General features: G+C 39.5%; 1 protein-coding gene and 1 long non-coding RNA gene across 12 annotated transcripts; one reads left to right on the top strand and one right to left on the bottom strand.

Moving 5' to 3' along the window:
• Positions 1–4,780: 4,780 nt before the first annotated feature.
• On the bottom strand, positions 4,781–107,051 carry Ccdc150 (coiled-coil domain containing 150). Of its 11 annotated transcripts, XR_013109535.1 has the most exons (33): positions 106,830–107,051; positions 95,890–96,013; positions 93,969–94,132; positions 90,327–90,547; positions 90,040–90,218; positions 87,994–88,062; positions 84,606–84,722; positions 83,548–83,677; positions 82,082–82,125; positions 78,435–78,527; positions 73,200–73,307; positions 71,344–71,468; positions 70,806–70,983; positions 70,199–70,267; positions 65,842–65,955; positions 59,874–59,957; positions 57,291–57,398; positions 56,805–56,867; positions 32,241–32,369; positions 30,345–30,514; positions 29,329–29,422; positions 28,245–28,414; positions 24,111–24,237; positions 20,772–20,966; positions 20,351–20,419; positions 20,104–20,265; positions 18,256–18,342; positions 16,815–16,934; positions 16,366–16,567; positions 14,869–15,050; positions 8,721–9,022; positions 8,467–8,572; positions 4,781–5,785 (listed from the first exon to the last, which is right to left on the bottom strand). XR_013109535.1 is itself a non-coding variant. In XM_076931908.1 (29 exons), the coding sequence occupies exons 3-29, from the start codon at positions 94,124–94,126 to the stop codon at positions 16,448–16,450; spliced, it is 3,303 nt and encodes a 1,100-aa protein (XP_076788023.1). In that variant the 5' UTR covers positions 94,127–94,132; positions 95,890–96,013; positions 106,830–107,051; the 3' UTR covers positions 15,473–16,447. The 11 variants fall into 11 exon arrangements, 2 of the variants coding, with proteins under 2 accessions (XP_076788023.1, XP_076788024.1); XR_013109536.1 differs by having other exon boundaries at positions 4,781–8,572; positions 14,869–14,986; XR_013109534.1 differs by having other exon boundaries at positions 4,781–8,572.
• Positions 107,006–113,062, top strand: LOC143441829 (uncharacterized). Its single transcript, XR_013109543.1, has 3 exons — positions 107,006–107,414; positions 108,435–108,633; positions 109,340–113,062. It is a non-coding gene; the product is annotated as an uncharacterized LOC143441829 (long non-coding RNA).
• The last annotated feature ends 8,672 nt before the right edge of the window (positions 113,063–121,734 follow it).

Genomic DNA, 121,734 nt, shown 5'->3' on the forward strand with positions numbered 1-121,734 from the left:
CTGAGATAATAAGATTTCTCTACTTATCCCTTGCTCTTGACCTACAATTTAAGATCAAATGCCTCAATTTATTTATTAACTTCCTGTCCTTTCCTATGTGTTCAGCTTCAATTAAATTCCCTTCTACTTATACATAAGCCTATTTCCAGGCTCTAAATTTTCAAACCAGGCTAAGAAACCCCATATAGACCACATTAAAAGATCCCTAGTGCTGCCCTGCCACAGACCTTTTCAAATTTCTTCTGATGCACTTTTCTCATTCATTCTATTCTATTGAGATTAGTTTCTCTCTCTCTCTCTCTCTCCTCTCTCTCTCTCTCTCTCTCTCTCTCTCTCTCCCCTCTCTGTCTCTCTGTATATATGCATATATATGTATATATACATATACACACATATATATAGTTTAATTATATATATATATATAATTAACATCCTTTCCTATGTGTTTAACTTTAATTAACTTCCCTTCTAATACTTAACAACACTTAAACAATTACCATTATACCTCCACCTGTCCTTAAAAACAATTAAATTACATTTTATTCATCCTTATACTTTGATTACCTGCTTGTTCAAGGAGAGCAGTCTCAATTGTTTGCCTCTGTTTTCCTTCTGAGCAGCCTGTCCATTGGCACAGCAGGGGCTCCCAGCTCCTTTGAGTTCATGCTCTCTGAGTCAGCCAGAGGCATTTGTTAAGGGTGGGCAGGTGCTGTGTGCCTTTGTTTCAAGGCTTGTGCAGTTTGGGGAAGAACCATGTGATTCAGCTGAGAAACTAATTCTCCCCACTTCCTAATCTCACATCACATGGCGATTGTTTTCCATTCAGTATCTCCAATTAATTTATAGAAATTTTTTGCCCCAGGTTGGTATGCCATCTTGTATTTTCTTATGTGTATCAAATGACAGTACATTTCGATCTGTTTAGAGTTAAACTTAACAATTTCATTGTTTGTATACATTTATACATCAATTTTTAATATTATATATATTACATGCATGCCAGAAGTGCTGGGTAACACCAAAGAAACATCAGGACTGATAATATGAATTCACAGTGACTGGTAGCAAGCACAAGACTTATGTTAAAAAACAGACAAAAATCACAGTACTGAGAAGAGGAAGTGGATATAAAGTCCCACCTCTAACTGAGACACTATCTGCAATTAATACCTGCTAGGAAAGGGAAAGTCAGTTTTTCCAATGGGGTGTTATTGGGAATATTAACCATATTTTAGGGCAGACCCTATGCCCAGAAATAATTGGGCAACACAAAATGGACCCCATTTTTCTTATTTTGTGTATATTCTTTGTTTTAGTATATTTAAGAAATTAAAATTTTGGGCTGGAAAGATGGCTCAGCGGTTAAGAGCACTGGCTGCTCTTCCTGAGGTCCTGAGTTCAATTCCCAGCAACTACATGGTGGCTCACAACCATTTGTAATGGGATCTGATGCCCTCTTCTGGTGTGTCTTAAGACAGCTATGGTGCACTCATATAAATAAATAAATAATAAATAAAAATTAGAATTTTTGTTTTTATTTCGTTTTGCTTTTGTTTTTAGAGCAAGAAAGGAAAAGATCGTTAAGTTGGGTGGACAGGGAGATGGGGAAGATCTGGGAGGAGTTGGAGGAGGAGAAGAATGATAAAAAATATATTGTGTGAAAAATTTGTTAAAAAACTTTAAAAAATTATGTATGGCTACACATACATGTGTATGTAGTGTGTATAATTTCAGGTAAAAATAATATGATCCCTGAGGCAAAATCAAAAACCTTGGCGTTCCTTGCTCCTTACCCTCTTCCTTCCTTCTTTGCAGTGGGAGCCCCTCCCTGCTATTCTACCATATCTTCATTATCATACATTTTGGACACAGGACTCATGAGCTGGATCTGACCTGAAGGGTGTTGGCTGTTCATTTCACTCAGGCCACTCCCTTTGTAAATTGTGTATACTTTGTAAACCCAGAAGGCAAGAAGGTGGCCACCTCCCCTCCCCTGAGAAGCTCTAGCAGCCAGGCCCTTCCTCAAGACCTTCCTAACTGTCATAATGGCACTTCCAACCCCTCTAACGGTCACAAAGGTCATCTCCAGCCCCTTAATAGGACACCCCACCCCCATTATGATAATTTTAGGTGAAAAGTCTGGACAGGAAAATTCACCAATCCCTGAGCTCTGCTAAGCTCAGGGCTTGAAATCCCACAAATCCTCACTCTGGACATCTCTGCCCTAGAAAGTCTTGCCCACTAAGAAACCTTATGTGGAGCTGCCACACCTCTGCTAGGAGGCATCCTCAGAGCTGTGCTTCTTGGGCTCCCGTTTCTCAGGATGCCTTTCCATTGGGATACATCCTCCCCTCAGAGGTGCATGGTTCCTGGGCTTCCAAGCCCCAGGACACCTTCACAACCAAGCAGGAAGGCCAACGAAAAGCTCTTTCCTGCAGCCTAACTTCCATGATTTCAGAAAATACTCTGCAGGCTGCCAAGAGAGAGAAGCAATTAAACATCCTACCCAGCTGAAAGACCTATGAGCCATGAAATGACCAGTAAGGCAAGATACGCACAAAGGAGCAATAAATGGCTTCATATTGCAGTTGGATTTAAGGCCCACTTAACAGGAGGGAAATCATGCCTGGTATTGGAAACCTAACCAGCTTCCCAGGGATAGTGAGGTAATGGGCCTTAGAAAAGAATCTACTACTGCCCCTTTGCCAGATTAGCATAATTCTTTACTATATTCATCTCATACTCATGGATAAGTGTAGCTACCATCCCTCATCAACGGAGCTTCTATGAACAGCAAATGGAGACCATTCTAGAAAACAAAGCTGAACATGTTGCAGAGAGCAGTGGATTGTGGGAAGCCTACTCACAGTAGATGAATCTACATCATAGCTCCTGTAACTATGACTCAGGGAACATAACAGAAGAAAGGGGGCAGAAAGGTTGCAAGAGCCAGAGGACCATGAAGTTTGCTGGGAAGAAGTCTCTCCTAGAAATGGTTGCACAAACAAGACTGGAACAATGGCAATATCAATAGACATGCTAACTCAGAAGAGGATTGTGTAGCATCCCACTTCTGGGAAAGAAATACAGGCAATTAATGAGTGCTGGGAGGAGGAGAAGGAGCCCTCCAAGGGATGAGACCCCTATTGGTTGTCCAATGCAGAGTAGTCAGCCTCGAAACCATATACACACACCAACATAATGGACCCAGCAGGTTGTATTTACATGTATTTGTGTGCATACACAAATACACACATGCATACACACATGCACAACTATGTAACAATGTAAAGGCTATCAATTTGAGAGTGAAAAGGACATGTGAGGGGCTCAGGGGAGGGTAGCTTGGAGGACCTAAAGGGAGACATGGTGTGGAGAAAGTAGTGTGTGCAGTCTTAATTTAAGACTTGGTGGCAAGAAAGGTGACTTGATGGTTAAGAGCACGATCTGCTTTTTCAGAGGACCTGGATTTGATTACTAGAACCCATATTGGCTCACAACCATCTAATCCCCAGTTTCAGTAGATATGATACCCTCTTCTGGCTTTTTGCAGGCACTGCATATACGTGCTGCAGATACACATGCAGGCAAAACACATAAAAAGAAACCTAAAAAACACTTAAAATATTTATTTAGAAAGAGAGGAGTCTGAGTGGAGCAAATTAAGCATACTTTCTAATGACGTACTTTCCCAGCCTAGTTTTGTATTATTTACACAGAAATACTGGGTATTAGGAATTTTCTCCATTTCAAGTGTAGGGTTTACTGATCAACAACAAAAAAGAGACAAGGGAAGTAATTGGCCACTAGGGGGAACATGGGCTCCATAGAACTTTCCAAGTGCTTTGGGACACTTCCTGTCTGGTATAGGGGTGGGACAGCATTATTTTTTTCCATTTATTTCTTTTATTTTTCAGACTATAATATAATTAATTATATTACATCATTTATATCCTTCTCTTTCTTCCCTCAAAACTGTCCCATATACTCCTCCTTGCTCTCTCAAATTCATGGCCTCTTCAGTACTTTTTACATACATACATACATACATACATACATACATACATACATACATTACATAATACATACATACATACATACATACATACGTGTGTATCATATATATTACTGCCATCCCAACCAAGAAAGATGACATCATCATCAGTGTTCCTGTAGGTTGCAGATGCTCACTTATGTAGTCTGAACTGCGACAGTCTGATTAAGCTGCAACTGTGTCTCAGAGTCTATCTCCCTGTACTTTTCATACTAGAAATGACCCGGGAGCCTGTGTGACATGTGGAGGGGAGATGTGAGGGAGTAGCCATTTCTATGTGATGTAATAATGCTGATTTTTACTCAGGTGCCCAAAAGTAGACCAAACTCAAACTGGCTACCACACAAAGCAGCTTTCCATAGAATTTTACTTGCTGCCTTTGTATAGCTTAAAATTTTATTAAAGGCCTTTTCAGAAATCTCTAGAGATCATATAAATGTCATTTTGTTTTGTGGTGCTGAAGATCAAACCCGAGTCATCATTCCTGGTAAACAAGCTACATTGTTTATTATTTTAGTGGTTTTGCATCATGACTATAATTGACTTGTTGTCTTTTTGTACATTAATTCCCACTTATTCCTTAGGAGTATGTTCCAAGAAGCATAGTATAGCGGACTTCTGATATGGAGACTCTATCCTACTCTATATAGCATTGGAAAGTAAGTAGCTAGTAATCAATGTAACTTATGGCCAATGTGTAAGAAAAGAACCAGACAATATTTATTTTTTTTTTATTGGATATTTTATTTACATTTCAGATGTCATCTCCTTTCCCCATTTCTTCTCCCTAAAAAACCCGTATCCCATGTCCCCTTCTCCTTTTTGTTTTTATACAACTTTTTAAATGTTAATCAAAGGCTTTATAAGTTTGGTAATGCTCAATATCAAGATGTCCATACAATCAGAAGTGTAACCCAATACCCAATCTAGATATATCAACTATCTTTGACTGGCAGAGACTTGCAAACATCTGCCTCCATATACACTGCTCCCCCATCTCTCCTCTTTCTCTTCCTCCTCCTTTCCTTACTCCTCTTCCTCTCCATACTCCTCCCACCTTAGTTCCTCCTACATATCACCCTTCCTGTTACAATAAAACTTTTCTTTCAAAATACAATTAGAGCATAACTAGAACAATTTGTGTCAGTAAGGTACAAGATAGACCTAATACCTAGTCCATCATTTTGTTGACTAAGCAGAACCTCTGTCATCCCTCCTAACTAAAAGACATAGTTCTGTACCTGGGCTTTTTTTCTTGGCTTTAGAATGAATGTCAGCTAAAAACCATCCTCTCAGATCTTTTCTCTCAAAGATTGGCTATGAGACTATAAGTTTTCAACCCCATCAGAAATCCAGAATGACTGAGTTAACTGAAATTATGGGAAGCACAAAGCACAACTTCTAAAACTTAACCAATTTATAGAGACCACAGAACACCTTGACAGTCCCTATACTACAAAACATTGGAGCATCCAATCTTCAGTCTTCTGGCCCAGGATCATCTGACAGACCTAGTGATGCAGAATTATTAAGGGCTAATTACTCTGTCTTGGCAGATATAATTAGTCGACTATTCCACATGTGTGTCCTTTTCAGGACAGTAATTTGTCTGTAGATGACAAGAGGACATTCCTGCCTAGCGGCTGTCTCACCACAATTGGAGTTAACTCCAAGGATGCTCAATTTCTTCTTAGAAGTCAAGACAGGAAGCTGTCAGGAGCAGACAGGTCTCTAATCAAAATGAACATCAATACAGAAATGTTTGTAACATCAATTCTGTGGACTTCTGACATTTTGAAAACCAACTATCCATGTAAGATAATCTGGACTGTTGTCTGTTAACTCCTCTCAGCTATTTCTAAATATATATAAACATATAGAAAATACCCTAACAATAAACTCAGAGCCATGAATTTGCTATAGACCCTTAACTCACAGGCTAAACCATCTCAAATCAGAAAACTTAAAGAAGGACTGGGTCTAAACCTTGTATTCCTAAATGTGTTATATAGGCACAATGCCTATGAGAGTATCAATATTCATCTCCCTTTTATATTAATAAGAAACTTGTACCAATGAAAACCTTAAATTTGAAATCAAAGTAAATTTTGTACCATCTAAGAAATTACAACCTCATCTTAATAACAATTATACATATTTCTACCAATAGATTATGGCTATGCAATAAGTCCTAGCTAATCCTCCCTGTTCCAACAAAACCACTATTTTCACTAGAAAGACAGCCCAATATTAACCACCTCAGTCCCCAAGCCCAGGAAATAGGGGCGCCAACTTTTCATTAACTTCTTCAAGCTGATTACAAGCATTGTGATATTAGAAGAGGGGCAGAGGAAAGAGTAAACTGATAAGTCTCTGACGCTGTGTCTTCACTGCATCCAGCTGGAATTCCAGGGCATCAGAGGTTCGAGTAGGTCTTCTCAACTTGCTTGATGAGTAGATATACCAAGGCTGTGTATTTTGCAATATACAATTCTCAAAACAAAATTTAGTATCAAGATAATTTTTTGTTTGAATTCTGGAATCTAGTCTTCTGGTGACCTGCGTCTGTCATGTCTAATCCATATAATTTTGGGAGTTTCTATGAGGGTGTGCTCCCACTATCCTCCCATTTCTGCCTCCCTGCTCTCAAATTCCCCAACACTAGGGAATCCAAACTTTCAGGCACCAAGGCCTTCTACTTCCAATGATGCCTGGCAAGGCCACCCTCAACTACCTATACAGGTGGAGCCATGAGTCCCGCCACTTTGTGTTCTCGGGCTGGAGATTTTATAATGGCTACTCCAGCTTGTTTCTTAGGACCATTTGCTTGAAAAATTGTTTTCCAGCCTTTTACTCTAAGGTAAAGTCTGTCTTTGTCACTGAGGTGGGTTTCCTGTATGCAGCAAAATGCTGGGTCCTATTTATGTATCCAGTCAATTAGCTTGTCTTTTAATTGGGGAATTGAGTCCACTGATGTTAAGAGTTATTAAGAAACAGTGATTGTTGCTTCCTGTTATTTTTGTTATTAGAGGTGGAATTATCTCTGTGTGGCTATCTTCTTTTGGATTTGTTGGAAGAGGATTACTTTCTTGCTCTTTCTAGGGTATAATTTCCCTCCTTGTATTGGAGCTTTCCTGCTATTATCCTTTGTAATGCTAGGTTTGTGGAAAGATATTCTGTAAATTTAATTTTGTCGTGGAATATCTTGGTTTCTCCATCTATGGTAATTGAGAGTTTTGCTGGGTATAGTAGCCTGGGCTGGCATTTGTGTTCTCTTAGGGTCTGTATGACATCTGTCCAGCATCTTCTAGCTTTTATAATATCTGGTGAGAAGTCTGGTTTAATTCTGATAGGTCTGCCTTTATATGTTACTTGGCCTTTTTCCCTTATTGCATTTAATATTCTAAGTTTGGTGCACTTGGTGTTTTCATTATTATGTGACAGGAAGTATTTCTTTTCTAGTCTAGTCTATTTGGTGTTCTATAGTCTTCTTGTATGTTTATGGGCATCTTGTTCTTTAGATTAGGGAAGTTTTCTTCTATAATTTTGTTGAAGATATTTATTGTCCCTTTAAGTTGGGAATCTTCACTCTCATCCATACCTATTATTCTTAGGTTTGGTCTTCTCATTGTGTCCTGGATTTCCTGGATGTTTTGTTAAGAACTTTTTACATTTTGCATTTTCTTTGACAGTTGAGTCAATATTTTCAATGGTATCTTCTGCACCTGAGATTCTCGCTTCTGTCTCTTGTATTCTGTTGGTGATGCTTGCATCTATGACTCCTGATTTCTTTCCTAGGTTTTCTATCTCCAGGGTAGTCTCCCTTTGTGATTTCTTGATTGTTTCTACTTCCATTTTTATGTCCTGGATGGTTTTGTTCAATTCCTTCACCTGTTTGGTTGTGTTCTCTTGTAATTCTTTAAGAGATTTTGTGTTTCCTCTTTAAGGGCTTCTACCTGTTTGCCTGTGTTCTCTTCAAATTCTTTGAGAGTGTTATTTATGTCCTTCTTAAAGTCCTCTAACATCCTCATTAGAAGTGATTTTAAATCTGAATCTTGCTTTCCTAGTGATATGGGGAATTCAGGACTTTCTAGTGTGGGAAAACTAGGTTCTAATGATGCCAAGTACCCTGGGTTGCTGATGCTTATGTTCTTGTGCTTGCCTTTTACCATCTGTATCTCCTTAGTGCTACCTGCCCTGTCTCTGACTGGAGCCTGTCTTTCCTATTATCTTGGTCGTATCAGAACTGTGTGGGGTGGGTGTTACTACTGGGGTTAGAGCTGGGGTCCAAGATCTACTCAGTGCTCAGGTGCAGACAGGAAGGAACCAGTGCTCCGGACCAGGAGTGACTTTCTGGGTCCTAGTGGGTCTCAGTTACTCTCTGTTTGGGGTGGGTGTTGCTGTCTGCTTACCTAAGATACTGTGGGGTTAGAGCTCCTGAGAGGCCCACTTCCTCTGGGTTCTGTGAGTTTGGGGGCAGAGCTGCCACCTGGGATCTGCTCAGTGCTCGGGCCCAGACTGGAAGGCGACAATATTTTTTTTATTATTTTATTTATTTACATCCCATGTTGCCCCCCTCCCCAAGTTCTTCACCCATCCTCTTCCCCTTTACCTCTGAGGTATTCCCCTCTTGGGTATCCCCCCACTTTGGGGCATTAGGTCTCACCAGATTAGGTGCATCCTCTTCCACTGAGGCCTCTGCTACATATTTGCTGGGGACCTTGGACCACCCTGTGTAACATGCTCTTTGGTTGGTGGCTCAGTCTCTGGGAACCCCTAGGGGTCCAGGTTAGTTGACATTGTTGGTCTTCCTATGGGGTTGCCATCCACTTCAGCTCCTTCAGTCCTCCTCCTAACTCTCCCATAATGGTCTCCAACATCAGTCCAATGGTTGGCTGTAAGTATCTGCATTTGTCTCAGTCAGCTGCTGGTAGAGCCTCTCAGAGTCCAGCCATACCAGGCTCCTGTCTGCAAGCACAACATAGCATTAGTAATGGTGTCAGGGATTGGTACTCCCTACCCCCCATGAGATGGATCCCAAGGTGGGCCAGTCACTGGTCAGCTATTCCTTCAGTCTCTGCTCTATTTTTGTCCCTCCATTTCTTTTAGACAGGAGAAATTTTGGGTAGAAAATTTTGTAGGTGGGTTGGTGTTCCCATCCCTCCATTGGGGGTGCTGTCTGATTATTGGAGGTGGACGCTTCAGGTTCCATATCCTGTTGGGCATCTTAGCTAAGGTCACCCACATTGAGTCCTGGGAGCCTCCCCCATCTCAGATCTCTGTGACTTTCTAGAAGTTCCTCCCATCTCACCACCCCTGGCATCTGTATTTTACTATTCATTCTCCTGGCCCTTTGGGCCACCTCTCCTGTTTCCCCCATTCCTTATCCTGTACCCTCCTTTCTCCTGCCCCTCTCCCTCTTACCATGTCCCTCCCTCCCTCTGCTCCCCATGATTATTTTGTAAGCATACTTGGGTCTTCATTCTTGTTTAACTTAGGGTTTGTAGGGTGTATCATGGGTGTCTTGTGCTTTCTGGCTAATATATCCACTTATCAGTGAGTACACACATGCACATCCTTTTGGGTTTGGATTATTTCACTCAGGATGCAACACTCCACCACTGTACAGCCACTCTGGAAATCAATCTGCTGGTTCCTCAGAAAATTGGAAATAGTTTTACATGAAGACGACTCTTGGGCATATACTCAAAAGATGCCCCACCATATCACAAGGACATGTTGCTCTACTATGTTCATAGAAGTCTTATTCATAATAGCAGAAACTGGAAGCAATCCAGATGTCACTCAACTGAAGAATGAATACAGAAAATGTAGTTCATTTACACAGTGAAATAGGGCACAGTTCACAGCTGCTGGATGTGTCTCAGGGGAACCCAGCATGCAGGGGTCTCACCAGACCTTTCTGGCTTTTAGAGTCTATGTTGAAAAGTCAGGTTTAATTCTGATAGGTCTGCCTCTATATGTTACTTGGCCTTTTTCCCTTGCAACTTTTAATATTCTTTCTTTGTCCTGTACATTTAGGGTTTTGGTTATGATGTAGAAAGAGCTATTAAAAGCAAGGATGTTAGGAATTTTGCAAGTAAATGGCTGGAATGAGAAAATATAATCTTGAGCATGTTTATTCATATTAGTGTTACCCACATTTAATTCTACCCCATGTGGAATAGAAGTCCCTGAAGAACAACAGTTTAGAGCTGTCTAAAAAACAAAAACTTACTTTTAGTGAGATAAAATTTTGTCTTAAAATACAAATGGCTATTTATAGAATATTATTAAGAAATTAATCTCAGGGCTGCACAGGCACCAGAAACACACCCAGGTAAGACCCCTGCCTGCTGGGTTCCCCTGGGACACACCCAGCAGCTGTGAACTGTGCACTATCTTCAGAGCTCTTTTGTACTGTCCATGGCTCTGCCTGTATTCATACAGGGCTGTGGGCACCAGGGATATCCAACTCCACAGTGCTCTGCCTGCCCAATCCCCCTGGGGCACACAGAGTAGCAGTGAGCTATGCCCTGTCCCCTGAGATCCATTTTCTGACCTACAACTCTACTGGCATTTACAGAGACATACTAGAACCAGGGACAACCAGATGGCTAAAGGCCAGCAAAAGAATACTATCAACAAGAGCCAGGGCAACGTGACACCACTAGAGCTCAGCTACCCTACTACAGCAAGCCCTGGATATTTTAGCATAGATGAAGCACAAGAAAATGACTTTAAATCCCATCTTATAAAGATGATAAATGCCTTTAAAGAGGAAATGAATAAATCCCTTAAAGAAATCCAGGAAAATACAATCAAACAGATGAAAGAAATGAATAAAACTACTTAAGACCTAAAAATGGAAATAGATGGAATAAAGAAAACACAAACTGAGGCAACCCTGGAGATAACCTAGGGAGGAGAACAGGAACTACAGATGCAAGCATCACCAACAGAATACAAGAGATGGAAGAGAGAATCTCAGGTGTAGAAGACATAGAAAAAACTCAATGCATCTATCAAAGAAGTGTTAAATCTAAAAAGTTCCTGACACAAAACATCCAGGAAACTTGGGACCAAACCATGAAAAGACCAAACTTAAAGAGTAATAAGAATGGAAGAAGGAGAAGATTCCTAGCTCCAAGGCCTTGATAATATTTTCAACAAAATCATAGAAAAAAATTTCCCTAACCTAAAGAAAGACATGCTTATAAAAGTACAAGATGCTTTACAGAACACCAGATTGGATCAGAAAAATCCTCTCTACATAATAACCAAAACAGTAAATGTACAGAACAAAGAGAGAATTTAAAAGTTGCAGGGGAAAAAGGTCAAGTAACACATAGAGACAGACCTATCAGAATTAAACATGACTTTTCAACACAGACTCTAAAAGCCAAAAAGGTCTAGGAAGATGTCTTGCAGACCCTAAGAGACCACAGATGCCAATCAAGATTACTATACCCAGCAAAACTTTTAATCACCATAGATGGATCTATTAAGACTAAACAATTACACAGGCATATTAAATCTGGGAGCAAAGTTTATATAGAGTTCATATAGATTCTTCTTAAGATTTTTCAAATATGAAAAGGTTAGGCTATGCTCTAAGAGTGTCAACAATATAGACAGTGTAGAAGAACCACGGCCTATCCCTGAATCCAATAAATTAGGCGTCATCCCCTTGCTTCAGAATAATTAGTATTCTCAAATATAAATCAATGTTCATAGTCTGAACAGTCTTGTCTGAACTACTCCCAGCCTTGAGGATCGGCTCCATCACATATCCTGTGTGCTGGTAGACTGTAATCAGAATGCCTGGACCTAGCCTATTGCACCACATTCAATTATTAGGTCTATTTTGGGTCTCAGAGCCATGTTCTGGTCTAGTCTGGTAAATTCCCTAAACTTGCCTGCCTGCATCCTCCCAAAACCTAGTCACACATCCTATGAGCTGGCCCGGTCTCAAAAGAGAATACTTTAAAATCCATTAAGTTACACAATCTAAAAAAGTCAGGAATATTAGTGTTTACTTTTGGCCCTAGTACTCAAGTGGCAAAGGGAGGAAGACCTCTGCGAGTCTGAGGGGATTCTGGTCTATACAGTTATAGGTCATCCAGGGATGCATAGTGAGACCTTTTCTCAAACAAAATAAAATCTCCCTAAACAAAACAAGAATATATAAAAGAAATGGATGGATTTCTCAATTCAACCAAACCACCAAGTTAAACTATAAAGAGATCAACAAACCAAACACTAAAACAAGGAAATCCTAATAATATAAAAAGATTTCTGACCACCCCCACTCCGCAGTACAAACCCAGGTTTTAGATGTACTTACAGCAGAATTCAACCAAATTTCCAAAGATTTACAGCTAATACTTTCTAATTATCCAAAAGAAAGAAAGAAAGAAAGAAAGAAAGAAAGAAAGAAAGAAAGAAAGAAAGAAGGAAGGGAGGAAGGAAGGGAAGAGGGAGGGAGGGAGAGAGGGAACACTCATTCTATAAAGCCAGTGTTACCTTAATACCAAAACTAGGTAAAGACTCATGGAAAGAAAACTATGGGCCAATGTCCCTGACAGGAAAGCACCTCTCTCTTTAAAAAAAAAAAAAAAAAAAAAAAAACAACAACAACAACAAAAACTGGGGATTATATTTAATTCCAACAAGTATTCCTTAAAACTCAGCATCAAAGTGAACCAGTGTGACACCTTGACAGCACTCGGATACTGACACTACTGTCAGACACATAGGGCCCACATTTCTGCTGAAATGATTTAGAATAGTTACCAACAGCCACTCTAATTATCCCAATTAATTGTGTAAGAATCCTTTAATAATGGCCAAAACGAGAGTAGGCTAATACCTCCCAAATGTCTCTAGGTGCTGAAGTTCAGGGTGCGGTGTTTTTAAAGACGAGCTTCGATCAGTGTTGAGGTGGGTTGAAGATAGTCTTATAAAATTTGTCTGTTTTGCAGAGCTTAGCAGTATTTTCCATATATCACATGACATGTATTTTTGATTTATACTATACTTCCAGTTATTTTAGTTTTATGTTTTAACTTGCAGAAACATTTATTATGGTTGATAGGTCTGGACCATGGTCAGAGTCACAAACGCTCTCAAAATATTACCAAGGCAGATGTTGCTTGCTATTGAGGGTGGGATGGGGTAGAGTCTGAGGAGTATCTAGGCTGCCATGAAATAGAGTCAGGACAAGATGGCTCCACCCTAGTCACTTCACTGTGCTACAAGAGACATTCTAAACACTTTAGTACTGTAGAGACACTCAAGCAAATCAGCACATGAAACTGGGTCTTCTAGAAAAAGCCCTTATACAAAGATACTATATACACACGCACACACACATGTACACACAAACAAATAGAAAATTCATGGAAAAGTTCAAGAAGTTGGTTTTAAATTCATGTAACATTTTCATCAAATTCAAGAAGTTCCAGGAAGATAGTGAGGAGAATTTCTATTAAAATTACACTCAGCAGCAATAGCTAAAACAGCAAAACTACTTCTAAACCCCCTTTAAAATAATCTAATAGTGTAGGGAAATGTGCCACATAAGAAAAATACTGAGAACAGCAGAGAGGTGGCTTGTTAATATACCCTGGAAAAACTGTAAAATATGAATTAGAAGTAAATTGCTATGTATTAATAATAGGATTGTTTTTCTGCATGGATGGAGCCTTCTGTAGAAGCCACACACTTGAAAATGGCTACAAAAGTTATTAGCTTTTGTTTGTACTACAAAGACATTTCATCTGACAAGCGAGGACACATGAAGGTAGCAGCATTACTCATAATTTGAATGTGCAAATAAACCTGTACTGCAAAAAAGTCTTGTACTGTAATTGCTCAGATAATTTTTGAGTTTCTAGAAAACCAGAGAGGCCTTACAGAACTGGATTATAACTACTAGACGCCCAACTTCCTCAGAAAGCTTCCCAGCACAAACGAGCTAACAGAGCTTCGGCACAGGCAGGTGCCTAAGATCATCAGATCAAGATTTTTCTGCACTACTGATTTGCATATTTTTGTTTCATGCCATGCATTCCTTGGGTCATATTCTCTTACCATATTCTTTGGTAGTTTAGGCTTTTACAGTTCTGATTTAGTTGCATATCTCCCTTACTAATAACTATATTCTTACTAGAAATGGTCACCAATCTAACTATAATCGCCTTTCCCAAACTCAAATAGGTAATCTAAATGAATATGTCAATAACAATACTTTTTGATGGTGATACCTAAGTGAAGAAATATGTTCTTGTTCTAGATCAGGAGGACATGAATATTTTGGCATGTAATTGTGACTGTCATAAATAATTATGGCAGCATATGTTTATCCACCAAAGTTGATCATATCCCATGTGTAGTAATTGTGAACTTCTTATATGAATTCAGGTTTTCAGCGTTGACCCAGGACCAAGGTTAATTATCTATAGGACTCCTGGCTGATTCAAGACTATGGAGCCCTAATACTTTCATATATATACATATATATGAAAGTATATATAATTCTAATATATATATATACATTTTTCAAATATATACCACATATATATTTGTCAAATACATACACACACACACACATACTCCTAAGGCACAGATATCTTTCTGAGGAAAGACTTCTATGGATAATAATAGAATCCAATAGCAATAGTGTCCTCAAAGACTCAAAGACACCACCTATGAGTTTAAATTCCTTAACCAAATGTCTCAGTTTGTGTTTGCTTCTTGACACAAAATAACTATGGGTAGGAAGAATATAAAGAGCAGAAATGATTTCTCACAGTTTCTGAAGCCAGGAAGTCCAAGATGGAGTTGCTGACAGGGTTGGTGTGTGATGAAACTCTCCTCCCAACTTCCAGGTAGCATCATATTGCTGGTGTCTTCTAGGGGTGCTAGGTGCTTTGTCATCACATGGTAAGAGGCAAAGGGTCAGAAGAGCTGAAGGCCAGTTGCTGATAGCCCCCTTTAAAGACATGAATCCATTCCTAAAGGCTCTCATGATACCATCTACATCCTCAAAGGCCCCAATCTTTAAACACCACTATAATGGGTATAAATTCAACATAGAATTTTGGAGGAGACACATTTGAAATATAACACAAAAATAGTTATGAGCAATGAAAGTTAATTTCTCCTCCTAAGCTGGAAATATAGTTATTTATTATGTTCTGTTCAATCTTAAATGTGAATATAGTCACTGTTCTAATATGAAACAAAGAATAAAATACCACCCTTCTAAGAATGGATATTCTAAGGCCATGGTAACAAATAGGTCTCAGAAGTCTTCAAGCTTGTCTATTAAACCAACTGCAGCTTCCTTTAGTGTATGTGATTTATTTAAACCCACCAAGCAATGGGAATTACCTACTTCTGAAAGCCAGAAAAGTAACAGTTGATTTGAATGTCAGGCAATAAACAGTCTCACCCATATAATTCTAATACATATATCAACCCACGAAAGTCTCCAAAATCACGTTAGCCTCTAATGCTTGAATTCCCTGTCCCCTCGACCTCAATAAAAGGTCAGCAGTGTGCTCAGGAGTATGCCTGAACCATATGGTTCTTTTTTCAAATATAGCAAATTGAATTTTGCTACTTTACATCAGAAATTGAGCGCTGGACTCTCCAACCCTGGTCTGTTTTATAGCCATTACTCTTTGCATTATCATAATTGTTCACTTACATTAGGGCGTGGTAATACCAACATAAGCAGCAAGATATTCTGCCAGTCTATTACATGTGTTAGGTATAGATTACAAAACCCACCATTTAATATTGAAATAACAAATATAACGCTCAAGTTGCCCCTTACTCGTGTGAAAAGGAGCCATATACCAGTCAGGCTACGGGACTAGTGCAGACTCCTGTATTTAGTGAACAACCTTTTAGTGTCCAATGCGGCTGTAAATATAGTCTTTGACATGTGGTATCTCAGAAGTAAGTGTGTGTGTGTGTGTGTGTGTGTGTGTGTGTGTGTGTGTCTGTGTGTTTAGAAGGTATAGAAGGGTGCTTACTATTTTTACAAATAATTTAATTTCCAGAGAACATTTTACAAAATGCATCTAGAACATCTTATTGTGGCCACTTCACACAACACTAAATTCTTTCTGAAAACAACAAATATCATGTGACAGCATCTACTATCATAAAACAAACTAGTTTAAATTTATTTGGAAGAAAATAGGGAAAGGGACAAAGAGATGAGTTGACTCTGCAGTAATACAAAAGAGTTCATAAAGGATAAAGTTCAAAACCTTCAGCACACATCATGTTCTTACAGTGTAGAGACAGGCCAGCCCCACTTGCTGGCCAGCAGAATCACAGAGGAATAGCTTCTCTGGAGGAGACTCCGTGTCAAGGTCACTTCTTCCGCTCTGTATCAGAATGGTATTTCTTGGGCATAAGCCCAAGGTTCTGTTTAGTTTCCCATCGATGTAGAACAGATTGACTGCTTACAACATTACGTCTCATATCTTGATTCTGTAGAGAAAAATAATACTCAACTCTTGTCTGCTATGAACCCATAGTGTTTCGAGCCTGTTGGGCTCTTTAACACCACATCTACATCCAGACAGGTAGTTTTGATCTAGACAGTTTGGAAAGGTGAAAACCTTAGTCTATTGGTTTCCTAGAAGTTGTTGAGTAAAGACAAACTAGACAGAAGGCTTTTGTAGTTTGAAACAGAGAAAGGGAATCTCAAATTTCTTTATAAGCACATCAGCCTTACCTCTTCCAGCCACCTGTCTTCCCGGGGAAGCCGCTGCAACCGGTTTTTTGTCAGCTCAAGTTGTAATCCATCGAACCTGCATTTAAACCAGCGGTGAGCTTCTTCCAGATTAGCTGTTATCTGAACATAGAAACAGCCACAAGTTCTTTTGTGTTCGGGTCTGAGAGATTTGTACCTAGACTTCAGAAGATTCAAATTCTCACATGGGTTCCCTGCAATATGTTTGAACAGCCATCAGTCTGAGGGAGTACTCTCTGGGTGAAGCTGTAAAGCACGTATGCAGGACTATCCTTGCACCTTGTCAGAACTCACTGTCTATCCAAACCTAGTGAAGCATTGGCAGAGTAGGTCTCAGCAAATGTGTGCCACCAAGGCCAGCATGTAGGCACACTCAGTAAGATAAGAGGATTGGACTTCTTTGACATAATGTAATTTAACTTTTGGGAACTACAAAAACAGTTTCAGGTATGTTGATACAACCTGATAACAACAACCACCTCACTCTCTAAACCCAACCCAACCTAGCCCAACCCAACCTTTCTCCAGGTGCTTTTCTTTTAAAAAACAGAAGTACAGGGAAAGATGCTGAAACGGCTTCATAAATCATACCTCATACTGTATGGCAAATGAGAGGGAACTGGCATTGAAACTTACTAAAAAATTGATTAGAATAAGACAGTACTGGGCATTAACTAATTGACGTAATTTGTAGACAACAGATAGTTCACACTTGTGCACATGTACCCCCCCATACATGAACATACATGCATGTGCATACACACACTCAAAAACAAAAGTATAACTTTACTAAGGGCATACAGAAAGCTTCATAGTTGGCACTCAAACTTGCGATTAAGAGTCCTTTTTTTCTAATAGTTGTCAGGTTATATTATCGTGTAACTTAATCGACATAACAGGAACAAATGACAAATTGACAGTAGTGTTAAGAATCTCCTTTGCATGCCACTATATCATCCATGAACATATGTGTGAGGCTGGTCGTTACTGCAGCTCCTGGGTTCTACATGGGCAAGAGTAGTGGCGTGAATGATACAGTGATAACCAGCCACTTTCTGATTAGACGTGAGGCCTGTTCTCCAGAAGGCAAACTCATGTCTGATACTGTAAATCTAGCCAAGAACTGGGGGCCAGGGAACTCACGGGGCACCAAACAGTATTCATTAGATCCACGCCTTGCTGCTTTCCCCTTCTGTGTAGAAGTGTGAACCTGAACTTCAGAGGTCATTAATCTTCTAGCATTCATTCACTATCATCAGGACATAGAATCCTAACTAAAGTTCTTGATGGTACAGATGAAGCTTAGTAAACTGCTGGCCCTTGCCTGTTGTACTCTGGACAAATATATCAGTGGCAGACTTCACAGCGCTCTATGCTTCAGGGTTGCTGTCTGTATTTCTCTAAGTGCCTAGGCCTGGCTCACCTGTTCTGACTCCACACTGGCTTCTTTTAGTTTATTTTCTGTCGCTTCTTTACATCTCTTCAGGTGTCTGACAGTTTCTTCCAATTCCTGAAAATGTGGTACATTTTTTTTCTTATTTTATTTTATTTACATTTAAGATGCCATCCACTTTCCCCATTTCCCCTCCCTAGAAAACCCCTGTCCCATGCCCCCCTTTCCTTTTTGCTTTTATACAATATTTTAAAAATGTTAATCAAAGGATTTATAAGTTTGGTAATGCTCAATCAGAAGCGTAACCCAATACCCAACCTAGATATAAAAACTATCTTTGACTGGTGGAGACCTGTGAACATTTGCCTCCATGCCCCCTCTCTCTTTCTCTCTCTCATCACCTAGCTTCTCTTCTTCATCTTGTCTCCTTACTCCATCTCTTCCTCTCAATATTCCTTCCCACTTAGCTCCTCCTACATATCACTCTTCCTGTTAAAGTAAAACTTTTCTCTCAAAATACAATTAGAGCATACTTATTCCTAATTGTACCAGTGAGGTACAAGATAGTCCTAATACCCAGTCCATCATTTTGTTGACTAACCAGAACTTCTGTCATCTCTTCTAACTAAAACACTTACTTTTGATCCCGGCCTTTTTTTTTTTTTTTTTTGGCTTTAGAATGAATGTCAGCTGAAAACTATCTACTCAGATTGTTTCTCTCAAAGTAAATAGCCAGGATTGGCTATGAGACTATGGGTCTTCAACCCCATCAGAAATCCAGAATGACTGAGTTAACTGAAGTTATGGGAAGCACTAAACGTAGCTTCTAAAACTTAGCCAATTTATAGAGACCACTGAACACCTGAGAAGCCCCTATACTACCGAACGTTCAAGCATCAAATCTTCAGCCTTCTGGCCCAGAATCCTCTGACAGACCTTAGGTACATTTTTAATAAACTTCCAATATATACCATATAGAACCAAAATGCTTCAAATTTCTAATATGGTGATTAGATCATGAAAAAATAAGATAGGACACCTTTGAACTTCTATTTTGTATTTTCATATATAATGTAATCTATGGTCTATATAAAATGTTTGGTTTTGGTTTATGGATTCTGTTGAGAGAAATTAATTAATCTGTCTGTCTGTCTGTCCTCTCTCTGTCTCTCTCTGTCTCTCTTTCTCTCTTTCTCTCTCTTAAATAAAAGACCCTTTCATGGCTACTAGAAGGTAGGGGGAGCTCAATGATGTCCTGAAGTTTATTTTTGGTTTTACACTTTTTGTTAGTTGGGAAGAGCTAAGATTCCTGCAGTAGCAACAAGTACATTCTTTCTGCAGAGAACAACCAGTAGCTGAAAATGCAGACGACTAAGGAGTCCAGTGCACATGTGAGCTCTAGCCGTTTAGTCAACGCAAACATCATAGCCCAAGCTACCATGATTTCAGTATGAAATGTCCTTCAAAACGTTCAAAATGCTAGGTGCTTAATCTTTAATTGGGAGTTTTATTTTGGAAGGTGACAGAAACTTTAGTAAGTGGGGGCTAGGTGGTTACTGGTGAGTATTTGAAGGACATACCTGGTCCCAGTCCCCTCTTCTGGAACACTCTCTTCCTATACATGTCACTATTCTCATGATGTCCTGCCCCACCTGGGGTCCAGAATCAGCAGAGCCAGGAACTGCTGGCTGAAATCTAGGAACATAAACCCTTCTTTGTGCCAGGCATTTTTGTCGCTATAATGAGGAAAGTAAGTCACATACCACTTATGGATGTATTTTTTTCTATAGAGTCTAGGAAAATATAAGTGCCTTTTCCCTGGATTTAGGCACGTAGACTTGCTAATAACTGTTGAGAGGAATCTTAAACCATCCTTACCTTGCACCGGTTTTCTAACTCTTGCCTCATTTTTCGCTCGGCCACCAGTCTCAGCTCCTGCTGTTTATTTCTCACTGAAGTCTCATACTGGCTTTTAGCCAGCAGCTCCATCTCCTTCTGCAGGGTATTCATTTCAGATACAAATCTCTGGATGCTCAGTGACTAACAGGAAAAGGAGGGGAACATGGTGAACGTAAGTTAGAATTTTACATTAATGGTCATAGACTTTGTGGGAACTGTATGTTACCTGTTCATAGTTCTTTTTCTGATATTGATCCTTAATTAACTCCATTTGCCTCAATTCCATTTCTATTTGCTGAGAGTAAACGCAGAGATAACATAAAGAGATGATCAGTAGATGAATCTGGGCTGATGGGACGTACAGTCTTCAGTTTCTGCTGGATTCTACTTCCTATGTAGCCCACTGACCCTAAAGAGCCAAGGGTAATAGCAGTATCTCCACCAGAGCAGAGACACCACAGAAGTAACCTCCCACTTCCCAGAGAAGACATGCAGCTGCCAGTGCTCTGAACTGAAACAACTCCCAGATATCACACAGCCAGGACCCTCACAGATATCACACAGCCCGGACCCTCCCAGATATCACACAGCCTGGACCCTCCCAGTACGCCAAAAGGGTGAGGAGAGGGCTGGGCTTCTCAAACAACCTTCATCCTCTCCAGATTCTGTGCGTTATTTGCCTTGGCTGACAAGTGCATCCTTATCTGGGCCCTTTGGTTCTTGAGCTTTTCCTTGTTACTGTTCACCACCTTTTCCAGCTCTGTAGCTTTGTGTCGTAGCTCTCGGTTTGTCCGGGACACTTCCACCGACCTGAAGTTGGCTTCGTCAAGAGCTTTCTTCAGCTTAGATGACAAAGGAATAGAAGAGAAGGAACAACTTTCACCTACTATTCAGGAAGAGACATTTAGGTTTGTTCCTATATTGAAAAAGAGGCCTGGGGGGTGGCTCAGCAGTTGAGAGCACCCGTAGCTTAAACACATAAAAAAAAAAAAAAAAAAAAAAAAGAAGAAGAAAATGATACAATGCATGATATCTGAGTATGCAGATTTATAAAACAACATAGTTTTTCATATGTTTTCATAGTTTGTAATATTTGAGAGGAAATAAGACTTTAGATAAAGAATGTGAACTTGTAGTCATGAGCTGCATTTTCTGAGCAAGGCTGTGGAGAGATAGTAACTTCCAGTCTCAGCTTCACCACCTATGTGTAGGTTTATATAATTAACCTCCTCAAGCCTCAGGTTCGTCAATTGAAAATGCACTGCCACTGCTCAGTGGTCACTGCCACGCTGTAACTACTTCCTTGCTGTCACAGCCCATGGCTCAGGAAATGAAAACAAGCTTGGCTACACACACTTGGCCAGTGCTCACTACCACTGCATGCATTTTATGGTATTTCTTCTTGCTGTGAAAGCATTTTAATACCTTTGTCTTATGCAAAAGCACCATCACAATGAGTGGTTTTACACTGTCCTGCCCCCCCCCCCGCCCCAGCATAGTGTTTTCCTTTCTGTATCATTTGCTGCAGAACTCTGAATAGAATTTATTTTTAAGAGTTGAGGCTTAAGGGATTTGCCAAAATTTATGTTTTGAGGTTTCTTGACTATGAAGTGCAATGTACATTTCTGTGGTAATTCCACAGCTTGTTAAAAAGAGGTGGCTGGGGAGGGAGACAAGCAGAGGAAAGGCACATGTAGTACAGGCTTTCTGTCCTGGCTCTCACACAGGAGTCCTTTCTTTAGATCTTAACAGTCCCCACACTCTTTTGCTGCATCACTAAGGGTCATGAGATTCTCCACTGATCCCTCAGTGTAGACCAACACTATTATCTAGGCATGTTTGGCCACATGCTTATTACAATTTAACTCTTTGAACAAACTGAAAGGTAGTTGTGATGACCTTGCTTTTACAACAGAGGAAATGGATCCGGAAGTCAAGTCACTTAGAGACAGTGAATACATGGTTAATACAAGCAGGGCGAGGCTCAGCAGCGCTCAGGCACTCTCTGTTGCCAGGTTTCCTCACACTTTCATCATTATCACAGACACTTCCTTTATGGCTTCAGGCTTTTACATGTAGATTTATTTAGGTGTATGGTTATTTTGTTTGTCTGTATGTATGCACACCATGGGTGTGCCTCATTCCCAGTAAGATCAGAGAGGGCACTAGAGCTCCTGAAACTGGAATTACAGGGAGGCTGTGAGCCATCATATGCAAACCAGGAACCTATTTCTGGTCCTCTGCAAGATCAACAAGTACTCTTAACATCTGTGCCATCTTTCCAGCCCCAGGTTTCAGTTTGCTATGTGTTCTGAGCAATGAGCTCTAACTAAATGATTTATTTTTACATTCAGGACACCTGCTTGCTTTTTATAACCTATTTATACAGTGGCTTTGAGTTCACAAAGCTTTTGTTATTAGTATTAGTTGAAGCTAACTTGCAAAGTTTATCTGTCAATGACAATTACTGCATGTAATAGACTTAGTAAGTCATAATCCATCGCAAGTTTATCTGTCAGTGACAATTCCTGTATGTAATAAGCTAAGTGAGATACAGCCTATCTCAAGCCATATTGTATATTTACTATTTTTAGAATAATTTATATTATTTAAAACAAATGTTTAAATTTAAATATATTTTGATAGTCTTCTCCTCCCTCAAGTTCTTCCCAATCTTCTCTGTTCCCATCCACCCAACTTTAAATTCTCTCTGTAAACAAAAATTCATTACACAACAAAACCCAACATCCTTCAAAACCAAGAAAACAAAATAAAACCATAACCCCCAAAACTGTAACTGAAGAAAAGCACACAAAAAATTAATACCTTCCTCTACAATGTTCATGATATAACAGTTAATATGTTTATTCCTCCTTTAAAAGAGCCTTTTGACTTACTTGTCCCCTTTCAACAACCACTTCACTTGGCCCTGATTTTCAGTAACCATGTTGTGGTGATTGTTATGGTTTCCTTTAACCCTCATCTAGTGTCTCTTTATTCTCCCCTACTTTCTACTGCAATTACAAGTTCTGCATCATCCTCAGTTTAGAACCTAGAGCGCTCAAGCCTTTCCTGAGAGTTCACTTCCAGTGATGTAGAAGGCAAGGCCACGGGATCAGACAGGTCCCTCTGACATAACTTGTCTTTCCCTGACAATCCCATTTTTGTAGCTCAGCTTTGACCAGGCTGCGTAAGAGGACCTGCATCTCTGTGAGACTCAGAGCTATGCTTTCATCGTTTCCTGCCTTCTAGCCCTCAACTAGTCTAAAATAACTTTTTTCTTACTTTGAATTCCTTCAGAGCTGCACACTGCTTCCAGTTATCCAAGAAACCCTCTCTGCTGTCTTGCATTTTTTCCTCATGTCCAGAGTGGCAGTGGCAGCTACACAAGGATTATTTGGCTCATGCCCATGGCAGGAGTCATGTCTTTTACAGCTCTCTTTGCTTTTGTTTTTGTTTGTTTTTTTGTTGTTGTTGTTTAACACAAGGTCTCACAAAGCCTAGGCTGACCTTGACCTCAATATCTAGCTGAAGCTGACCTTGAGCTTCTGACCATAGTGCTTGGATTGTGTGCTGTTAGAGATGAAAGCCATAGCTCTGTGTAGCTGGGCAAGCATTCTACCAGCTAAGCTCCATCCACAACCCTTCTCCTGCTGTTGAGTGTGCCTCTCTGGAGCTGGTGGCTACGCAGAGGATGGGGAGACAGACAGGCTGAGGAGACAGTGACTAGATCTGACAGAAGGCAGGCAAGCATCTCATACCTCTGATGGGAAAGTTCTCCTTAAGGCACCCCTCTGCCTGGCAGGGAACTGTGTGTGTCACAAACTGCTTTCTTGTCAGTGTTGCTGTGCAAGGAGAGGTAGCTGCAGCACATCTGGCTTGCTGAGCAGAGGGACCAGAACAGCTAAGACGAGTGCAGGCCCTCTGCACCTGCTCTGCTGGGGACCCTCTTGGGAGGTGCTCCTCTTTCTCAAATGGCCCCATACCTCAGACACTTCCCTCTGTGACGCTTTCTTCGCAGTCTCTCTCTCGGTTTGAAACTGCTTCCTCAGAGCCTCAATGCGCTCTGCGTGCAGCTCTGCTTCCAGTTTGGATTCCTCAGCAGCCTGCTCTCTGTTGTGAAGGAAACGATAAATTCACTTTAAAAATCATCTTAAGGGTTAAGAAGGGTTTTCAAAACAATGTCTGCCCTCTAAACAACCAGTGACTTACAAATGAGCAGCCATCAGCAGCCTCTCAACCTCAACAATAAAGCTCAAAACCAAGGAAAAAGGGTGGATTACCAGCAAACCCAAACCAACTCTGAATAAAGGGATTCAACTTTAAGTGGAAAAAGCATTCAGAAAAACAGTGGAGTGGACAACACGCCTACGAGATGACTGCTTTGTTCTGTCATGCTTGATATCAGCTACTTACTCTCTAGGCTTAAACTATATCATTTCCTTTTCTTGAAGTGAGAGCCTTTCAACTGATCAGCATTCTTAGTTTGGGTTCTTTGGTCAAGATAAACAATTAGGCTTCTGAAAATGCTGGAATTCCTTGAAATGATAAGCAGAATGTGTGCGGCATTTATAGATTTCTACTCTTTCAAGGACAAACGAAAAGTTGGACACCAATAGATTTAACCCGTGACTCCCTGTGGGTTGATCAGGTGGAGGTGGCTCAGGGAGTGGCTCTGCTGCGTGACCAACAACAGTACATGGCTGCCTTGCCCAAAATCCTTTCTTCTTTCTCTCAGTATCTCTTCTGTGTGTTTGGATGATGTATCCATTTCCTTATGTGCTTCTAGAAAAGTCTCTGCTAATGAATTCTGTTTGTCCACCTGGCTGGCGTGCTAAGGAGAACTGAAGTTGGTAACTGGAACTTCACTCTCATCTCTGGCCCACACAGGAGTCCTAACAGAGAATTTTACATTTATCTCAATAACATGCTGATGTCTTTTCTTTCAAAAATTATATATTTCAAAAATTTATTTTTATATTTGTGTGTGCACATGCATGCACATGCAGTGTTAGAGGACAACCTGCAGGAATTGATTCTCAAGTCATCAGCCTCTATGGCAAACCCTTCTACCTGGTGAGCCATCTCACTGCCCACTGATAATTTCCCAATGACATCACAGAAAGGGATGGGACACTCTGAAGTCACTGGTGAAATAATTATGTTTTGTTATTACATCCATACACACCTTCCACCCCATACTCACCACAAAATATTTTTATATACATATATACACATATGTGGAAGAAAACTATTATTTATATAGTACATATTATATTTTGATTTTCTATTTTGTTTGTTATATGATTGAGATAATCAGTTCCAGTCTTCTGCCGCTGACTGAATCCAAACCTGAGCTCCAGCAACATGATATCTGATCTTGGCTAAGAATGCCATCTTCCTACGTCATTTCCTTATCTACAAATGGGAATGACAACAGTGTCCACCATCATATGATCCTCGTTGGTATTAAGGAAGTGTTTAGTATAATGCCCAGTACAAGGTAAAAACATAATAAATGTTAGCCTCTGTGTCAGCCATTATCATTGTCATCATTTAAGTCTAAAGTTCAAATCCTAACTTTAAATTGATTTTAAATTTAATTTGTGTTTAAGACTAATTTTAAAACAATTTAAAAATTTTAAATCTTTATTTAATAAATAAGTGTATGTTTGCATGTGTGTGCGTGTGATGTGGAGGCCACAGTATAACTTGCAGGATTCCATTCTGTTCTACCATTTGTGTCCCAAGGATTACACTTAGGTTGTCAAGCTTGACAGCAAGAGCCTTTACCCATTGGGCCATCTCACCAGCCCTTAACTTTTAATTTATTCTTCCCTTCAGGCTTCCCTTTCTGCTGCCACTTATATAGATATGAGCTTCAGTTTCCTTTTTATTGTAGAAGGAACACTCAATGTGCCATCTATTCAGAGGTTTGCATGCATAGCATAGTGTTAATTATGGGCCTCCTGGAATAAAAGTCTTTAAAACTTATTTACCCTGCTCTTTTCTCCTGAGGAGACCATCCACTGAGAGTTCCTGACAGTTTTCTGGTTCAGTGAGCTACACTCGCCTAATCTCAAACTCAATGACAACCCTTCTTCTCTTGATTTTCTCCAAGTTGAGTGTGGCCTTTCTCTATGCCCTAAGAGCAGAGTTCAGCTCTCACCACAGACCCAGGAAGGAAAGCAGCAGAAGCACTCCTTTACACAGCCCCAAGCCTTCATCTTCTCACTGCCTGCCTGCCTGCCTTTCATCATCAGCCAAGTTCTACTTCTATACAATCAGGAATCTTCTAGATTTAGACCATTCTTATTCTGTGTAATCTAGAGCCACAGAAATGAACCATCTACAGATGCTCAGAAGATAGCAGCTGCAACGCCAATGGCTCCTTCTCTAGCCTCTCCCTTCTTCTTGACACAGTGCCATGCCCTGACCTCAGTTCTACCTATACTTTTGCATGGAAGACAACACACTTCAGTACATTAGCTCTCATCGTTGTAAAGATGAGTCCAAACTGTGACCTCTTTCCAGAACTAAACCTGTATTTCTGCATCTCATAATTCCTCCTCAAAACCAATGAGTCTAAAATATAATCTCCTATGTTTTATCTTTCTTCCTAAGTGTGTACCCAGATTGGTAGAAATTTGTACAATGTCAAGAGGCTGGCAAGCTTCCAGTGAGGTAGGACTGCTCTTTATGAAAATATGAACTATAAGTAGTAGGTAAAGAAACATTCTGAAGCAAATGAGTCTCACCTTATTCTTTCCTTGTCATCGACCCTTGCAATAATCCTTTTAGCTGTAGTGAGAGGGATTATACTTTATGTTTTTTAAGACTGAAAATACTTTTCATACAATATATTCTGATTATGGTTCCCCTCCCTCAATCCTTCCCATATCAGCCTACTTCACCACCCAACCAAGTCTACATCCTTTCTCGTACTCTCTTGTTAAAAACAAAGTCATTTAAAAAAGAAAAAAATGTAAAAAGATAAAATAAAAACAAACAAACCTGAATAGGGAAAAAACAAACCAATGAATAGAAAACAAAGAGTACCTGCAGAATTTCCAGGGTATTCAGGGTTAAGAACGACTCACTAGGTAAACTCAAACAGTTTATCTGACTTTGATAGGCTTTTAAATGATTATGTCAGCCACTATACAAACACCATATTGTTTTAGCCAATACTGCACAGCCTTGTGGCAGTAGAGTTTGTAAAATGTAAAGTAAAACTTGCACAGACTGCATATATGGAAAGTACCCTCCTCTTTTGCCTTAGCTTCTGCCCTGACCCTGCATTGACATGTACAATTAGTGACAAGAATAAGGTTCCATATGTATTTCCATAAGCATACTAGTGTCTAAATCATATTTACTGCCATACTGTTTGTAACAACACTTTCATGGTTTGATATAACCAAGTTTAGGCAAAAACTAAAAATGATCCCTGGCCTATCATCTGCTTAGATGTAGTTGTTCCACTTCTGGTGAGTTATACCAGAGTTCTGGGATTCCTTGCAGAATATATATATATAATGTATGTGTGCATGTGTGTACATGTGCCACATGCTCATGTCTGGGGACAACTCTTGGGAGTTGGTTCTCTTGCTGCCTTGCAGGATTGGGTATTGAACTCAGGTCACCTGACCCACATATGTGCCTCTGCCCACTGAGCCATCTGTCTCAGCCCTTCCTTTGGTTTTCTTGAGATAGGATCTTACTATGTAACTCACGCTGGCTTCAAGCTCATGATCTTCCATCCTCAGCCTTCTAAATACTGAAACTACCAGTGTGTGCCTCTATACCTGGCTCAAATAATGCTTTAAAAGGATAGCTTAAGCTTGAGAGAAACATGAGTGTTTCTTGAAGTAGTCTTCAAGTTTAGTTTAACTTCACATAAAAAATAAGCTTGATAACGGGCAAAGAACTGAAAAGGAGAGCCACACGGGCATGCTCCAGCCAGCTATTACTGGCTGCTGTTCAGCGATGCCTGGGTGCTGTCGGTGACTGAGCTAGATGCACTAGCTCATGCGAGAGAAAGAGCTTTACTAGCTTCTCCAAACCAGCCCCTCACTCTCTAGAGGCACTCCCCCATCCCAGGAGTCTACTGTCCTTACTTTAAGGCTTCCAGACTCTGCCGCTCACGCTCTTTGCTTTCCAGTTTTTCTTGGAGGTGATCAAGTTTAGACTGCAGATGGCCATTTGTCTGGAGAGCTTGCTCTAGGCTCATGGCTAGTTTCCTGTTATCTTCTCTAGTTATATCTAGAGACTTCTGTAGTGGCTCCATCTGAAAGAGAGAAGAGTGCCCATGAGTCCAGGGCAGTCAGTAGGCCAGTCTTTACCAGTCTTTACTCCTTATACTCTGGCTGTAAGTACCACTGAAATGATCAGTCAGAACCAGAAACAAACACTGTAGGCAAACCATCACACACACACACACACACACACACACACACACACACACACACTCCATTACCAACACCACTCTCAGAAGGCAGTTCCATTGAAGATTAGAGAGCATGAGAAAATAGAGCTAGCTTACATTACCCTGATTTTCAAGTTTCACCAGTTAAATTATTCTCTTACTGATTCTATCTTCTGGTCTCATGCCCTAGGAGTTTAAAAACCGGCAACTATTCCTCATCTACTCTTCCCAAACCAGGCTTCTTTGTGGGCTAACAAGAAGTGTCAGTAGAAGGCACCTGCCACCCAGCCTGCTGCCTCCAGTTCAGTCAGTTGTACCCAGAGGAGAAAATGGCGTCTCATAATTTGCCATATGACCACACACGTGTGCTCCACGCAGAGTACACGAGTACGTTGGCCTCCAAATAAACAAATATTAAAAGGCTTATTCATGCTTTCTATAAATATGTATGTGTGGAAAGATACTTATGGGCACACATGTATGCACATGTCCTCTCACTAACAGGGTTGCCAGCTACCTCTGAGAGTATACATTGTTTTCTAAAACATTTAACTCCTGAAATAACCTGTGCATTAGTAAATGTGAAGAATGTGGATAACAGAAGACAAAAAAATCAGTCAAAATTATGCAATTACCCATTTCTTATTCATAAATCTGTCACTGTCCAGAATTCTTAGTGAAATGGAACCTTCTCTGTTTCATTTCATCTTCCTAAAACCTAAGGTCACAATAGAACTGAACAGATAGGTGTGGCCAGCTCTAACACCTGGCTCTACCTCACTGCTGTGCTGGGCTTCCACAATCAGCATCCTGGCCTGCCACTGGTCCACTTCTGCTTCAAGCTTCTGTACTCTTTGTTGATTTAGAGATCTACAAATAGAAAGCATAAGAGGTGACTGTAAAGGAGGGAACAGGAATGATGGTACCATGTGTAAGGTCCAAGACGCTGTGTTTTGGAAGCTCAGACTGCATTATTAGCAGTCACACATGCTTCATCTTCAGGGCAAGAAACGAAGGCTCCTAGGGAATTAAAACATTGTCTCATGTGTGACTCAACCACACTTACTTATTAGGCTGTGAACCCATGTTTTTGACTGACTTCTGGCATGGTAATTTAGTGTACTGTTTTACCAGCTTGGTAAAGTTTGGCCTATGGTTGAGAATTTTGCTTCTAAATATAACAGCTACTCTGAGATATATTGTGACAAGCAAACATATTTGATATATTATTATCTTGCCTTTTAAAAAGCTAATGTACTAGAGAACACATTTATAATACACAAAAAGATAAGTACAGTGGAGAAAATACAACTCACTTGTTTTCATGACACAGAAGGAATATGAACTGGAATATACATAATTACTCCAGAGACACTATCAACCTCAGACCATTTTTTCTTAACACAAAAGAAATATTAAATGTGACTTTCCTTTATTTTTTAATTGTTCATCATTTTATATAATTTTGAAATATTCAATAAAGTCCAGTAATTAAACCCAGCTAAAATTAATCCTCATCTTAGGCTGATTGACCTAAGATAATTACTCATCTCTCAATTCAGCTTGAATGGTGCAGAAAGGAGCCGTGGTTCAAAGCCCACAAACTTCAAGGACACGTTTACTCTGTACCACTCTAGCAGGGCCAACTCGGACTGTTTGAAAAGCTTCCCAACTGCAGGCTTAGCACCTAACCTGCCAGTTCTTCAAACACCATTTTAATAGTTTCTCAAAGTAAATGATACTCAAGAGACGTCATGTTCTTCCTCAACATGGCTGAAAACAAATGCAGTACCTTTCCTTCTTGAGGCCTGCGATCTCTGAGTCCCTCCGCCCGAGCTCTATCTGGACTTTCTCCAGGGCTCCCTGCATCTTACTGTGAGAAGCCAGCACGTTCTCCAGCATGATTGTAACTTTGCAGTTGTCTTCTTTAGCCTCTGCTAATTGTTTCTGAAAGTTCCCCACCTAAAAGAAAATGAAACAAGACAGAAAACAGAAAAGTACGGTCCACTTCTGTTTCCTAAGTTATTGTGTTTTGAGGAGAAGAAATGTCACCCCATGTGGCAGCCTCCTGACTGCCGCCACAGCATAGCACACTATCAAGTGAACATACTGGGCCAACAACTTCTATGGGTCAGAGGTGATCGTGGAGAAGTATGCTCAGCTGGCTTCTGATGGGTTCAGAAAAACAGAACATATCTGAAATTTTCTGAGCATAAAAGACTGGAAGAAAAGTGAAGTTGCTAAAGACTCATGTATCCATAGGTCCCTCATGTGTCCACAGGTCTCTCATGTGTCCACAGGTCTCTCATGTGTCCATAGGTCTCTCCCTTGGAGAAGATTGCTGTCAAGAAGCTTGAGATGGGCCAGTGAGATGGTTTAGAGTGGGAAGTACTGCTGCAAAGCATGATGACCTGAGCTCCCTCTCTGGGATCCATATGATAGAAGGAGAAAACTGACTCCTGCAAATTTTCCTCTGATCTCCACAATACATCCACACACATCCACACAGCAACAAATTTTATATGTGTGTGTGTGTGTGTGTGTGTGTGTATGTGTGTATATGCATGTGTGTGTATGTGTGTGTATGAAGTTTGAGGTATGGATAGAAGAAATAAAAAATATGGCAACATACATAATTGGATATTATTCAGACATAACAGAATTCTGTTATTTGTAGCAACATGGATGGAAGTGGCAGACTTTAGATTTTATTGAAATAACTCAGGCATAGAAAGATACATAGTATATATGCTCACTTAAATGTGGAAGCTAAACACCTGACTTCAATGAAGTAGATAAGAGTGATATCTAGAGCCTAGGAAAGGTGATAGAGGATTGGATATGTGATACTTACCCAGTGCAGTGGTGCCACTGGATAGGAGGAAACTCTAATGGTTTTTAAAATACTCTTTTGTGAAAAGATAAACAGCTAATGGAAGTGGGTTTATTTATTCAAGTAGATAAGCATATTTAATTTTTCATATTTGTACAAAAAGAGTACAATAAGAACATATCTGCCAAGAATTAATTGAATGTTTCACATACAAGCAGTATAAGTAGCTAGTTATATACATATCAAATGTTCTTAGCATAAAGAATGACTGATAAACGTTTGAGCTGACAGACATGCTGAGTACAGTATGAATCTTACTGAGATTACAGATGTTATTAAAATGTCATATAATGCACAAATGGAATGTCTAAACATATTTTTAAAAGATGTTTGGGAGGGGACTGCTGCTTCTGCTAAGTTACACAGGAACATTGTTAAGGTGAAGCCTCACAGCAAGGCTGTATCACATAAATTAAATGCAAAGAGGAGGCTGGGCAGGATGGTAACAACCATGATCTCAGCCTCAGGGTCAGGGGATAGCCAGGGACTAAGATACTCTCAGATCAGACTGGGATACATGATCATACCCTTTGCAAAAACCAAGAGAAATTCAAAGAAACAGGTAAGCAGAGGACCCTCAGAGGTGGTTACATCATCCATCTATCCATCAGATGGACATCAACAGAAAACAATCAGACTCTCCTGGTAGGCATAGGAAAATTTAGAACTATTTTAACCCTTCATTGATTACATCTCCTCTTTTCATGAATGAGAAAAGGAAGTTAGTGAATGTGGCCTGTTAGATTTCATATGCCCCTGCCAGAGAGCATATGAATTTCAGAGAGGGTGCCTTGCCTTCTTGATCTCCCTGTCCTCCAGCGCCTCCAGGTCCCCTTTCAACTTCTGGCTCTCTTTCAGGGCAGCATCTCGACACATCACTGCTTGGGCCAGTTCTTCCTCATTTTTCCCAAGAATAGATTTCATCTTGGAAGGAAAAAGGAAAGAATGCATAACATTCTAAAGCACAACAAACCAGTGAGTGCAATAAGGCACAAAAATTTATAAATCAAACATGAAAAATTAAATATGTCTATCCACTTGAATAAATAAACCCACTTCCATTAGCTGTTTATCCTTTTACAAAAGAGTACAAATTTTTAACAACCAAATCAGTAAATAAGCAGGGGTGCCAGGAGTCTGTTCTGGCTGAAATGGGTTGAAATGGAACACAGCATCAGATGCAGGCCAGAAGACCGAGTATCTCAAGCCTTTTAACTCTCTGTTCTGTACTAAAAACTTTACTTTTTCTTACTGTTCTGTGCATTACTAAATGCTGGGGAAACAACTCTTTACCTCTCTTATTATCTACTTTATAATTCTCTGTGCTTCAGTAAGCGCTGGAAAACATCACTTTATAAACTTACTTCATATTTCTCTGACAATTAATGTATGCTTTATGGCATATGTTAATTCCATATGCATATGGCATATGGAATTCAGTAGAAGATTCATTGCTAAGGCTCCTTTTTCTCTTGCCTCGAAGCCTTACCTCTCAGTGGCCAAGTGAGAGGGGGGTTTGGAGCAATTAACTTTTAGTGAACCAGGAAAACAAAGTCATGCTCATAAAAAGAAAAACTTTTACTCAAGCAAATATGCATACACACACAATCATATACACATTCACCTTTTTGTTGGGCCCAAGCATCTGTCTCATCAACTTACACACACACACACACATACACACACACACACACACACACACACACACACACACTTATACTTACAAATACACACACACATACACACATATATATTTGGTGGATGGAGCAAAAGCCCCCACGAGCAGGTTTCATTGAACAAGTGTCAGTGCAGAAAGAACTCATGCATTCTGGATAAAAAATAAGCTCTAACCTTTATGGCTTAGAGAAAGAAAAAACTTCTACCTTTTTATTGAGGAAAATGCCCTGTCCTTGTCAGTAAGAAGAAAGTTGCTGTTAAGCAAAAACCTATCTCATGGTAAGAAGCAGCCTGCCTGCCCTCTCTGCTCTCCTTCTGCACTGGCCTGCTCTGCTTCTATTCTGCTTTTGTGCTTATTGTCATCATTCCTAGTTCTTGTACTTTTTCAGGACACATGATCACATGGTATTATAAGCATTTTTTTAAAAAAATTCTTAGAATCACAAGCTCAAACATACATTCAAATCATAAATCGAATAAGGAGTTACAACAGAGATGTTTACATGTGTTTCCATTAAGACTAGTTATCTAATTAAACACTCATTATCTGCCACTAGCTCTACAGGTCATTAAGAATTTAAAACAATAATTCTTACATCTAAGTTAGCATGGTTTTGTCTAGAGGCAAATCATCTGCACCTTGTGTCTCATTAGTATTAAAGTTTTGTATAGCTAAGTCCAGACAATATTTTGTCTTTTGTTCTTGCACCTACAATAAATTGTCTGTACCCAGTTTTATGACCTTGAGTTATCACATAATGATTTCATAACCAGCCCAGAAAGAATGCTCTCACTGATTGTAAATCTGCTTCAAACCTGCTTTCTATTTTAGTGCTATTAGCCCATAACACATGAAGGTTTACAGAACGCTAACTGAGGCCTTTATATTATACAGGGCTCAACATTACCTGTATAAATTTAGGAATTCTATAGAATCATTATTAGGAATTATGAAATCGTCAATTTGTCTACATAACATTGCTACAAAAGAGTACATCTTCATTGATCTGCAGAAAATTTGCCCAATATGGTGGGCTAATGTCCAGATATTAGTATTATTTTAATATTAATGTTAAATTAATAATTTATTATTTATTATTAATAAAATGATTAGATCATTAATAAAATTATTGATTTAATAATGACAGGAAAGACATATCAGCTGCAAGAATCAATCCTCAGATGAGATTTCTGAAAGCCTCACAATTCAAAATTATCTATTGCAGACAATACAATAAATATGGTCTTTAAATTCATCTCCAGAAGGTTACTTGTATGCTTTTAGCCTTTCCTAGATGGCTTCTGACACATGGGCAAACTTCATAGTCACAAGTCAAGGAACCTGGAGAGGAGCTGAAGTAACAGAAGGCTCCACTTGGGCAGTTAAGGGCACAGAGAATGGGGAGTTTGCCCTTGTTTCCTGGGACCTTAGTCCATCACCTGAGGATAGATGAAGAGTCTCACAGCCTTGGGCTGGAGGTAAACAGATGAATTCATCTTTTGAAGTCATTTATCTGTACTGGGGCTCACTATTGTTAGCACTGACTGCTTTGTAGACAAGTGGGTTACTGCACTTCAGCCTCATTCCTTTGGCTAGGGGTTATAGTCCTAAAGGTTTAAGAACACAGAGTAGACCTCGTATATAGGTTTCTTTTCAGTGTTTTTGCTTGCTTGCTACAAATGGTAAGGCAGTCGGGGGGTCGCCCTTTGCCAACAGCACTAGACACCCAGGGAACTCAGGAGCCTCAGGAGTGCAGGAAACTCTGCCGGGACAAGATCCAAAGCTGATGGTGGTCAGCATAGCCTTTGGTACACAGGGGTGGGGGGGGACATTCCTGAAGGAAACTGTTTAGCATCTGACTGCTCTGGTTCAGCACTGCCCTACATGGTAGAAAAGACAGACTTTAACTAACTGCTTCTTTCTACTTGGCAGACAATTTGTAGGACCCAGAAAGAAGCTGTTCCAGTACTTCGTCTTCCTTCTGCTATGTGTATTCCCTAGTCAAAAGAAATCCTTTTCGTAGTATTTTTCACATTGCTTTGCTTTTTAAAACTTGTTATTGTATTCTTATTGTTGTTATTGTGTGTGTTGTTATATGCAATGTGTGATGTATGGCTGTGTGCACCCCAGTACACATGCATAGGCCAAGAAGACAGCCTTGTTGAGACAATTATCTCCTCTCACCTTGCCAAGGTTCCAGGGATCAAACTCAGATCATCAGTCAGGCTTGTGAGGCAAGTACCTTCAATGCTGAGCCATCTTCTTTATGCTGCTCATTTATCATTTTTACTTTTACCATAAATAAATTTTTACTTTAAAGTATACTCACAATACTCAAGTTATTTTTTGCCATTTCCATGGTTACTGGTATTTTATCAATTTTTATTGTATTTCTATATCCTGTTGTTTGAAATTGTTGCTGTTACAGTGAGTGTTCCTGAGTGGTACTGGAGCTAGAGATTAGACTGCTTACTAAGAGTCACAGTGAAATAGGAGCAGACATTCCACCCTAAGATGTAGAAACTGTAACACAGAAATACGTGATACATGAAAAAGGAGCAAGATACCTCCAAAGACCATGGCTCATCAATTACCACATCCAAAGAGACTGACATGATTCAAATGTGAAACCAAAAATCCAAAAGTCTACTTTACAAAAATGATAACGACTTCAAAAAAAAAAAAAAAAGCATAGAAGGTAGTAAGAGAGTTCATTTAGAGCACAGGTAATTCAGTAAGCTAGCAACATGGTTGAGTAACATAGCGAGAAAATTGATAATTTGAGGGGGAAAAGAGAACAGAATGTTAGAAATGAAGCAGAGTAGGAAGCATAAGCAATAGATTTGATTAAGACCAGTGGGCTGGAGAGATAGCTCAGTGGGTAAGAACACTTGCTATATAAACATCAGGACCAGAGTTTCGGCTCCCATTATCGACTATATATGCCTGTAACTCCAGCACTGGCAGGCAGAAACAAGCAGATCCTGGCCAAGCAGCATAGCTGAAAGGGAGAGCTTCGGGTTTAGACAGAGACCTTGCCTCACCAGAATAAAGAAGAGAAAAGTAGAGGAAGATACCTACTGCTGGATGTCCTTCTCCGGGTTCTGCATGTACATACATGGGCATGCATACATCCCCACACATGTACATATATACATATGCTAACATGTACCACACATGTAATGTAGAACACAACAAACGAAAGTAAAGAAAGACTGTTAGTGATGGAAGAGCGAGGAAACACTGCATTCAGGAACGAGAAGTTAAGCATGCCCGTAACTTTCCAGATCCAATGTAAGAATCTACTGAGATAAAAGGAGCGGGAAGAAAAACTAATGGCAGAGAAATCTATTTAAAAATTAGAGCTGATCCAGTAAAGGGTCATGGGGTATATCAAACACATATCAAGGCAGGCCCAATGCCCAGGAGTTAGCTGGTCTACACAAGATTAACTCTAAGGTTTTTTTGTTGGGAACATTTTTTTTTTAATTTAGCTTTCTTTGATTTTTTTTTTTTTTTTTTTTTTTTTTTTTTTTTTTTTTGAGACAGGGTTTCTCTGTGTAGCCCTGGCTGTCCTGGAACTCACTCTGTAGACCAGGCTGGCCTCGAACTCAGAAATCCGCCTGTCTCTGCCTCCCAAGTGCTGGGATTAAAGGTGTGCGCCACCACCGCCCGGCTCTTTGATGTTTTTTATCTTAATGATTTTTTTTTAAATTATTTAAAGAGAGAGAGAAATAATATAAAATTGAGTAGGTATGGAGAGTTGTGGAAGTTCTGGGAGAAGCTGGATGAGGGCAAAAATATTGTTAAAATATATTGTATGAAATAAACATTTTAATAAAAAAGGGAAAATGTATTAAGACATTTCCCCCAAATTAAAAAAGTAAAGACAAATGACAGGTAAAATGTTCCTAATCTAGGGAAAAAAATAACATTCAAAAACAATTAGACGTGGCCAGGTAGCAACCTTCCCCTGACACTTTTCAGTTAATATGCCAAAAGCACACCAAAAAAAGCATATTAAAAGTTGTAACAAGTCCTTCCAGTCTGAGCCAGTGCCCTGGGCAGACCTTGGGCACTGGCTCCGCACCCAGTCCCACAACACCCAGAGGCAGCTCGACTCTCAGGTGCTCTAACATGCCCAGGATCATAGGTGAGGAGGCCACAACATCAACTCCAACACCTGGATTAACTGGGACCCCACAGGATCCAGAGACCCAGGAACCCCTGCCCAGGCATTGGCACAGGTTCTTTCCAGTCGTAACCTGCACCTGGAGCAGACCTGGGATGCTGGCTCTGTACGCACTATTAAAATACCCAGAGGGAACCTGACTCCCAGGTGCTCTGAAATGCCCAGGATCACAGGATCACAGGAGCACAGGATCACAGAGGAAGCTTGGCTCCCAGAAGATCAACATACTCAAAAGCCACAACATCTTTCCCAACATCCAGGGTAACTGGGACCCCCATAGGAACCAGGGAAACACAAAACCTACCTTGCCCAACCAGAGGCAAGGGATCCTTCTAGCTTGCACCTGTGCCTGGAGTAAACCCAGGGCTCTGGCTCCCCATCCATCTCTGAAACACCCAGAGAAAGCTTGACTCCCAGGAGCTCCGACACAACAGGATCTCAGGAGCTTGGTTACACCAGGATTTTGGGATCCCAGAGGCAGCTTGACTTCAAGGAGCTTAGACACACCCAGGAACTCAGGATCACAGGATCCCAGAATCACAAGATCTCAGAGATAGATGGACTCTGAGGAGTTCTGATACAACCAGGAACACAGGAGGGACAGGCTCCAGTCAGAGACAGCAAGGTCAGGTAGCACTAGAGATAACCAGATGGTGAAAGGCAAGTGCAAGAACATAAGCAACAGAAACCAAGGTTACTTGGCATCATCAGAACCCAGTTCTCCCACTATAGCAAGTCCTAGCTACCCCATCACACCAGAAAAGCAAGGTTTGGATTTAAAATCCCTTCTCATGATGATGATAGAGGACTTAAAGAAGGACATAAATAACTCCCTTAAATAAATACAGAAGAACGCAGGTAAACAGAAGCCCTTAAAGAGGAAACACAAAAATCCCTTAAAGAAAACATAACCAAACAGGTGAAGGAATTGAACAAAACCATCCAGGATCTAAAAATGGAAACAATAAAGAAATCTCAAAGGGAGACTACCCTGGAGATAGAAAACCTAGGGAAGGGATTATAAGTCATAGATGCAAGCATCACCAACAGAATACAAGAGATAGAAGAGAGAACCTCAGGGGTACTGGCCCAACTTAAATGGCCAGTAAATATCTTCAACAAAATTATAGAAGAAAACTTCCCTACTCTAAAGAAAGAGATGCCCATGAACATAATAGAAGCCTATGGAACTCCACATAGACTGAACCAGAAAAGAAATTGCTCCAATCACATAATATTCAAAACATCAAATGCACAAAACAAAGAATATTAAATACAATAAGGGAAATAGGTCAAGTAACATAAAGGCAGACATATCAGAATCACACCAGACTTCTCACCAGAGACTATAAAAGCCAGACCCTAACAGAACACACATGCCAGCCCAGGCTACTAGACTCAGCAAAACTCTCAATTACCATAGATGGAGAAACCAAGATATTCTATGACAAAACCAAACCTACTCAATATCTTTACAAAAATCCAGCCCTACAAAGGATAAAACATGGAAAACTCCAACACAAGGAAGGAAACTATACCCTGGGGGGGGGGTGCGGGGTGCGGGGAAGAAGGTAATCTTCTTTCAACAAATCCAAAAGAAGATAGCCACATAAACATAATTCTACCTCTAACAACAAAAATGAGAGGAAGCAACAAACACTTTTCCTTAATATCTCTTTTTATCAATGGACTCAATTCCCCAATAAAAAGACATACACTAACAGACTGGATACATAAAGCGAACCCAGCATTTTGCTGCATAGAGGAAACACACTTCAGTGACAAAGACAGACACTACCTCAGAGCAAAGGGCTGGAAAACAATTTTCCAAGCAAATGGTCCCAAGAAACAAGCTGGAGTAGCAATTCTAATATGGAATAAAATCGACTTTCAACCAAAAGCTACCAAAAAAGATATGGAAAGACACTTCATACTTCTCAAAGGAAAAATATACCAAGATGAACTTTCAATTCTGAACATCTATGCTCCAAATGCAAGGGCACAAACATTCATAAAAGAAACTTTACTAATGTTCAAAGCACACATTGCATTGTACACAATAATAGTGGGAGACTTCAACACTCCAATCTCAGCAATGAACAGAACATGGAAACAGAAACTAAACAGATGCAGTGAAACTAACATAAGTTATTAACCAAATGGATTTAACAGATGTCTATAGAACATTTCATCCTAAAACAAAAGAATATACCTTCCTCTCAGCACCTCATGGTACCTACTCCAAAACTGACCATATAATTGGTCACAAAATAGGCCTAAACAGATACAAGGAGACTGAAATAATCCCATGCATCCTATCAGATCACCATGGATTAAGGCTAGTCTTCAATAACAACAAAAACAACAGAAAGCCCACACACACATGAGAGCTGAACAATGCTGTACTCAATGATAACTTGGTCAAGGAAAAAAACAACAACAAAAAGAAATTAAAGACTTTTAGAATTTAATGAAAATGAAGGCATAATATACCAAAACTTATGGGACACAATGAAAACAGTGCTAAGAGGAAAACTCATAGCTTTAAGTGCCTACAAAAAGAAACTGGAGAGAGAATACACTAGCAGCTTGACAGCACACTTGAAAGGTCCAGAACAAAAAGAAGCAAACACACCCAAGAGCAGAAAATTGACAGCAGAAAATAATCAAACTCAGGGCTGAAATCAACCAAGTAGAAACAAAAAGAAGTATACAAAAAAAAAAATCAACAAAATCAGGAGCTAGTTCTTTTAGAAGATCAACAATATAGATAAACTCTTAGCCAAACTAACCAGAGAGCACAGAGACAGTATCCAAATTAACAAAATCAGAAATAAATAAAGGAGACATAACAACAGAAACCAAGAAAATTCAAAAAATCATCAGATCCTACTACAAAAGCCCACACTCAACAAAACAGGAAAATCTGGATGAAATGGACAATTTTCTAGACAGATTAAAAGTACCAAAGTTAAATCAGGATCAGATAAACCATTTAAACAGTCCCATAATCCCTAAAGAGACAGCAGCAGTCATTAAAAGTCTCCCAACCAAAAGAAAGCCCAGGACCAGATGATTTTAGTGCAGAATTCTATCAGACCTTCAAAGAAGACTTAATATCAATACTCTTCAAACTATTCCATAAAATAGAAACTGAAGGAACACTACCCAATTCATTCTATGAAGCTACAATTATGCTCATACCTAAACCTCACAAAGACCTAACAAAGTAAGAGAACTTCAGACCAATTTACCTTATGAATATTGATGCAAAAATACTCAATAAAATTCTCGCAAACCGAATCCAAGAACACATCAAAATAATCATCCATCATGATCCAGTAGGCTTTATTCCAGGAATGCAGGGATGGTTCAATATTCAGAAATCCATCAATGTAATCCACTATATAAACAAACTCAAAGGAAAAAATGATATGATCATCTCATTAGATGCTAAGAAAGCATTTGACAAAGTTCAACACCCCTTCATGGTAAAAGTCTTGGAAAGATCAGAAATTCAAGGCCCATACCTAAACACAGTAAAAGCAATATACAACAAATCAGTAGCCAACATCAAACTAAATGGAGAGAAACTTGAAACAATCCCACTAAAATCAGGGACTAGACAAGGCTGCCCACTCTCTCCCTATCTATTCAATATAGTACTGGAAGTCCTAGCCAGAGCAATTAGACAACAAAAGAAGGTCTGTAAGAAAAGCTAAGGTGGGAAGAGTAAAAAGAGGAAGAGGAGGAGGAAGGAGAGGAAGAGAAGGAAGAGGAGGAGCTAGGGAGACAAGGAGAGGGAGGGGAACGAGAGAGGTAAACATGGAGGCAGATGTTCACGTGTCTCCACCAGTCAAAGGTAGTTGGTATGTCTAGGTTGGGTATTGGGTTATATTTCTGATTGTATGGGTATCTCATTAGTGATCATCACCAAATATATAAGCCTTTGGATAATCTAAGCATTAGAGTCTCATCTGTACCAAGCCCGTGTGGTTGGTGGGATAGTTTGAGCAATGCCCAGCCTTGCAGAGACAGCATGGAAGACTGGCAGAGCCATCTCCCATGCTGTCGTCTCCTGGTTGGCAGGGCTGGTGTCTCTGGCTGGCCGTTTCTAACTGCAGTGCCTACGTGGCCTCCGGCCACTGAACATGGCGGCTGAGCTGGCCAGAGCCGCTGCAGCCTAGATAGTCGGATTGAACAGATGACATTTTAAAATAATTATTACAACAGAGGTCAAAGGGATACAAATAGGAAAGGAAGAAGTCAAAATATCACTGTTTGCAGATGATATGATAGTATACTTAAGTGACCCCAAAGTGTCCACCAGAGAACTCCTATACCTGATAACTTCAGCAAAGTGGCTGGATATAAAATTTACTCAAACAAATCAGTAGCCTTCCTCTACTCAAAGGATACACAGGCTGAGAAAGAAATTAGGGAAATCACATAATAGTCACAATAGTCACAAATAATATAAAATACTTTGATGTGGTTATCCTAGCAAGTGAAAGATCAGTATGACAAGAACTTCAAGTCTCTGAAGAAAGAAATCAAAGAAGATCTCAGAAGATAGAAAGATCTCCCATGCTCATGGATTGGTAGGATTAATACAGTAAGAATGGCCATCTTGCCAAAAGCTATCTACAGATTTAATGCAATCCCCATCAAAATTGCAACTCAATTCTTCATAGTGTTAGAAAGAGCAATTTGAAAATTCATTTGAAATAACAAAAAGCCCAGGATAGCGAAAACTATTCTCAACAATAAAAGAACTGGGGGAATCACCATCCCTGAACTCAAGCTGTATTACAGAGCAATATTGATAAAAATTGTATTGTATTGGTACAGAGACAGGAAGGTAGGTCAATGGAATAGAATTGAAGACCCAGAAATGAACCTACATACCTATGGTCACTTGATCTTTAACAAAGGAGCTAAAAAACATCTAGTGGATAAAAGAGCATTTTCAACAAATGATGCTGGTTCAACTGGAGGTCAGCATGTAGAAGAATGCAAATCAATCCATTCTTATCTCCTTGTAAAAACTTCAAGTCCAAGTGGATCAAGGACCTCCACATAAAAGCAGATACACTGAAACTAATAGAGGAGAAACTGGGGAAGAGCCTGGAACACATGGGTACAGGGGAAATTTTCCTAAACAGAACACCAATGGCTTATGCTCTAAGATCAACAATAGACAAATGGGACCTCATGAAATTGCAAAGCTTCTGTAAGGTAAAGGACACTGTTAAAAGGACAATATGGCAGCCAACAGATTGGGAAAAGATGTTTTTATCAACCATAGATTGATATAGGACTAATGTCCAATATATACAAAGAACTCAAGAAGTTAGACTCCAGAGAATCAAATAATCCTATTAAAAATAGGGTACAGAAGTAATTTCAGGAAGAAATCTAAATCTTAGGCTAGAACAAAGAAGTAGGTTTCAGGCATGAAAATTACTTTGGGCTAGGACAGGGAAGTAGGCTCAGATATTTTGATCATCCTGATAAGCCCTTAGAAACAGTGATCACAGGAGTGTTCACGGGACTTTCTTTATTGCCTTGCTTGTTCCTTAACTATTTGCATCTATTGTATTCTAGTTCCTCAACCTAGAACTGACCTTAATATTTGCATGTAATTAAAATGGTACAAAAGCAGATGGAGAGAGAGAGAGAGAGAGAGAGAGAGAGAGAGAGAGAGAGAGAAGAAACTGGTGAGAGGGAGGGAAGAAATTATAGAGGAAAAAAGTGATGGGAATGTTTTATCAAAATGCATTGTATGTTTGCATAAAATTCTCAAACAATAAAATAAATTAATTAAAAAAAGAAAAGAATGCATAAACATGAAGAGTGAAACAATGAACTACTTTTTGAGAGTCATTGACTCATTTCAAAATTATCCTTCAAGATCATCACTATGAAAACCCAATACCTTGAATCTGGTTTTAAAAGTTCAATAGTAATTTTCCAAAGAGATTTTGAAACATGAAGAACTAGATGCTAATAAATTAAAATACCAGGAAAAATGGGGTACAGAGCTAAACAAAGAATTCTCAACCGAGGAATACTGAATGGCCTAGAAACACCTAAAGAAATGTTCAACATCCTTAGTCATCAGGGAAATGCAAATCAAAACAACCCTGAGATTCCATGTCACACCAGTCAGAATGGCTAAGATCAAAAACTCAGGTGATAGCAGATGCTGGCGAGGATGGGGAGAATTAGGAACATTCCTCCATTGTTGGTGGGATTGCAAGCTGGTACAACCATTCATTTTCCTTAGAAAATTGGACATAGTATTACCTGAGGACCACTCCTGGGCATATACCCAGAAGATGCTTCAACATATAACAAGGACACATGCTCACTATGTTTACAGCAGCCTTAGTTATAATAGCTAGAAGCTGGAAAGAACCCAGATGTCCTTCAACAGAGGAATGGATATAGAAAATGTGGTACATTTACACAACGGAGTACTACTCAGCTATTAAAAACAATGACTTCATGATATTCTTAGGCAAATAGATGGAACTAGAAAATATTATCCTGAGTGAGGTAACCCAATCACAAAAGAACACATATATTATGCACTTACTCATAAGTGGATATCAGCCTAAAAGCTCAGAATACCCAAGGTACAATTCACAGACCACATGAAGCTCAGGAAGAAGGAAGACCAAAGTGTAGGTACTTAGGTCCATCTTAGAAAGGGGAATAAAATACTCATGGGAGGAAATACAGAGACAAAAAATGTGGAGCAGAGACTGAAGGAAAGGCCATTCAGAGACTGCCCCACCTGGGGATCCATCCTGTATACAGTCATCAAACCCAGACACTTACTGTGGATGCCAAGAAGTGCTTGCTGCCAGGAGCCTGATATAGCTGTCTCCTGAGAGGATCTGACAGAGCCTGACAAATACAGAGGTGGATGCTCCAGCCAGCCACTGGACTGAGCACAGGGTCCCCAGTGAAGGAGTTAGAGAAAGGGCTGAAGGAGCTGAAGGGATTTGCAACCCCATAGGAAGAACAACAATATCAAAACAACCAGACCCCCCCAGAGCTCCCAGGGTTTAAACCACCAACCAAAGAGTACACATGGAGGGACCCATGGCTCCAGCCACATCTGTAGCAGAGGATGGCCTTGTTGTGCATCAATGGAAAGAGAGGTTTGGTTCTGTGAAGGCTGGATACCCCAGAGTAGGGGAATGCCAGGATGGGGAGGTGGGAGTGGGTGGGTGGGTGTTGGAATACCCTCATAGAAGCAGGGGGAGGGAGTTGGGATAGGGATTTTGGGGGGAAACTGAGAAAAGGGATAACATTTGAAATGTAAATAAAGAAAATATCCAATAAAAACGTCTAAGGTCAAAATAAATTAAAAATTATAACACAAAACAGCAGCTCATTTATATAAATATATAGGATAAAATCAGAACTCTTAACAGAAATCCCCAAACCCAGGAAAGCATGAAATGATTTATTTGAGGCTTTCAAAATATGTAACTGCCAACCAAGATTACTATAGCCAATAAAGCTATATTTTAAAATTGATGGAGGAAATAAAGACATTCCAAGACAAGACCAAAATAAAACATGGGCATCAAGCCAGCCACACAAACAGTATCTAAAGGAATCCTAACCATAAAGGATCTGAAGGCTCTCAATCACGATAGCAAAGGAAAGAATCAATTCCATAAGAGCAAGAAACAAAGGTGAAATAGAAAAAAAAAATCAGCTATATCTAAATCAGCTAGCCAGCAATACCCTAAGAAAAAAGGGAATAAAAGAAGAATCAACAGTAACCAAACCAACTAGGAAAACAACCAACAAAATCAAAGTAGTCAGTAAGCCTCTCAAAAATAAGGGAAAAAATTAATGTGAGTCATGTTCACTCTACACTTAAAATTTGTGGCCCAGTTGATTGAATAAACATGTGATGCAAGTATTTTCTGTAGCTAAGGAACATATCTACTGAGGCACACACACAGACCAAAAGTAGAACAATGGAAGTCAACACAGCAAGCAAATCAAAGCCAAAAGAGACTGACATAGCTATTCGTACATAAAGTAGACCTCAAGTCAAAATAGAAGAAAAGTGGCCATGAGATATCAATATAGGAACCAATCTATCAGGAAGATATAACAATTATATTGAAGCAGTCAGTTTCATAAACCGAACATTACTGAGCATGAAGGGATAGACAGGCTTTAATATATATATATCTGAAAAAAAATAGTTGAAGTGGACCATACACCGAACACACTAAACAGACATATACAGAATATTCCATTTATCAGAAGTATAATGCACATTCGTCTCAGCAGTTGTTGCAAAACTTTTACTGGGGAGATATGTACAAATATCTATTTTTTTGAAGCCAATGGAAAACCAAAATGATTATTCTACCTAATAGGGTCCAACTTGAGTTTGGGCTTACAGAAACACATCTGTGTCACTGGAAAGTCCAACTTTCATAACAACCCCACTGAAGCAGCACCAGAGTTCTGTCTTCAGTTATTCTTCCACACTATGTACTCCAGTCTAGGACCTTCCCAAGGTCACACGCAGTTGGGAAGCAGAAAGGAATGATGGCTGTGTTGCAGCCGTGGGCCTTTGATGCTCCCTGCCTCTTCTACTGGAGAATAGTAATAGCTCCACTATGATCATTTCCATGGAGCCAGCTATCAGTATTCTTCTGCTCATTTCATTGTTATGACTACCAGGAAAAGGTATCTTTGTTCCAGGAAGGGGATGAGGTAGGCATGTTATATGCCAAGGAAAAAATTACTATAACAGAATCCTATACAGCCCTCTCCAAGAGTCAGTGACATTTTAGGTGATAAAATGAGTCTTAAACAAAACTATCAAAATAATTTTTGTATCTTAGCATAACATATAGAACAAAATTAGAAATTGATAGCTGGAGAAGCTACAGAAACTTCAAATATATTGAGACTGAACAGTTACTCTTCAATAACCAATGGGTGATTTAAAAAATCAGGAGAAAAAAGTTTAAAACCCCAGAATCAAATGAATTGAAAAGACAATATATCTCATGAGTGCTTGCAGTAAGAAATCAGAGTGCTCTCAAATAATCTAGTGATACACTCAAAGTCTTATAAGAGCAAAATGAGTCAAGTCTAGAAGTAACAGGTGCAAAGAAATAATAAATTAATGAAATGGGACACTAAAATAAAGAACAATGCAAACAATTAATGAAACAGTTGGTTCTTGGCAAAAGATAAAATGCACAATTCCTTAAACAAAACAGGAGAGAGAGAGAGAGAGAGAGAGAGAGAGAGAGAGAGAGAGAGAGAGAATGAATCAAATTAATTATATAAAGAGTTAAAATAGCGAGATTACAACAAATACCAATAAGATCCTGAGGATTATTAGGAAATATTTGGGAAATTTATATTTTAAAAAGCTGTATAAAGAATTCAGAGATAAGCAAATGGATAAATTTCTAAAAATGTAAAAAGTAATTTAAGATAAAACAAAACAAATAGATCTCTAGTGAACAATGAGATTGAAGCAGTAATAAAGATTCTCGAGCAAGAGCAGGCCCTGTACCTTGCCTGGGCATCACAGTAGAGCTGGCCCTGGACACAGAATTACGGGGAGCCAGCCTGGGTGTGAGAGAGCTGATCCTGCCTGTTATCTGCTGTGTGGTGGCATGGACAGGGGAGAGATGCCCTCCTCTCCTCTCTCATCCCTCACCACTTAAGTCAGACGGAAGAGAGGGCTCTGGGGCCATAAGAGTGGGGGAACTGGTCCTGTCTCTTACCATCTGCAATACTTGGGAGAGTAGGTGGGCCTGTGCCTCATCTGGGCAGCAGGAGAGCTTGCACTGGCTGGGCTCTGTGTGTGTGTGTGTGTGTGTGTGTGTGTGTGTGTGTGTGTGTGTGTGCAGGAGAATCAGCCTCAAGGGATGAAGACCAGGAGAGCTGGCTTAGCCCCTTACTTGGCAGCACAGTAAAGCTGGCCTTGATGGTGTGGGCCCAGATGAGGTAGCAGCAAACATGGAAGCAGGAGAGCTGGCAAGAGAGAGAGAGAGAGAGAGAGAGAGAGAGAGAGAGAGAGAGAGAGAGAGAGAGAAATGCTTAGCTCAGATACTTTTTAGGCCTGGGTCCCAGGGCTTTGAATTGACTCACCCAACATCTACCCCATAAATAAACTCCTGGAGTCTCATGAAGGAGCCACTCTTACAGATCCAAAACTACTAGATGACAGGGCAACAACAGGATATCCAACAGGTGTCCCAGTGAGGTTCCAGTATTGATAATATAGCAAAAGCCAGGGGCCTCTTACCAAACCAATCACCCACTTGCAAGGAACATTTGCAAGCAAAGAAGTGTGGACAAAAGGCTATATGGTGGGACACACTGTGACATACTGCAGCTTCCACAATGAGAGTTTCTTTTCTTCTGTTGGAGGAAGGGAAGGGTGGAGGGCATGTATGAGAGGAACGGGAGATGAGTGGGATTGTGGTGCATGATTTGAAATTCACAAAGAATCAATAAAAAGTAAAAAGAAAAAATTATATAAAAAAGAGATTCCTAGCAAGAGAAACACAGACGGGAAGAATTACTGTCAAATTCTATGTCAGCTTTTAAGAAAAAATAATACCAACGTTCTTCAAGTTGTCGCATACAACAGAAATGGAAATAACATCAAAATCACTCTACAATGCCAGTTATTACCCTAATATAAAGGTAGATAGGAATACACAAAAGCTGGGCATCGTGGTCCCTGACTTTAATCTCAGCACTTGGGAGGCAGAGACAGGGTGATTTCTGTGATTTGAGACCAGCCTGTTCTATATAATGGCAGACTGTAGCAAATAGCAACAAAAAAGCCAAACATAACAACAGCAATAAAAAGACCAATTTTCCTAACAACACAGACACAGAAGTTCTTCATAAAACACTTGCAAATCAAATTCAGTAACACATGAAAAACACCATACACAATAATCAAGTTAGTTTCTGACTCCAGAGATACAAGGATGGTTAGACATGCATTATTAATAAATGTAACACAACACACAGGCTCAGATAAAGACTTTGGACAAAGTTCAATATTCCTTCATGATCAAAACTCTGAAGACCTATGTATAGAAAGAATAAATGTCAACATAATAAAGACTATATATAGTAAGTTTATAGTAAACATTAGATTAAATGAAGAAAAATTGAACAGATTTCTTGAAAACTTTATAGGTGACCATACTCTATTATTTTTTAAGATAATGCTTGGAGTTTTAGCTAGAGTAATAAGAGGAGAGAAGGAAATAAAAATAGGACAAGAAGCAGTCAAATAATTCCTGCCTATACAAATATGATAAATCCTATGACATAATTAACCTTCACTTTTAACTTGGCTGAATTTAGACTCATGGGGTTGGGGAGATAGTATAGTTAGCAAGTGTCTGCCACACAAGCATATGGTTTGGTCCCAAGCACCCACATAAAATCAAGGTGCAGCAGCATATACCTGTAAATCCCAAGGCTGGGTAGGCAGACACTAGAGAAGTTTATGGGTTTAGCGGCTAGCTTAGCTATCCATGTGTTCTAGGTTCCATAAAATTCTGTCTCAAAAACTATGATGGATAAAGATTGAAGAAGCTACTAGATATCAATCTTTGGTCTCTACATGTACATGCACACATACATGCACTTGCACACACTTATTAGACGTAACTCAGGCGTGTCTGTGAAGGTGTTTGGAGAGACATTTGGCTGAGGGAAAACCCACCCTGAATGTGGTCAACACCATCCTAAGCACTGGGGTGCAAGATTCATGAAAAAGGAGAATGGGAACCTGTGGGGAGCCTACAGAAGGCGGCTATCATCCTTGCAGCCATCTTGAGCCATATATTCTGACAAGAGATTTGATTACATTAGCCTACAACAGCTGAGCACACTCTGATAACATTTTGCTTTAGATACCCAGGATCTTTCCTTGGGTGTGTGAGACTTAAAGGTGTGTGACTTAAGGGCGTGACTTAGAGATCAGATTTAGAGACAAGACCTAAGGGCATGGCTTAAAGGCGTGACTTAGAGGCATGGCTTAGAAGTGAGACATATAAAAGGCGAGAGGCAGACAGAAGAGTTCAGTACAACTTGAAACTAGGAATTAGGTAGAGAGTACAACTTAGAGTACAACTTGGAGTAGGAATTAGGCATTGAGGAAGAAGACACTTGGACTAGAGAACTCGGAAAAATTATAATTATTAGTAGTAGGCACTTAGCAGTTGGAGAAAGAACTTGGAGGCACTAGGGACTAGGAACTAGGGACTAGGAACTCAAGACTTGGGATTTGGACTAGGAAGAGAGACTGAAGAATAAACGGGATTGAATCACACTCTGTCTGGTCTCCATTCTATGAGTCTGTCCTCACTCCCTCTCGCTGAACCATGAACGGCGGACTGGAGCAGCTTGGGGCAGTGCAAGCTCTAACAATTTAGCCCCCAAGGCTTTTGGCAGTGCAGGTTCCAACACTGACAGAGTGGTCCGAGACATTTTGGCCCCCAAACATGGGGTAGTGCGGTTCTCAACATTTTTGGCCCCCAAATGTGAGGCAGCTCAGGCCACAACAGGAACCAGCATCATCTGCTCTCTTCTTCCTGGTCTCCTAGGAGTCCTGTTGTATCTTCCTGTTGTAAGGAACTCTGTCATGCCTTCCTTGCCAAAATGAACTATACCCTGAACCTAAGGACCAAAATAAAACCTTCATTTAGACATTCTTTTTCTTCACAGCATGTGAGAAACCAATAGTGATCCTCTACCCTAAAGACCCTAAAAATACCTCCTTGAAAAGTCTCAGATCTGACAAACTCATATGACATGATACCAGAATGTAGAATCAACCTATAAAAACCAGTGACTTTTCTATGTGTTAGTAATAAGCACATCCTGAGGAAAAAATTAGGAAAAAAAATTCCTGCTTAGAATATCTTAAAGTAATACCTAGAAATAAACTTAATAAGGAAGGAAGACTCTTACAATGAGAACTTTATGAGACTTAACAAAGAAATTGAGTTGGGTGTCATGGTGTATTGCCTGCTATCCAAGCACATGGAAGCAGAGGGAAGCAGATCTTTGTGAGTTCAAGACCAGTCTGGTACATATAGCTAGTTCTATACACTGATACCCTGTTTGAAAAAAGTCAATCAATCAATCAATCAATCAAATAAAACAGATTGACTTTTTTAAAAAATTAGAAGTAAACACTGGAAGAAAAGTTGTTCATGTTGACAGAGCAGTAATATTATAAAAGCAGCTATCTAACCAGAGGCAATCTGCAGATTCCCACAATATCCACCAAAATTCTAGCAGCATTTTCTGCAGAACTAAAAAATATAAGAATTCATATGTAAATCCATAAGATTCCAAGTAGCAAAGCCGTCCTGGAGAAAACAAAGCCACTGGAGATATCACAGTACCTGCTTTCAATTATACTACAGCTACAGTGATGTAAATAGCATGCAGCTGTCACAAAACAGACATACAGATCAATTAAATAAAGCAGAGGACCAAGAAATTAACACAGATGATCACCGATTTTCAACAAAAGTGACAAACATACACTGACAAAAACTCAAGACAATCAACCAATGACTGCAGGAAAGCTGGATACACATACACTGAAGAATGAAAGTAGATCCAAATCTCTCCACCTGCACAGTCAACTCAAATGGCTTTAGTTTAAAATGAGAACTTTGAAACTGCTTGAGGAAAACATGGGAAAGCACATCATGACTGATGAGGTCATGGACTCTTGAGGAGAAACTACCACCATCACCAACCAGAACAGTTTCTAATTACATTCTAAATACTGTCTCACTGTGTTATACCCACAGATAAGTGGAGACCTCAACTCTCATCAAGGAGTCTTTCTTTACAGAGACCACTATAGAAACCCACAGCTGGTCAAAATGCATATAACAACAGTGCCAACTGATACACCGACAACAAACTCCTACACCTAAAACTCAGAGACCATCACACAAGAGGCAGAAAGAGTCTAAGAGCTTCAGCATCTGCTGTAGAAACAGTCTTGTAAATTTGACACTAAACCTGAACAATGTAGTCGCCTAAAAAAGACCTGTATGATGACAACACTAGTTGACATTCCAACATAGATGGGGAATCTCATGGGACTCCACTCCTAGATGAAAAGCGATTATGGCTGTTAAGAAGGGAGATTCAGTCTTCTCAAGAGAAGACCCCTCTGAAAAGCTATGCAATCCTAAGCAGTCATCTCCAAACACGTGGTACATACAAGCCACATCAAGTGAACTCAGCAGGCTCTGTTTATGTACACATGTCATAATGATAATTAATGAAGAGATCATGAATTCTAAAAGTGGTAGTGGAGGCATGAAAGAAGTGGGAAAAGGAGAGGGAGGGGTAAAATGATGTAATCAATACTCAGCACAGATTACCAACATATATATAAAACAAAAGACTTAACACACACATGTAACATGCAAATACAACTACCCAAAACATGGGAATAGGATTGTCATGCTGGCTCAGCAGGTGAAATTACTTCCTAACATGTGGGGCAGAGGAGTGATGCAGAGAGAAGAGAGCAGAAGATGGTAAATTGAGAGTGGGCATGAAAAGGGCAAACAGGGACTGGAACAGAGAACTATCCATGTGGTAGGTTGTAGGCTAAAATAACCAGTTATTTAAACAGAATTTATGGCTTCCATCACTGGTTAAGTGGTTATGATGCAAGGAGGCTCTGGAGTCCCTCCCTCAGTAAAGTCAAATGAATAATATGTTAAGGGGAAAATATTGATTCAATGTATTATAGGACAAAGTGTTCATGTAATTCCTAATATTCAATGAACTGTCTTTTTAGTTTCAACTATAAATGCATTATTTTACAAAATACCGATTTTTACTGTAACATTTCCATGTGTGTGAAAAGAGTCACTGCTGTGCTACTGAGTCAGATTCTGGGAGATGCAGCTCATTTAGAGGCGACTGACACTTAAGACACAGGACCTGACAGGTACTTATAGTACACTAAGCCACGGGGATTAAGCTGTGAGAATCACAGTAGCTCCTAATTTTGTTCTACTTCATTGGTCCTTGCCACATGAAGACCCACTACCACCTGTTCCTGTCACCTTTCATTTCCTCCTTGATGAACTGCAACCCAGTGAAACTGAAACAAAATAAAGTCCCTTTCTCTTAAAAAATAGTAACTGGGAGACTGCTCCAGCAAAAGCCTAAGCTTTAAACTATAAGAGAAGTCTCGTGTCATTATTTATACTTCAAGTGGGTCCGTGAAAGACCTGCAATGCTAACAAGCCCTATGACCTGAGTTAGAACCTAGGATCCACATGGTAAAAGAGAGCCCACCCCTATAATTCGTCCTCTGACTTTCACATGTGTATTATAGCTGCACACCCTCTACATACACAAAATAAATAGGTGTCATAAAAAGATATAAGACTTTATGAAAAGGACTCACTTTGATAGCTCAGGATTAATTCCAGGAACTGACAAATGGGACTGTAAGAAATTAAGATGCTTCTGCACAACAAAGGAACCAAGCACCAGAGAGAAGCAACAGCATACAAAAGGAGAGAAGACCTGTGCCAGCTATAGTGATGATGGGGGTTAACACTTAAAAATGTATAAAGGATTCAAAGACTTAAACAAAAACCCCCAAGTCATCTGATCAATATATAGGCAAATGCATTGAACATGTAGTTCTCAAAAGAAGAAATATATGTGGCAATAAATATGTGAAAACGTACTCAATACCCGTAGTCACCAGAGAAAGCCAAGGTGAAGTGTCCTGAAGAGTATATCTCACCCCACTCGGAATGGCTGTCACCAAGGGAAAGCGGCCGTAAGCATTTGTGAGGATGTAGCAAAATGAAAACCTTTCTCGCTGCTAATGGGAACATAAACATGTACACCTGTTATGGAAGGTGGCACCATGTTTCTGAAAGAACTAAAACTACTGAGTGTACACATAAAGGAATCTAAGCAAACCAGAGACACTGGCTCATCCATTATACTGAAGAATTATTCACAATAGTTCAGATAAGGAACCAGGCCACACTCCCATAAAGATGAATGACTAAAGAAAATGTGGTGTATATATTCATAGTGTATTCTGTTCAGCCATAGAGAAGAATGGAATTGTGCTATTTGCAGTAACTTGATGGGGGTGGATGTCATCATATTAAGTGAAATAAGCCAAAGAGAAAGGAAAATATTACACTTTCTATGATATGTGAAGTCTAAACTTAAGTGTATATACAAATGTGTAAATAGTATACAGAATGAAGGGGCCTAAAATGTGGAAGGTGGAATAAACAAGGGTAAAGGAGAAAAGAAAAATAAAATGTAAATGGATAATTGATATAATAAAACCCAGAAGGCATGGACACTAGAACTTTATAAGTTTGAGACAGTTTTCATACATCTGCACAATAACTTCAGATTAGCATACTATTTTTCATGCTACTCTTCCTAAAACTTTATCTCAAAATGACTGTAGGGTTCCAGAACTTTATAAAATAGTACAAAGAATGTCCTGAGGTTCAAACTGTCATGTTACCACCACCCAGGTTACAGAACTCAATTGGTTTCTTCCCAACTTTCATTTGTGTGTGTGTGTGCATGTGTGTGAGCATGCACACATAGGTGCAGGTAGAGTTCTGTGCAGTTTGATCCCATGTGAGTATCTGAGTGTCCTGGATAAGTAGGCTGCAGAGCTGCTCCATCAGCACTTACACCTTTTTATATTTGCTCCCTGAGATCCCAGCCATTCCCCAACATACATTCATCTGCTCTTTCTGCTTCTTTCCTTTCAAAAATGGTGACCATCTTAATAGGTCAATCTTTTTAGCATAATAATTCATATAATTCTTTCTACAGCACTTTACTAACATGTAATGAACATAAGAAAGCTGCATATACATAAGGTGCACAAGCTGGCAGCTTCTGACATCTGCATAAGCCCTTAAACCAATACAAAGAGATTGAACATTTCCAATAATGCTTGGTACTATTTCATTCTGGTTTTATTTTTATTTCCCTAATTATTTTTATATGTATTTCCACCAGCAAAAATCCTGAAAGTACATATACACATCTCCTTTGGAAGATAAGCTATGATAGTTACTGTTTGTAACTATGAAGCAAAGGTTGATGCTTTAACAAGTTTACTCCAAAATATTTCTAAATGTTCAACACTATGGGACTTCTTAGATCAATATATTTCTAGTTTAACAGCAATCTTTGTCCAATCATTTCAATTCAAATTATGATTATGCATAAATTTTGAATTTTAAAATATCAAAGCTTGTTTTGGAAAAGTCAGTTGTTATTAAACCAACTTTTCTATGACCCAAATGAAATTATGTGACAGCAAAACTGATTGTTTAATTTACATAATTAGTTTTTATTATTGGTGAAATCCTTGTTAGTCATCTAGTCAAACATGTTTCTAGATTGTTACTGTATTCTAAATTATTAAAAGTCTGAAATTTCTCTAAGATCACAGGAGGTAGAGGGAGGGAGTGAGGGAGGAAAGAAGGGAGGGAGGGAGGGAGGGACCTGGGAAGGAGACAGGAGGAAGAGGAGAAAAAAATCGGGACAGGATCAGGTATGGGAAGGGACAGGAGAGAAGTACAGAGGGTCACGAAATTGAATAGAAATATGTAGCAGTGAGGGATGGAAAACTGGGGGTAGCCACCAGAAAGTCCCAGATGGCAGGGAAGCAGGAGGCTCCCAGGACCCAACAGGATGACATTAGCCAAAATACCTAAAAAGGGGGAGATAGAACCTGTAGAGACCATCTCCAGTGGATAGGTATGGCCCCCAGTTGAGGTATGGGGCCACCCACGCATCTCAAAAATTTTAACCTAGAATTGTTCCTGTTTAAAGGAAAAGCAGAGACAAAAAATATAGAGCAGAGACTGAAGGAAAGGCCATCCAGAGACCACCCCACCTAGGGATCCATCCCATCTGCAGAACCAAACCCTGACACTATTGCTGATGACAAGAAGCACTTGCTGACAGGAACCTGGTATGGCTGTCCCCTGATAGGCTCTGCCAGCACCTGATGAACACAGATGCAGATACAGCTAACCATCAGACTGAGTCCGGGGACCCAATTGAAAAAGCTAGGGGAAGGACTGAAGGAGCTGAAGGGGATTGCAATCCCATAGAAGTACAGTGTCAACTAACCAGACTACCCAGAGCTCCCAGAGTCTAAACCATCAACCAAAGAGTATATATGGAGAGATGCATGGCTCTAGCTACATATGTAACAAGAATGGCCTTATCTGACATCAATGGGAGGGAAGGCCCATGGTCCAGTGGAGGCTTGATGTCCTAGTGTTGGGGGATGCTAGAGTGGTCAGGCTGGAGTGGGTGAGTGGGTGGAAGAAGCATTCTCATAGAGGCAAAGGGGAGAGGTGTTGTGGAGAGGAAACCAGGAAGGGAGACAACATTTGAAATGTAAATAAATAAAATAACCAATCAAAAACAAAAGATTCAATGTGTGATCTTCACTTACCGAATCCTGTTTAAGAAAATTTGATGATTCCTCACTTAGCAAGGGTCTTGAGGCAAGAATTTCTATTTTGCCTTCTAGCCTTCCCTCCATGGTTTTAATAGCATTTAAAAGAGTCTTTAGAGAGATTCTGGAGTCTCCCATCCCATGAGACATTCTCACAGAAGGCAAGGTAGGTGCAAAGCTCACTCGGCGTGTCACAGTTGGAATAACACTGGGCAAGGTGACTGTTGCAACCCTTTCCTTTACATTACTGGTGTAAACCCGAGAGCCTTCAAGGGATTTAGAAGATGTGGGCCTCTCTGGAGATTTCCTTCTTCTTGGAGGCATTACTAGTTACAAGTAACAGTATCAAGTAAACCTAAGGCTTGGTTTTCAAGGAACACCCACTTTAGTAGGAAAAATAGCAGAAAGTTTGGAAAGAAGCTAGAAAATATATTCCTTGGCTTCAAGAATGAAAAAAGATCACACTGCTTTCTATGACCTAGTGAAGAGGCAGGCGGCAACCTGAGCTTCCCCAGGACACTATTGCTAATGACAGTCTCTTAGAGCTTTGTGACCTCACCACCCATCAGCAGAGGCAGTTGGTTAGAACCCCCTGGGCATTCCATTTGAAGACACACTCTAGAACCATGGTAATGGTGGTATTTGAACACAAAGTCACAGACAGAGGTTCCAGCTTATAATGAGTTAAAGATTTTTACAATCATTGTAAAATATGCTATCTATTTGTAGCATAGATACAAATATGCCAAATTTGTAATCAATGAACTGAATTGCTTTCTTTCAGTAAAATATTCATGGGTCAATCCCTTACTAAGCCCTTTCTATGCTTGGCTTGTTTAACACCTCATTTACTGAAATGTTACGTGACCTACAACAGGTGTCAGCCTCTCCAGCCATTGTGCTAAGCTGCTTCACTAGTAATACCTCTTTCAGGTGAGCTTCTGTCTGCTGCAGATATGCCTTGCTGGCACTCAGCTCTGAGTTTGCCTACAATTCAAAAAACAAAGATACTTGTTCCTCACATTTTCAGAAAAAAAAGTTAAGGCTCGAACTCAAAAAGCATTGAGCTTATGAAACCCATACAAATATTTCATAACAATGATCCTTGTGAGTGGTCATGAAAACAACATATTTTTTTCCTGAAAGGCAGAGCTTCCTGTTCAACAAGCTTTCATGAATGTTACATTTATACAGGTGAAGCATGCTGAACATTCTGATTCTGGTGAATGCATCTTTATAACTCCTATGACTCAGCAGAATCTTACACATAGCAGAGGTTTAAGCTGAGTCAAGAGAAGATATTCACCTTTGCAGGATTGCATAGGGGAGGGGAGAGGCACCAAGCAATGCCTCAAACCTGCACCATCGTAACTACCTCAGACGATCACCTTCTGCAGACACTAGTCATACCTGAGCATATTTGATCTCTAAAGCCTTATTCAGTTTGTGTAGATGGTCGTTCTGCAGCCTGGTTTCAGTAAATGAGTGCAGCTGTTCTTCTAGCTGTTCAACTTTTATCTACAAGGAAAATAAATAATGAGTGGAGGAAGATGTCATACGTTTTGTTAAAAGAAATTACAGAACACACGAAACTTGAAAAGCAAATTCTACATTCTTCTAATGTTGCAAATAATTCTGTCTTAACTCATTGCTACAAGCAGGCTACTGCTGTGAAAAGGAGCTGAGACAACGCTTCTACCTTCTGTGGCCCAAGGAAAGTCCAAATGGACATTATCATGAATAATTCCATGAGACTGTCCTGTAGATAGATCTCAAATTCGAGTGAGCTGTGGCACCAGTATTCAGAACATTTCCTAAATGTGGACAATTAGAAGTCTAGAGGGGGAGGGAGGGAGGGAGGGAGGGAGGGAGAAAGGACGGGAGAGAAGGAGAGGTGTTTTGCTCAAAGAAAACTAGGAAAGTTAAATAGAGTGCTTATATGTTGCACTGTATATTAAAGTTACCTCCTAAAGGCATTGTGGTACAAACCTGTTATCTCAGTCCTTGGGAAGCAGAGGCAGAAGGATTATTATGAGTTATTAAATAAGATTACCTTTTATGGAATAAAAATAAGTTTTACTTCATTCTTAGGACTCACCATATTGTAACCACTGAGGAACAATAAAGTGCAGCATACCATCAGCTAAGGTACTTTATCTTTTGTCATTTGGAAGGAATCTTACTCAAGATGTTTAAGATGGGAAGGAACACCGAAGCACTGGTCAGAAGCAAATGAGCCCTGCTCCTTCAAGTCTGGTGATTTGATGAGCATTAAAAACCACTCTATGGTTTTTAATGTCATTTCAGCTTATCAGTAAGTCTGGGAACATGACTAACTTAGGCCATAGTCAGATGCTCATACTGTTCTATTGGTCTGAATAGATACACACTCTCTCTCTCTCTCTCTCTCTCTCTCTCTCTCTATATATATATATATATATATATATGTGTATATATATATATATATACATATATATAGCAATATATATTGGTACCTATAGGTACATACATTATGAAACAGCCAAAAAATTAAAAGAGCCCCCTTTTAACCTGTTTACACTGTAATGTAAATATTGATTCATTACATTTCCCAGATAATTTTAGTATACACTGAAAAATTGAAATAAAGTAGAACATATCTATAATGGTAGTTCATTTATAAATTGAAATGCGATTTAGAGTTAGAAATAACCCAAATAGACAAATTTAAAAATTCCACTTTGGTTTTGTGGCCCTGAGAGTAAACCAGAATCATTCTATATGCATAACTCATATCAACTACCTTTCATTTTGCCTTCCAGCTCTGAACCTCATTTGTCTGCTAACTTTAATATGAGGGAAGAATGAATGCTGACATGTTTGGCAAGCCTATTGTGAGATTATGCAACATTTCAGCTGTCCAGTCCGGAGCCTAAGTGGGCTTCATTTTACATTGTTTAGTCCAGCTGTTAACTTTTTGGCATGTTGGGCAAGTATTCTACCACTGTCCTAAGCCCCAACTCCAAATACATTTTGACTACAAATAAGAAATACATTCAGGCAGCTATGGTGATTTCAATTCAGTCTGGTCGTTTTTATTTCTATGGCCCTTGCCTAATAGTCATACAACATACCACCCAGCAGTTTCCACCACAGACCCACCATAAGCAGTACATCGAAGTTTGCATTTCTGCTATTGAGAAGAGAAAAAAGACAAGGAGAAAACACATAGTGTGTGCTTATCCAAAATCAAAGTCCAGGTAACCAACCAGAGGTGTCAGAACTCAGAATGGTAATGACTTGTGGGGACAGTCCCTGAAAGGAGGTCCTGGTGCTATGAATAGTCTACTTCCTGGTGTGAGAGCATTGATTACATAGTTACCCTTATCTCATTTTTAAAAACCCATCAAGCCATGTTCCAATCTTCTTTTCCTTATTGAATATGTTTCAAAAGAAATGGTAAATATACATTTCCTACTGCTGGGACCTTTTACTTTTCTATTTTTATTTTTATTTTTAAATCCCACTGAATTCTAATGTGTACCTAAGTCTTAGAACTCGAAAATTAGAGATATTAGAGATTAGTGTTTCGGTTAAGGTTGGTCCCAGTCAGGCTCAGCCACATCAGTGGCAAGCTTCCTGCAGTGTGGGTTCCATGGGAGCAAAACTGGTGGCAACCATAGCTCAGTACCTTCCCATTCACTCGCATCCCACCACACTACTCAGTACTACAGACTCAAATCTGTCAGGGATTTCCTTCTATGCTCTGACAGCATGGTCATGTACAAGATGGCTGTTACAAAGCTTCAGACAGAGAACGGGTTGTGGTCTCACTATTACACCATTGGTCTATAAGCAGATGTCACTTGGCTGATAATAAAGAAATGAAGTGAAGGAAGATCAGAGGCTACAGAGTTACTAAATGACAGAGATTTTCTAAAATTCTGTATATTTAATCCATCTAACAATTACAATTTTAACCATCAGACAAAAATTGGAAGATAGATCTCATACCTGGAGTTTCCCCTTTTCATAGGCGAGCTTATTTTTACTATCAGTAATTTTTTCCAAGGCCTTTTCCACTTTCTGTTGAGCAAACTGATAAATCAAACACACATATCGTTACCATTTACATTCAACATGAATATCACCTCCCTGTAAAACAGGATTAATATTGTTGCTATTTCTACAGAAATAATATCAAAATTTACTTGCAACGTACTGCAGCCTATAAGACCTTCCCCTGGACAATAAATCATTTTGCTGACAGGAAACATTGTACAGAGATTGCCAATGAAGATACAAAGCTGTAGGAGTATCAGAGTGTGGTGTGCTTTGTACCTGCATTTTTCTTTTGTTTGTTTGTTTCTGACTTGTTAATCTTTGGTAAATATGTTCCCCTAGATGTAGTAGAGTTTGTAATAGTGATTGTTGTAAGCTGCTTGAAGAGGACCATACAGGTTTTTAGGAACAATGACCATAACCTCTGGCAGGAAAAGACCCTTTAGTTATCATGGCTTTAAAAAATCACCTCTCAGAAGTTGAAGGTAAGTACTATCTTGAAGATACCATACCCTTTATACACATGACTGACTGGAAAGATCTGAGCTGGATCTAAACATGAACATCTTCTTTCCTGTGGTTTGGCTTTCTTAGTACCAAAAAGCACTATGTAAGCTACCAAGAAAGAGAAGCAATGAACAGTCATATCCTGATGTGATTCCTATGAACTAAAACAAGCATGGCAAGATATCACGAAAAGTACAACCATGGCACCCATATCATAGTGGTAACCAACAACTGTTTAATTAGACTCATGGACCAATAAAATGGGAGGAAAATTACGCCTGATCCTAGAAACCTAGCCAACTTTCAGATCTAGTGAGGTCATGAATTTTAAAAGCATCACTATCACTTTATTATATCAGCAAAATTTCTAACTATATTCTCTATACCCACAAATAAGTGCAATTCTCATTCTTCATCAAAGAAGCTTCTCTTTACAGCAAATGGAGACTGTTACAAAAAAAACCCTACAATTGGCTCTAAGTAGAGATCAATGGATTTAGAGGATCCCAGCTACAATGGACACAATCCCAGACACATCTATACAAACACAGCTCCTACACCTGAAGTCTCAGAAAACATCACAGACGAGGGGAGAAAGGTTGTAGAACCAGAGAACATGGAAGCTTGTTGTGAGATTGTATCTCCTGGAAATGACAGGGAAATGATACCTAGTATACCTCAAAAAATATGGTTGTCTAATAGAGACCTGAACAATGACAATATCAATAGAGGTGTTAACTCAGCAGGGAGTCATCTCATAGGGTCTCACCCCTAGACAAAGAACTGCAATAATTGATGACTGCCAACAAAAGGAGAATTACCCAGAAATGAGTCTCTAATCAGTCATCCAATACATGATGGTCAGCCATAAATCAAATACACACAAGACATATTAAAAAGAAGTGGGCTAAATTTAAATATTTGTGGATATCTATTTACCTACATAGACAGACAAACAGACTGATGAAACAATAATAATCAACAGGAAAAAGGCCATCAATTTGAGAGGATGTGCAGAGTCTAATAGAGGGCACATGGAAGGGGTTCGAAGGGAAAAAGGGGACATGGAGGAATGATGTAATTACATTTTAATTTTTAAAAATTAATAAAAGATGCTAGGTGCTTATTTAAATTCCCATTTATAGGTTACTAAATTGTCCCTGCACTTTAAATAATAGAAGAACATAAATTAGACATTACCCAAATGAATCAACACCTCAGACTTTGCCATGTGGAGAATACAAATGAAATTAGCATTTGCTTAGATAACCTTGGCATTATTATAAAGACTACTAACAGATCAAAACAAAAACTGGAGAATTACTTGACAAATAGCATACAAAGAAGAAATGATAGTTTCTGTAACAATATAGAGTTTTTGACTTACAAAAGTTTTTAGAATATTAGTTTTTAGTCTGTTAGAATATATAGTTTAAGAATATTAAATTTTTTAGTCTGTTAGAATATAGTTTTTGACACACAAAATCAGCAAGCAATACTTAGATAATCAAGAAGTTATCTTTTAAAAAATTACCTTAAGAAAGATAAGTTAGCAAGGATAACCAGTCCCACAGCTCAGATCTGCAGTGTGCCCCACAAAGAATGTGTAAGGCATGGTTACTAGCCACAGGCATCAGAACCTTGTAGAGATGAGGCCAAGTGGAGGTGTTTCAGACCACTGGGTGTGCCCTTTGAACAATGTCATGGAGCCTTTCTGTCTCTTTTCAGAGGAGAGCAGCTCCTCTGCCACACACACCCTACAAGGTTGTTCTGCCTTACGAAGGCTCAAAAGCCACAATCCAACTAATCAGGGAAACAGCCAAAACTATGAACCCAAATAATTCTTTATATTGACAATATTCTATGGCATGTGACACAATGGTAGAAAGATACAAACACCTAGAAATTGTTTTCTAGGATATTTTCTTACAGTCCTGGAAACTAAACCTAGAGCCTTGAACACGCTAGGCAAGAGTTCTACCCATTGAGTTGCATCTCAGCCCAAAAGTCATCTTTTGACATAGAAAGCTAACAAAAGATATTAAAGAATTTAAAAACCAGAAATATTAGACTCTTATAAGGTTGTTTTATAAGTATACATTTATTTAAAACGTGATACAAATTGAAAGTAAAATATTAGACTTGGAAACAAAGGTATATACATGGTTGAATAGCGTCCTTGAAATGTCCCCCTGCAGCAAATGGGAACACATATAGAGATCCACAGACACACATTATGTAGAGAGTGAGAGACCTTGGAACAATCAGCCCTAAATGGGATGTCATTATCAAATCTCTACCCTCAAGTTCAGGAAACCCTTCTGAAGAGGAGGCAGAAGAGTGTAAGACCCAGAAGTCATGGAGGACACACACACACACACACACACACACACACACACACACAAACCAAACCAAAGCCGTTTAAATCAACATGAGCAAAGCTCATATGAACTCACAAAGATTGAACCGGCATGCCGCAGGCCTGCACAGGTCTGCACCAGGTTCTGTGCATATGTATTACGGCTTCCAGTTTAGCATTTTTATGGAATTCCTGATTTTGCAAACAAGTGAATCTATGATTCTTGTACCTTCTCTTGGGCTCTTTTTTTTCTGTTGGTTTGTTCTGTCCAACTTTGATGTGATAATTTTTACTTTATCTTATTATATTTTGTTTTATTTTAATATTAGCTCTTAGAGGCATGCATATATATATACATACATATATATATATATATATATATATATATATATATATATAATGAAAGACAGAAAGTGAGTGGATCATGATGTGAGGAGAGGTTGGGGAGGAACTGGGAGGAGTAAAGGGAAGAGAAAATCAGGATATATTCTGTGACAGAAGAATCTATTTTCAGTAAAAAAAAAAATGAAAAGGCATAATATATTTGATTAATTATTTAATTTTATTTCATCAAAGTCCTACATACATATGTAACTTTATTTATATTTGGTGCTTCTATTTAGAAATGTATGTTAAAAATCCAAAGGGAGTTGGGTGGTGGTGGCACACACCTTTAATCCCAGCACTTGGGAGGCAGAGGCAGGCGGATTTCTGAGTTCAAGGCCAGCCTGGTCTACCGAGTGAGTTCCAGGACAGCCAAGGCTATACAGAGAAACCCTGTCTCAAAAAAAAAAAAAAAAAAAAAAAAAAAAAAAAAAAAAAATCCAAAGGGAAGTGGGGGAAACCATCACTCAAGCTGGTCTCAGGAACGGCAACCTTCTCACCTGTGGCCCCTTTCTCACTGTGGTTCCTCTGTAAGTAAGCACCTATAGTAATTGGCTTAATTCCGATATTGCTAAAGACAGAAATGGCAGAAATAAACCCCTGTGGCATTTAGGGGTTTTTTTTTTTTTTTTTTGCTTTGTTTTGTTTTGTTTTGTTTTTAATCAACATGACATCGAGGAAGAAAGACGCTTAATTGAGAAAACGCTTCTGTATGGCTAGACTGAAGGCATAGGCATTTCTTGATTAATGATTGAGGTGGGAAGGCTCAGTCCCCTGGGTTGTGGGAGGAATCAAACTGAGCAAGTCTGTAAGCAGCACTCCTTGGTCTCTGCTTCAGTTCCCACCTCCTGGTTCCTACCCTGACTTCCTTTCATAGTGGACTGTAATTTAAAGTGAAATAAACTCCTTTTTTCCTCAAGTTGCTTTTGGTCATACTGTTTTGTCACAGCAATAGAAAAGCAAACCAGGGCAACATAAAACTAGGTAACATGCAGGAAAATAACAGTATTTATTCATGCACATTGCATGCTAAACTTTGTGATGGGCACTTAGCACTGAATCCTGCAATCCCAAGAACCTGGCAAGATCAGGCTTTAATTTCAAGTCTGTGATGTGATGCAACATACTCTAAAGTTGTATCTCTAAACACCAGTGAGAAATCATACTACAAGTTACCCCTTCTTAACAATTTTAAGTTTTAAGTCCCAACAAACAAAACTCGTGTTGCCAACATTGGCTAGCAATAATTTTAATGAAAGTGCTGAAAACAAATCCTGACAGCCCGGCTTCACAGCTCAGACTCGTATGTTCCACTGAAACACTCTGTGATGGTTTGATGGAAAAGCTTCTAGGTAGAGACAAAACTCAAGCCATAACTGAGGTATAAGTTATCACTATGAGCCATTAAACAACAGAGAGCAGGAAGAACAGGAAAGAATTAATACTAAGTAAATGACTGATAAGATGAATCACAATCACTAGTAGAAAGAGACCATAGACTTGGCAGTGGCAGTGGCTTCAGGAAATTGGGCAGGCAGATGTAGCCTTACAGACAGACAAACCAAGCAGAGGCCTGGACAATAAGCAAAGGACATGACTGAATATTTAATCTTAGAGCAAGATCATAGCAGGAATTATAATCAATGGGTCTTGTTATCCCAACAGGCACTGCCAGACTTCCCACTGCCCATGACACCCCAGAAACTAAGAATTTAAAACTATCTGCTACATGCTGTACATGTATTAACTTGTCGCTGTTACTCCTCTCTGACCAGCAGAAAGTGAACGCAACTCCTGAGTTTCTTCCTCAAGTAGTTTATTCAGGCTTTTGATACAAAAATAGCACACTCTCCCCTTCTACATCCGGCTTATATCCCCTTAAGGCCAGCCAACAATTCTCTGCCATGTGGCATAAGACTATGGGTACTCTACTAGAGAAAGCTGCAAATTGTTTATATATTCCTTATTAGGCTTGTGTTTACAGGTGCAAGCTTTTGCCTGGCTGCCTGCCAGGCACCATCTTCTGGGTGCAGCTCTCCACATTAACTTAATCCTCAAATACTTTTATAGCAATGGTATCATTATCCTCATTTTGATAGATTAACAAACTGAGGCTCTAAGAGATTAAATGTCATCTCTCTCATAGGCAAAATGGGTAGCAAGAAAGTTGGACTCAAAAGCCATGAAAACAAAAAGATTTAGACCATGTAATTCTTCAGAGTTGAAATAATAAGCAGTTTATGACAGGGTTTAGTAAAAGCTAATCTTAGATTTAAAAAGACATTAGGGTATTCTGTGAAATCTAAAGAATCTCTTACATGTTCTAAAACAGTATTAATCATTCTCCAGAAATTCAAACATATAAGAAAATTATTAGCTTAGAGAATGGTCATCTGTAAGCCCTCTTCACCTGAAGATGCTGTAAGAACGAACACCATATATTTGTAATGCACTGACCTTATCGAACAGTTTTTAGAAACCACACTTACTACTGATTGCTTAATGGGAGGAAAACAGGTAAGAAATATAAGTTTCTTCCTCATAATTTATGTAATAGGAAGTATTTTTAAACATCAAGTTCATTTGTGCTTCTCGGTGTCACTGATCCCTGGTGGCAATCACTTAGAACTGTCCCAGTTGCCTCCTCTAGACTGACCTTTTTATACCCACCCCGTGGTAGTCGGAAGTGGCTTTGTGATGTTCAAGGGAAGCCATTTTATCTGTCAGATGTTTATTTTCTTGCACTAGAGTCTGCAGGTTTTGATTCAACACATTAATGTCTTCCTTTGAAAACAAAAAGAGAGAAGAAATTATTTTAAACAAAATAAATCTTAAAGTAACAGTTGAATTGAAAACTGGAAGGGTACCTATGCTCATGTTTCTTGTCTCAAAGAGTGGGGTTTTCATGAGTCTTGTTTGATGGCTTTAGAATGTTCAAAACTAGTTATTTTTATTTTCTTTCAACTTTTACCTTATTGAAAAAAAAATTTCTCACGCATTATATTCTGATTATGCTTTTCCCCTTCCTCAACTTCTCCCAGATCTTCTCCACCTCCCCACCCATCCAACTCCAGTCCCGTCTCTCTTTAAAAAAATAAAATAAAAAAAGAAACACACACAAAAACGATCCATAAAGACACAAGCCAGAATATACAAGCAGAAGACCAGTAAGACAATAAATGCCCAAACAAAGCATCATGAGACAAAAAGTACAAAAATACCATTGAGTTCATTTTGTGTTGGCCTTAAGTTCAGTAAGAGAGCTGTTGGTCACTAGCAGAATATGTATGCCTCTGCTGTACCCTTAGGGGTATCGTGACCCGCGTGTTGCTGTTATATTCCATTGTATTACATTGCACTGCTATTACAGCTAGGTAGAACTACTGGTTGCCTTCTTCCCTTGGACACTTACATGTCTCCTTCTGTTATCATGATAGCTACTGTAATTAAGCAAAGTCAGGAGTGGGAGAAACAGTCTCCCATAGAAAGGAGCCCCACACTCCCAACTGTTTACCCAATGCTAAGTAGTCAGCATTGAAATTATATACATATATACATACAAGTGACATTATATGAGCTGAGCAAGTAGTATTCATATAGTTATATAAGTAGCTGTTACACATATGTAACAACAATTGATAAGATCATGAATTTGAGAGAGAACAGGAGGAATTTAGTGGAAGTGTTGAAGGTAAAGGAGGGAGAAAATGATATCATTGTGTTTTAACGTCAAAAATAGAAAAATTAATTAAAATATCCTAAGCTAATAGGAATTGTAATGCTTAAGATTAAGCATTTTCCTCCTAAGCTAGGGGAAAAGACAAGAGTTCCTTCTGTCATCATCCCTACTCAGCCTCATAGCTGCTGTAATAAAGGATGAAAAGGAGGGGGATACTAGATTTGAGAGAGAAAACTCTCTCTATTCACAACAGAGATTGTTGACTTAGGAATTTCCAAAAATGTATACAACAGACACTAGAAAAATGAGTTTGTCAACATTAAAATATGCAAGATCAAATTGACTGCATTTTTACAAAAAAATATTCATAGGATCTGTGTGGATTGGTTCTAGGACCTTTTCATATACACAAATATGTGGCTATTCTTGTCTCATATGACAAATGGCACAACATTTGTAAATAAACTATATCATTTTATGTGATACTTATATATAGCCTATGTATCATATTTGGCTGAAGAGAGGTTCAACAGTTAACAATTTGACTGACTGCTCTTCCAGAGGACCCAAATTCGATTCCCAGCACTGACATGGTAGCTCACAAGCATCTGTAAGTCCAGTGCCAGGAGATCTGATGCCCTCTTTCTGGGCTCTACAGCACTCTATGCATGTAGCACATGCAGGTGAAATATAAATACACATAAAATCTTTCTTTAAGAAGCAGAAAGGCAGAATAAAATTTTTTTTAGAAATCCAACAATTTTTGAAAGATGGATTTTAGATTCATATAGAAGGGGCAAGTTAGAGGATAGAAAAATACTTGCCATATAAACAGTCTGCAAAGAGCTAAGCTGGCTACATTAATATTAGACAAAAAAGGATAAACATTGGTGAGATAAAGAATACACCAATGAAAATAATATTAACCATCAAAATGTACTTTGATATTTATATAGTTATATATTCATATAACAAAATATATATGAAGCCAGAAAAGAACAGAATTAAATAGAGAAATAAACAGTAGACAGGGATTTCAAATTTCCTAGTCATAATACTCAACAGGGCAACTAGACAAGAGACACATGAGCAAACAGAAGACTTGAGATACTGTTAACCTAGAGACTGAAGAAAACAATTCCTCCAAAGAGCAGACTACAGATTTTTCTCAAGTACACATGGAACAATCTCTATGATATGTTAGGTCCTAAAGCAACTCTCAATAAATTGAAAAGGGCCAAAATCATCTAACATATGTTCTCAACTACAAAATAATAACATTAAAATTAATAAAGCTAAAACTTAAACTAGAAATCAACAAACAAGTTAAATACAAAGCAAACAGAGCACAAATTAAAGTACAGGAAAATAACTGAAAGCAAAAGGCAGATAGCTGGACTAACTAAGGAAAAATAGAGAAGATACAAATTACCGAATAGTAGTGAAATAGAGGACATTCCTGCTGACCTTATGAAGTAAACATCTATGAGCTCAGAACACATGTATGCCAACAAGCTAGGCCCCCTAGATGGAATGGACACATTCCTTGAAAGAACATATCTGTTGAAACAAATTCAAACAGAAGAAAACACACACACACACACACACACACACATGGGGGGGGGGAGAGATATTATGGAACTCTAAAGAGATCAACAACAGAAGGTTGAAGGTTGAATCAGTAGTAATATAAAGCAGAAAATCAACAAGAAACCCTTCCCACAAAGCAAAGACTGTAACAAGATGGCTTCACTAGTAAATACTACAAGAACACTTAACGAAGAACTAATACAAACCCCTCAAAAAATCTTAGCCAAAAATATTTACCAAATCATTTTAAGAGGCTAATATGGCATGAAAACCAAAGTTAACACACAGTTAACACACACACACACACACACACACACACACAAAACTATAGAACAAGATATCTTATGAATATGGATTTTAAAAACTCAACTAAGCAACCCACAACATACAAAGAGGTGTATATCACATGACCAAGTGAAATGTATCTATGGGCTGTAAGCCAACTTTTGAAAAAAAAAAAAGCATTTGAAATCAAAAAATGTAATACAGAATAGTAAAATAAAGAACATGATCCTTAAGATCATTTCAATATTTCCAGATAAAACATTTGACAAAATTTAAAATAGTATCATAACAAAAATTTCTCCAAAACTAAATGTAGAAGGGCATTTTCTCATTTTCATGAGGGGAGCTTACCAGAATTCTACAGCACAAGGTGTCTGTCCCCACCTCAACACTGCAGCACAAGTTCTAGTCAACTTATACACGACAAAGAAAAAAATGTATTAAAACTGCAGTGCTCCCCCAAAATATATAGAGTTATACATTTTTATAGACTGTATACTGCACAGTCTATAAAAATTGCACTTGTCCTTTCTTACAGAACCAGAAATGTTCATCCTAAAAGATCATATGGAAATGCAGGCTCAAAACAATCAAAACCATTTAAAAATTAGACTCATGAATCTTAATGTCCAAACTATTGTTATTAAGACTCATATTATCATGAGGACAGGCAAGAAGATCAATGCAAGTCATAAATGTTAATTGAGATAAGCCAGACACAGATTACTTGTCTGTACTCATTCATAAAAACTAGAGTTGATCTTACAGAAGAACTGAATAGACTAGTGATCATTAAAGACTAAAGAGAGATGAGAAGCAGGAATAGCACAGAGGTAAATAAGAGTTATCACAACACAGGCGTGTGGGGAGGGAGGGGCTGATCCTAGTGTTTGACAGCAGAGTAGGGTAAGCGCTGCTGAGTACAGTATGTGAGGTTCTTCAAGCTGTCTAGAGATGGAGTCTACAGCTTACAGAACCACTAACATGAGATGTGGAAGTACTCGCTACCCTTGTTTGTTATACATTCCGTGCACATATCAAATTACTTGTGAGCTAGTCTGTAAGGACGGACAAATATAATGTAATCAACTAAAGAAAAAATGTAAGATGAAGTGGCAGGTGTTCACAGGCACTTATGATACAAAAGCCAGCCTGCTGTTATATCTAAAATAGGCAGAGTCAGAAACTACTCCTTTGCCTCTTCTGGACCCATTAACCCAGTCTCAGGGGACATATGGCCAAAGTACTCAGTGAACTCTAGGGCCAGAGACAGTGATGGCTTACAGAGGCAAACCCCAAATGGCTCAATGAGCAACTTCTCCCAAAAGCCCTAGAAGGCCTAAGTGACAGCAGCTTTGTGCCCTATCTGGACCATGGGTAAATACTGTACTCAGTAAAATAAGCAGATGCAGTAGGCAGCAATAGAGAACAAACAAAATAAAATGAACATCAAAAGTGAAATGGAATGGATACCTTGCTTTCAGCTAATTCTTTTTCCAAATTGCATTTTTCTTTGGCTACTTCTTTTTCTGTCTTATAAACCTGCCGAGGTAGGAAAAAAAAAGAAACGCATCAACTTTTAGAAGATACAGGTTCTACTATAGCAGATGACAATACCCTACATGTCAATTAATACCCACACTGCAGAGAAAGTACATCCTCTCAGAAAAGGGGTCAACAGGGAATCTCTGAGGCAGAACAGACTTCACAAATAGCCCTGCAATTAGAAAGACACGCCCACATGTCAGATTCTGCCACTTTCCTCTGACTTCTAAGGTAGGGCTGTGTCCTGTTAACTCTTGCTCTCCTGCTCCTTTACAGCAAATGGGTCTTTAAATTCTGACCCTGTAATTAATAGGAGGATGTGTAAGTTATCCATTGACACTAGTGATGTGGGAAGAACACACTGTTACTATTTGGCCTAGACTACTTTACATGCTGGAGAATACATACTTCTTTAGTGGCATCTATGACAAACTACTAAAAGGCAGTTTGCTTCTGTTTTCATCTTTTCCACTAGAGCACAACCTTGAAACATCATTCTATATCTCAACTAGAAGGGAAACCTGCTCCCACCTACCTCCCTCTGAAACCATTCATTCTTCTCCAGCAGAGACTTCTTCTCCTGCACTGATGCTTCCAGTTCACCTCGTAGTCTTGCAATAGTTGATTCCAGAAGTTCTTTTTGCACCATTGTCCTCTTCTCAGCCTCCTGTGCTTTCTGGAGACACTGATTGTGCTCAAGGATTAAATGGTCTCTGGAGGAGAAGAAGAAAGAGTCATCAAATTAGCCAAGTCCTACTAGGCCAGAGGATACTAGTAGAGGCCTACTAGGCCATGTAAATGTTCTTAACATGACGTCTGCCTGACAACAGTTACTAGAATGTTCTAGCAAACTAATTCCTCAAGAGCAAAATTCTTTATCCCTACAGACTCACAAATGTGAGAACTACTGTGAATGAACAGAGAGCTATGCGTGTGTGACGTCGCTTACTTACAGGTGCACACGTATGACATGGCTTACTTACAGGTGCACACGTGGGACACCGCTTACTTACAGATGTACACGTATGACACCGCTTACTTACAGGTGCACACGTATGACACCGCTTACTTACAGGTGTGTCTGGAGTTGCGCTTTATCATTCTGCACAGTTTGGAGCTCGCCTGTGATGCTGGTATGGGCTGCGTCTAACAGTAAATTTTGCTCTTGAAATGTCTCTGTTATCATTTTCTGCTCCACCTGAGAGAATAGTAGGAAATGCTGATTTGCAAGTTGATAAGTTGATATTCAAAGTAACTGTTCAAAAGCTGTTTCATTTTCATAAGCCTTTATAGTTTGAGTACCCAGACTTCTCTTCGGCTACAATTCTGTCATTTTTATAGTTCTACTAGACAAGATGAGGAAGTATTATTTACCAGCCTTGAATATATTTTGTGAAACTATAAAAGACAACATGTTTTCAAAAATAAAATTTATATTAAAATATTTTAGTATCTTAAAAGCTCAATATGACTTTACTTTAAAATATGAAAATAATAGAAACTCATCCAAACACTACATGCAAAGACCTTTCATCTCTCTTTTCTCCTTTCCTCCAAACTGTCTTGGGGAGAAGTGTTTTCAGCAGTTTGGTGTGGATTCCTTTGAGGTCACCTGTGCTGCCCTCAGATATGCTGTGCTAACAGGAGTATTCATTGCTTTCACCATCTTTCTGGCTCACTATTTTCTAATTAGCAACACTTCTACCTACAATCCATAATACTTTTTCAAGCCTTGTAACATAATAACTACATAATTAGCTTTTATTTAACTTATTATTGGAAAAATAAGGATAACATGTAGGAGCTATAACAATTAGAGGCTGTAACATATGTAAAATCCTTAATATCATTATTAGTATTTACAAAGAAAGCAAGCAAGCAAATAACAATGCTGCAGTATCTCACATACAAGCCACTACTTCTTAGTGTCCAAGGACCAGAATTTGTAAAATTATCTGTGTTTATTGGGATGATCGAGTTTTGTGGTGAAAGTCAGTCAGTCTTAATAAAGGAACAGAATTTCAAAATAGCTAGAGTCAAAGTCAAGAGTATTCTTAGCATACTATAAGGAAACTGGCAAGTCACAGATGTTTTGTGGGAAATTAAGTATTTGAGATGCAATTGTAAGTATACCAACATTAAGGGCTAGAGAGATGGCTTATGTGATCAAGAAGAACACTTGCTGCTCTTGCAGAGGACCTAGGTTTGGTTCCCAGCACCTACATAGTGGTTGACAACCATCCATAACTCCAGTTTGAGGGGCTCCAATGTCTTCTTCTGATGGCCTCTGGCACCAGGCAGGCACATGGTGCATATATATACATCATACATACATACATACATACATACATACAAACATACATACAAGAAAAACACTCATATACATAAAATAAGTCTAAAGTATATATCATTATTACATAAATACTAGAATAGGTCATTACTTTTCCTAAAGTGATATTTGTGTGGAAAGCATTAAAAACCATAGAATTGTAAAGCCAAATCACCCCTTTCAAAAAAGGAAGAAACTACTAATCAAAAAATAACGACTAAGGGGGTGGGGGTAAAAAAATAACAACTGGGTTATAATAACAGCCTGTGATCCCACCATTTTATAGGCTGAGGCAGAAGGATTGTGAATTTCAGACAAGCCTGCTGGGGTACGTAAGTCAGGCAGAGGCTGAGGGGTGAAGGGGCAGAAGGGTGGAGGGGTGAGGTAGCAGATCAAAAGTCTAGGTCATTTTTAGCTCCATAATGAATCTGAGTTCAGTGTGGGATAAATAAAACTGTTTTGGAAAGAAGGAAGGAAGGAAGGAAGGAAGGAAGGAAGGAAGGAAGGAAGGAAGGAAGGAAGGAAGGAAGGAAGGAAAACAAAGGAATAAATAAATAAATAAATAAATAAATAAAATAAATTTGAGTGTCAAAAGAATACCTTCAAAATAGCATGATGTTCAGCAATAATTCTGGAATTTTCCATTTTAACAACCTGAAGCATGCTGGTTAGCTCTGAACACTTTTTGGAAAGCTGGTCATTCAAAACCTAAGGCAAAATATACAGCAAGTCACAAGTCTTTCTAATAATTATGTTTACTTACATATTATTTTTAATGATTTCACAGTAACCCACTATATGTAAGCCTAATTTAGATAACATATTACCAATTAATATTTCATTAGTTTAAACTCCTTTCAAAACTTTCCTATGAGTTATTGATCAGGGAAGCCCCAGAGGTAATGCAAATGACATACACTACTGCCTCTGTTCTTAGTTGCCTGCTGTAACTAGATGGTAAGACCCTGCTGCTGAGGACAGTGCTCACTTTGGATGTAAAACAGCAAAATCAACCCTGAACTGAACAGGAAACTCTCTCACTGCTAGCTAGCTTTCAGAGTTTCAGAAGATGCTGAACTGACAGCTAGGAGAGAAAAGATAGCAATGGTCTTCCCAGCACTGGATCCTGCAGGCTACAATAATGACCTGCTAGCAAGATATGCTACATGCCCACTGGTGCAACAGGGGCTTATTGTTACTAAAGTAACCAACTGCTTTCTGATTGGCTGTTTGTTCTACAGGCTGGAGCTGTAAGCCTGGTTTAAAGCTCCTGACTGGCGAAATAATGGGCCCTAGGAGGAAAGCTACTGCTGTTGCTTTGCTAACTGCTCATACAGTCAAATTTCGTTCTACATATTTATGTTTATACCTGGAGATTTGTGCAGCCCTCAGATTTGGTCAGGAAAGCCTCTTTTCACAATAACTAGTGGGTAATACAGAGAACTGTAACGTATCAAAGTACTAAGTGTAAATAACTCGGAGTGCTCAGCTGTGGAACGATCATCTATACCAACTTCCACTATCTACAGCTCACAGAACTTTGCAGAGGGAAGAAAAGAAGAGCCAGTAGCAGATGTGAAGGATCGGTGTGAGTTGCTGACATCAGGACATGCAGGACTGTCACACAACTCCCAGGATTGTGTTTATCTGCTCATAAACTGCACAGGATAAAGCCAGTCAGGAGCTATTGGAAGCTGATGGCTACTGAAGGAGAAGCAGTCACTTTCTTTGGGAAATGGGGCTGCTGGTAGGTTTCCCCTGTCCCAGTAAATAGCCACATACCCACATGCAAAGGACAGCACTAATTGGATTTGTGGTAATAAGAATTTTAAAAAGGAGGACATTAAGTTGTAAGGGAGATGGTGTGGGGCACAAGCAGAAAAGGCATGAGGTTGTGGTAAATGGTTGTGATCAATGCAGGCAGGTAGATCAATGGAATAGACTTGAAATGAACCCACACACCTATGGTCACTTGATCTTTGACAAACGAGCTAAAATCAACAGTGGGAAAAAGACAGCATTTTCACCAAATGGTGCTGGTTCAACTAGAGGTCAGCTTGAAGAAGAATGCAAATTGACTCATTCTTATCTCCTTGTATAAGCCTCAAGTCCAAGTGGATCAAGGACCTCCACATAAAAGCAGATACACTGAAACTAACAGAGGAGAAAATAGGGGAAGAGCCTTGAACACATGGGCACAGGGGAAGATTCCTGAAGAGAATACCAATGGCTTATGCTCTGAGATCAAAAATCTACAAATGGGACCTCATAAAATTGCAAAGCTTCTGTAAAACAAAGGGCACTGTCAATAGGACAAAAACGGCAACCAACAGATTGGGAAAAGTTCTTTACCAATCCTACTTCTGATAGAGGGCTAATATCCAAGATATACAAAGAACTCAAGAAGTTAGACTCCAGAGAATCAAACAACCCTATTAAAAATGGGGTACAGAAATAAAGAATTCTCAACTGAGGAATACTGAATGGCCAAGAAGCGCCTAAGGAAATATTCAACATCCTTAGTCATCAGGGAAATGCAAATCAAAACAACTCTAGGATTCCACCTCACACCAGTCAGAATGGCTAAGATCAAAAACTCAGGTGACAGCAGATACTGGCAAGAATGTGGAGAAAGAGGAACACTCTCCATTGTTGGTGGGATTGCAAGCTGGTACAACCACTCTGGAAATCAGTCTGTCGGTTCCTCAGAAAATTGGACATAGCATTACCTGAGGACCCAGCTATACCACTCCTGGGCATATACCCAGAAGATGCTCCAACATATAACAAGGACATATGCTCCACTATGTTCATAGCAGCCTTATTTATAATAGCCAGAAGCTGGAAAGAACCCAGATGTCCTTCAACAGAGGAATGGATACAGAAAATGTGGTACATTTACACAATGGAGTACTACTCAGCTATTAAAAAACGATGACTTCGTGACATTCTTAGGCAAATGGATGGAACTGGAAACTATCATCCTGAGTGAGGTAATCCAATCACAAAAGAACACACATGGTATGCACTCACAAGCATTTGGATATTAGCCCAAATGCTTAAAATACCCAAGGTCCAATTCACAGACCACATGAAGCTCAAGAAGAAGGAAGACCAAAGTGAGGGGAACAAAATACTCATGTGAGCAAATACGGAGACAAAGTGTGGAGCAGAGACTGAAGAAAAGGCCATCCAATGACTGCCCCACCTGGGGATCCATCCTGTATACAGTCATCAAACCCAGACACTATTGTGGATGCCAAGGAGTGCATGCTGACAGGAGCCTGATATAGCTGTCTCCTGAGAGGCTCTGCCAAAGCCTGACAAATACAGAGATGGATGCTCCCAGCCAACCATTGGACTGAGCTCAGGGTTCCCTATGGGGTCCCCATTGGAGGGGAAAGGACTGAAGGAGCTGAAGTGGTTTGCAACCCATAGGAAGAACAATAATATCAACCAACCAGACCCCGCAACCCCCAGAGCTCCCAGGGAATAAACCAACCAAGGAGTACACATGCAGGGACCCATGTCTCCAGCTGCATATGTAGCAGAGGATGGCCTTGTTGGACATCAGTGGGAGGAGAGGCTCTTGGTCCTGTGAAGGTGTGATGCCCCAGTGTAGGGGAATTCGAGGGCAGGGAGGAGGGAGTGGGTGGGTAGGGGAACTCCCTCATAGAAGCAGGGTAGAAGGTGGGATAAGGGGTTTTGGGGGTGAGAGGGGAACCGGGAAAGGGGATGACATTTGAAATGCAAATAAAGAAAATATGCAATTAAAAAATAAGAAATCCACATGACTTTTAAAAATATGCTATCATAAAAAATTGAAATTTCCAACAAATAGGAAATATTTTAAGGGTGCAGGGAAAATATTTTTAAAATTAAAAAAATCATTTTGGATGCTATTGCCAGAAGTAGAAGTCATGTAGAGAGGGAGGAAGGGATCAATACCAATTAACTGGTTTTATTTCTGGGCCACCGCAGGCATTTGTTAATTTACTCATTTCACAATTCTGAATACAAGACAAGCAGAGTAAGACTTTCAAAGAATAAAATTTCAGTGCAAGTGTCTAGCTAATAATACAGACATTCAGTGTGTTTTTCAGTATTTTATCATCAACATGGAGAATTACTTACCCAATAACATAAAATATCCATGTTCTTTCACCACCAATAATAATACTTACAAAAGCAAAATATGGATTTTACTCTTTTAAGATTAATCCTTCAGGACAAAACAAAACCCCTGTAACATACCAGTAGGTAGATAATAATTCTTTTATACTGAAATTTGTATTTTTTGAGGTTCGGGATTAAGCCCAGGGCTGTAAATACATAAATTGCTTGCCCCACACTGTGCTACACCCCTGCCTTCAGCCTCATAAATCCACATTTTTGTAGCAGATGTACATTCAAATTGTTTTTTAAGGTAAAATGGGCAGGCATTTTATGGGGTTTTGTTTATTTGTTGCTGAGATTGGCTGGCCACACTTTTTGGTGGCTAAAGAGGATCTTGAACATCTAGCCCTCTGATTGCAGAGTATGGGGGTCACAGGTGAGCACTTTCATACCTGGTTTGGGGCATGCATATATTTTAGTGAGAAATTTCACTGAGGATAAGGGTGCATTTCTGAAAAAAAAAATAGCTAAGGAATTTATAACCAAATTATCTAAATCAAAACAAATCAAAACAACCCCTCCTAAAAACCTCTGGCACTTTGCTAGCTGAGCTGGCAAACCTTTCTAAAGATATTCCTTATCTTATAAACATGAGTGATCATTTCTAATCTTGCACTTAAAAGGATTATAATTTGTTAGTAATTCAAGCTGCTTAGAATTGTCTGGAAAGTGTTAACTAGTATTAGGATAGGAATAGTAGTGATTATAAGAGGATATTCTTTAATTCCGTTTTATTATAAAGCACAGCAGCACAATGACACTAACACTATTGCAATCAAATTGTGCCAACAGAAAAGCTGCTTTCAGTGATAAACACTTCCCTGGGCTCCGTGAAACAGTTTGCCTGTGTGTTCCATTACTGTTTTCAATATACATTCATGTAATAATATAAAGCACAAGTTACATTTGGGCACAACTCCTTATAGAAAATGATCATACAAAATCTCATATCTAACAAACATTTATTACGTTCCTACTGTGCTATCTGATACAGAGCATTCAACAGAACAACCACTTTAATGTATGGCCTTTGCTGTGGAGCTCTCTAGAAATTCGCTGAGTGAGGGAAGGGAAATCCCGCCAATGGATAATCTTGTTGCTGACCTGATGGGCCTTCGAATTACCATGGAAGCAAACTTCTAGACATACCTGTGAGAGATTTTCAGGACGAGGTTAACTGAGGCCCACATTAAATGTGGGTGACACCATCCCATGGCTGAGGTCCCAAACTGGGTAAGAGGGAGAAGTGAACTGAGGACAACACTTCTCACCCCCTTCCCAATATAGGTGTGATGTGACCTTGAGCTTCTGCGGTCATGATTTGCTCACCTTAGTCTGTGAGCCACACTAAGCCCCTGCCTACATTACCTCTGTCAGGTATTTTATCATAGAAAAAAGGCCTGATATAATGACTAAATTACGGAGTAAAGTATAACTTGTGACTCATTTAGCCTTATACCTTGTGCACCACAGAGGCAAAGGAATTTGGGTGAGGGAAATCCAAATGTACCTAATTTGAGAGTGGTTCATAGATGAAGCCCACCTTGCAGATAAAAAGCTAGATGAAAGAGATATGAATTTATATAATCAGGCTATTAATCTTGGTTCTTTAATAAAACAAATATTAACATCTTAAGACAAAGAAAGCAAAAGATTCACCTGTGCTTTTCCTGATACATCTTGAAGGGATAGTATTTCAGATTTTAAATATGTATTTTCTTCATGTTCCTTCTTGAGAGACATTTGTGTACGCTATTGGAGGAAAAAGACAGTTGTTTTCTTTATCACATGTGCAAGATATTATGCATATCTCTATTAAAATGTCTGTATTCCGACCACTATCAGTTTAAGGTGTGCATGTTGTGCATGTATGCATGTGTGTGCATGTGTATGTGTCCACCTGTGCATGTGCGCATGTACATGCATGTGTGTGCACATGTGTGTATGTGTGTGTGCTTGTGCACAGGCACACACGCGTGTGTGTGTGGTGTCTTGATATCTTTGACTTTAAGACACCCTTTCATTTCTCGCAGGGCTTACTAAGCCTATATGAATGCAGAGCACTCTCTTTGGCTGCTGGTGGGAGTGAAAACTGGTGGAGCACTTTGTTACATAATTTGGCAAATTCTTACAAACTAAAGCTGTTACATGACTGAGCAGCCTATCTTCCAGGGTCTCCCTCGGAAGATAGGTTGCTCAATCAGGTAACAGTTTAGTGCACAAAGCCCCTTGCAGGGTTGGCATTAGCCTCATTCTTACTTGCTGAACTCGAAAGCACCCAAGATGTCCTTCAGAATCTCACTCAACTCCACTTCCTAAAGTCCCCTGGCTCAAGCACTTGTCTATTTTTTCAGCAGAACACTCACTGCTGCTACACTCTAGTCCCCATAGCAAGAGTTGGAGGCTGTACACTTGCTCAAGTGAACTGCTCATAAAATACATAACTCTATCAGGAAACTTATGAGAAGAAAAATTACTCTATTAAAGAAAAAATCCTTCTCTTAAAAGCTATTTCTCTTATATTTTTTGAGATTATAATTACATCATTTCCCCTTCCATTTTCTTCCCTCCCAACATTCATGTAATTTAATATTATTTAACACTAGACATAAGCTATCAAACCATCAAAACATACAAAGGAAATTTAAATATTTATTAAACTGAAGAAGCCAATTTAAAAGTTTACATATATGATTTTAGCCATATGGCATTCTGGGAAAGGCAGATCTATAGCACAATGGTTACCAAGGGAAAGAAAGGAATAAATAGGAAAAGGGATTTAGGGAAGTGAATCACTCTCTCTATATGTGTGTGTGTGTGTGTATCCCTATATATATCCATATATATATTTATATATATGTATGTATATATATATATTCCTATAAATATAAGAATATACATTTATCTAAGTCCAAAGAATGAACAACTATCCAAGAATAAACCCTAATGTATGCTAATAATTTACTAAAATGATACATTAATGTAGATTCATCTAGAGTACTCCTGCTATTCCAGTCAGAAATACTGATAGCCAGGGAGGCTATACATGAGTAGATAGGCGAAGCATGTAGAGGCAGGAGCTACCTAGGAAATAAATCTCCACACTTCATGTTCTGTGTTGCAGTGAATCTAAAACTGCTCTAAAAGTTATGATTTCTTTTTAAAGAACTGCAGGGACAAAAATAGAGCAGAGATTGAAGGAAAAGCTATCCAGTTTCCTGCCCAACTTGGGATCCATCCCATAGGTGGGCTCCAAACCCTGACACTATTATTGATGCCATGTTGTGCTTGCGGACAGGAGCCTAGTATGGCTGTTCTCTGAGAGGCTCTACCAACAGCTGACTGAGACAGATGCAGATAACTTATAGCCAACCACTGAACTGAGGTCAGGGAACCCTATGGAAGAGTTAGGGGAAAAGCTGAAGAAGCTGAAGGAGATGGCAACCCCATAGGAAGACCAACAGTGTCAATAACCTGGACCCCAACTACCCAGAGACAGAGCCACTAACCAAAGAGCATACACAGACTGGTTTGTGGCCTCTAGCACATATGTAGCAAAGAACTGCCTTGTCTGGCCTCAGTGGGAGGGGATACACCTAATCCTATACAGACTTGATGCCTCAGGGAAGAGGAATGTGGTGGAATGAGATGGGGACAGGTGGGTAAGCACCCTCTCAGAGGCAAAGGGAAGAACTCTTGGAGGTAGGACTGGCAATGTGCAATGTAAATAAATAAAACAATTTTTAATAAGACTTTATTAAATAGAGTTTCAAGACAGCAGTTAAAGAGGGGAATGGCTAACCAATGATTGCCCCAAATTGAGACCCATCCCATGGGCAAGAACCCTGACACTAGTAAAGATACTCTGTTATGAGTGCAGACAAGAGCCTAGCATAACTGTCCTCAGAGAGGTTCTACCCAGTAGCCAATGGAAAGAGATGCAGAGACCCACAGCCAAACATTAGATGGAGCTCAGGGAGTCTTATTAAAGAGTTGGGAGAAGGACTGAGGGACCTGAGGAGGACAGGAACTCCACAGGAAGACCAACAGAGTCAACTAACCCAGACCCTTAGGAACTCTCAGAGACTGAACCACCAACCAAAGAGTGAGCATAGGCTGGACCTAGGCCCCTGTACCTATGTAGCCGATGAGCAGCTTGATCTGCATGTGGGTCACTCAACAACAGAAACAGGGGCTGTCCCTGACTCTGTGGCCTGCCTACCTATAAATCCTGTTCCCCTAACTGGGCCACCTTGCCTGACTTCAGTGGGAAACGATGCACCTAGTCCTTCAGTGACTTGATGTGCTGGGGGTCGGCGAATGGGAGGGTGCTCCACCTTCTCAAAGGAGAAGAGGGGAGAGGAATGGGGGAGGATCTGCATGAAGGGGCTGGGAAGAGAAGGGGGCTGATAATGAGATGTGAAGTGAATAAAGAAATAAATTTAATAAACATTTTAAAATATATAGAATTTTATATTAGGATTCTGATTAGAAAAAAAAAAAACTGACCTGAAACCATTCCATAAGTGCTCAGTTACACTCTTATATCAAGTAAGTTCTCTCCAAGAATAAATCTTTATATGACATACACATTTTTATTACCAGTAAGATTTTGTGAGTTCAAAGAAATACCTTTAAAAGTTACAAGATGTTTCACCCTGAAGTCCTCAGAACGGTGAAGATAAGCACCTGTGCTCTGACAGACAGACTATTCCCTCTGAGACTGGGAGGAGGGGAGAGACGTAAAGTTTGGTTTAAGTGTCCTTAAAAGCTTTTTGGTAGAAGAACAGAGTGTAGCTTCTTCCTCTCCTGAGAAAACTACTTCCCAGATTTCCCAGAAGTGGGAAGATAAACATCATGAAACACAGGCTGAGACAGCAACAGAGACGCTATTCCAAATGAGTGTTCCCCATTGTGTAACAAGATATAAAAATATTTTTCTAAACTTATGTAAAATAAAGTTCATGGTTCTGCCCATGTTAAGAGCATAGTTTGTAGTATTAGATGCACTTACATTGCTGTGCAACCACCAACCACGTATATATATTTAGACATTATTTTAAAATTGGCAAAATTCACAAAATTCTCATTTTTGCCAATTTACCTTTTCAAAACATGGTAGCCTGCAAAAGATGATCACTTAGTTCCTAATATGCAGCACTGCCTGAATATACAGCTTATTTACATGAAACTTTTTCCCTAAAGGTTTTTAGAAGAATCAGAAGTTTATGTGCCAGCATGATGAATGGCCAAGACTTAATAATGAGAGAGAAGCCACCTCTGTATCCTGCCACATGAACACATACCTTATTTTCTTCAACCAACTTGCAAATGAGGTTATCTCTGGAATCTAAAAACAAAAAGTCCAAATCATGATGATGAGAACTTACTAGACTGTGTCACACAGCACTTTTTCCTAGAAGCTTTATTTTATTTAGTCATTATTTTGTGTAAATAACACATATAGACTAGATGCTAAGATACACAATTACCAACACAGCATGTCTATAATTTCAGCATTTGCGAGGCTGAGGCAGGGGAGTCATGAATTCAGGGCCAGTCTGGGCTACATGGCAAACTTGTCTTTAAAAAGCTAAAATGAATCAGACAATAAATAAATAAATGAAAGAACCTGGTCTATAGTCATTTGTAATGGTATATAAGGTCACATTTTACCTAATGCACAGATGACTCTGGGAGGGATATGATCAACATTTTTAATTACTGCAATCAAGATTTAACAAAAGCAGGGACATGCACATAAAACAGTAGAGCTGTTTTCCACACTGACTAAAACCATAAGGAGAGAGGACAGTCAGGATGTGGGTGAGCATGCAGAGTGCAGACAAGACAGCAGCGTGGATGCTGGGCTCTTACCACAGAAGGACTACACGAAGGAAACACTTGGCTTACAATGAGAAGGATTAAGTTTTTCTTCTCCACTGTGTTTTAGAACTTTGAATTGCTATAGACAGCTTTGAATATTTCAGTGATACAATCAATGTGAAAGCTCTATATAAACCATAAAGTCTTACACATGTGAGAACACTCATAGTGTCTACACTGGAGATTGCCTAACACTGATTCAGAGGGCACACTGACAACAGCAGGAACCAACAGGTTCATAACCATGCACTTAGACTTGGGGCAAGACTCTGTATTCCCAAGTCTTTGAGAATTTTTCTATAAAATGAGGGGTCACTCTAAGCTCTTCTTCCAGGTGCAGATTGGCGCAACTGGATGAGTGGTGAGCCTGGCTGCGGTAACTTAGTAACAGCCTCACTTCCTGAGTAATAGTTCATCTCCAGTCTTCAATTTACTGTCTATATGTTCCCACTAGTCTATACTGAAGTGATCAAGAAGGAGAAAAAGAATGATTTATAAATAAGAGGCTCAGGCAGACCTAGATGCATCTTAGACATTTGTAAGGCTTAGACAAGAAGATCACAAGTTCAAGGGCAACCTGGCCAACTTAGTGAAAACTATCTCAACAAATAAACATACAAACAAATCAACCCCAGAGAGAGAGAGAGAGAGAGAGAGAGAGAGAGAGAGAGAGAGAGAGAGAGAGAGAGAGAGAACTCAGTTTGCCTAATATGAGTAAGGTCCTACACAACCACAAAAGATTAGGATAAAATTTATTACCAATATTTATCTTGGTTTTGGTACTATATACAGAAAGATGACCGGCAATTTTTTCACTCTCAGTTGTAGGAAGTACCACCAACCCTGGCCAACTAAACAATTCTGGCTCTTAGGAGGTTTTGCATACTCAGATCAGACTTGAGCTGCGAGGCAGTCATCTCCAAGTCTTCATTCTTCCGCTGCTCCTGGGCCAGCAGTTCTTGGGTTGTTTTCATAGAGCTGTGTAGGGCAATGCACTTCTGCTGCAAAGTGTGCACCTAAAATTGTGTAAGGAAAACTCAATTTGTGGACAATGATGCATGACTGAACAGAACACATGGAAGGTAGAATTTTCAACCTTATTGTCACTGAGAGGGAAGGGACATGCCTGTATGTCACAGCTGAAATCTCATCAGACTAGAGTTTCTTACTTGAAGTGCTGTCCAATACAGCATTTTGTGTGCACTTTAACACAACAATCAGTAGGCACAAGAGGATACTGAGCACATGGAGGGCAGCCAGAGCAAATGAAGAATTGCACCTTTAGTGTTATTTACACTTAACTAACTTTGACTTAAATAGAATCTTTCATAAATTCCTTAAGTAAAATACACTCCTTTTATAATTCACTTGTGACATATTGGGAAAAATGATAGATTATGTTCAAGTAATAAATACTAAAATATGAATTTAAAATATTCTAAATACATAAAGGTACTTCAAATATTAAGTATAACAAAGGCAAAAATATCATGTTAATATGAATATAATAATGAAAAGCAGCAACTAAATATGTTCCTGGTTATTTTACTTATTTGTTTCAAGGGTTAGTTCCATTTAGTCTATTTTTTATCCAGATCACATACATATAGCATTAGCTAAGACAGTGAGTTCCAAAACCAATGCTTACAGCAGAGACTTCATGTACAGGAGGATCCTGTACCAACATAATCTGCCTCTATAAAACCTGAGACAGACTCACTTCTCCAGGTCTCGGCTTTCTCATTTATAAATTAAGAACACTGGGTTGGATAGCAAAGTCTTTTCTTATTTTGTACTGTATTTTAAAGACTGTAGTGAAAATGCTAATAGGCTACTAAGGAAAGGGCCTTAACAAAGCTAGAGGGAATAAACAAAATGACAAGTTCACAGACACAATGTCAGCCTCTCCTTTGGTGACTCTAACAGAAGGGAAGGCAAATCTACCTGCTGCCGTTCTGCCTCCACCACTGAGCCCATCTCTTGTACTTTGAGGAGCATGGATGATGCAGACTTCTCAAGAGACTCCCTGACATCCTTCTCCTGAGCCAGTTGTTGCCGTAGCTAAAGAGCAACATTGCAGTTAGGGAGACCAGTGGACGCCATTGCAGTTTAACAAAGATTAAGTCAGCTGGGCAGTTCACAAGGTAGACCAGCCCACCCCCACACCTTCACTGATGACTCTGAAACATGCTTGTTTCTTCCTAAAAGTGAAGTCTAGTTTGTCACCCTCATTTTTTGTTGTTGGAATCTGTTTTTCAAATTGGGGGTCAAGACCCTCTAGTAACTTAGAAGCATCTTATAGAAAATAAACAGCATAGAGATGACTCAGTGGACACCAAGTCACAAGGACAAGCAAGCAGCATGAAAATACCAAAGGGACTCAGGTTTTGTTGATGACTTTTTAGATACAATACCAAAGTTATTATCTGTGAAACAAAATTTTTAATTGGATCTCATTTATGTAGGAATTTCTGCTCTCTGAAAGATACTGCTAAGAAAATGAAAAGACAAAACTATAGATTGGCAGAAAATGTTTGAATAAGTCACACTTTGATGGAAGACAGGTATCGTCTCTTAGTGTGTTATCTGTCGCTTTTATAAAATATCTGAGGCTGGAAAATGTACAAGGAATTGAGGTTGACTTACCTCACAGTTTTAGGAAAAACAGTCTGGCTAAGCACACATGTTCAGCTCTCCTTAAGGTCTCATGATGGAAGCATCGCAGTGGCAGTACTGCCCAGGTAAAACGAGAAGCCACACACCCAGGGGCCAGACTTACTCCTTTTTGTAACAACTCTGTTTTCATAGGAACTAACTGGTTCCAGGTGAGCTACACCAATCCCTTCTAAGGGTAATCATCCTGAATGAATCAGAACCTTCCAGTAGGCCTCCCACCTCTTAAAAATTCTGACCACCTTCTAAGACCACTGGGGATCTAGCTGTTAGCACATGAATCTTTATGTGAAACCTTCAAATCAGACCCAAAATATACAAAGTAATAAACTCAAAACTAAAAAGACCCAATTACTAGAAAATAATCTAAAATACACTTCATCAAAGAAGATATATACAAGAAAAATAAGTATATGGAAAGATTCTCACATTATGTATCATTAAGGCATCCAAAGTAGAACAAGGTAAACTACACACCTATTAGAATGGCAAAAATTCAAGACACTGACACCAAATGCTGAAGAGAATATGCAGCAACAAAGACTCTTACTCTCCAATGGTAAAAATGCACAGATAGTCTTTTTAGCTTGTAAGATGGGTTGGTAGTTACTAATAAAGCTAAATGTAGCTTGTATTACAACCCAGCAATCATACTCTGAGGTTATTTGCCCAAATGAGTGGAAATCTTATGTCCATATAAACCTGTAAGGGTCTGCATAGGACAAACCTCCTCCAGAACTTCAGAGTTCATCACACAAAAGTGGGTAAAGGGATCCTAAGAGCCAGAGGCAGTAGATGACTACAGTGTAGAAGTATTTTCTATTCACTGTACCTTGATTAGTTGCAGGTCTCTGTGTTAAATACCCTCTACCACACTAAAGACTTTCTGGAAAAAAAACATCATAAGAAAAACAACTACTGCAGAAATCTCTTAAAATATAAGCATACATGTGGATTGCTGTCTATATGCAGGTGAGGACAGGCACAAGATAAGGCTAGAGCCTGTGACTGGGCAGTGGATAAAAAAGGCGGGTTGAGAGTTTTAGAGAGATAGGGGGACACAAGGAAAAAGAAGGAAGATGGAGGAAGAGAAAAATGAACCAGATCTGAGTGGCTTTAAATAGGCATAGGTTATTTATAATATCACGGATATATGAATATCATATAAGGGATGGTTAATTACAGGACAGTTTGTCTAATCTAGGTGGGCAGTTTATATCAATATCAACTGGCTCTGAGTTCATTATGTAGACATTTTGTGGGTTGGGAATTTCCTGATAAAAATCTGACTGATAAATTACAAGCCTCTAGAGTTTTGGTATTACTGGGTTACAGGGGATTTGAGACAGCTAACCATAGGGGGCAGCAAAGCATGAGTTTGTAGAAGTGTACTTTAGCTAGCCCTGGAAATTAGGGAGTGTTGACTGGGTTTGGCAGCAGCCAGCCACAGGGAGGAGAGAGCTGTTTTGGAGCTCAGGAGAGACAAACAGGACCAGGCTCCGTGCCTAGCCAGCGTTAGTGTGGGTTCCCTTTTTTACTATTTCACAGAACACATACACTTGGATCAAAGGAACTTAAATGGAATTACCCTATAACAGGGCAACAGTGATATACTAGATACCGTAGGCTAACAAAGAGTTCAGTGTCAGGAATGAGTTACCTCTATTTGGAATTGTTGGCCAGTGATGTCCTATAGATATACCTCCCACATCAAATATTTTAGGCTATTACCATTGTTCTTGACAACTCTCCAGACTTCATGGTAAGAACTTATTGATGAAGACACCTCATGCTTGACTAATAGAACATGAAGAAATAAAACAGGGACTGATGTCGAAGCTTCCTCCCTTTTGGCTAGCTGCCATAGGTTAGTGCTGGAAGGTACTACACAGTCTACCTGAGGAGATCAGGCTCAGCCAGCTGTAAACCTGTGAGCTACAGCAATGGTCTGCTTGTGAAGATGCACTCACCAGTGAAAGAGTAACAGGAATGTCACAGGAATAACCAATCACTTTCTGATTGTATTAAAGGCCCACTATACAAGATGGAACCCATGTTTGGCACCATCACTGGGACCAAGAACCTGAGGCTAGTCAGGTCATAATGAAGAACTACTTTTACCTGGAGATAAAGGGGCAAAGTATTAAACTGACAGACCAGGGCATCTCTAAAACTTCATCAGAGAAGCTTCTTTCTAGAGATGACAGTTAACACAGACCCATAACTAATTTGACAGCTTTTAGTAGCCACTCCTTTCAGAATTCCAAACATTTAAGTTGACATGAAGGTTTCAAGGTAAAATAAGAAGTGTAGAGTTTTCCATTTTAACATGCCTTTATAATAAAATGTCACACAAAGATGAAGGTGCTCACTTAACAATGGCCTATGGGCCACAGTATGGGTTAACTGTTTCTTTACTGGCTCAGCAGGGTTTATTTTGTTGTTGTTTATTTTACTGTTGTGGTTGGATTTTTTTTTCCAGTTTTATGGCAGTTTTGACACCTTTAGCAACTGAGGGCCTTACTCTTACTTTAGTTACAAGTGCCATGGTTTAAGTGTTTATACAATGACACAATTTGCTTTTCAAAGGATTCATTCTTTCTTGACTTCCCTCTGCAATTCCAACACCTCCTTCAACATCTCCTGTCTTTTTTCTTACCTCTTGAATTTTAAGGTTCATTTTACGCTTTGTGGTCTTTAGCTCCTCCTCAATAACAGCGGCATTCTTCTAAAAAGAAAAGGAGGAAAGATCTAATAACCTGAAGTGACAGGAAGAAACTGTCTCTAGGTAGATCCTGTCATAGTCTTTTTTTCCTGGCAGTATATAAATGCTATTTTTTCTTGCATGTGCATACACATGCGCACACACACCCATGGATACACAGACACACACACATACACACACACACACATCACATGTATGTGTGTACATGTGTCCATATGCACATAGAAGCCAGAAGTTGATAATTGGTGTCTTCCTGTATCACATTCTACCTTATACATTAAGGGCCTCTCACCTGAACTCAGACAAACTTTGACCTGCTAGTCTAGTTAATCTGCTTGCTCCACAGATCATGTTCTGAAGGTTTGGGATGCCTTGCTTGCTTAGAATTCATGTGGGTCGTAGGGATTCAAACTCCAGTCCTCACATTTGCACAGTCCATATTCCTATTTTTTTAAAGATTTATTTCTATGTGTATGAGTGTTTGGCATATATATATATATATATATATATATATATATATATATATATACTGTGTACATGTATGGTATCCATGGAGGCCTGAAGAAGGTATCAGATCCTCTACAACTGGAGTTATAAACAGTTGTGAACTGCCATGTGTGTTCTGGAGATCAAACCTGGGTCCTCTGCAAAAGCACCAGGACCCTTAACCACTGAGCCATCTCGTGTGTGTGTGTGTGTGTGTGTGTGTGTGTGTGTGTGTGTGTGTGTGTGTGGTGTCTCACTATGTAGCCTTGGCTGGTCTGGAACTTACTATGAAAACCAGGCACAGAGATATATGGCTGCTTCTTAAGTGCTGGGATGTACCTAAGAAGGCATGTAGCACCACTACCAGTTTCAAACACTATTCATGCTTAGGAAATCAGAATGAAGACTACAGCTTTCATTATTTACTCTTTTTAATTATTATTAATGGCACCACAATCCTAGATATAAAGACTCGAGTTATGGTTGCCTTCTTTCCTACCTTCAGTTTATATCCTATACCAGATTCTAGAATATCAATAAAAGAATATCTAGAATATTCTTTTACCTTTCAATAGCTACAATTCTAGTTCTGACCCATGCAGAATCATAACTCAGCACAAAGATCCCTAATTGGTTTCTTTGTTTCTAATCTCCTCTTCCCCATAGCTAATATACAGTAACATCTAGTTAGTTTTCCTTCTTGTCATTCTGTAGTTAAAACACCTACTGAGTGGTCCAAGGTATTGATTATTCTCGATTTTTTTTTAGATGTTATTAAATAAGCTAATACTCAGCTTATTTCCCAAAACTTAACTCTCACTCCAATAAAGCTGGAGTTTACCCATTTTAACCCAATGTTACCTAGCAGAAAAATCTGAGTTACATGAAGAAGACAAGCATGTGATGATCTTGGACAAGAAACTTCTCAGCTCCATTATTCTTATTAAAATAGACTGTTTTAATATTGTGTTACTTCTTAAGTACTTTCAAGATAACCTGATCATCTATCACCTTGCCTGGTCTGTGGCAACACAACAATGCTGCTGGTTTGCTTTCTAAGCAATATGGCTTCTTTGCAGCCTGTGAGTGTACTCCCTGAAATGCCCTTAGGGACTCCACCTTCAGATCTACACTGGCCGAGGGTTCTTCTCTTCTCAACCCTGCCTGACCACTCTTCCTGGGCACTAACTGTTCTTTCTCTGCTTTCTACTTTGGCTTTTTCCTCTTTAACTGATGGTATGCCTTGACCTCCCAACTACAGTGTAGCTCTTAAAGAGGGCAGAGTCTAGATGCTCACTATCCTTTATACACAGCAAGGAGTCTGTGAACTACCACTGACAACACACACTAGTAAAGGTTATCAGTGCAGACAAGTTTCAAATGTCAAGAATCTAATATCAACATCACCCATCTGTGACTCAGGTTTATGGGGCTGTTGTCTCTTCTAGTGGAGATAGATCAGGGACAATGCACTACAGAACATGGACCACAAACCTTTGTCTCCGTGGCGATTTCCAGAGTGGCAGTCAATCTCTGCATTTCATTCTGTGCCCTGTCTTCCTCCTCCTTGACAATTTTCAATTGCTGGCGCAAATTCATCACTTCAAGTTGCAACAGCTTTAGGTCCTTGGAATGCTCCCCCTGTATTATATTTAGCTGATCATTCAGAAAAGCTACAGATAACACAGAAGATAGCAGCAGAAAGGTGAAGGAAGCACAGATTCACAGACCCATCAAGCACCCACACAGAAGTAGATTCTCCACAAGCTCTCCGTGCACACCTGTTTTCTGTGGATTCAATTCCTTTTCAGTTTGTAGGTGAAAGATGTTCATCTTCAAGGACTGGATGAGGTTCTCCAAATAGCACATTCGATTTACCAGAAATTCATAGTTCTTCCATAAAATACCTGGGCTTTCTGGACAAATTACTTCATTTGGGATAGGACTAATGGCTTTCTGGCTGGCAGGGTCTTCTAAATAGTTTGAAGTTTCTAATTGACCTCTGGAAAAGCACCCAAAACCAATATTACATAATGAAATGTCTACTGTGGTAACCTAGCCTTTGAGCCAATGTCACTTTTTTAATTAGAATAGCAGTGACACCAACAACATGGTGGGACACAAGGCTCCTGACTCCTCTAGACAGGAATGCACCAAATAAGCCCCAGAACACAGATCGGTCCTTTCTGAGAGAGTGTCCAAAACAAGGTGAGACTCTTCCACTATGCAACTGAAAACATCCATGCTTAATTTATGGGCAAAACTGAGGCACAGTCAGGTTCAATCTCTACTCAGGGAATGCACTGAACAACTAGGACAAAATCTCCAGCTTCTGAATTTTCCCTGAGGAGAGAAGCAGGTGAAGTACATCACCTTGACTGCAGCCAAAGGTTTGGGTTCTTAAATCTCCTGGCCATCTGAACAAAAGGGAGCAGGGGTATACATGCCTCTAGACCACAGAACAAAGTGGCAGCTGTATAAATATGCAAACACTTGATTCCCAGAGAGAAGAAAGATACAGACTTAAATTCAAAAGCTGTCAGTTTCTCCCTATGTCCTCGCTCATTGCTGCTGACAAGTCAAGTAGACCAGCAAGTGGGGTTCTAGCAGCTTAGAAAGGAGCTCAGCATCCCCAAGCCTTCCTTCTCTCCAGCCTATCCTACAGCTACCAACTAACTGAACTAAACTGAAGAAGGACTGCATTCAAATTCTCGTAGCTCTCTCCATGGAAAGGAAGGGACACTTGAGAGTCTTTGTAGATCACAATAATAGAACTCCAGTGCCTGGAGGAAGCATAGCACTTTCAGAGTGTTCTCCAGCCTCATTGTGGTGACAACTCCAGGTCTGCAGATTCTTTCTGAAATGCTTCTAAAGTTGAATGCCCTGTCTTCTATAGATTCTACATGAAGGGCTAGCTCTTTAACCACCTAGCTCTGGGCTTGATGAGGTTCTGCATTTCTGAATGTCCCTAAACAACCAATAATAAAGAGGAAGGCATTACAAGCCCACCTCCAACAGCTATTTTCCAGGGTCAGAGGTGCAGTGTAAATGAGAGCAGACACTTTAGACACAGATCCTCTTGCCAGTTAGTACAGACAACAGACAATAAAATGTCTGCTCTCAGCTTCATCCTGAGGACAGAGGAACTGAAACAGGAACCTAACATCCCAACCTTTCCATATGCATCTAGACAGCCTGTCCTTTATTACTGCAAAGCACTGAAAAGCAAAAGTCATATGACTGTTCCAATAAATGCAGAAAAAAATGACAAATCCAACATCCTTTCATTAAGCTGCCAACAAACTACATATAGGAGGAATGTTCCTCAACACAGTAAAGGACACACACAACAGGACCAAAGTTAATATCATAACTGCAAAAAGTTGAAGACTTTCCTCTAAGGTATGAAGTAAAGGCTAAAATGTCTAATTTCATAAGGAGCATTGAACCGAGAATTGTAGAAGCCCTAGCCAGAGAAACTAGGAAACAACAAAAATAAAAGGCATTGACATTAGAAAAGAAATGTAACTGTCCAGTTTTGCTAGAGATACTTATGTATAGAAGACAGTAAAGAAAGGTCTAGGGAAATGGCTCAGTCAGCCAAGTGTTGCCATGTAAGCAGAAGAACTCAAGTGCTGAGTTCAAATCCCCAACACCCCCACAAAAAGCAGCAACATGCATCTATAACCCCAATGGGGGTGGAGAGGCACTAGCTGTGCATGTGTGCACAGGCTAGGGGTTGACACTGGCTAACTTCCTCAAGCTCTACCTCAGTTTTTGAGACAAGATCTCTCACTAAAATTTTATCTCATCAATTAAGCTAGACTAACTGGCCAGTAATCTTCCTGCCTCCACCCCTCCCCCCAGTACTAGAGTTGCAAGCACTGATATGCCCGGCTTTGTAAGGGTTGCATAGTGTGTATATGGGTGTTGGTCCTTGAGATCTGAACTCAGGACCTCAGACCTGCATGGCAAGCAGTTTATACTGAGCCATTTCCCATCCCTTTAGTTATTTTTTAATCTGAAATTAAAAAATAAAAACCTTTTATGTCTATTAACACAAAACATGATACATAAAACATGGTAAATATTAATTTTAAATAGCAATGTAGGAATTAAAGTTAGCATAGAAGTAATATAATCCAGATTTTAATAAAATTTTAAACAAAATAATTAAAATTCTCATTATTTTATCAAAATACTCAGCATTTATACCAAGTTTAATCTTTGAATGCTTAAAAGTAACTTATCGGCCCTGTAACAGCAACTATACTACTATAATGTTTTAATGTGAGACACTTAAAAAATATATAAGACATTTCTAAAACAAACCACACCAACAAATTCCATATTGGCTGCATAAACATGTATTTCCCTTATCATTAACAAGCCAACAAACTTTTTTTGTTTGTTTGTTTGTTTTTGAGCCAACAAACTTTAAAACAACAAAAAAAAATTCTTTCATGATATAGGTGGGAAAAACAGTTCGGTTTTAGTGTCTGATTCTAAATTGTGAAATACTTAAGGACTTCAAACCTGCCTCTTAATTTATAATAAATATGATAGGGAAGATCAAGAACAAATTAATGGCATGAATCATTTCAATTTTTCCTTTGACTGATTTCCAAATAAGATCTAAAATGGCGGCCATGGCTATGTGCTATGGTTTGTATATAAAGTGTTCCTCAAAGGCTCAGATATTGAAGATGTCTTCCCCCACTCTCCTAACCCTGCTCTTTATGGCTGCCATGAGGAAGCAGATCTGCTCCACTAAGTCTCCTCTGCCATGATGCTTCACTTCAGGTCCACAGGACCAAGAACCCAACTTCTGAAATGGAGAACCAGATATAAATCCTTCCTCCCTTAAGATGTCCTCAAGGGTATTTTTGTAGTAGCAACAAAGACCTGACTAACTTACAGTAGTGGTTTGAATGAGGTATCCCCACAAGTCTCAGGCATTTGAGTACTTGATCCCCAGTTGATAGCCCTGTTTGGGGAGATTAGCAGGTATAGACTTGTTGGAGGAAGTGTGTCACTGAGGGTAGGCTCTGAGATCTCAAGAGACTCCTGCTACTCCTATTATCTTCTGTTTCTTGGTTGCTGATCAAGGTGTGAGCTCCCAACTGCTGTTCCAGATATCTGCTTCCTTCTATGTCCACCCCACCATCATGAACTCATATCCCTTAGAACCGTAAACCCCAAATAAGCCCTTATAAGTTGCCTCTGTCATAGTGTTTTATCAAAACAAAAATGTAATTAAGCCACATACTCTGTCACAGAACCACAACTCTATCTAAAAATACACTTGTGTCAAAGTTCATATGGAAACATATTTTCCAAAAGTATCTATCTCATCTGCTTTTTACTAGCATTAAATTAAAATTCTGCAAACTGCAGCATTCTAGTTAAGTTTTCTTTGTTACCGTCTGTCACCATATCCTAGCATTATTAGGTCATCTTTCAGAGAACTTGTCTGTTCCTCAACTATTCTCATCTTCTGCTGAAGCACTGTGAACGTTTCAGAAGCAGTTGCGTTGATGTGGGTTGGAGACAGGACTGGTCTATACACTGTAGTTTCCATATGTACCTAAGATCAGAAGGTTACAATATTAGCATAGGAGGTTTTCATATTGTTCAAAACAGTCACTGACCCTTCCTTTGAGAGGATTACACATCCTTTCTTATTTACTAGGGAATGGATGTAGGTCCTGTTTTGCTCTAATATAGGCAGAAGCTTTAAAATCTAATGTCTCATTCTTCGTCTCCTTTCCCCCCTCTTCTGTGAGATAAATGACATTCCAGATAGATCTGTTCCACAGGTCAGGGTCCCAGAGTGACAATGGCATGCAACATCTATGACATACAGTAGAGTAAACATGTATGTCATGTACATTACTATGTAGCATGGTAAGTTATTGGGGATTACTGAGTAATTTGTTATCACATTATAATCTAGTCTGTCCTATTTGCTATTTGTAGTCACATCACAGGGACCTAAGACTTCTGAGGCAGTATTATACCACCTATTCCCTTTATAACATCATAGTTTATTAAGTATACTCCAAAAGACTGATGTTGAAGTTTTGGTACCCAGCATGGTGGATCCAATTATTAAGAAGTGGTTGATCTTGGCTATATTAACTTTATCACAGGACTAATGCCTGATGAATTTACACTGAATGAGCTAGTTGGGGGTAAAACCTCATTAGAGGCAGTAGTACAACATTGTGTGCACATTTGTGAAGGGCATTGCTTTCCTAGACTCCTGCTGTTTACCAGCCAGTAGTGGTACTCTGATAGTCTGCCATGGGACAACAGTAACTGGGCCACGTGACCATAGACCCAAAACTACGAAAACAGGAGATACAATAAATCCTTCAACCCTAAGTGGTTCTATTAGACTTTTTGTTGCTACAATAAATAACTGAGAAAAACTTAAAAGGTGGTACTCTGGCTCACAAACTAAGAGGCTTCAGTGCAGCATCGTGAGAAGGGTGCTGTGGAGCAGAGCAGCTCATAACACAGCGGCCAGCCAGTGGAGAAAGACATGTGTGTACTAGCGGGCTTTCTGTTTTCCTCCCTTGACCAAGCTCCAAAAATGCGTGTAAAGAGCTGGTGTGCTACTAGAATGTTTGAGGGGTGAAGACATAGTTTAGTTGGTAGCCCTGTTCATTCACCAGCACTGCATAAACTTGGCTTGGCAGTGCACGCCACGCCAAGACTTGGAAGGTAAAGGCAGGATGATCAGAAGTTCAAGGCCACACTTGGCTACATAATACATCTAAGGCTAGCCTGTCCTTCATGAGACCCTGTTACAATAAGCACACAACAATAACAATAAAAAAAACCCACTGAAACGTTTGTAGGAGTAAATGAGTGGAGATGTGGCAGTCACTGCACAGTACAGAGAACACCAGGACCTTAGAAGGAAGACTTAATCACTATCTACTGTCCAGTCTGGACCAGTGGCACAAAGTAAAGAAGTTCACATCTACTGATTCTTTTTCATGCCTTCAATTTGTAAAGCAAAAAAAAAAAAAAAAGAAAGAAAGAAAAAAGAAAAAATCTGGACATATGTCTTACTTTTCCATTGCTGTGAAAAACACCATGAGCAAGGCAATTTATAGAAGAGTTTATTTGGGGCTTATAGTTTCAGAGGGTTAGAATCCACAACCATAACGGTAGGCAATGTGGCAACAGGCAGGCAGGAAGGCAGGCAGGCAGAACATGTGAGCTGTAGCTGAGAATTTACATTATGAGACAACAACTATAAGATACAGAGAGCAAGCTAAATAAAAGATGGTGTGGGCTTTTGAAATCTCAAAGCTGCCCTCGGTGACATACCTCCTCAAATAAGGTCACACCTCCTAATCCTTCTCAAGCAGTTCCACCAACTGAGAAGAAGCAAGCATTCAAATACATGGGCCTCTGTGAACCATTCTCAGTCCATCCACCATAACATGTATTCCTGAAAGAAGGAAAACAAAACAAAACAAAACAACATCAACAGTATAAAGAGATTCCTGGTCATGATACTGTATTACTCAGTATGGCATTTCTTGTGTAACAAGAAGGAAAGCCCTCAAACTAACCCTGCAGAACTGGTTCTGCTACCAAAATACAGGTCTAGAGCAGTCTAAGCTACATGGAGAGAAAATGGAGCAGTGCAGTGGATAAATAACACAGTTACTCCCATTCTATTTGTGTCAACTGCTAATCTTGTGTTTGCAAGGTTGGAGGTAGGGGAGGAGAAAAATAGAGAACAAGTGCTTAATGAGGCTTGTGCAGACACCACTGATTTTTTTTGTCTTCTCTACAAAAGACGCCAGAGAGGAAAGACCACATGTCCAGCATCCTTTGCAGATGGCACATCTAGGAGATGCATACTAGCCAACAAGGCACCAGGCAGAAATGAACAAAGGAGAGTCTGGGAAGACTTTTAGCTTTCTGATGAAAAACAGAAGTAATAGCTGCCATCATTTCCTTCTCCCATGTAAGGCCAAGTTTTCAAGGCTCTCCTGCAGTCAGCCATTGTAGAGGATTGAATGAGAATGGCCCCTGTAGGCTCATGTGTCTGAAAGCTTGGTCTCCAGCTCGTGGAACTATTTAGGAAATATTAAAAGGTCTAGCTTTGTTAGATGTCACTGCAGTGGGCTCTCTCCTGCTTGTGGATGAAGATGTGAGCTTTCAGTTACTGTTCCAGTATCATGCTTGCATGCCTCTCATGTTCCCCAACAGAAGGCTCATGATCTCTAACTCCCAGGTTAAATATTTTCTTCCTTAAGTTGTTGGTATTTTGTCACAGTTGTAAAATAACTAAGACAACCATTCGTACAGTACATACTATATATAAGCAAAAACATGTCTCACCATGCAGCACTTACATACAAGCAGAGATATGTCTCACCATGAAGTTTACACATTACATACAAGCAGAGATATGTCTCACCATGAAGTGCTTACACACAAGCAGAGAGATGTGGCTCACCATTCAGTACTTACACACAAGCAGAGAGACATGGCTCACCATTCAGTACTTACACACAAGCAGAGAGATGTGGCTCACCATGAAGTACTTATATACAAGCAGAGAGACATGGCTCACCATGAAGTACTTACACACAAGCAGAGAGACATGGCTCACCATTCAGTACTTACACACAAGCAGAGACGTAGGACTTCTCACACATTCAACCTTTCTGTCCAGACAGATCTAGGCTTGTATACTGTCTAATCCTTTCTATCTACCAGACTTCCTTCCACCCCAAGCCATTTCCAACCTCTAGACCCAATATGCCCCTACACCTACACTGCTTCCCCAACCTGTACTGTCCACAACAAACTCAGAACAATCCATATGCTCAGATCTCCAAAGAATACAAACAATGTGAAGGATCGAGCCAGCATATTCTCTAAAAATCCATCAACCCAAAGAGAACCACCTAGATGAACTCCAGGACACAGAACTTAGAAGAACAATCATAATTTCGACTTCAACAGGTAATTCAAGGAATTTAAATAAAGCACCCAGAAACAGCTCAATGAAGTTAAGGTGAAAGAACTTAAGCAAGTGTTGCTGCCCTAACATCTGACAAAAATAGACTTCAAACTGAAATTAATCAGAAGAGATAAAAAGGGACACTTCATTTCAATCAAGGGAAGAATTAACCAAGAAGATATTACTATCCTAAACATACATGCACCAAATTTCAGGACACTTAAATTTGTTAAAAGGAACAAAATTTACTTCTGGATTTAAAGATACAGATTAGCATGATTAGTAAGTGACTTCAATATCCCACTTTGTCCAATAGACAATTCATCTGACAAAAAATAAACAGAAAAACATCAGAATTAACTGAACACATATCAAATGGACTTAATATCTAACAGTGTACTCTAGTCAAACAACAAACAATGCACATTTTATTCCATAGCATTTAGGAGCTTTTCTAAAATAGACGACATCTTAGGATTCATCAACAAATCTTTATGAAGCACTCTAGCATGGGAGCACGGTGAACATGGCAAGCACAGCAAGCAGGGGCAGTACAGCCAGCATCACAAGCATGCAAGCAGGACACCTACGGGGTTTGCCCTTCACGTGTCCCTCTCCCCCTTGCTAAAAACCATTACATTACATTCCTAAAGCCAGTCACCAAGCTCTATTCCCCTATTTGGCCACTTCCTTCTCCTGAGGCTGATTCCAAGGTCCATCTATTAAAGTACTGAAGTCCAGCAATCAAAAGCCCCTATTTGACTCACCTAATTAACATGTCCAACCAAAACAAACCTACTCATCCTAATGCAAGGTTATCTTTCTTCCCTATAAAAACTGCCATTGCCTATGGGCCAAGTCTGTCTCCTTTCTATGCAGAGGCAGCCCTTTGTCCCTCCAAGGTACACATCTCCCACCCCTTCTCTCTTGTTCCCTTCTGTCTCCCTCCTCTGTCTCCCATCTTTGTCTCTTATCCTTTGCCCTTCCTCACTGGGGGTGGGGGTGAGGATAGGGGGGAGAAAGGAGAGGCAAATAAATCTGCTTTGTGCTGAGAACTAGTCCTGGCATGTCCTGTAGGGGCTCTGGTCCTTTCACATTACAAAAAAAGAAAAGGAAAGGAAAGAAAAGAAGAGAAAAGAAAAGAAGATGAAAAAGAGCTCTTTGCCCCATCTACTTCTCAGCAATCAGACTGTCAACATTCCAGAAAATGAATCTGAAGGGGTGCACAGTCATTGTGAAGGGCCCCAGGGGAACTCTGCGAGGGACTTCAATCACATCAAATAGTGGGGTAACAGAAAGGAACTGGCCACTGTCAGAACCGTCTGTTGTCATGTTCAGAACATGATCACTGGGCTTCCATTACAAGATGAGGTCTGTGTATGCTCACTTCCCCACCAATGTCATTATTCAGGAGAATGGGTCTTTGGTTGAAATCCGAAATTTCTTGGGTGAAAAATATATCCACAGGGTTCGGATGAGGAACAGTGTTGCTTGTTTTGTCTCCTAAGCCCAGAAGGATGAATTAATCCTTGAAGGAAATGATATTGAACTTGTTTCAAATTCAGCAGCTCTGATTCAGCAAGCTACAACAGTTTAAAACAAAGATATCAGAAAGTTTTTGGATGGCATCTATGTGTCTGAGAAGGGAACCGTGCAACAGGCTGATGAGTGAGGCCTCAGATTCCTAGCTCCAGAAACAAGATCCTGATCACAAGTACAATTTTGGCTCTTTGAGGGCAATAAAGGACTTCTATATTGATTTGAAAAAAAAGATGAAAAATAAATCTCTCTGTATCTTATCTGACTGTAATACAATAAAACTTAAATTTAACAGCAAAAAAGAGATTTCTAGTAAATATAAAAACTCATTAGGGATGAAATAACTCATTAAAGAATGATGAAATGGCCAAAGAAATCAAGAAAGAGACACTTTCTGGAACTGAAAGAACCTAGCCGGTCGGCAGATCACTACAAGCAAGCACAAGGTTTATTGATCCAGTGCACTGGGGTCTCCTGGAAAGCAGGCTAAAGGAACCCCTGAGCTAAAGCTAAGAGCAGTTTTTATACAGTTTTCACAGGGCTCACAAAGGCAGTTTTACAATCACCTCTTAGACAATGATAATTACAAAGGCTGGCCACAAACCACAGCTCCCATGCCTGGTTTCCTGGTAACTCGTATTTGCATATTATCTTGTAACAATGAGTGTTAGCTAAGTCGATCTTAGCTTCTGTTTACCCAGGTTTATGGCGCTAAGGTCCCAGCTTCCTGATAACCTTTTAATTCTCTTATCTTGGGCCCTTCTCCTGGAATGTGTGTTTGAGTCTTTAGAATGAGCTTCTCCCAGAACATGTCTCTGGAGGAGTTAATTTTTAAGTTTAGGCTGAGACATGAGATTCCTTCAGAACTAAATGACAATAAAAACACAGAACGATAAAATCTCTGGGACACCATGAAAGAGGTCCTACGAGAGAAATTTATACCTCAAAGTGCTTACATTAAAAAAAAAAATCATAAAGAACACAAGTAAATGACTAATGATGCAATTCAAAAAGTTAGAAAAACAAGAACAAACCAAATCCAAACACAGCCAATAGCAAGAAATAAAAATTAGAGTAGAAATCAAGGAAATAGAAGCAACAACAACAAAATACAAAAAATCAACTGACCTAAGAGCTCATGCTATTGTAAGGGTAAACAAGATTGACAGACCCTTCGCCCAACTAACCAAAAGAAAGACCGGATCCAAATGAACAAAGTCAGAAACGAATAGGGAAACATTTCAAATGACATCAAGAAATTCATAATACTATAAGAAAAATGTGTACTTTATTAAGCTTGGGGGGAAAGATGTGTTTCTAGATTCAGCCAAACCACCAAAATTAAATGAAGAAGAAAACAAAAACCTAAACAGACCGTTAACAAATGAAAATTAAATAATAAAGACTTTTAGCTTAAAAAAAAAAAGTTGAGAGCCAGAAGGATTCTCAGAATTCTAGAAGATACTCAAAGAACATATATACAGCTGGTCCTTCTTAAACTTGTCAAAAAAGAAAGAGAAGGAAGGAAGGAAGGAAGGAAGGAAGGAAGGAAGGAAGGAAGGAAGGGACTCCCACAAAGTCAGTGTTGTTCTAATAATTAAACCAGATGAAGGTAAAGACACAATAATAAAAAAAGGAGGACAAAGAGTAAGAAGATGAGAAAGAAAGAAAGAAAGAAAGAAAGAAAGAAAGAAAGAAAGAAAGCTAATATTCTTTTATGAACATTTACTCTAAATTACACAATAAAATACTTTAAAGAGAATATGGACATAATACATCAAAAAAAAATATAAATCATGACCAAGTTGGCTTTATCCCTGAAATGCAGGGATGTTTCAACATATACAAGTCAATAAATGTAATAAACCACATAATGGCCTTAAAGGCAAAAATCCACATGATCCACGTGCAAAAACAAAACAAAACAAAAACAAAAAACCTTTGACAAAATCCAAAATGCTATCAAGAAAAAAAGTTCTAGAGAATATAGGGCTAGAGAGAACACATCTCAACACACACACACACACACACACACACACACACACATACACACAAGCTACATACAAGAAACATACAGCCAGTGTGATCTTTAAATGAAGAAAATCTTGAAGATATCACCCTGAAGTCAGGAATGAAACAGGGATGTCCACCATCCCCACACTGTGCTCAAAGGACTAGCTGGAGAAACAAGACAAAACACGCAAGGAAAGGAGAACAAATAGGGAAAATGTGCTCAAACTATCCCTATTTGCAGATGACATGATATTATACATTAGAGATCTCAAAAATTCTACCAGAAAACTTGTAGAAACCATAAAGAAATTCAGCAACATGACAGAATACAGAATCTACTCTCACAAATAAATAGCTTTTCTATATTACATCAACATACAGAGATGATCACCAATACGTTCTCATTCACAATGTACACAAAGAAAATAATGTATGTAGAAATAAACCTAACCAAGGAAGTTATAATGGTTTGAATAGGTATGCCCCCGTAAATTCATGTGTTTGAATGCTTGGCCCATAGGAAGTAGCACTACAAAGAAGTGTGGCCTTGCTGAAGCATGTGGGAAGAAGTGTGTCACTGTGGGGGCAGGCTTTGAGGTCTCATCTGCTCAAGCTATGCCAAGTGTGGCACACACTCTCCTTCTGTTGCCTGAGATCAAGATGTAGCACTCTCAGCTCCATCTCCCAGCACCATGTCTGCCTGGATGCTGCCATGCTTCCTACCATGATAATGCTCCCAGCACCATGTCTGCCTGGATGCTGCCATGCTTCCTACCATGATAATGGGCATCATGAAACTGTAAGCCAGATCCCAATTAAATGTTTTCCTTTATAAGAATTGCCATGGTCATGGTGTCTCTCTTCACAGCAATAAAACTCTAACTAAAAAGAAGTGAAGGAGCTATATATGATGAAACTTTAAACCTGTAAACAAAGAGATAAAGACACACACACACACAAACACACATACACACACACACACACACACACACACACACACACACACAAAGGAAAGACAACCCATGCTCATTGGTCAGTAAAATTAACATTGTGAAAATGACCATTTCTCAGAAAGCTATTTACAGATTCAATGAAATCCCAACCAAAATCCCCATCTCATTCTTCACAAAAATAGAAGATGGAAAAATAAATAAATAAAAGATCCTAAAATTCATATGGAACCACAAATGATCCCAGAGAACCAAAACAATCCTAAGAAAAAAAGAACAATGCTGGAGGGTAACAGTTCCAGATGTTAAGATATATTACACAGCTGTGGTAACAAAAACAATATGATACTGGTATAAAAACTGACACAGAAGAACCAAACATGAGTACACAGCATTTCAGGCACTTAATAGTTTACAAAGATGCTAAAAGTATATGCTGGGGAAAAGCAAGCATCTTCAACAAACAGTGCAAGCATGAAGTTAGACCTGAACCTATCACTGTCAATGTTGGGAACTGGATTCGGGTCCTCCAAAGGAACAGTCAGTGCTCTTAACTGCTAAACCATCTATTCAATAACCAGTCAATATTCTATTTCTTGAGAGATGCCTACACTTGTGGTGGTCATTCAAATTTGTGTGTATGTGCGTGTGTGTGTGTGTGTGTGTGTGTGTGTGTGTGTGTGTGTATTACTTTTTTCTGTTTGTATTTATAGCTGTTCTACCTTGGTTTTGCTTTGTCAACTTGACACTATAGTCATCTGAGAGGGGGCAACCACAATTGAGAAAATGCCTCCATAAAATCAGGCTGTAGGCAAGCCTGTACATCATTTTCTTAATTCATGATTAATGTGGAAGGGCCCAGCCCATGGTGGATGGTACTGTCCTGCTTAGTCATCCTGGGCTCTACAACCAGGCTGAGCAAGCCATGAGGTGCAAGCCAGTAAGCAGCACCCCTCCATGGCCTCTGTATCAGCTCTTGCCTCCAGGTTCCTACCTTGCTTAAGTTCCTGCTGTCATGGCTTTTAATATGAACTGTTACATAAAAGTGTGACAGAAATAACCCTTTTCCTCCTTACATTGCTTCTGGTCATGGTGTTTTGACACAATGATAGTAATCTTAACTAAGACAACAGCTTTAAAAATTATGACAATAAAATGAATGGAAGTAAAAATTATTTCACAATTATCAAATAAGTATCATTTTATTCTTAGGGAAAATATTTTGAAAGACATTCTAGGCTCTTTTGGCTGAGGCAGACTCCTGCTGGTCTGCTCCTGTGACAACACAATATCCTGAGCCATCCTACAGGAACCACTGCACTCAGAGCAGCAGGATTTCAGGATCCCAGAGGCAGCCTGAGTATCAGGAGTTCTTCCACCCAGGAGCTCAGGATCACAGTATCACAGAGACATTTGGACTCTGAGAAGTTCTAACACAAGCAAGAGAACTGGAAACACAGGCTCCAGTCAGAGACAGTGAGTGCAGGTAGCACTAGAGTTAGTCAGATGGTGAAAGGCAAGTACGAGAACATAAGGAAGAGAAACCAACGTTACCTGGCATCATCACAACCCAGTTCTCCCACCATAGCAAGTCCTGGACACCCGATCACACTGGAAAAGCAGGATTCAGAATTAAAATCACTTCTCACAATAATGATAGAGGACATTAAGAAGGACATAAATAACTCCCTTAAAGAAGTACAAGAGAACACAGGTAAACAGGTAGAAGCCCTTAAAGAGGAAACACAAAAATCCCTTAAAGAATTCTAAGAAAACACAACCAAACAGGTAAAGGAATTAAACAAAACCATTCAGGATCTAAAAATGGAAGTAGAAACAATAAAGAAATCTCAAAGGGAGACAACCCTGGAGATAGAAAACCTAGGAAAGAGATCAGGAGTCATAAACGCAAGCATCACCAACAGAATACAAGAGATAGAAGAGAGAATCTCAGGTGCAGAAGATACCATGGAAAACATTGACACAACTGTCAAAAAATGCAAAATGCAAAAAGCTCCTAACCCAAAACATCCAGGAAATCCAGGACACAATGAGAAGACCAAACCTAAGGATAATAGGTATAGATGAGAGTGAAGATTCCAAAGATACAACTCACAGACCACATGAAGCTCAAGAAGAAGGAAGACTAAAGTGTGGGTGCTTCAGTCCTTCTTAGAAAGAGTAACAAAATATTTATGGGAGCAAATATGGAGACAAAGTGTGGGACAGAAACTGAAGAAGGGGTCGTCTGAAGACTGTCTCACCAGGGTACCCATCCCATGTGCAGTCACCAAAAGTAGACACTGATGTGGATGCCAGGAAGTGCATGTTGACAGGAGCCTGATATAGCTGTCTCCTTAGAGGTCTGTCAGAACCTGACATATACAGAGGTGGATGCTCACAGGTAACCATTGAACTGATCATGGGGCTCCCAATGGAGGAATGAGAGAAGACTGAAGAAGCTGAAAGGGTTTGTGGCCCCATGGGGAGAGCAACAATACCAACCAACCAGAGCTCCCAGAGTCTAAACCACCAGCCTGGAAGCACATAGGGAGAGACCCAAGGCTCCAGCTGTATATGTAGGGAAGGATGGCCTTGTTGGGCATAGGTGGGAGAGGAAATCCTTGGTCTAGTGAAGGCTGGATGCCCCAGTGTGGGGCAATTCATGGGTGGGCAGGTGGGAGTGGGTGGGTGGGGGCACATCCTCAATGAAACAGGAGGAGGGGGCATGGGATAGAGGGTTTCTAGGTGGGGGAAAATGGGGAAAGAAGATCACATCTGAAATGTAAATAAAATATCCAATAAAAAATAAAAGAAAGATATTCTAGGCCAGTAACTTCCAGGAAACACACACACACACACAGAGCCCAATATCATAAGCAATGTATTAGCAAAAGCTAAATGCCTTTGAAAGAGGAACTCTTGCTTCTGTGAACAGAGGTTCCATTGCCACACTGAATAACAGGTGTATCTATTTTCTACCCGTTCAAATAAAAGATATCATCTGATGTTATCATAACCAACAGAAAGTGGCTTTGTTAAATACACATAATTGCCTCACATATTTAACAAATATTTCCTGAGTGTTCATTGCCAATGAGATCTGCTATAAGCATTAGGAGGACACAGGGAACAGACAAAACTCCCTGACCGTATGGAGCTTGTCTGTCAGCTAAACAAAGACAGTAAGTAAAATTCAGTTTGTTCAAAAAAAAGGGGGGGGGGGATGAAAATGGGAGCAAGTTACGAAGGCCAGGAACACCAAGTGAACACCATGTGAGCACCACTGTAACAGTCCTGGTTTTCCCAAGTGACCACTCACAGCATCAGAGATTGCTGTGACATAACTTTAACTTGATTGGGCTAGCCACCCTATCCCAGATGATACAAGTACTGGGCTAAAAGTAGGAAGACCAGTTTGGGAGGCTATTTGATAATCTCGACAAAAGCCTCTGCAGCCGCCTGGAAACAGGTAGTAGCTGGAATTGTAACACAAGATCAGATCCAGACATGTTTCTGTTTTGCTGGTGAGTTAGATATGAGCAATAACAGAAAGGAAGCAGCCAACTTCATCCGACGGTTTATTCCATCAATATTTATTTATTTATTCATTTATTTATTGCCACAAAGTGGACTAGTCTGGTGGTTTCAGTATGCCCTGCCTTATGCAGGCCGAATTGGTAAACTCCAGACTCAGTGAGAGGTCCTTTCTCAAAACAGTAAGGTAACAAATGATTGGAAAAGGCCCACATGTAGAAACAAGCAAATACAAACACAAAGACATACATATGTGCAGGCGATTGCACACACACACCTGATATCTCCTTGCCCAACCCTTGGGCTGAACTGAGAAGAGACTCTGGGGGATGGGGCTTACCCTATATATGTGAAAGCAAAATATTAAACTTGGGGCCTTGATCAGAGAACTTTGTCTTGGCCTCCATTCCCCTTTCATTCCCAGCCTTCCTCTCAGGTGAACCCAGTACCCGTAGCCGCTGGCAGCTACAATTAACCGTACCATGGCATTTGTAGCATAGGCTGACACCACCAATTTGTATTCATGTCTCTAAAGGGTTTCCAGATATCTGCTGTAGGCATCAGAATGGATCTTACGGAGCATGCAGTTTCTATCAGAGGAAGGAAAAAAGTATGTGCTATGTCCCAAATGGTGCCTGCAAAGCAGCTGGTATGAAATGGCCCTTTATTTCTCTCTGCCTATTACCGGGGAAGTCCACAAAAACCAAGAATCTGTGTGTGTTCCATGTTGATTCAAGTAGGGTTACAATCCTTTTGTTGTTGTTGTTGTTGTTGAGTCTAGCATAGTACCTTGGCTTTTGTGGGTGCCAAACAAACACGATAATATTTAACAAAGATCTATCCCAGCCCAAGCAAGAAACAATGTACAAATGAAAACGCGTCGCATCTAGGAAGCCAGGCAGGGAGGATAACCAGTGGCAGAAAACCAAGCCTTAATGTTGAAAAAGCCTTTCCCAGGAACCTTCAACTAACTGTATACCTAAATAGGGCACAGCAGCTAAAGTAGAGGTCTCAGCGACTGGCCATCCTTCTGCAGCTGTGGTCCAACCAAAGCCAACTTTACTTGGGGCCGTTTTCATAGCCAGGCAGATGACAGAAGCGAGGTAAACCGAGACTCTAGAGGTCTCCAGGTCGGGACTGGACTCGGGCTGGGAGGGAAAGGAACCTTGTTCTGAGGCGTGGTCTCTCCCCTAAACCGCCCACCACACCGCCCACCTCAGCTTCCTGTCTGGGCCCGGCAGCCTCACCCCTAAGCCGTCCACCAGCCCGTAGCTCTGTTCTGCGGCTAGCAAGTTTGTTTCCAAGGAACTAAAACAGCTCTTTAAACCAACCCGCTCGCCAGCGGGGTTGCTCCCGTACGCAGGCGCACCGAGGTGAGGCATGCCGGGAAGTGTAGTTTTCCCGGCCCAGCAGGGCCCTCCTCATGGGGAGGGACCCTGGCCGGAATCCCTCAGAGCTCCGGAAAACGCGAGGGCACGTGACCCGGATGACGCCAAGCTCCATTGTGCTCCCAGCAGAGCACGCTGGGAAACGTAGTTGCTGTCCTCTCCTCACTCGTGTTGGCTTTGCCTTGATTACTAAGCGCACCGTGCAGGAAGCGAGAAGAGACCAAGATCAGATGTTTTCAGTTCTTGGAGGACCAGAGGATCAAATAACGTCTGAACTATGAGAAACTAACAAATTTTTGTTAATGAGCACAAGAATGTAAAAATCAGCTCGTTCTTGTCAAAAGAATCCACTCGATCCTCTTTCATGATGATCAGGTAGAGAGTAAGCCACACAAAAGCTACTCTCTAGTCTCTTCAGCATAATTTATGACACCTTGTTGACAGGTAAATGAAGACGGAGGAGAGGGAGGAAGGAAGGGAAGGTGAATAAAAGGTGTCATGTTTCTCAGTTTTGCCTTAACTAGAGTGAAGAACTTGATATTCAACTTCACTTGGCAATTAAAGCTCTTCCTTCTGGCTGCAGGTGTCAGCTCTCTAATAAACCTAGTCAAGTCTGAGAGTTCTCACTTACTTAGTCTTGACAGAAACACTATTCTGAATCTTGTCATGACTGAGGCCTCCTGAGCTGGGGAGAATGCTTGCCCATCAAGTCACAGCTGTGAAGACATAAGGCTGTGAATGACCCATGAAAAGAAATGCCTTAGTTCAAATAAAACTTTAAAAATAAAAATAAAAACGCATTTTTAAAGCATCAGTGCAAAAAAAAAAAAAAAAAAAAAGCTGGTAATTTTCAGTGTATATTTGATTTCTCTTCCAGTCACCAAGATTTTTTTTCTGTGAAACAGATGAAGGACACATGTATACACCCCACAGAAAACCCTTAGGCTTTGCTGAGATGAGAAAATTCACATTCTCAAGTCTCCCTATTAGGCAGTAGTCAAAGAGCTAAATTAAAGAAATTTGGTGCCTTTCACGTCTTGTGTCTATCACCTGGCAAGTAAGAATTTAAGTGAAACAATTGCAAAGTCATAGAAATGGATTAAATGGACTTAAGCTATTTGAATACAGGAATCTTGCCACATTAAAGGTTTGGAAAAATTATTTATTACCCCCCACTTTGTGTGTGAGGGGCAGGAAGTGGTGTTTTCTTATAGAGAAATCAGAGGACAAGTCAATCCTTTCCTTCAACCACCTGGGACCTGAGAATTGAACTCAAGTCATTGGGCTTTGCAGCCAAAGTGCTGAGCCATCTAGCTAACCCTGACTAGGTACAATGCCTGGTACATGCAGGCGTGGAAAGTTCCTTAAAGTGAGTGGATAACCTGGTGAGTTTTCCTAACAACAGTTTCACAATGGAATGAAACTACCGTTCTGTTCTTTTGACTACATAATCTTTTCTTGTAGGTCATGAGAAGCCATCTGCTTTCTTCCAGAGATACTGATCTGGCATCATTGCAGTCACAAAAATGGCAGCAAGGCTCCCTGCCACACTTTCTTCAGGTTGAGTTGTATTCTTTGGACAAAGAAATTGAGACCGTGGAAGAACAAGAATGGCAAACTCATCTGTCAGTCATCATTCATACAGGCTATCTAGATTTTTTTGGTGAGTATCAACACTGGGTGTAGAGAGACATTAGGACTTGGAGGAACCCTTGACTTAATAAACCAGTGAATCAGCCCTAGACTACAAATATAGATCAGTTAGTTGAACTGGCCAACAGTAATAGTGATCCTTACAAGGGCTTTGTCCCCTAGTTCCACCAATTAAGTTTGTGGTCAGGGAGGTTTTCATTTTGTTCTTAAAATTATGGTTATAGTAACATTGCTCCAGCTTTTTTACATTTTCTGAGACTGAAGTACTTCCTTAGTCTCAGTAGATTGACACATAGTAACTTAAAGGAAGAAACCAGGGTTTTGTGAAATGACTCAGCAGGTCAAAATGCCTTCTGCAAAGCCTGATGACCTGAGTTCAAACCCCAGGCCCCACTCAGTGGAAGGAAAGAACCAACTCCAGCAAGTTGTCTTCTGATGTCCACATGCACACTGTAGTTCATATGTGACCCTTCCCTGTATTTAAAGAAGATCAATTAATAAATGTATTAAAAAGGGAGGTACTCATATACATCAACTGCCTAATATTTCTGAATAAATAAAACACAGTGTCATTGTGAAGTCTTTTGGTTGTTTGCATATGATATTTAATTATTTTATTACTGGAAAGATATTTTTTTTCTCTATTCGATTTCTTTGTACCTTAATATGTCAGTTGAACATAGCTATATGCTTTGTTTTTTTTATTCCTCCTTTAGGATCACTGGTTGTGTTCATCTCTGCCAGAACTACAGTGCTTCTGGTTAGCATGGAGCAAAGTTGATTTTGAAATAAGGATGTGCATAAACATCGTTCCTAGTATTCATGAGAGACGTGGTCCCAGACCCTGACAAATATCAAAACATAGTGTTCAAGTACCTGTTATAGATAACATGTCCATACTTTCCCATATATTGTAAGTCTTCTTTAGACTACCTATAATACCACATGTAACTGAATGCTGTGTAAATCATTGTTGTGCTAGATTATTCAGGAAATAATGACACAAGGTCTATAAATATTTATTCCAGGTATATTTCTAAATCTGTAGGTGTGGAACCCATTTCATTGTTCCATTGGCCATGCAGAAGGCCAAATATATAATCTTTTAGCTTTGTTCTTTTCCAATTTATGTGCCTGTGTTATTTTATCAGTGGATACTGCTGATAAAAATTATTCATGGCTTAAGGTCAGTTATTTCATCTTGGTCAAGCTTCAAAAATGACTTAGATAGTTTGATCAGGCTGGCCCTTCTTGTCCTGGGACTACTTTATTCCTGCCCATTTTGATAAAATTGCCTTTAACAACATCAACATGTTGGCAGCCAAAATACATGGCTTGAAACTTAAAATGGACCCCCAGACAAAAGCCATTAATTTAACAGGCTGACAGTCAATGACGGGTAAGATTCTGCACAGAGCCTTACCAACCTAAGACATAGTGCATTGCTTTGGATAATACATTTTTAATGATGGTATTAAAGGAAGGCATTCTTGTTAGAACAACCTAAGACATACACAGGCTTGTTTATGAGATTAAAAAGGGGGAGATGTAGAGAGCTTTTGGTGTTGCTTCTAGGAAATTGGCAAGAATATTTGACATTGGTCTGGGACAAAGAAATAGGCTCAAGGAAAATACAGCTGAGGAATGTATTTCTTGTGACTTGATCATCTTGATAAGTCCCTGAATATGGACTTTTATGCCTTGTTTGTTCCTTGACCAAGAACTGACCCTATTCTTTCCATATACTTAGAATGGTATAAAAGCAGCTTGGGAAAAAATGAACTTGCTTCAGTGCTTGCTGGAATCATGCTATAGTGTTGTCTAATTGTCTGTTTTCTTTCATCATCACTCCTTCCCTTGAGACCCTGTTGACTGACTGAATGGGCTTGGTCACCTGTGTTAGTTTCTTTATCACTCTCAAGAAATTTTCAAACAATTGGTTGATGCCTACAAAAATTCCCTAGAACTTTGGTAGTGATTATGTTACATCTATATACCAAATTGAGAAGAATTTAATCTTAACATTGAATTTTTCCATCATGTGCATGATATACCTGTCCTCTTGAAGTCATCTTTGAATTCTAAAATCAGTGATTTTTAGTTTTCAACATATACTCTCTTCTCTTAGATTTATATCTAAACTTTTATTTTAAAGCATTTTTTCATTTCTAATTCAATGGTTGCTAATCAGAGAAAAAGCAACATATTTTATAACTTTTTGCTTTGTGGCTTTCCCAAACTCCTTTACCAGTATTAGGGATTTTATATTCTTTGGGATTTTCTATGTTATAGAATTTTGTAATATGCAGCTATTCTCTTCTGCTTGTATTTTATTCCCACCCCCGCTCCCCTTTCCCAAGTGCAAGGATTTAGTGAGCCAGCTAGGATCTTGGCTGTGTTGCTGAAAAACAGCAATGGAAAGATTCTTTTGCAGGAATGTTTTGTATTTACATGTGGCTCCTGGGACCCTATCCCAAGTTAATTCTGATTGGTGAATAAAGATGCTGACAGCCAATAGTTGGGCAGAAGAGCTATAGGTGGGGTTGAGGTTTGGGGAATTGGAGAAAAAGGGAGAGAGAAACCTTCAATGAAGAAGAGCAATATGCAGAGGGAAGAAGGAGAGCTGCCATGGGTTAATGGACAGAAGAACATGGTCCAGAGGACTGCCCGACTGGGTTAAGAGCAGCCCAGATGAAATATAATAAATAGTAAGTGATAACTTGGAGTTATTGATAGGAAAGAAGATTCTAACAGCATGGAGGGTAGGCAGCTGCCCAGCTATTGTGCTGCCTAGGCTATTTAAAAATATAAAGGCTGTGTGTGTCTTTTATCCAGGAGCATACATGGTCTAAGGCAGGTAGAAACTACAGGCCCGGATTTTTAATATTTTTTACTACAAATCTTATTTGTCACTGGTCTGATTAGGGGTCTATCTATCATTGTTATGCTTCATCACCTACTAAATAATGAGAAAAAGTATATATTTATTCATGAGAGATCAAGCAGTTCCCAGACCCTCACAGATATCAAAAACACAAAAATGTTCAAGTCCCTGTTATATTGTATACCAAGTCACTGTTATACTTTTATATAAACTATTTACATTCTCTCATGTATATGTCTATTTTGAGACCAACTCTCACTAAGTGGCTAAGCTGGCTTGTTGGCCTGTTGGTTTAAATTTGGTGGTCTGGCTGAATATAGCAATTCAACTTTGTCTTTTAGGTTTCACAGCTTAATGAAGAACAGATTTTTAAAAAGCATTTCCATATAATAGTCTAAATTTCTTTGGCGTCTGTTGTAATGTTTCTCTGTTCATTTCTGATTTCATTAATTTTGGTCATTCCTTTCTTTCTTTTGGTTAATTGGGCCAAGGATCTGTCAATCTTGTTTATCTTCTTATTTATATCCATATATGTGCAGAACAACAAGTAAATGAGAAAAGGAGCCATGATTTTGAAAGAGAACAAGGATGAGTATATGGGACAGTTTGGAGTGAGAAATGATGTAATAATTACAATCTCAAAAAATAAAATAAAGAATAAAGATATATTATACGAAATTCTCAAAGAATAAATGAAAATTGTTGGGGGTTGGTCTGGTGCTGCTATGTATTCAAATGCTAAATACTGGCCCCCAAGATCTGCTTGCAGTCCCAGGAGCACATTCTCATGTACAAGAAGTGATGCTGTGTAAACTTTGCTTGCCAATCTTCTCTGACTGGTTAAATTAAAAATAAATAAATAAATAAATAAATAAATAAATAAACTATAGCCAATTGCTGGGGAGAAAAGAGGTAGGCAGACCAGGCTGGGGGTCGCAGGTAGGGACCGTGAGGAGAGAGGAAGAAGGAGGAAGAAGGAGAGAAAGAAGAAAGAAGTCTAAGAGAACAGGAGGTCTCTATTAGACATGATGAACCAGGAGTACATGGTGGAGAAAAATGCCCTCTAAGGACAAACTGCTGGAGTAGAAATAACCTCACACAGCAAATACTTGGGGAACTCAGCAGGGAATAGACAGTTTAATGCAGAAAAATAGATTAAGGATAATTTGCCCAGTAATTATACTGAAGCTGATTAAATAAATGCAGTAGGTCTCAGTCTCAATTATTGGGGTGGGGGAGTGGCTGGCTGGGTCAAATTGAGAACTGATAGAGTATTAAACACTTAAAGCAACAACAACAACAAAAAAACAGTATGTAAATTTTTTTTTAAGTGCATCATAGTAGTAACTACAATGTTAGTTGAAATGGTTTTTGTCCTTCCAGGCACTAATCCTGGCCTCATGCAAGCTAGTCAGTCCTCTACCACTAAGCCCCTTCATATGCTAGGTTTTTGGACCAGCTCTTCATGAGTTGCCCAGGCTGGTTTGCACTTAAGAACCTTCTGTTTCTGCCTCCCAACACGCTGGTGTAATACATGGGTTATATCAAATAATGGTACAAGTGTTGAAATATAATATTGATAAAATCGTTATTTAGAATTCAATGCTTGAGTAAATTTTATCATATCTGCAATATGATTTATTTGTAAAATTAAATTGTCTTCTTTGTGAAATAATATTAATAATTAAAAAAACTGTTACAGTTCAACCCTGCAGGTCTTCTGTGTTTCTCTTGATGGTTGGATTATTTTTGGTTGGCTGATTATTTTGTTTTAACTTTTGATTTTGTTTTGTTGGTTTGTTTTCTTTGATATAGTTTCACCATGTAACTTCTGTTAGTGTGGAGCTCTCTATGTTAATCAAGCTCTCCTTGAACACACAGAGATCCACCTGCCTCTGTTTCCTGAATGCTGATATTAAAGGCATGTGCCATCACTCCCAACTATGTCTCTCTCAAAATCACATGAAATTATTCGAACGTTCATATGTATCTTGAATAATTGGTTTGATAAGTTAATTGTAGCTAGTGAAATGAGCAAAGTATTCCTGAATTAAAATGAGCTAAAAGATTAATCCAGCTCTTCAAAAGTCAAGATTCCAATATAAACTACGGACCAATGCTATGGGAATGTGTCTCATCCACTGTGTGTGGCAAGGCACTCAGCACTCAGGAGGCTGAGAGAGAAAGGGTCAGAAGTTCCCAGACATCTTTTGTTATGTAGAAAATTTAAGACCAACCTGGGCTACATGAGGCTCTGTTAAAAAATAATGCCTCATCAAAAATGTAAAAAATTATAGGTGGGTGAAAAAATGGGAAATGAAAATATTTCTCCTTGACATTAAATTTAAAACAATTCGTTTATCTTGGAATATGTCCTTTCATTTTAAAGGTTCTTTGATTCCTGTTTAGATCTCATCTAGTTTATATAGTACCTTAGTGTATGTCATTAGTAATACATGCACATAATATAATATATATATTTTAGGGATATATGTACATATATATGTACATATATCCCTAAAATATTTACATTGAATTGGAGATGTGACTTGTTTAGCTTGATGAAAGAATTACAGATTACTGAAATCTTGGGAAACCCTTTAATAACATTATATTAAAAAGTGGAATCATTTTTCCTCTTTGCCTCAGCAATTACAAAATGTTCACATTCACATTATTATGTTCATTTCCCATATCAAGGTGCACAGAAGATTCAATAGTATAGTGAACTAACAAAGCATATTAACAATAAAATCAAATTTCTACATTATCTCTGAAGTGTATGTTGTCTCTTGAAATGTGTGAAAGTTGGTTGGCTTCATTTTCAATACCCACATATACTTCCTGGAAAGCACCTTGGCTGACAACAACTGTTCATGGAAAACTGTCTTTCTAACTATGGTACTACCTGGAAAAACTATTCTTGATTTAAAAAAAGCATTTGGACAAGTTCAGATGGAATACTCTCATACTACAATGAAAAACAAAGCAAAACAGGTTCTTATATTCCTTACTCTAAATTGCAGAGTTATGGACTATAAACACACATTATTATGAAAGAATAGTCCAGGCTCTACTACTTTTAGTTGTATTCTTTTGGTCAGATGTGATGATTAACCTTGATTTTCCATCTTGAGTTAGATTGAAAAATGCTTCAGGGATACTAATACTGTACACATCGAGGTGTATCCAGGAGGACACTTCTAGAGCGTATTCATTATCAAAGGAGAAGACAAGACACTACCACCAAATGTAGGTGGTCCCATCCCCTAAAGGATAGGAGCCCTGGGGAAATAAGGAGAAACCCCACTGCTACAGGCAGTTTTTCTCTTTGTTCCCCCTCCCACTTTGCCTCTCTGCTCCAAGATGTGAACCACTCTGGTCAGTTATACTCTTCCCATCTTGATGAACTGAAAATTCTAAAGTTGTGAATCTAAATCATTCCTTTAAGTTTTTTTTTTTTTTCCCTCAGGGGGTGGGGTGTTTGGTCATAGCAATGAATAGCTATCTGATACAGCAAGCTCATTAAACCTTTTGTGTCTTGATTTCCATATTTGCAACACAAAGTATTAAATAGGGCCTGCTTACCTGTTAAAGTTGCTTGCCATCCAAGCCTGAATCCCTGGGACTCAGTAGAAGAAAATTATCTAATTTCAACTTATTGTCCTCTGATTTCTCCATGAGGCTAATAACGGTATGAGTGTTCTGATGCCTGCAATAGCTAAGTAAAAAGTACTGTTTAAAGGACTGAGTAAATTAATAAAATCTTTGGCAATTATCCATAAGAAAACATCCATGTCTATATGACTTGTGAAAAAAAAAAAGCACTGGATGCCTTTCTTCTGTTCTGAGAGCAACCTTGGGAAAAATAGAGGCAGTTCCTGCCTTTGGCAGGCTTGTTTACCAGTTATAAAACATTTGTATTCTCTAGGATCAGAGAGCCATGCCTAAAATACATTCCATCACACATGTAATTATCTACCTGAACTAATGAGTGGTGTCCTCCTGTACTTGTGGGGACAGAAGAATTAGTGTTAATGTTTATGCTGGTTGCTGTACTACCATATAATTATGTCAGGATAAGTTGTTATCTTGCAGTTTGTGTAAAAATCTCAAACCTTATAATACAGTTCTTATATAAAAGACAAAAATTTACATAGAGATGTCTGCTAAATATTGATGTTGTCTATCACTATCAATATTATCTATTCAGCTTCAAAAATTGGTTATACTTCTAGGAATAAATATATCATTGAAAATCAGAAAGTTTGTTGGGAAAGCTGACTGCTAGTTGGACCATTGTTTATAATAATAAAAATTGGAATCAATCTGAATAATTATGGAATTAATCCTCACAATAATTCTGGCAAAATTATAAGAGATCAGTATTGGCTCAGAACCCCCCAAGACCAAATTCTCAGCACAGAGGAGATTTATTTTCCTCAGAGGAACAAATGGCAGGGAATAAAAGACAAAGACAGAAGATAGACGATGAAAGAGAAGGGAAAGGGAACATGGGAAAGAGGGAGGAGGGATATTTGTTCCAGAGGGGACAAAGGACTGCTTCTGGATAGAAAGGAAGCAGACATGGCACAAAAGAAAATGGCAGTTTATAAAGGTAGAGGGGAAAACCCTGTGTTAGGATGAGGTACTTAATTTTAATTGGGAATGTTGATTAGGTGAGCCAAAAGGGACTATTGATTTCTGGACTCCAATACTCTGATAGCTGGACATTAATAGCCTCAGGAGGAGGAAGTAGCCAAATAATGGACTAGAACTTGATGGCTAGCTTCAGGAATATAATCTAAGTTTTGGCAAGGCATAGGTAATAGGGGAGATGAGTGAGGCCTTCCAGAGCCATGTTTGGAAAGCAGCTCAAGCTGGACAGAGTCTCTTCAAAAATTACTCTAACAGTGTTATACACAGCATTTATTCTTATACAATGTCTACAGATCAGCTGGAATAGGCTTTCCTTGCTCCATTTTCTTAAGTAACACTTTCCTCTGAGGTTGAAGTATTCTATCCTGTACAGAAACTCCTTAAGCAGGAAGGTAAACAAAAGTGCTTCAGGAAATCCCTGAAACTGACCAGATTCACTAGGCTACTCTTTGCCAGAGTGAATAAAAAAATAACTGAGCATCCATCTCAGAGATGATAGAGCCAAGATGCAAAGAAGATTCTGAAATCTGGAAGGAGAGACCAGCAGAGCTGCCTGAAAGCTGTGCAGGAAGCTTTTGTGAGCTGTTACTCATGCTTGGGGTGTGGGGGAGGGTGTTGGTGATGCAGCTGTATTGAGTCATTTCTATGCCTGTAAGTAACCCCTCACCCATAAAACTCATTTGTTCACCAATTTGAACTTTAGTGGTATCAGTACTTTGGTCTGTTTTGAGCTCCCTATCTGGGTGAGTAATCTTCCCCCACCCAAAAAAAAAATTGTCATATAACATGTTATCCTATCTGTGTCCAAGAAAAGGAGGGAGTAACTTTCATGAGGCAAACATCTCCTAGCAGCAATAGGAAAGCAATAAGAGAAGCCAGAACTCACAGGCAGAATTCAAACATGTTTGTATCACATTGAATGAGACCTTCACATTGCCATAGAGCACAGAATAATAATATTGAGACCACGCATAAGCTATGGTAAGAGTATAAGATACATCATAGGATATAATAAATTAGAATGGATAAGTAAATATTCCATAAACATCAATAAGAAGCTGGTGAGCTACTTATAATTCACACTTAAGCAGCCATCAAAAAGAGGTGTCTGATCTAAAAATCACAACACATGAATGAAAAGAACAAGTGATAACATGATGATCTACTTCGTCTAAAAGGAAGACATCTGAGTACATGTATTTTAGATAGGCAGTGCAAAGATAAATACATGGACAGTAGATGGTATCTCCCAGAACTCAACTTGTAGAGTAATAAATACCATCTTATATATTATGTACTTTTGCATTACCGGAAAAGTGTAATCAAATTACAAGAAAATAATGTGGATAGTCATAGAAAATAATATTTCATTAGTTTCATATATATCCAGACTCTGTGTCCTTTATATAGGACAAGAATTATAAAAGGTCTGAGATATGTTTTTAACCTATCAGTGAAGCACAGTATTGGCACAAGACACGCCAAGTCCAAGTTTTCAACACAAAGGAGACTTATTTTCCCCAAAGGAACAATGGTCAGGGAATAAAAGACCAAGACAGAAGATAGAAGATGAAGGAGAAAGAGGAAAGGAACAAGAGAAAAGGAATATTTGTTCCTGGGGGACAAAGGGCTGCCTCTGGATAGAAACAGGCATGACCCTTAGGCAAACAGCGGTCTATAAAAGTAAAAGGGGAAACCCTGAGTTAGGATGAGGTATTTAATATTGATTAAACATGTTAATTAGGGTAGCCACAAAGGGACTTTTGATTGTTAGACATCAATACTTTGGTAGTTGGACCTTGTTAGCCTCAGGAGGAAGAAAAGGCCAAATAAGGGAACAGACCTTTAGGAATGGATAGCTTTAGGAATGTAATCTAAGGGTTTTTAGCAAGAATACTAACACTTATGTCTTGCTAAAAACAAGTCTTAGCAAGGAAAGGCACACCAACTGGTTCTCCAATGCAAATGGTCTGCCATAAAGACACACACACACACACACACACACACACACACACACACATACACACACACTATACAGACTCAGAAGATTGTATTTATGCATTTAGGAATATATATGTATCTGTATATACATATATGCATGTTATGACAAGTAATGAAAATAAAGCCCATGAATTTGAAAGACAACAAGGAGCAGTAGTATATGGGAAGGTTTAGATGGATAAAAGGGAAGGGAGACATGATGCAATTATATTAAAACCTAAATAAATAAAGAAAAATCATTTTTAAAAAAAACCCAAATACTTTAAAATGGCAGTGCTGTGTTTATTCTGCAGGCACTGTGGAGTTCATGACTCAGTCAGTTCAAGATCTGTCACTTCAAAGCTTTATTCTGCTTCCGAAGTGATCTGCTTCTTTCCCTGTACTCTGGACTGCAGGCAAATGCCGAATCCGCCTGTGTATGTTGGCTGGGTAAAAATATTCCTATGGTGTTTGATGGTTTTCTGGTGTCTTAGCATGGAGTTTAGATGTGGTGTTTTCCGTGGTAAAGTTTCTCCTTTGCGTTTAGGTGTGGTGGCATATGCCTCTAAACACCTGGGAGGTGGGGAGGCAGGAGGATCAGGCTTTAAATCCTCCTCAGCTAAACAGTTATTTTTGGCCATCTGGGCTACAGGAGACACCCCAGGAACACACACCCCAACAAAATGAAACAAAATTTCCATTTTGTCACTTTCAGTAGTTTCTATTTCTCATCTGGTAACTTCTATGTTTCTACTCAACTCAAGTATGTTCACCTTTATTTCATGGATTGTGGCTATAATTGCTGTTTTCAGAGTTTCTATATGTTTTTTTTTCCAATAATCAGATTAGAAACTAACTATGAGCCTATGAGTCAGATCCAACCTGCAATCTGTTTTTGAATAGCTTGCAAAAAAGGAATTTCCCCCACAATTAAAAGAGTTAGGAAATCCCACGGGCAAGCACCAATTCCTGATACTATTAATATTACTCTGTTGTGCTTGCAAAGAGGAGCCTAGTATCACTGTTCTCTGAGAGGTTCCACCCGACAGCTGACTGAAACAGATGCAGACCCATAGCCAAACACTGGACAGAAATTGGGAGTCTTAGGGGAGAGTTGGGGAAGGATTGAGGGCCCTGGAGGGGATAGGAGCTCCACAGTCAACTAACCTGGACCCTTAGGGCTCTCAGAGACTGAACCACTAGCCAAAGAGCGAGCATACATGGGCTGGACCTAGACCCTGTCCCTCATACATATGTAGCAGATGTGTAGCTTGGTCTTCATGTGTATCCCCTAACAACTGGTGTGGGGGCTGCCCCTAAATCTGTTCCCTGACTGTATATCTCATTTCTGTAACTAGGCTGCCTTGTCTGGCCTCAGTGAAAGAGGATGCACCTAGCCCTGCAGAGATTTGGATGTGCCAGGTTTGGGGGATAGCAATAAATAAATAAATAAATAAATAAATAGGAAAAAGTTTGAATATTTTGTGATGCATGCAATTCAGAATTTTGTTTCCATAAATGGAATCCTATTAAAAATATAGCCATGATTGTTTATTTACATGTAATGTATGACATTTTGAACTGCAGTAACAGCTAAGTCGTTGTGACAGAGAGCATATGTCCCACGTACCCTAAAATACCCCTTCCATTTGGCTGTTTACAGAAAAGCCTTCCTCTGCATCTGGGTTATCTCAGTCTCTGCATCTGTTGGGTGCTTTTTGTCTTAAGAACTGATCATATTTTTTGTGGTTTGTATGTTGGCTAATTTTGGATTCATCTAGGACATTAAGGGTGTTATTTGATGGGACTTTAGACCTTGTTAAAGTTGTTTCAGAAACACTGCTCAGTTTTGTTTTAACAATAAACCAGAAGTAGTTTCACACCTCACGAGATACCTCAGATTCCCTGAGCTAAGCTGCTTTGCATTTACCCCTGTAAGCATCACTCAGAAGCCAGCCTGGAACTGTATTAGGGGATGTGCTTGGGAGTTCTCACTGGCAACTCAGCAGGCCCAGGAGTCACCAAGGGTATAAGCCTCTGGTTAAATCTGTGACCTGTTATTTAGTTTCAGCATTCCTTTGGGAATTATCTAGATTATGTTAATTGAGGTAATTCCATGGGTCAGGATCCTCAACTGGAGAAAAAAAAAAGAAAGTGAGCCAAGCACAGAAATTCAGTGTATTCTGTTTCCTGACTATGCACCAGCTTCCTCTGGTTCCTGCTGCCTTTTCTTGAAAAGGTGAGCCTTCCCTCATTTAAGTTGGGTTTTTAATAGTCATAGGAGGCAGATGGAGGGAGGGAACTGGGTAAGAGAGGAGATGAGGAAAGGAATGGGGGGCGGGGGGGGGGGGGGACTCAGGCAGCAGAGAGGACCAGAACCCAGGAGATTGACTGGAAATCAGTGGATAGCTAGGGTGAAGAGTTGAGGGTGGTGGCATTTTTTAGGACTTGCCAGAGACCTGGGAATGGGGGAAGCTCTCAGGAGTCAATTCAGGTAACCTTCTCGAGAACCATAGCAGTAGAGATTTGGAACCTGAAGTAGCTACCTCCTGTATAGCCATGCAAGATGCCTAGTTGAGGAATAAGGACACCAATCCACTCACAAAACTTTAAACCCCAAATTTGTCCTGTCTTCAAGAAATGCAGGGACAAAGATGGAGCAGAGACCGAGGAAATGGCAGCTGATAACTGGCACAACTAGAAACCCATTCCGTGGGCAAGCACCAATCCCTGACACTATTAATGATACTCATTATGCTTGCAGACAGGAGCCTAGCACAACTGGCTTCTGAGAGGTTCCTCCCAGCAGTTAGTTGAACAGATGCAGACACCCACAGCCACACATTGGACAGAGATTGGAGAGTGTTTTGGAGTTGAGGGAAGGATTAAGGGCCCCAGAGAGGACAGGAACTCTACAGGAAAACCAACAGAGTCAACTGACCTGGACCCTTGGGGGCTCTCAGAGACTGACTCACCAAATCAAACAACATACATGGGCTGGACCTAGGCTGTTGGGAGCCGCAGTGATTTGCCATTCCAAGATGGCGTGGACATCCTGTCCTCCCACTTGTAAACAACTGACTGCGCAGTTGCAAAAGGCAAAAGGCGCGCCAAAGTCACTGGCCAATCCCGAGGCATAATATTGGGTGGTGAGCGAACAGCCAATCAGAAGTGAATACGTCACTCTAGGGTGTATTTAAGCTAGGCCCCTTCTGCGTCTCAGCCCTTCCGCATCTTTCCACTTTACTGTGACAAGAAGTAAAGTCCTCGTTTTGCAGTAACTACCCGAATACTGTCTCTCGTGTTTCTCTTCCACGGGCGTGGGGCGACACGGGAGGTGCGCATAATATCTGGCGCTGAGAACCCGGGAATTTCAAGGTGTTGCGGAAGGCCCCCGAGACTCGAGGAGGGTTAAAAGACTGCAGGTTTCGAGGTACACCTTTGGAAGATATGCCTGGGGTGGCGTTTGTGGCAAGCAGATTTAAACTCACCGCTGCCGCTCCACTAGCTAGCCTCTTGCTTACATTTGCATTTGTTTTTAACTTATGTGTGTTGTGAGAAAAGGGGCCACTCTAGCATACCAGAACC

The sequence above is a fragment of the Arvicanthis niloticus genome, chromosome 3 (genome assembly GCF_011762505.2).
Source record: "Arvicanthis niloticus isolate mArvNil1 chromosome 3, mArvNil1.pat.X, whole genome shotgun sequence".
In the NCBI taxonomy this organism is placed as follows: domain Eukaryota; kingdom Metazoa; phylum Chordata; class Mammalia; order Rodentia; family Muridae; genus Arvicanthis; species Arvicanthis niloticus.

Excerpts from the sequence above, each read along its gene's own strand:
- Ccdc150 (XM_076931908.1), bottom strand. The coding sequence starts at position 94,126 with ATGGAAACTACAGTGTATAGACCAGTCCTGTCTCCAACCCACATCAAC. Across the intron at positions 90,548-93,968 it reads CTAGGATATGGTGACAGACG|AGGTCAATTAGAAACTTCAA; the intron begins GTAACAAAGAAA and ends GTGCTTTTCCAG. Across the intron at positions 56,868-57,290 it reads TAGAGATCAAATATGCTCAG|GCAAACTCAGAGCTGAGTGC; the intron begins GTATGACTAGTG and ends TTTGAATTGTAG.